This window comes from Benincasa hispida, chromosome 1 (genome assembly GCF_027475165.1).
Source record: "Benincasa hispida cultivar pf3 chromosome 1, pf3_genome.v1.1, whole genome shotgun sequence".
Lineage (NCBI taxonomy): Eukaryota > Viridiplantae > Streptophyta > Magnoliopsida > Cucurbitales > Cucurbitaceae > Benincasa > Benincasa hispida.
In genome coordinates, this window is record NC_143478.1 from 43,534,851 (window position 1) to 43,679,029 (window position 144,179).

The window sequence follows — 144,179 nt, forward strand, 5'->3', positions numbered from 1 at the left end:
AAAGTTCGGAGCATTACGATGCTCTAAGATAGTGTCACAGTACTATGACCTACAATGCTCTCTACCTTTGAGTATAAAGCTGGGCATAAAAGGTGGTGTTGCAACACTCTCACTAGGGGTATTTTGGTCATTTCACATTCTTGAAGCTCCGGATGCCCGATTTCACTCTAACTCCAAATCAACCTAGAAGAACCTACAAAGCTCCAAAATGCATGAAATGCTTGAATTCCTATAAAATAGATATTTAATCATTTAAACATAACTAGCAAAGGAAATTAAGGACATAAAAATAGCTCCTTTCGAGAGATTTTATTTTATTAAGAATAAAAAAATGTTTATTTATTTACGAGCCATGAATTTAGAGCATACCAACAATGTGCACAGTAAATGTAAATGGATTTTGGAGTATGTGGCTGATGTTTCAGAAAAGTTGTCATGGGTCAAGGGCCCCCTTGCTGTGAATGTTAGGGCTAGGTTTGATGTTGCAGGCCAAAGTTGGTGTCCTCTCAGGGATGGTTTCTAGAGCTAAATGCGGATGCCTCCTGGAAGCTTTCCTTTCTGTCCTTGGGTTGGAGTGTTGTCATTCGTGACAAACTTGGCAGATTAAGAGCAGTAACTTCTAACCATTTGAATTTGTTGTAGGCACTTCCGTTGGTTGAGCTACTTGCATTAATGGAGGCCTCTGTATCGTGTTTGCATGCAAATTCCTCCATTTTTTGTGGAGTCTGATTGCTTGGAAACTTTAAATTTAATCCACATAAATTCCTCTACAATGGGGGAAAATTTGTGTTGCTTTATGAAATTTTGGATCACTCGCTGTTTTGAGGAAATTTCTCTCTCATACATCTCAAGAATTTGTAATTCTCTAGCTGATGGGATAGCCAAAGAGCCAAAATTAATTCTCTCTTTGAAGTTTGGGTTGAATGTTTTCCCACGTGAATTGATCTCTTGTCTATGAAAACTCAACTACTTTGGCCCTTGTGGCATGAATAAAATTTATGTTCTAAAAAAGTTTCTAAATGGCAGTATCTCAAGATGAAAATATCGATATGGAAGTAAATATTAGTAACTCATATTTACGGATATATCAACGAATATTTTGAAAAAAAATTATGGGTATCGCATCATTTTATAAAATATTGTAAATTTTTTGGTGAAATTTATTACAAACTTATTTAAGTATTAAACTATGTCTTTTAGCATATAAATCAATAGTTTAAAGCCAAACATAATTAATAATTAAATAATAGATAATAGTGTGAAGATTGAAAAATGGATATGAAGTGAATATGTCCTTGATAAAGTCTATGTCATATAAATAGAAGGTCAAATAGAATGTTTAATAATTAGATGATGATCTAGGAGGTACTAATCCAACATTAGCTTAATTGATCCGATAGTGACAGTATTGCTCCCTGGTCATAGTATTTGTTCAAAATTTCAACATAATTGGATTTATGTCATGACTGAGTATCAATTCATCAACTCCAATGATACTAATATGAGGATACCTTGGATCAAACTATGTTCCATTTAAATGAGGATGCTTTAAAGAATGTAGATAATATAGAGGTTATGAGTTTGAGTCTTTAGTGTTCATGAGGAAGTTGTGGTCCTCATGTATAGATTGATATGTTATGTCTCACTATGACCATAGGAACAATAGTCACTTAAACGATTGTAATACTATTGAAATAACCATAATTCCTACTGTTATGGGAATGTTGTCACTATCCACATTAAGTGTCCAAACTCATTCTCTCTATATGTGAAACAATTGACTCTACATCAACTAGAATATCATCAATTCTGGATCTTCTATGAATGAAAGAGTTTAGGGTTTAGGGTTTACTATCATCATCACCACCTTCATTTTGTTAACCTTGATCTAATTATTTCTATTCCAAAAGTAGTTTGTGGTAGTGTGTGACACGTATGTATAGTTTGAAATAAGCAAAATTCATATCAATTCAAAAGGTTTAAATAGTTTGCAACTTAAAATATAGGTTTTTGGCCTTTTTTTTTTTTTTTTCAAATTCAATCTTGAAAATGAAATTTTTGGATTGAGGATAATGTTGAAAATTGAAAAAGTTGGAAATTGAAAAAAAAACTAGAAAACCCGAAATCTAAAGACAAATGTCAATAATATATCCACAATATTTCGATAGTATCTTCATGTTTTTATAAAGATATCAGCAATATATCTACACTCAGAAGTTTTGGAGAATACTCTTTTATTTTATTAAAAATAGAGATAATATATAGGCAAACAAGAAATACTAATCTAGGAAATGTACAATAATAAGACAACTATACATAATAATATAAATTCACGTTATAACACTCTCCTTGAAGTTGGAGAAAATATGTCAATTGTGTCCCCCTTGTTACATAAATAGCTTATTCTTACTTCGTTTACTACTTTGGTAAGGTGATAGAGCTATAAAAGTATTGTTTCCCTATACTTAATTTATGCTCAATGGATTTTACATGTTAATTATGCTATTTTGTAGGTATCGAGCACTAAAGAGGTAGAATCAACAATTTGGAGTCAATTAGGATTAATTTGAAGCAAATTGGAGTTAAAATGAGCACTTGGGCTTCAAATGAGGAAAAATGACCAAAATGACCCTGTGTGCAGCGTAGCAACCCTCTGGAAAACATAGAACTACGTTGAAAAGTAAAAAGAAGTTGATCACTCGCAGTGTTGCTACCCTAGCCTTACACTGTAACGCTATGCTACAAGGCAAAATGTGAGAAAGCAGGGCAGTGTAACGATACTACGCTCAGCATAGCTACACTCCAAATGTTGACGTGATTTCATCGCGAGTGCGCGTGCCTACCCAAAATATAACTGAATAGCATTACTGCATCTACGCTTGCCTTACACTCGAGGTCTAAATGCAGTTGGAGTATTGTAGTGCTCCTATTAGCATTGTTACATTGCGACTGTAGTATACATTTTCTTCTTTCCAATTTAGGCAAAGACAAAGGAAAGTTAGGCTGTCTTAGAGAGCATTTTGTTAGGTGTTAGCCATTCTAGGCCAAAACTCATGAGATTTTCTTCAATTTTGATTTGTAATTGTAAATCTTGGCATCATGAGTCCAATTTGTTGAACAATTGAAGGCCACAACTTCAATTTTTTAGGTTTGTCGGGTTTTTCTTTGGATTTTATGAGATTTATTATGAAATCTTCTTGAATCTTGCTTATTCTTATTGATTTTCTTTATTTGATTTAAATTCTAGAACAAGGATATAGATAGATTGAATTGACAACTCAATTTCTTATATGTTTGTCTTTGCTATGCATGATTTTGGTGTCTATAATTGCATTGAAAGCATGCTTAATTCAGTAGCAATAGATTTTAATCTTCTAGGTGAAGGGATCGAATCCCGCAGCGGAAGCATTTTATTAGAACGCCTTGTATCCCCCAAATTGATTTTACATTAAAAAAAATCATTATAAAAAGCATAATATATAAACATGTAAATTAGCATTCATTAGGGAAAGGATTAGAACGATTCTTACCTTTGTAGATTCCTAAATGCCACGAACAATCCTCTCCTAGTTCAACCGAATGGATCTCCAAATATCTTGATCATGAACAATTTCTTGAATAATCTTAAACACTACCATGAGAGTAACCTCGTTATTCTCTGAGATTCCAATGGAGGTATCCAACTATTGGGAGAGGGAGAGGAGAAAAGAGTTTTGGAGAGTAAAGAGGATTCTCTTTATGGCTTAGAAAAATTTTGCACAATAACACTATGGTGTTGTATATAGTGTTCTGTGTGTTTCAGTGTCTTCCCAAAGAGCATAAGGAGGTCTTTATATAGAGAAGGACAAAGCCCTTTTCCTAATATTTTCCTTTTCTATAATTAATTAAATAACTCTTATTTAATTAATTATCCCAATTAAATACACTTATTTAATTTTAATTTACACAATAATTAAATAGCTATTTATACATTAAACCCAATCTAATGTATATATTTAATTATCATATACATCCCATGTATATGTGCAAAACCTATTTATTAATTAATTCTTTGTTAATCTAATTCACTTGAATTAATTAATTTGAATTTTATTCAAATATTACTTTCCAATTTAATTATAGATTATATCCATAATTAATTATTTATTAATTACATGAATATATAGTTTCTTCAAATTAATTTGAACAATTCAAATTATCCCTCTTGAGTATCCTCAGGTGACGAGGGGACCTAGTGGACTTGTAGATCAGATGCTCCAACAATATGAGATTAATTGGCTAAACTCATTAACCAAATTAATCAATATTCGTTAACTGTGGATACACTCCATTAAAGACCCACAATTGCACTCTTCTCACTACAGATATATTTCTGTGTCTACGAATATAAACTAATATCAGCAAGTTAGTCCTTCACGAGTGTTTGCAACTCCAACTGGGTTAAATTACCATTTTACCCTTGGGTTACCTCTGACTCCTTAAGTACCAGTGCTCTTCTAATGAACAACCTGTTTATGGTCCAACCAATAAATAGAAACCCCCTTTAAGCCAATGAGAGGGTAGGATCTTTTGTTCAAATCCCAGAGACACCACTTAGGGGAACACTCATCTATTTACCCTTAAGGTGGGAAAGAGTGAATTCCATCTTGTATTATTATTTTCCCAGCTCCCCACTCGGTCTTGTCCCTAAAATGGTAGGCATATTGGGTCGTAGATTATACAATGTTGATGTCTCATAAACCTAGATTGTCTAGATGATCCTTAAACACTTTAGCGGTGAGAGCCTTCGTAAATGGATCAACAATGGCTACTGCCCACTATTGTCACAGTATAAGGTGATGGGCAAGTCTATATTTGGAACCACTTCCAAATCAGTAATGAACTTCCTTAGCCAAACTACTTCCTTTATTGCTTCATAAGTAGCTACATACTCAGCTTCCATAGTGAAATCTACAATTTATCATTTCTTGATGCTACACCATACTACAACTCTATTTAGGCTAAACACTGATCTTGACGTGGATTTCCTAGAATCCTTGTCAGCTTAGAAATCAGAGTCGGTGTATCCTATAAGGATCAAATCCTTTGCTCCATACACCAACTTGTAGTCCCTCGTTCTTCTAAGATACTTAAGGATGTTCTTAATCGTTGTCTAGTGGTCTAACCCGAAATTGGATTGGTATCGATTGATAATTCTCACTGCATAACAAATGTCTGGCCTAGTGCCAAACATAACATACATTAAGCTGCCCACAAATGAAGCATAGGGAATACGTCTCATATCCTCAAATTCTTGAGGTGTTTAAGGACACTGTTCCTTAGACAAGTGAACCTCGTGCCTAAAAGGTAACAGACTCTTCTTAAAGTCCTGCATTGAATATCGAGTCAATATTTTATTGATATAAGTTGCTTGAGACAGAGCTAGCATTTTGTTCGTGTGATCCCTAATGATTTGAATCCCAAGTATATACTATGCCTCTCCTAAATCTTTCATTTGGAATTGGGCTATCAACCATTCTTTAATGTCAGTAACCTACCCTACATCATTCTCAGTGAGTAGGATATCGTCCACATAAAGTTAGAAAAGCTACTTTATCGTTGATGATTTTTTTGTAAATATAAGGTTCATCAACGTTTTTATCAAAATCAAAAGATTTGATCGTTGTATCAAATCTAATGTTCCAAGATCTGGATGCCTGTTTCAACCCATAAATGGATCGATTCAGATTGCAAACTTTTGCTCCTGACCTTGGGCTATGAACCTCTCGGACTGATACATAAAAATATTCTCCTCAAAATTATCATTAAAAAAAACAGTCTTGACATCCATTTGACATACCTCATAGTCATAATATGTAGCTATGGACAAGAGAATTCTTATAGACTTAAGCATAGCAATAGGGGAAAAAGTTTCCTCATAGTCAACCCCCTCCCCTTTGAGTATCTACAAGTCGAGTTTTGAAGGTTTGTACCTTTCCAGCTACATTTCTCTTTCTTTTGTAGATCCATTTACATCTTATGGGTTTGACCTCTTCAGGTAAATCTACAAGCTCCCATATTGAATTGGAGCACATGAACTCCATTTCAAGGTCCATGGCTTTACCCATTGGTCGTTATCTACGTCATTCATTGCCTGTTTATAGGACAATGGATTCTCAACACTATCATCTGATATGAATACCTGAGCTTCAGTTAAACCCAAGTAACAGTCAGGTTGTATCATAACCCTCCAACTGCATCGAGGCACTTATCAATGATTGAGAAGGACGAGACTGACCTGAAAAGTTGGCTCCTTCAATAACTCTTGATGAAGGACCAACTTCATCAACAACCCTTGTTGATTCTTTAGTAGCTTCACTTAATACTACTTTGCTATGTGGTTTATGATCTCTCATGTGGTTTTCCTCTAAAAAAGTAGCGTTTAATGATACAAACACTTTATTTTCTTAAAGATCATAGAACAGACCACCTTTAATCTCCTTAGGGTAACCAACAAATTGGCATAATCTTGAACTAGATTCTAACTTCTTAAGATTTATCACTAACACATGTGTTGGACAATCCCAAATTCTGAAGTAACATAAACACGGTTTATGCCCCCTCCATAACTTAAAAGGTGTTTTAGAAACACTTTTCGAGGGAACATTATTCAATATGTGAATTGTAGTCTCTACTACATACCCCAAAAACGAGTTAGCTAATTGAACATAGCCCATCATAGAACAAACCGTATCTAATAAGTATCTATTTCTCCTTTTTGATACACCATTCTGCTAAGGTGTACCAGGTGCTGAGAGTTGAGATTATATTCCAAGTTCTACCAAATAGTCCTAAAATTCTATACCCATGTACTCTCCACCCGGATCAAATCGAAGTTTTTTTTTTTTTTTACTTGTTTTACCTAATAGGTTTTCAACTTCAGCTTTATACTCTTTGAACTTTTCAAAGGCTTCGAAATTATGTTCCATTAGGTATAAGTAACCATACCTTGAATAATCATCTATAAAAGAGATGAAGTATTCATATCCTCCTTTAGCCTTTACATTCATCGGACCATAAAGATCCGAATGTATGAGCTCTAAGGGCTTTTTGACTCTGTAACCTTTTTTGCTAAAAGGTCTTTTAATCATTTTTCCTTCGAGAAAGGATTCACATGGAGGTAATGAATCATCTTCTAACTTGCTTAGAAGTCCATTCTTTACCAATCTCCCGATCCTATCAAGATTTATGTGGCCTAATCTTAAATGCCAAAGGTACATATCATTGTTACTTTGAGAAATTCGGTACGTATCATTGTTACTTTGAGAAATTCTTCGCCTTTTAGTTTGAGTATTAACAGTTTTAAACATCTCATGATTTAAAAGTGCTTTTGATTCAGTTGGTCTTAACATAAATAAGTTGTCTTCTAGTTTAGCTGAACAAATAGTCACAATTTTTTTTCATAATGAACGCTCCATTTGAATTCAAAGAAACAGAGTATGATTGTTCAATTAAACAAGAAATAGAAACAAGGTTTCTCCTCATCTTGGGAACAATGTATAAGTTTTCTAAAAACAAAAATCTATTTCCAAAATATAACTTAGCAGCTCCCATTACACGAGCTAAAATGGCGTCTCCCATTCTAACCTTGAGTGTCATTTCACCCTCTTCTAGCTGCTAGAAAGAACTAATTCCCTGTAGAGAAGAACAAACATGATTAGTGCCTCCTGAATCACGCATCATGGTCATTTTCCACTAAATAGGTTTCCAGGACCAGTAAATCATATTTACCTTACTTCTCCTTCTTCTTCTCAGTAAAGCACTTGGGGAAATTTCGTTTCTAGTGACCATCCACATTATAATAGAAGCATTTTCCCTTATCAGCCTTGGCTTTGCTCTTGCCTTTGCCAACAACGAGAGCCTTCCCCTTCCCTTCTTTCTTTTCCTGGATCCTTTTAGTACCAGAAGTTGAAGGAACAGACTTAGTTTCAAAGGATGAACCCTTATGGAATTTTTTCGAGAACATATTCTCTCACTTATTTTCTCTCTTTCATGCGCACATTGTAAATGTACTTGAAGGCCTCATATCGGATCTAAGCAGACGGTTGTCCAAACATCTCCTGGAGGGACTCCATGATCTGACGTGCAGTCATCATGGTCTCATGCTTCTTGGTAAGAACGTCAGACAGACTTGCCAAGATGTAGACTCAGACCTTGTCATTGGCCTTCGTCCAACGGCCATAAGCATCCTTTAACACTTGGGATGTATTTTGAGCGGGGACTGAAGGACATTCCTCTGTCAAGACAAACCACAAATCATCAACAACCATAATCGTGTTTAGTTTAGATTTCCATGTCGCATTATTTTCACCAGTTAATTTCTCCTTTTTAAGCAAAGATATAATTGTAGAAGACATGTTGAAACATAACAATCAAATTGACCTTATTAGTTATCTTTGTCATAACTCATTACTTAATTATCCAATCAATTTATAAAAATACATGTAATCATAGAATCCTAATTAAACTATTGATTTCAGTTTTTGCAATGATACTTTAGAGGTTTAGAGCAACAACCATCGAAGGGTGATCAGCTACTTCTCCCCTAAATTGAGACAATCTCAGCCAATCACTAATACTAGAATAACTCTTATTTCTATAGTTCTTAGCTACCATTGTTTCGGTCAGTCAATGATTCATTAACTAACTTCATTCATCCCGTAAGTGTGACCCTCCCATTTTCGGATCCCAGAGGTACGCTTCAACAGGCTACCGAAGTAAAAGACAACTATTGAAGATTAACCTAAGAAACCCTATCCATTGTTAGAGTTTGCGTTGTTTCGACCTTGATGATCAGGCCCTCTAAAGGGATGGTTGCTCTAGGATGACACCCAGGCGGACGATAGGAATCTCATAGTGCAACCTAATGGAGGAGACCGTAGGATAGTTGACACATGTCCCTTTCCCACTTACTGTGACGTTTTCCTCCATTCACCTTGTTATTGACCCATGCAAGCAATTCCGAAGGGAGGCCGTGCCCAAGGCGACACGAAGCCAAACATGGATCTCACAATGTGAACTTTTGGGGACATGAGAGCTGAAATTTGATATATCATATATACCAATATCTTCCCACTAAAGTATTCAAATATTTTTATTAGGATTTTATTATACTTAGTTAAAACCCGACTAATGAATTTATCTAAGTCATTTAAATTTGCTCAATATAACATTTATATTGAATAATTTAACAATACTTGATTTCATTTTTTAAACTCTTTAAATAAAATCAATCATTTATTGCATGCGTATAAAATATTTGCCCAATTCACCTTCAAGTCTGTTCCCAGGTGGAGGTGTTCTGTTAGCTTAAATACCCGCTCCTAGATAGAACTTTCTTTAGACAAAGGTCCTTTATGGGTAATTATTTTATAAATATAATCTTTTATTGAAATTCATTTTAATCCTATTAAAAAAATTAAAAATATTAACCTATTTCTAATTCCATTAAAAATAATATAAATCAATTTTAAACAATTAAAAAAAAATGGACCTATATTTGCATGCAAACTTGATTATAGATCTTAATCTATTTCATTAATACTATAACTCTTTATAAATTAATGGATTATTAAATCTATAAAAACTTCAAGCATTCATATACATCATTCCACTATTATTAGAACAATTTTAATATATAGTATGATGCATGGACATGTTTAGGTTAATCATACATCACTAACATAACACTTATATTATGATGCATGAGCATGCTAATTCAATCATGCATCTATAAAATATAACCATTTATATTTAATTATGATGCATGTACATGCTTATCCTAAGGTGGGTATTTTTTAATCTATATGACATACAATATGTAATATGAATTCAATGAATAGTTTAAAACATACATCTAATGCATAATTAAATTAAACAACAAAAATTGGACTGATTTAGGCATCCTAAGGCAAAATGAATTGATTAAATTAATATAACTATTATATTAATTTAATTAATTAATATATAAATTAAAAAAATACAACAACAAACTAGGTTAAATTGAAGTTGCCGTTGAAGGTCTCACGTGCGGCGCCTAGTTCCGTCGAATACTTGGAGTGTTGCAACGCTGCAACCGCAACTCAATGCTTCTACCTTTCAGCGTTGCAACACTGTGATAGCAGCGTCGCGACGCTGATTGGCAGAATACTCCTATTTTGCACGATTTCTGCTCTGAACTCGCCCCGAACACTTCCGTTTCTTCTCGATTTTTTCAGCAACCATCATTTTATCGATCGACACGGACTTATAGACTCGAAGTAAGAATTAAATAGCCCAAAAAAATACAACGGGCCCTTACAATTTAATCAAATTAAAAAGTAATCTAGTGCTATAATCGAAAACATCCAATTTTGCACATTAACATTCAAATATTCATAATGCAGAATATAAAAACCCACCTCTAAATGATTTTTTTTCGAGAAATATGAAGAACGAAGATGCAAGGAATTGTCTCTGATGCCAATTGAAGGGATCAATTTGGTAGGATCGAGTTTACTATCGCACGTAAACCCTTGCTACACAAATAATATTTATAAATCACCGAACAAACTACTTATACTAACTGATAGTACAAGTGGCAAGTCTGAGATCGAACCTTAGGGAAGTGCAAAAGATTAATTCATCGAAGTGCGTTTTTAGTTAAAGAGATAAATGGAGGGGGAGGGGGTGTGGATTGATAATTTAAAGTGCATGAAAATAAAATACGAGAAAATAAAAGATAGAAATGCAATTAAAGGAAACGACCTAGCTTAGGCAAATTGGAATTAGCTAAGACAATTTTTGTTCATCGAGTTACTTAAATGCAATTTTAGTTTCTTGACTATGCCTAGCACAATTGATTGGAATCCCAATCAATGGTCCTAATTACCTAATTAATCAACATGCATAGAAAACAAATTCGCTCCATACAAATTAACGAATCACATTAAGTTCTAGGGATAACGCTAGGATGAGTGTTCGACTTCCAACGTCTAATCAAACATTCAATGTGGTTTCTCTCTAGGCTGATAAGAGCAATACTATTCTTTTTAGGCAACATATCTCAAGCCTAATGAATCGCAAGCCTAACTACCTATTGCTTCTAATGGGATTAACCTATAATTTCATGTCACATATTACAAGTCAATCTCTAAGCATTAGAATCATACAACAAAATCATTGGTTGTCAATCAACAATTAAATCATGCAATTTATAAACACAAAATTCAGATTGAAACCTATAGACAAGAATGAAAAGATTACATTCAAACAAAACTACATTGTTCCAAAATCCCCTAAACTAGAAAATAGCTAAAATTTACCTTCCCATGGAGATGAAGAAGACAAATCCTGGCATCGTTCCATTAGTTACATGAGATGGGGAGAAAAAGGGAGAAAAATACAAGTGGAGAGATGAGAAAGGGAGAAAATCGACTTAGAAGCCGATTGAAGGTCAGTCCTTCTGCCCTAAATCGAAGACAGAAATATATAGCAGTCGTCACGGCGTCGCGACGTTGCAATGTTGCAAGCCTCGCGTACACGCATCCGTCATCATAATTCGGAGCATCGTTACGCTACCTGCAGCATTGCGGCGCTACTCTGCGCTCCAACAACGACTAGCTACTGCCTGACTCGCAACGCTTGTTTGGGTGTTGCAACGCTCCATCTAGGGGCATTTTTATCCATTCACTTTCTTTTAAAGCTCAGTTGCTCAAATTAGCTCATAATTGCTTCAAATTAACCCCAAATAGCTCGTAATGATGGACTATACCTCTAAGATGCTCAATACATGTAAAATCACTAAATAAACACATTAAACATAGTAACGACCTAGAATTAAGAAGAGGAAAATAGAATATTTTCGGTGCTATCACAAATCCTGCAACGGAAGTATTTTGTTAGAATGCCTTGCATCTCAAAAATTGATTTTACATTAAACAAAATCATTATAAAAAATAGAATATATAAACATATAAATTAGCATGCATTAGGGAAAGGATTAGAACGATGCTTATCTTTGTAGATTCTCAAGTGCCACGAATAATCCTCTTCTAGTTTCAACGAACGAATCTCCAAAGATCTTGATCATGGACAATTTCTTGAACAATCTCGAAATCTACTATGAAAGTAACCTCGTTATTCTTTGGGATTCCAATAGAGAGATAGGTGATATCCAACTATTGAGAGAGTGAAGGGAGAAAAGGATTTTCTCTAGGTATATTCGTGGACAAAGCAATTATATTTTTATGGATTGAACACTAAGATGCTCGTAATGATGGACTATACCTCTAGTTATGGGTGATATCTTAAACACTACCATGAGAAGAGTGCAATTATGGATTACCTCTAAGATGCTCGTAATGATGGACTATACCTCTAGTTATGGGTCTTTATGGCTTCGAGAAAATTATGCACAATAACATTATGGTGTTATATATTGTGTTATGTATGTTTCAGTGTCTTCCTAAAGGGCTATAAGGAGGTCTTTATATAGAGAAGGACAAAGCCCTTTTCCTAATATTTTTCTTTTCTATAATTAATTAAATAACAGTTATTTAATTAACTACTCCAATTAAATAGCACTTATTTAATATTAATTTGCACAATAATTAAATAACTATTTATACATTAAACCCAATTTAACGTATATATTTAATTATCATATACATCCCATGTATATGTGCAAAACCTCGCTATTAATTAGTTATTTGCAAATCTAATTCACTTGAATTAATTAATTTGAATCTTATTCAAATATTACTTTCCAATTTAATTATAGATCATATCTATAATTAATTACATATTAACCACATTAATATATAGTTTCCTCAAATTAATTTAAAAAATTAAAATTATCTCTCTTAAGTATCCTCTGGTGAGGTAATGAGGGGACATGATGGACCTGTAGATCAGAAGCTTCAACGATATGAGATTAATTGGGTAAACTCATTAACCAAATTAATTAATATTCGTTAACTGTGAGTACACTCCACTAAAGACCCATAACTGCACTCTTCTCACTGCAAATATATTTTTATGTCCACAAATATAGACTAATATCAACAAGTTAGTCCTTCTCGAATGTTCGTAACTCCAACTAGGTTAAATTTTTGTTTTACCCTTGGGTTACCTCTGACTTCTTAAGTACCAGTGCTCCTCTAACGAACAACCTATTTATGCTTCAACCAATAAATAAAAACTCCTCTCAGGCCAATGAGAGGGCAGGGCCCTTTGTTCAAGTTCTAGAGACACCACTTAAGGGAACACTCGTTTACTTACCCTTTAGGCGGGAAGGAGTGAGTTCATTCTTGTATTATTATGTTCCCAACTCCCCGCTCGGTCTTGTCCCCAAAATGGTAAGCATATTGAGTCGGTGAACTGGTCACCCTCACCTATGCAAATCAAAGGACAATCTCTAGTGAACAAGAGTTCATAATATACTCAGGATTAAGACTAAGTCGCCTAGGTCATCCTATTGAAATAGAAACATGACTAGTCAACGGTGTTACATCTAGTGGTTACTGATAACAGGTTTTTGGTGTCGCTCCTAAACCCTTGTTATACAAATAATATTTATAAATCACCGAACAAACTACTCATACTAACTGGTAGTACAAGCGGCAAGTCCGGGTCAAACTTCAGGGAAGCACGGAAGATTTGTTCATCAAGTTTGTTTTTAGTTAAAGTGATAAATGAGGGGGAATTGGTATGGTTGGATAATTGAAATTGCATGAAAATAAAAATGCAAAAGTAAAGATAGAAGCATACTTAACCGAGATGTCTTAGTTTAGAGGAATGGATTTGCCCAATGTAATTTAGATCATCAACCCAATTTATGACTTAAATTCCTTGTTTATGCTTAGCCCAATTGATCGGTTTCCCAAGCTAATGGTTCTAATTATCTAATTAGTCAAAATGCACAGAAAGTGAATCCACTCCATACAAATTAACGAATTGTATTAAGATCTAGGGATTATGCTAAGATGAATGTTAATTTCCAACATCTAATTAAGCAATCAATGCAGTTTTTCTCTAGGTTGCTAGGAACAATCCTTTTTGCCTAACTAACCTATTGTTTCCAATGAGATTATCCTATAAATACGTGTAAGATATTACAAGGTAATCTCAAAAGCGTTAAAACTACATGATAAGATTATTGGGCGTCAATCAACAATCAAAATCATGCAATTCATACATATAGATTTAGATCAAAACCCATAAACAAGTTCGAATAAATCATTAAATTGAAATCTCAAAAATTACATCGAGTTGTTTTGAATCTCTAAACTAAGAAACCAAAATCTTACCTTCCTATGGGGGATGAGAAGTTACAATCCGACATTACTTGATTAGCTACTAAAGAAACGCCCCAAAATTCAAGTGGATGAGGGAAAAGAAAGGGAAAATCGGCTGAGAGTCGATGGTGGGTGTCCTCCCTTGATCTAAAACGAAGACTGCTATATATAGGGGTTAGTTGCAGCGTCGCAACACTGCCTAGCGCACGCGTCCGTCATCATATTCACAACGTTGCAACGTTGGATGCAGCGTTGCAACGCTGGCCTGTTTCATCCAATATGGGTAGTTACTGCCTTATAGCATCGTCCAAAGCTCTCTGAGCATTGTAACACTCCGTCTAGGGGTGTTTCCATCCATTCACATCCCTTTGAAGTTCGGTTGCTAAAATTAGCTCCTAATTGCTCCAAATTCACCCCAAATAGCTCGTAACGACCGATTCCACCTTCAAAATGCTCAATACCTACAAAATAATCAAATAAACACATTAAACGTAGTAACGATCGAGAATTAAGCAGAGGAAAATAGCACATTTTTGGTGCTATCAGTTCATATTTCTCGGTTCAATCTTATGCGAACTCATTACATAGGATACCCTCATTCACGTGTCATCTACACGAACGTGTTAGATCATTACGTTTGTATCAAATACCAAGTGGGTCATATCTATAGTGTTACCAGGATAAGGTATCCAGCCTAAAAGGTCTAGGTCTATATCTTGAACATTGATCCATGTATGTCTCCACATACAACTCAAGACTTATAAGACAACCTTGGACGTTATTTTATTAGATTTAGGGTTATTAAGATAAAATAGACAACAATACAAACAATAACATTTATGGATTTAACATCCATAACTTTTTATTGATGACGGTCAACTAATAACATTTACTATCTACGAGTTTTAGGGTATAAAACCCAATATTAGGATCACCTAATTAATAAGAAAACTTAAAGATTGTAAATGCATTAGGTTGGAATTGGTCATTCTTGCTTAATGTTCTAATCGATCCAAGAACGTAATTTGATAAACTAAATGAAACGGCTGATGTGACAACATTTAGTTAATTTAGGAATTGACGACATGTTGATTTTCCAATGGAGTTTGTATGGGCTTTCCCTATATTCGATTATGCTTGAGAAATAGTTAATTCGAGAATATTTTTATATTAATCAATTATTAGATTCATAGAAAATCCGACTATGTCTAAAATGACGAAGGTACTCTTGTGCTCAATCTCTCTTTTTCAATCTATCTTACTTTTCTACATTTTAGTTTATGCATTTAGTTTTCCTATCAACCAAACAACAAAACCCCTTGCTTTTATTGCTTTTCATAGTTAAATTTAGCTTATGAGAGATTCAATTCTTAGGCTCCCTGCGGTTCGACCCCATACTTGCCACTTGTGCTACCTAATAGTATAAGTAGTGGTTCGGTGAACTATAAATATTATTTGCTTAGTAAGGATTTATAGGCGACAATAAATCCCAAGCTAACATAAGGATATCTCCCAATTATTCTCCAGTCTTTACATATTCTGGAGACGCCAAACCTTCTTGTATTTTCTTATGAATAGAATGACAATCTACTTCAGTATATTTAGTTTGTGCATGAAACACTTGGTTCAATGCAATAAAAAGTGTACCTTGATTATCACACTATAATTTAGCTGGCACGGTAACACCGAAGTCCATCTCAGATAAACGTTGATGTATCCACACTATTTCACAAATAGATTATGTCATGGCTTTACATTCTGACTTAGCATTTGAACATGAAACTACATTCCATTTTTTGCATTTCTTGCTCTTCCATGACATAAAGTTTCCTCTTACAAACATACATTATCCAGAGGTTGATCTCCTATCTTCCTAAGATCTAACCCAATCAATATCTAAATGACATTCAACCGTTGTATGAATATGATCTTTATATAGGATCCCACACGTCTAAGTGGAGCTTTTAGATAACATAGAATTTGTTCTACTATAACCCAATGATCCACTGTAGAAGAAGACATAAATTGACTCATAGTACTCACAAAATAAGCGATGCTTGGTTGTGCGACTATTAAATAGTTCAACATCCCAACTAATATTCTATATCTCTCAAGGTCTTTACATAATTCTCCTTCTATAACTAGTTGCAAATTTGGTATCAGCAGAGTGCCACATGGGTTGATTTCTAGTTTTTCCGACTCAGATAACAAATTAAGTATATATTTCTGTTATGAAAAATAAATACCATTCTTGCTTCTCATTAATTCAATACCCAAAAAATACTTCAATTGTCCAAACAAAAGAAAAGTCTTGAGAAAAGATATACCTAGTACATCATTTACAGTGATAAAGATATCATTAATATACACAACATGCAAAGTAATACTTTTGCCAGATCGTCGATAGAAAACAAGATGATCAGAAAAACTTTTCTTCATGTTGAAACGTTTAAGTGCTTGACTAAACTTACCAACCCATGCACATGGACTTAATTTCAGTCCATACAAAGACTTTCTAAGGCAACATACCTTATCACTCTTTTTTTTAGTAATAAACCCAGATGGTTGCTCCATATAAACTCCCTCCTAAAGGTCACCATGTAGAAAAGCATTCTTTATGTCAAGTTGATGCAAAAGCCAATTGTGAGTAGTAGCTATGGAAAGAAATAGTTGGATGGAAGTTAATTTGGAAATAGGAGAAAACATATCAGAATAATCAGTCCTATAAATCTGGACATAACCTTTGGCAACAAGACAAGCTTTCAACCGAGCCATTGTTTTGTTAGGATTAACTTTTATAGAAAACACCCATTTACACAAAATTGCTTTCTATCCTGTAGGACGCGAGACTAAATCCCAAGTACCATAATCATATAAAGCAGTTATCTCCTCAATCGTTGCATTATGGCAATCAGGATGAGATAAAGCTTCATGAACAAAGTTAGGAATGGAGATGGACTCAAGGAATGTAATAAAAGAGTAGGGCGAAGACAACTGGTTATGTGAAACAACTGAATAAATAGGATAAGTACAAATGTATTTACCTTTCCAAAGGGCAATGGGACGATCATCACCCAATCATAGGTCAGATGTTGAATAAGCCATTGGTGTAGAATATGTGTCTGAAAGTTGTTGTGGAAGGTTCCTAGAGTAGACTTGAGTAATGGGTAGACAAAAAGGAAGAGACGCAGAAGAAGACAGAGTAGGACATGATATGGGAAAGGCAATCTCATAGATAAAAAGATTTCCATCCCCCCTGATAGTGACTCGACCGTGATGGACTAAAGAGTACATCGTTGAAAAACATAACATAAAGAGACAAGATACTTGTTAAGAGTAGGACAACAACAACAACAACTCTTTTAAACACACAAAAAGCCTGAGAATGTGCATTTCAATGATTTTGGATCTAACTTCGATGAGGAAAAACATCCAGAGAAAAACAAACACAACCAAATATATTTGGGACAATAGAAAACAAAGAGTTCATAGAAAAGAGAACACAATAAGGAATCTCACCAATAAGAATAGAGAAAGAAAGACATTCTATTAGTCAAGAAGCAAAACATTCTAGTCAAGAAGCACAGAGTGAAATAATAGTACCTAAAAAAGCTTTTGAGCATGCATTTGAAAGGATAATGCTCTTGCAGTTTTAAGTAAGTGTATGATCTTTTTTTCAACAACTCCATTTTGGGATGACGTGTCTGCATAAGAAGATTGGTGAATGATGCCATGTTCACACAAGTAATATCCAAGTATATGAGAGACATATTCACTAGCACTATTAGTGCGTAAGGGTATGATAGAGGCACTAAACTGAGCTAGAATTTTAGCATGAAAAACCCAAAAAAATGAGACATTAACTCATAGCGATATTTCATTAAATATAACCAAGTTAGACAAGAATAATCATCAACAAAAGTAACAAAATAGCAAAAACTTGTTTGAGGACGACTGAATAAGGACCCAAATATTAGAATAAACTAATTCAAATGGACTAGCTCGTTATTGAATCTAAAAGTAGAACTAAGACGATGAAATTTAGCAAACTACAAAGCATTTGAAAGGTGCTTTCTTAAGCTACATATTATGGTATAAATGAGTTCTTTGATTCTTTATTTGTAGTTTTTTTTAGTAGGGTTGTACGCGGTTCGATTTTTTAAGAAATTAGACTGAAATGATCAATTGGTTAGGGAAACAAAGAGAACCATGATTGAACCAAACTCGATAAGAAGTTGAGCCGCCTGAACCGCCCAAACATACAGTTGCTCGACTCGGTTCTCAATTTACAAAATGACGTGTGTACATGGGGAAGAGGAATCAACACATTAGTTTTTCGAAAATAAATTAAAATTATGTGTTCTCCTAGTATGAACTCATAAACTTAAAGATTCTGAGGACCTTACTCCCCAACTTGGCCAACACATACTTTTAGTAAAGTAATCAACACATAATATATATTGTATTAGACAGTTTGGTTGTTCAATCTGTTTTTTCCGCCTATCCCGAACTCGAATGAAAAAATTCGATTTTACATTTTTCCAACTTGAACCGCCAAACTAATCAGTTTTCAACCCTAATTGACGAGCAGTTTCAGTCGGCTTAAATGATGTTTCTTTTTGTTTGTTGATTTGTCCTTTCACCCATATTATGTAGGAAATTAGCACTTGGATCGAAATGAGTCAAATATGATGTAAAAAGACACAAATACCCCTGAGGAAAGTCATACTTTGACCTAGGGAAAAGAAAATGATGAAAGAGGTCAAAAAGTGTAAAGTAAGGTTACAGTGCATTGTTGGCGCCTAAACTCAAAAGGTCCAAAAATAGAGTACCACCGCAGCATTCCGACTTTTCCAGGCGTGTTTTTTTATGCTACGCTACAGTGGCCACCTATAGCACCACAACGCTATGTCGATTTCTGCAAATTTTAAGTTTGTTTTGCCATCATTTGAAGGGGAGTTCAACTTAAGATTGGAAAGGGCTTTTCAGAAAGGCCAAAAGGTTGCGCCTTAGAGAGATTTTCAGAGCCTAATCATGGGGTTACTTGAAGTTGAGTCGAGAAGTAGATATTGATACAATGATGACGATGGATCGAGATCAACGAATAACTCTTTTTTCACTCTTATCTATTCCCTTATGTTTATGAGTAACATGTTTAGGGATTTAATTTTGAACATAAATGGCTAAATTATCCGTTGTTCTAGGGTTTGATCGATTTCAACATTTGTGGATGATTCTATATTAATTTAATTGATTGAATTGTAATTACTTTTTATCATGTTTGTGGTTTTCCAATTGAATACTTGATCACCATTCAATTGATCTATGGTTTTTTATTCTGTTTGAGAGAGAGATCTATAAACATATACTATTAAGTAGCACAAGTGGCAAGTTCAAGGTCGAACCATAGGGAGCCTAAGATAGAATCTCTCTAAGCTAAATAGGTCTTTGGAAAGTAGGAAATACGGAGGGTCTTGGTTTGGTTTGGTTTTACAAGAAAACTAAATGCATGAAATTAAAGTGCAAAAAGTAAGATAGATTGAGAAAGAAAGAGAGCGAACACGAGATACCTTCGTCGATTAAGAGATTGTAAAACTATCTATGGACCAATTCATTGATTAATCATGTAAGTATTCGTGGATTATCTACTTCTCAAGCCCAATCTAGTATATGGAAATCTGGACAAACTCCATAAGGAAAACCAACGTGATGTAGATTCCTAAAATTAACTAAGAAGTGTTGTGCAAGCCTATTTACTTGGTTAATCGTATTAAGCTCTTAGATTGATTAGGACATTAAGTTGGAATGGTCAAATCTAACCTAACGTATTTTCATTCCTTAGGTTTTGTTAACTTTTGCTACTGGTTGATCCTAGGATCCTAGCAATTGAACCATAACATAACTAAAATCTATTGCTACTCAAATTAAGCATGCTTTGGATGCAATTACGGACACCTAAAACATACATAGCGTAGATGAATGAACATACAAGTATTAACGATTAAGTTATCAATTTAATCTACCCACATGCTCATTCTAAATATTTGATAACTGGTAGAAATACAAGTTATTAAAACTCAAATTATTAAAATAATGGGAGAAAGCGATGGTAAAATAGGCAATATTATGATTGAATGCGCCAAACTAAAACAAATTGCGATCACTAATGCTCATTACATAAAAGCAGTTAATTTGCCTATTTCTGTGCAGGAACAATGCGATGACGCATATGAAATTGCGATCCAAGGATACAATGCGATGGCACACTTGAGTTTGCAATCGCAAGAAGTACCTCAGATCATGAGTGGACATAAAGCTGATAACGGCCAATTCCGAAATATAGTTGACAACCGTTAAAGACCATATCGTTGTAAATACATTGAACTACCGGTGACTTTCAGACGGCACAACAGAGTATGGAAATTAATGTTGCCCATCTTTGCAATCATTAGTGAGAAGAGTTGCTTCACCTTGAAATCTATAAATACCCAATGCTACCAAACCAAAATATATAGAGAGCAAGAAGGCGAGGCGAAACTGAGGGAAGGGAATCCTTGAAAAGAAATTAATTTTCGGAGAGGTCGAAAGATTACTGGAAAACAGTACGAAAGAGAGACACCCAACATTTATGAAAGCAAGATTCTATAAATCAGAATAGAGTTCAAGTGATAAGAACCGTGTAAAAAGCCACGGGAAGCAAGACATTGCTTACCTGGCTTGATATTTCTCACTCCATTTATTGTTTTGTACTCAAGACCTTATTTGCAAAAATGGAAACTTCATTTCGATTCATGTTGAGTCTCTCCACACCATGCATGAGTAACTAAATTTGTGTATGGGTTGAGAAGTACTTAGCTAGCATGACTTAAACTATGCACTTTATGTGTTCATTTTGTCTTACGTATACGTCATTCACCATTTGGAGTACTTGAGAGAGTAGTCTAAAGATAGAATCTAGGCTTGAGAGAGTCGGATTAGATCGCATAAGCAAGGGCAGAGACATAGAAATAAGTTCTATCTGCTACATCCCATACACATCGCATGCATCCTAGAAATAGGAAATGTGGCATTATGCATTGAGAAATGAAGTGCTTAATATTTGTGTATAGCATGATCGCATGACTTGTACAAAATCTTAAGAAATGTTGGCTAAATCTCTTCTCAACCCGTTCATCGCATACTTGTTACAACACCACCCTCTTATCGCTCCGCGTTTAATTCCATCGCATTAGAAAATCTAAATTAAATCACCATCTACTTCTTTATCACCACCGCAATAAAATCAGAGAGTTCGTCGCATATCTATTTAGTAATCTTTGTGTTTGACCCTGGACTTACCAGGACCTTAAGAAGGCTTATACTTGGGCTTTGTTAGGAAAACTTGTATGATCATTGCATCCACATATCATCGCATGATAAACTAACGCATCAAGTTTTTGGCACCATTGCCAGGGACTTGGCAGCTAATAGTTTGTTAAGTTTTGTGTTTTCGTAGGCACCCTTTTAGTCTTGGGCATATTGTAGCTTGTGCGACCAAGTTGCAAACAATATTTGGGTGAAGGCGATGTGCCGAAAGTCAATATTGACCCCGCGATAGAAAGGCTATCTGTCGCACGAGCGGGAAGCAGTCTTAGGACCATGTCAACCAACATGCGACCAACAAATGCTGGAAGCTCCAATGGTCGGGACAATGAGTCTCATGACTTAAGCAGTTGAGATCAATCTCCTGCGTGGAAGACTCCTTGTGGTAGCTTCACTCCAATTTCTCCATGGACGTCTTCTACTCTATCTTTACTTTGCTTTCCTAGTTAACTTTAGTTTATTTATTTGATTATTGTCATCTTGGATTTGCAGCTACTTTCTTGGATGTGTGCATTCGCTCCTTGTGGGTGTGATAATAATTCCTCTTGGTACGTGGTTTCAATGGAAGAGTCCTCTCCATCATTCGACGCATGGCTATGTCCTCCACATGGATTCTAAAGTATCGACGGAATTGTTATTCTGCTCGTAGGTTCTTTTCTTGTTATCTTTTATGCATTATCATTCTGAAATTCTCTTTTGTCCACTTCTCTCCCTTTGCGTTGAAAGATTAGCACCCATGATAATACTTATAATTCACTCCAGCCACTAACTAAACGTCGCAAGGCTCACCCCACTTTAACAACTTCTTCAAGGTTTAACAGTCTATGTTTTATTATGTGTAAACCTCTGCTTAAACATCTTTTACCGCATTCTTGACGAGTTTGTTTTAAGCTTTTTGGCAAGGACCCTGCCACTTTCTAAATTTGGGGGTGGTAGTGGTCGGGGCAAATGCATCCATCACATTGCGATGACTTCAAAAAAAAAAAAAAAAAAAACTCCACTATCAGCACAAAAAGGGAAACCCAAGTTGATAAGAGTTAAAGTTGTGAAAGGTACTTACCCGTAGTTGGATACTTCGCATGACACCTGTGCAGGTAAGCCAAAACGAAAGTAAGTGGCCAAGATCAACGCATAAGAATAACTTCTCTATCTGGCGCAAGCCTAAATTAAGACAAGAGTTGAGTTGAATATGGCAAGCAACCGAAGTTGGATGCCCACATGACACCTGTGGGGGCAAGCTAAAATGAAGAGCGTAACCAAGTTCAACGCCCCAATTCAATAATATATCGCAGAGCTTTGAATCTTATTATACGAACACATTGTAAAAAGCTAAAAGCAAAGTTACTTGAAATGAGTAAAAAGATTTTAAGCAGAGGCTTGCCAGAATTAAACTTGGAAAAGATCTCTTAGAAGAAGTAGTTAATTCTGAGGGGAGTGCTGCTGCCAAGGTTAGAGGTGCAAGTGATTTATATTTTGAAAAGCTGGTCAACGTAAAGGGAAAGCTAGAAGATAAATTTTGAATTTCCTAAGTATAAGACATGCTTGAGGACAAGCATGATTCTAAGTTTGGGGGTGTGATAGCTGGTAGAAATACAAGTTATTATAGTATTTTACTTAGAATTATGAGGGCTAACAAGCAAAATATGCGTTGATAATACTAAGAATTTATGTGGAAAGTGAGCTTGCGTCGATCAATACTGAAAATTTCTGCTAACCCTATATTATGCATTATTCTGCGTCAAAATGTCCATTTTTGTAGCTATCGCAGGAATTGATCGCATGCGTTGATCCCAGACCATCGCAAAGTTGATCGTGTGCTTGGATCTTCATGAAGACCAGTTCGACGCATGGAATGCTGCAGCTACAGAGTGATAACCATGATAGAAAGACGATCGTAAAGTGAGTGGAATGGGTTGATACTTCAGGAGAAACAAGCATGAACACATACCTTGGGAGTATAAAAAAGATAAGATGATGTTAACATTTCACCTACCGCGTTAGAGGTGGCAGGGATTCAGAGTGGGACTACCAATGTTGTTAGCGTTTGAGCTCCATAAATAAAGCCTTAGAGCCCAAATTCAAGGTATCCGAGCTTCTACCTTGAGGTGGATCCTTGTGATCACAGATGAGAGCGTGAGTAGACACTCTTTGAGGATTCTCCACCTCCAAAGACCCTTCCGAGTGACGACCAGAGCTATGTCGGAGATAGAGCTCGAGAGAGACTTCTCCACCATCCATCCATGGCGCCACCAGCAGCCTTGACGCATTTCCGATGAAAAGCAAGAGATTGCTTGCATCTAGTCTTCCACCTCTCTTCTTATCTCTGTATTGTATTACACTTTGGCTTAAGACATTAATACATTTTGTAATCAATGCATTATTAGTTCCTTCAGCTTCATCTTTTTCACCTTCTTCTCCTTTATCATCGTTTAGTTATCAAAGGTAAATACTCAATCGTGCAGCCTAGAGATAGGACACATGTAGCAACCCATCGAGAGGTGTGCGTTGCGGGAGTATAGTGAGTTAATCTTCTTCGCTTAGTGTGAGGCGGTAGCAACGCTTGTCTATAAGTCGTCACAATGCTTGTCTATGAGTTGATTAGCCACAACTAACTGCCTGAGAGAGTGCGTAATGGAACACACTAAAGCAAAGTACACATTGTTACTAAAGATAGACACGATCTTATGCTCAACACAACCATGCATTATAGAGATATAGGCAGCCACCGAGAGGTGTGCGATGCATTAATGTGGCGAGCTAGGATTACTCAGGCGACCTAATATAATGAATATTTTTATGCGTTAACAACTGTTGCATCTCTACCAATTCTCATAGTTAAACTTCCATTGCTCAATCTATTTAGTTAGGAGTAGGAGTAGCACATAATCCTTTAACTTTTGTGTTTTTATTTTTATTCATCGCCTCAAACGCATTATTTCACAAACATTATTAAGTTACAAATCTATGTGTTCAACCTTGAATCACCCCGAGAAAATTAGAAACTTACGTTCTCATTATACTTGGCGAGAAAGCAAGAAAACTTGTGACAGGAACGCATGGTCATCGCATACATGCTTAAACACATATTGTATATTTTCTAGTCCAACGCATGACCATCGACGCATGGAGATCAATGCATAACATTGATGCATATCTATTTTCCTCCCCTTTTCCAAGCATCACTTATCCCTCAAATGATGAGCTTATTGAGTCAGCAAATTCGAACCACTCTCACCCATACAGATTGAAGAAAAATCTCAAATAAATAGGAATTCATAATTAGCTCAAATTAAGATTGGTTTATCTAGATAATCGTATTGAAATAGTCAGTCCTAACAGTAAACGACGTTAAAAAGTAAAAGTGACTATTTCGCAGTCTAATCTTATGCAAACTGATTGCATAAGACGCCTCCACTCGCATATCTTCACATGAACGATTTAGGATCACATCGTTTGTATCAAATACAAAGTAGGCCGCATCCATAATATCTCCTAGATAAGGTACCCAACCTTATCCCTATACTATAGACCGTTTTGGCTATTACTCAAACTTGATCCACTTTATACCTCTACATATAGTTCAAGTGTATTCATGTTATAGTCAAAGGTTCTTAGCTTATTGAATTTAAGATTCTTAAATGCAATTCACATATTCAATATCATCTTTCCTGAATAAATATCAATAACAACTTTACTATAAAATAAAATTCATTTATTGTTTACAAACCCCAAATTCTAAAACATAAAACTCAACAAGAGACAAACGACACTAACACATGAACCTCACGTGCGATATTTTTCGACGGATGAAAAATACATAATGGAGCGGGCAACGACACTCTTCTAGGGTTGCGCAATGTTAACAAATGGTCACTCAAACTCAATGACCCAAACACAAATCCTAACTTTGTGAAAACATAGCCATCAGAAAACCTAAAACCCTGGAGAGCTCTCTTATCTTATTTAGAATAGAGATATATATTATATATAGACAAGCAAAAAACTCTAATCTAAGAAATATACGATTAGAATATAGGACAATTACACATAACAATTTAAACACATCATAGTAAATTGGGGGGGGGGGGGGGGGGGTGGTGTTGGTGGTGTCGGCAATATAGTCAGAATATCGCACAATTTTGGCAATATTTCAGCAATATAGTCAGAATATCGCATTTTTTTCATCTTTGATTCTAAATTAAAAACAAATGAAAATCTAGAAAACAAACAATATTAATACACGTTTGAAACTCGAGACAAAATCTATGAAACAAATGAGCCCTTCATCGTATTCTTGATACTAATTTAGATCATGGACTTGGTGAATTTGTATACTGAAATTCCTATGCAAAAAACGTCTGATTTGTTTAAAAGTAGAACACATGTACATCCACGACATCATGGATCTGTTGAATTTCTGGACTGTCAACTATATTGTCACATGCATCCTATTTGGTTGTTTCAATGTTGTGAAGTGAGATGAATTTTATACCAATCTCTCAAAATCCAGTGTTATTGGAAATGTCCTAGCTAGCTTTGTAGTATCGTAACTCGTCCCTAGGTGGCTACATGACATTCACAAATCCTATTAGTTAGGGGTCTTGCAATTAGGCCATCAGTCAACCAACCAGCCAATTCCCCATCATATTTCACATGGTTGAATTCCCTCTCCACATACTCCAAAGACATTTGCAGCCTTCCTCCTGGTTTGCAGTCATTAGAAGCGCTTCTTGCTGTTATTCCAGCGTTTCTCTCTAACCAGTGCAAATAATTGACATGAAACACTGCCTTCAGCATGTCTACTGGTGAAGCACTTTCTTTAAGCATTACCTGCACCATAACATTCCCAACAAAAAATTTGAGTTTAAATGGTGACACTCTTAGCAAATACTAGGTCACTTTAAATAAAATGATTTACAAAACGAACAGTTGTTTCATTCAAATGAAATGAAGAGAACCCTTCTACAGTTTGGGGATTTGGATCTTTAATTGAGAGATTTGATAATTAACAGAAAAGGAGGGGCATAGACTGTTTAATAACTCTGGCAGGCACTAGACAGTTTTCTGGTGATAACAGATTGAGTTAAAATTAAAAATCACTTGACGTCTAAAAACTTTCATGGAAGCAACAATTTTTTAGTACTTGAAATTTGATTTGTAACGATTTAGTCTCATACTTCTAATTTTGTAACAATTTCGTCCCTACGATTTAGTCTCATACTTCCAATTTTGTAACAATTTCGTCCCTAATCCTTATTGTGAAATAAGATTTAATGGAATTTCTAGCCTATGTGGATCAATAAACTGATTAGGGACTCAATAAACTGATTAGGAATCAATTAGTTCATAAACTACAAAACCTACATCATTAAATAATAAAAATCGATATTTAACTTTGATGGAATTTTTTACAATAAAGATTAAATTGTTATAAACTTAAAAGTACCGGACACTAAAATGTTCCATACTAAAGTACAAAAACTAAATTTATTATAAAATGAGAAATTTTTATAAATAGAAAAAATCCAAAAATATTTACACTTTGTACTTTTGGAACTTTTTGCTATAAACTGTAAATATTTTTAAATATTTTTTTATTTAAAAAGACCCCTTAAAAGTACTATATAAACTAAATCATTATAAATCAAAATTCAACTACTAAATTGTTATCTCCATGAAAGTTCAAGGACCAGATTCTTATAATATGTATTTATATTACAATCATGTATAGTTTTCCTTTATTGTAATTTTATATCCCCTAGATTAAGGTTTCTTAGTTGCCTATGTATATATATCTTTAGCCTAATAAAATAATAAGATCATTATTCTCTCCAAAAGTATTGAGAACATGGTATCAGAGTCGTCTAGGGTTTAGAATATTCGTTCGACAACTATGTTAAGGTTTACGCTTCTCACAAGGTTAGGGTTTGAGTTGAGTCATCAAGTTTAAGTGGTCGTTTGTCTACACCACCCATCACAGGAGAAGCGTTGCCACCGTCTACTTCAATCTATCATCGTCAGTCACCTAGAATAGCCACACGTGAGGTTCACGTGCCGCCAAAAGGATTTTCCCCCGTCGTCATGCGTCAGCACGTGGGAGCGCGTGGGACCTCTGTTCTGCGTTCCGTTAGTTGGGTTCTTGGTTCATCTTTTTTTATTATTCTGTGCATTTGGTTCTATTGAAATCTACTCGATTGTGAGTTATTTGAAAAAAGAAAAATACCATTTTGTGCTTGGGATTTATTGTTGTTTTGTTTCAATTTGGAGCTGTTTTGCTCTTTGGTTCACCTTTGATTTCAATTTTGATATGCTCTGTCCGCTTGTGAGATCTACAAACTATTTGTTAGCTCATAATGGATGAAGTGAAGCATATAGTTGTATCTAATGTAATTCCCCTAGCATCGAAGATAACTAAACACAAGTTAAATGGATCTAATTACTATGGTTGGCGTCAGACAATTCAATTATATTTACTTAGTACAGACATGGATGATCATGTGACTGAGGAGCCACCAAAAGATGATAAGAAAAAGGCTTGGCTTCATGATGACGCTCGACTTTATCTTCAAATTAAGAATTCTATTGAAAGTGAGGTTGTTGGTTTGGTAGATCATTGTGATTCTGTGAAGGAACTCTTAGAATTCTAAAAATTTCTTTACTCTAGAAAAGAACACGTTCATCGAATGTTTGATGTCTGTATGCAATTCTTTCGAACTGAACAGAAAGCAGAATTTGTTACAAGTTACTTTATGAAACTTAGAAGACAACTGTCGAACTTGCTTTACTATTACCATTTAGCCCCGATGTCAAAGTTTAACAAGCTTAACAAGAAAATTCTTTCTGATTTTGAAATTCCGTCATTAGAGGGTTTCAGTCGTGTTCTTCGTATTGAGAGTTCCCAATCTGATTCGTCTGTTGATAACTCCCGAGGTACTTCAGGGGTGACTAACAATTTTCAGAAGCCTAGTTATGATAATCGAAAATCAGATTCTCAGGAGATCGTCTGTCACTATTTTCGTAAGCCAAGACATCTGACACGTGATTATCGAAAGTTGTATAAGACTCAACGACCTCAACATGCTCAAGTAGCTTCCACCAATTATATGGCTGAGAAGTCTGTTACCATCTCTGCTGACGATTTTTTTAACTTTCAAGTGTTAAAGGAATCCTTGCAGGCATCTTCTTCATCGAATCCTATTGCCACCATTGTCGAAACTAGTAATACAAAATGTCTTCTTACATCATTTACTAAATGGGTCATAGACTCTAGTGCCACCGCTTATATGACAGGTAATTCTAACTTATTTTCTACGCCTTTGTCCCCTGCCTCATCCCCATCTGTCACTTTGGCAGATGGATCAACATCCTCTGTTCTTGGATTCGATACCATTTCTCTCACCCAATCAGTTTCTTCGACCTCTATATTACATTTTCCTCAATTGTCTTTTAATTTAATTTCTATTAGCTAGCTTACTCGTGACCTTAACTATTTTGTATCGTTCTTTCCTAGTGTTATTGCTTGTTTCAGGATCGTATGACGAAGAAGATTATTGGTAGAGGACATGAGTCGAGGGGACTATACATTTTCTACCACCAGATACCGAAAGTTGTGGCTTGCTCTGGTGTTATATCCCCGTTTGAAGTTCATTGTCGTTTGGGTCATCCATCTTTGTTCGTGTTGAAAAAACTGTGTCTAGAATTTCATTTCTTGTCGTCTTTGAATTGTGATTCGTGTCAATTTTCTAAATTTCATCGTCTTAGTTCTAGTCCTAGAGTTCATAAATGAGACAGTGCTCTTTTTGAGTTAGTTCATTCTGATATTTAGAGTCCTTGTCTAATCGTGTCACAAATAGGTTTTCCTTTGTTACTTTTGTCGACGATTATTCTCGTGTGACCTTGTTATATTTAATAAAAAATTGTTTTGAGTTATTGTCTCATTTTTTGTATTTTTCAAGCTGAGATTCGAAATCAATTTAATGTCTCTATCAAAACTTTGTGAACTGATACTACTGGTGAATATTTCTCTCATGTACTTGGATATTACTTATGTGGTCATAGCATCATTCATCAATCCTCTTGTGCAGACACTTCATCTCAAAATAGAGTTGCTGAAAGAAAAAACAGACACCTGAAACAACTCGCACCTTATCCTTTCAAATACATGTTCCAAAGCAATTTTGGACTAATGGAATGTCCACTGCTTGTTTCTTGATTAGTAGAATGTCTTCCTCTGTCCTCAATGGAGAAATTCCTCATCGTACTCTTTTTCCTATGAAATCTTTGTTTCATATTGTCCCTAAAATCTTTGGCTGTGTTTGTTTTGATCAGGATATTCGTCCGCATCAGACCAAATTAGATCTGAAATCTTTGAAATGCATTTTCTTAGGCTATTCGCATGTTCAAAAGGGTTATCGTTGTTATTGTCCTACTTTAAATAGGTATCTCGTATCTTCTGATATTACATTTTTCAAAGATATGCCCTTTAGTCCATCACCGTCGAGTCTGTGTCAAAGGGAGGATGACGATCTTTTTATCTATGAGATTACCTCTCCTACATCATCCTCTCCTCCACCTTGCTCTTTGTTTCTTCCTTTTGGCCCTCTTGTTCCTCGAGTCTACTCCAGGTGTCCTCCACAGCCACCTTCAAACCCATGTCCTCCACCGCTGGCTTCTTCAAAATCTGATCTGAGACCAAGTGATGATCTTCCCATTGCCCTTCGAAAAGGTAAACGCACTTGTGCTTACCCTATTTCTTCATTTGTTTTGTATACCCAATTGTCTTTTCCTACTTATTCATTTATAACACCTCTTGATTCCACCTCTATCCCTAACTCTATTAATGAAGTTTTATCTCATCCTGAGTGTAGTCCAATGATTGAGGAGATGATTACTTTGGATGATAATGGTACTTGGGATCTGGTTTCGTGTCCGGCCGAAAAGAAGGTATTGGGTATAAATGGGTGTTTGCTATAAAGATCAATCCCGATGGAACAGTGGTTCAGTTGAAAGCTCGTCTTGTTGCCAAAGGTTATGCCCAAATCTATAGGACTGATTATTCTAATACATTTCTCCTGTTGCTAAATTAACTTCCATTCGACTATTTCTTTCCATGGCTGCTACTCACAATTGGCCTTTGCATCAACTCGACATTAAGAATGTGTTTCTTCATGGTGATCTTCAAGAGGAAGTCTATATGGAGCAACCACCTAGGTTTGTTGCTCAAGGGGAGAGCGATAAGGTGTGTTGCCTTTGAAAATATTTGTATGGACTGAAACAAAGTCCTAGCACATGGTTTGGTAAATTTAGTCAAGCACTCGAATGTTTTGGTATGAAGAAAAGTATGTCCGATCATTCTGTATTCTATCAACAATCTGACAATGGTATTACTTTGCTTGTTGTATATGTTGATGATGTCGTTATCACTGGAAATGATGCATCAGGTATATCTTCTCTCAAGACTTTCCTCCAGGGTCAATTTCATACCAAAGATTTGGGGCAATTGAAGTAATTCTTGGGTACTGAAGTAATGAGAAGCAAGAAAGGTATTTACCTATCCCAACGAAAATATGTACTTGATTTGTTGTTTGGGACATGTAAACTAGGAGTCAAACCATGTAGTACTCTGATGATACCAAATTTGCAACTTGGTAAGGAAGGAGAATTGTTTACAGATCCTGAGAGATATAGAAGATTAGTTGGAAAGTTGAACTATTTAACAGTGACACGACCTAACATTGTTTATTCTGAGTATTGTGAGTCAGTTTATGTCTTTCCCGATTGTGGATCATTGGATTGCAGTAGAACAAATCCTATGTTATCAAAAAGCTACAACTGGACATGGGATCTTATATAAAGATCATGGTCGTACAAGGGTTGAAAGTTTTTCAGATGTTGATTGGGTTGGATCTCAAGAAGGAGATTGATCTCTGAATATTGTGTTTTTGTAGGAGGAAACTTGGTCTTATGGAAAAGTAAGAAACAAAATGTAGTTTCACGTTTGAATGTTGAGTCAGAATATAAAGTTATGGTACAATCTGTGTGTAAAATAATGGGGATACATCAACTTTTAACTGAGATGGGCTTCAGTGTTACTGTGCCAGCTAAACTATGGTGTGATAATCAAGTTGCTCTCCACATTGCATCCAACCCAGTATTTCATGAAAGAACTAAACATATTGAAGTGGATTGTTATTTTATTTGCGAGAAAATACAAGGGCTGATATTTACAGGATATGTGAAGACTGGAGAACAATTGGGAGACATCCTTACCGAAGCAATAAACGAAGCAAGAATAAACTATCTGTACAATAAGTTAGGCATGATTGGCATATTTGCTCCAACTTCGAGGGGAGTGTTATAATATGTATTAATATTATAATTATATATAGTTGTCCTTTATTGTAATTTTATATCCCCTAGATTAGGATTTTCTAACTGTCTATATATATATATATATCTTTTGCTTGATTAAATAAATAAGATCATTATTCTCTCCAACTATCGAGAACACAAGTGTCACTTGACTTTTAACTAAAAAAGAACATAAGGGCAGACAATCAGAGTGCCGAAAAGAGGCATTTCCAAATGTCAACGGAGCAAATCCTTAATCTGTGTGTGAAATGTTAACCACGTGAAATGCTCTAGGAAGATCATGGTAAAGATCTAAACTTTCTTGTTGATGCAGTCTAGAATTGAAAATACTCAGGATCCACACCACATATAATTGGAAGATTATTATTACTATTGTTTTTTCAATATATATATATATATCAGTGTTATTGAGTGACTCCGGGCGTGCGCCTGAGGCGAGAGACAAGGCGACCGGAGCCCTCTGCGCCTCTTTTGTCACTGAGGCGTGCAGGTTGAAGAAGGCGCTCGCCTTGCAGCGCCTTGGCCAAGGCGTGCGCCTGGGTGAATGTCCTTTTGTTTCCTTTTTTTTTTTAATTAGAAATGTAAGCCCACGTAAAAAGAGGCCCTCCATACTACTTAATATTAAATTACACAGCCACCTATACATAAAAAACCAAAAATCAATATAGAAAAACGTGAGTGACTCTTCCTATTCTCCACTTTTGGGCTGGTTTTTTCATCTTTCAAGTTTGAAGTTCTCCTTCTCCTAATATTCTAAGATTCTTCCAAAAAAGGGAAACATTTTCTACAACTTTTCCCATCCAAATTCTTCAGCCGCCGCAAATTTGAAGGGTAGAAAAAACAATAAAAAAAAAAGTTAGTTTGTAGACTTTGTTTTTTCCGATTTTTTTCATTTTCGACCCTGATATTTTTTCATATTCAACTTTCTTTTTTTTTTTTCTTGTTTTTATACGATTTTTTCATTTTCATTTTTTTCTGTATATTTTTTTTTTCCAGACTTGTTTTTTCAGTTTTGGACTTTTCGTATGCTTTTTCTTTTGTTTTCTCTTTTTTTTCTTTTATGTTTTTCATATACAACTTTCTGTCAGCTGTTTTTTCTGATTTTTTTTTATTTTCGTTTTTTTTCAGTATACTATTTTTTCCAGACTTTCAGTATGCTGTTTTTTTCAAAATATTATTTTTTTCCAACTTGTTTTTTTTCTGATTTTTTCATTTTTGTTTTTTCAGTATACTATTTTTTTCCAGACTTTCAGTATGCTATTGTATTCAATATACTATTTTTTTCCAACTTGTTTTTTTTCTGATTTTTTCATTTTTGTTTTTTCAGTATACTATTCTTTTTCCAGACTTTCAGTATGCTGTTTTTTTCAATATACTTTTTTTTCCAACTTGTTTTTTTCCGATTTTTTCATTTTATGTTTTTTATAATAGGATGGGAGAAGGAGAGCAAAAACGAAAACATCCCGGTTGGCAATATGTCATTCTTAGAAAACGAAAAAAATACGAACACATGTAAATGTATGTTTTGTGGAAAAATCACAAAGGGTAGCATTTGTCGGACAACACAACACCTATTGGGTGGAAACCGAAATGTAAAAGCATGCTTGAAGTGCCCTACAAATGTAAGAGAGGAATTGAAAGAGTATCAAATGAAGTCAAAAGCAAAGAGGGAGGAATGCAATGCCCTCCCCAACTATGGTGGTGCTTATGATTTGAATATAATTGATGGAGATGAGATGGAAGTTGGTGGATGTGGATCAAGTACCGGAACATCTAAAAAACGAGCAATTCAATCACAATCACAACCGCAAGCACATCCACCACGAATTAAAGGAGCAATGGATAAATTTGTATATCCAAATCCAGCCAAGGTAGTTGATGAGCGGAATAGATTAAAGAAGCTGAAGCAATCAACCATCACCGAAAAATACAACAAAGAAGGGAGAGATGCTACCGTTCAATTTATCATACGTTGGATTTATCAAGTAGGTATTCCCTTGAATACAATTCGGTTGAAAAGTTTTCAGATAATGATTGAAGCCATAGGACAATTTGGACCTGGGTTGATACCTCCTTATCATGAGGCTAGAGTGACATGCTTAAAAAAGGAAGTAGAACATACAAAAAATTTAATGAGCAACCATGAGGTTGAATGGAAAAAAAATGGTTGTTCTTTGATGTTTGATGAGTAGACTGATAGAAGAGATAGAACCTTGATAAATTTTTTAGTGCTTTTGCTGCGGGGACATTGTTTTTGGAATCGATTGATGCATCTTCATGTATCAAAACTGGAGAAAAAGTATTTGAACTCTTGGATAGCATGGTGGAAAAGATAGGAGAAGAGAATATTGTCCAAGTTGTGACTGATAATGCCTCGAACTGTCCTAGCTGGCAAATATTTGGAAGCTAAGCGGCCACATTTATATTGGACACCATGTGCTGCCCACTGTTTAGATTTGATATTAGAGGACATTGGAAAGATCAATCAGATCAAAAGGTGCCTTAAAAGGGCTGTAGCACTAAGTGGTTTTATTTATAATCATTTATACGTACTTAACATGATGAGGGAGTTCACCGATCAACATGAATTGGTGAGACCGGCGGTTACACGTTTTGCAACATCATTTTTGACCCTCGCAAGTATCCATAAGAATAAAGAAAACTTGAGAAAGATGTTTATTTCTGAGAAATGGACGACTTCCAAATGGGCAAAATATCCAAAGGGAAAAAGAGTAGTCGACACCGTTTTGATGCCATCCTTTTGGAACTTAGTGGTCTACACTTTAAAGGCATCCGGACCATTAGTTCGAGTACTTAGGCTTGTTGATGGTGATAAACCTGCAATGGGATATATCTATGAGGCGATGGATAGGGCAAAAGAGGCCATTAAGAGTGGGTTTAATGATAATAAGATGAAGTACAAGCCAATTTGGGAGATCATTGATAGAAGGTGGGATTGTCAACTTCATCGACCATTACATGCTGTAGGCTATTATTTGAATCCATCACTTTTCTATGACCACAAAGACAAAATTACTCAAGATGTTGAAGTCATGAGTGGTCTTCATAAAGTTGTACATAGATTGATACCATCTACTAGTGATCAAAATCGATGCACGGTGGAATTAGAGTTATATTTGAAGCTAAAGGCATGTTTGGCATTGACTTAGCAATCAACACAAGAAAAGTTAAGACGCCAGGTAAGGACTTACATTCCCTACTACATTAATAGTGTATGTGTATATAAGTATGTTATTTCTTCTAAATCACGTCAAACGTGTGAACAGCATCATGATGGGCTCTTTATGGTGGTAGTACTCCAGTTTTGCAAAAGTTAGCCATGAGAGTCCTTAATCTGACGTGCAATGCTTCTGCGTGTGAGCGCAATTGGAGTGTTTTTGAACATGTAAGTGATCATATTGTTTTTTACATTATTAATTTAAATTTTAAAACAAGCATCTAATTCCATATTGGTTAATAATTTGTAGATTCATACGAAAAAGAGGAACAGGTTGGAACAGAAGCACTTAAATGATCTCGTTTATATAAAGTATAATCAAGCACTTAAAGAGCGCTTTGATTTAAAGGATCAACCTGATCCAATCTCCTTAGATCACATAGACGAGAGTAATGAATGGTTGGTCGGAACATTATATGAAGATAATAATGAAGCTGAAGTTGACGATGAGCTAGTTTTTTATGAGGACGACCTCACATGGGGAGATGTAGCTCGTGCTAGTGGCGTTACAGAACCCATCATGTACACTAGATCAAAAGGAAAGTCAGTTGCCTCTACGTCTACCTCCACTTTTAGAGTTCAAAAGCAAACACCAACTATACAAGTGTTTAGTGATGAAGATGAAGACGACGATGAAGAGGAATTAGACATTGAGGAAGACAATGGCCAAGGGGGAGCAATGGATGAAACCTTAGATTTAGATGGAGATGATGTTGAATTTGACGTTTGATGATCATGTCTTGAACTTTTACTTTTAGAATTTTGTTCATTTTTATTTATTAGATTACTATTATTAATCTTTGAGCCTTTGACATTTGTATATAAACTTATGTTCTTCTTCTACGTATATTATATATTATATATTTATTTATTAATTAATTGTGCCTCGCTTCGCTCGGGCGTCGCCTTTTTGTCGCCTTGAGGTGCGCCTTGCACTTTGAAAACACTGATATATATATATATTATTTAATTCAATTGAATCTCGAACTCAAATAAATGATGAAACTAATTCCCTATTGATTAGTTGAATAACTATTTAACTTCTTGTAGATAAAAAAAAAATAATAAATAAATTGATTGCATATAATGGAAGAAACAAAGGACTTCTAAGCTAACCAACCAGTCAACAAATGATCAATTAAAAACCGCAACGATAGGAAAAGGTAGTAAACAATGAAATACAAAATGGGTATATAGAATAAACCTTTGCCTAGGAAAGTTCTACTGCACACTAAAAAGAACAATCTTTTTATTTATATTCTTCTTCCTTTTCTATATAGGGTTCCTGCTATTTAAGAAGGTCAGGCATTTCTTATCTTCAAATAATTGGAATGCATAGGATTTTACTCCTTAAAACCAAGATGGCATCGGGACCCTAGCCTATCATCACTAGAAACCCTAGCGAACATCAGAAACCTTGTTGCTTTCATAGATCGGAGCATCCTACCTTCCGAAGCAATCACGCATTGTTTTCCTCATGGTTTAATATACTATTAATTTTAAATGAGGAATATAATGGAGCAAAGATTTGAACTCACAGTTTCAAAACCTAACTTGAATTATTCAATCTATTTTCTACACACTTATGTATCTCAATTCTCAAACATAATCGATGAGACAGGTTCCAGGTGTTGGTTGATAAAATTAAAGTACACTAATAATCCAAGGAAACAAGGGTGTAAAGCTTCCTATCAAGTTCTTATTGGACTGGGAGAAGAAAGCTCCATAATCCAAAACAATGCCCACATTAGAAGTACAGTTTAGTAAATGGCTACTGGAAGAAAGAGAAACAAAACTTACTCTAAATGCATATTTAAATGAGAACAGGAAAAAAGAAATCCATCACCTTCGCCCTTCCCAAAAAAGTATTATGCAGTTCTAAAATTGAAATGGGGTTAGACTTTACTTACACAATATTTTCCCCTGTGCTCTGACAGAATGTAATTTTCTTTATTAAACAGACTTAGGAGTTCAAGAACATCCTCCTCACAGGTGGCCACATCACTGAGCTTAGATCCCAACTGCAGTCGCTTTTCAATATTAGCTGCTGATTCCTTTGCTTCAGCAGATAGTATACCTAACTTCGGCTCCTTATTAAAACAAAATATTACAAAAGTCAGTTAATCGGTTTGGCATATGAACAACTAGAGAATCTATCCAGCATTGAGTCCAGTTGATTTTTTTTCATAATAAAATACAAACTATTCCAACATGTAGAAAAATGTGAACGGCTAATTATAAGAATGAGATTAGTTTATCCGTTGGAAGGAGCTTCCCACCTTGATCACGAGATATTCAAGCTACCATAAAAAAACAAAAAGCTCCTGATAGAAACCATGGATGTGTGGATAATGTCTTCATTTATACTGGTTTCTCAAAGTTCTTTTATCAAAGGTAGACAAATCTTAGATCCAATATTAATACCCAATGAAGCAGTAGAGGAGTATAGAGTGAAGAAGTGAAAGGGTTGAATTTCAAAGCCTGACATTGAAAAAGCTTTTGATTTGGTTGTTGGGGACTTTCTTGAGAAGTAAAAATTAAAGTGCTTTGACACGAAATGGAATCGATGAATTTAAGGGCTGCACTCCTGATACAAAATTCCCTATTTTCATCACAATATTGTCCTTGAGGAGAGTAGACAAGGAGATCCCATTTTTCCTTATAAATTTTGAGGTCAGCAATATTCTTAGTGCTCTTGTTGAAAGTATTGCTTCCAGAGGCTTATTTGAAGGCTTTGAAGTGGGGTGGATGACATTCAAGTTTCCATTTCTCCAATTTGTGGATGAAACTTTGTTATTTTGTAATATGAGAATTTCGTGTTAAATATTTTAATCAGAACAACGGAATTTTTCGTGCAGCTTTCTAGGCTCAAGATCAATTAACAATAGTCTTCGACTCCTGGTAATGATGTTGAGGAACAGCAGCAAATTTCTTCTCATTTTAACCGTGAGATTGAATCTCCACCATCCTTGTACCGTGGTCTACTTCTTGAAGGTCATACAAGAAATGCTTCGTCTTGGCAGCCAATTGTAGACAAAATCAATAAGAGAAGCTAAATCGATGGAAAAGATTATCTTTTCAGAGGTGGATGATTAACCTCATGAAAATTGGTACTATCTAATCTTCTTTTTTTGGAAACAAGCCCCTTGATTGAATTAATGAAATGGAACTAAGGCTCAAATTACAAACAGAGAAATAGTACAAAGAACTAAAGGTAGCACGACCAGATACAAGAAAAAGCTAACAAAATGGAGGACAGAAGAATACAAAAGAAGATACTAAGATCCAACAATACGATTCAAATATATCTTTAAAACAAAAGCTCTCCAGCTTAGGCACAAGTCTTGGAAGGAGAAATCAGCAAAGGCTCGGAGAGAGTACCACGAGGAAACATTAATCCGAGCAACTTCAACATGATCTGTCCAGGAGAAAGACATGCCATGAAAGAACCTTTGGATCATATTCTGTACGAAACTGCCAAAAATAGCCAGAAGACTTGTGAACATTCACAATTATTCTGTCTAAATTAGCAAACTCAACATACACCCCAACTGTTGGACCATCATTAACTGCGAGCGTAAAAGATGCACATAAAGAGTTGTTGACTCAAGTGAAACAGCTTTAATTTTGAAGCCTGAAGCTTTAACCACCCTATGAACAGTAATCATAGCATCTTAGTGCCTACAAGCTCAACGATTTGATCTTCAAATGTACAAGAAAATGCATGTACACAAACTGGGAGGAATCCATAGTACTTCTATCGCTGATCCCAGCATCTAAATCAACAACTTAAGAGCCTTTTACCAGGACCACGGCTGAAGATGATAGTGGAGGATTGAGCCCAATGACATGGTCATACTAACTCTTGGCAGCATCCAAGAAAAAACTCCTATAAGTCGACATATTCGCCTTGAAATCTGGATTGAAAAACAGCAAATTGTACAATGGATGAACTCTTAGAGTAGAAACAAGCTCAAGAGATCCATTTTCCAGCAGACTTAAATTCGAACTAGTCCAAAGATAAGCAAACACTCCCGAAGACAAGAAACACTCTAACCATCAACAATTAAAAGAGGATAATGCTGTCATATATTTTATAAAGAAGAGATGCACCATAAGAGCTGGGATATGAATCAAACTCCAACCACCAGAAAATCAGAATCAAACTCTTTGAACCAAATTAGTCAAAACCAGCAGCTTCAGAAAAACCACAAAACTCTTCTGAATATATTAGCAATCTCATAGCAATACTGAGATTCTAATTTCCATCAAAATTTAATCTTCCCTCATATTTATATTTTCTTTTTCCTTATTCCCCCTACTATTTGTTCGAATTGGAAAGAAAAACCCACTTTTTGGGAAGAAAGCATTGGTGGAAAGAAAAATCATTTTGTTACAGATGGAGATTTGGTTCTGATTTGTTTGATTGGCATCCTATCTTTCTTTTTCTTTTCTTCTCTTTTTTTCTTTAAAAAACAATAAACGATTTTTTTAATGAAGAAAAATTTTGAGGATACAAGTTCCTCGTGGAAATGGAAAAGACGAAACAACCAAAAAGAAAGAACCAAAAAAATACTACAAGATAAAAGATTAGAAGAACAACAAACTAAACATCCAAAAACTCATCCAACAATCCGTTAGGAACCAAGGTAGTATGGGATGCCTTTGTTCCACATGGGTTAGAATGGGATGACCAACGTGGTACTTAAGTGGCATGGTTCTCCCACCCCAATAGCTGGTTTTTGAGATGTGGTTCTCCAAGGTGCTTAAGTACCTAACAATAATATCTGAGTCGGTTGTCGACATTTCGGAATGGAACTGTCGGAAGGTTCTGATCGGGTGCGGCCAAGTAAAGTACCATCGGGACATCGGCTTTTCGGGGATGGGTATTGTTAGGGACCAAGGTAGTATAGGATGCCTTGGTCCCACAGTGGTTCTTAAGTGGCTTAGCTCTCCCACCCCAATAGTTGGCATTTGAGGTGTGGTTCTCCAAGGTGCTTAAGTACCTAACAAGATATTGGGGTGTGGTTCTCCAAGGTGCTCAAGTACCTAACAATGGTATCAGAGCCGGTTGTCGAACTAACCGAGTGTGGCCGAGTGAAGTACTGCCGAAGTAGCTGTCGAGACGTCGGCTTTCCGAGAATGGGATATTGTTAGGAACCAAGATAGTAGGGGATGCCTTTGTCCCACATTTGTTAGAATGGGATGACCAATATGGTACTTAAGTGGCTTGGCTCTCCCACCTCAATAGCTGACTTTTGGGGTATGATTCTCCAAGGTGCTTAAGTACCTAACACAATCTAAAAAAAACAAAAGAAACAAAACAAACTCTTGCCCACTGGAGAAGTCCGCAATGAGGGCTACTATCACCTCCAACAAGAAACTCTGAAGCTTCTTCTTCAGGAAAGTAAAAACCACCTTATTAAAATAATTTACTATCCTTTTTTACTTTTCTTTATTTGAGATAATTGTCTTTAACAAGATTATTAGCCAAGTTTTTATATACATGAATAGTTAGATAATTTAATTAGCTAATTTTTTTTATTTTGTTAAATTTGCATATTATTGAATAAATCAAAGCAATTCAAAGTACATAATGACCTTTAACATTGGAGAATAAATAGACTATAGTAGACCCAACAAAGGAAAGAAATAGAAAAGGAAAATATTAATATGGAAAATACAAATTAGGAATAAACCCTAATTTCCTTTTAACACTTTCCCTCAAACTCAAGGTGGTAAATTGATGAACAACTTGAGTTTGTAAAGATAACTTCTGAAATAAATCAGTAGATCTAAGATGGAAACGGGGAACCCACGAAGAACCAAAACACGAAGAACTTCTAGGCTGAAACAGAAACCCACGAAGACCAAAACCAAGAACCTTCCTGGGCTAGAAACATAGAACCTCATATAGAGATCTCTAACAAAACCTACGAAGAATGAACAAGAACTTCTAGGCTAGAACAAAGATCTTCACATAGATCTCCAACAAAACCCACGAATGGCCGAATTGAAAATGGAACAATCACCTTTGTGCAAAAGGAGATTTGTCATAATTGCAAATAAACCAAATTGGACCCAATTAAACCAAAAGAAATGGATTGAACCAAACTAATTAAACCAAACCAAACTGAAACCGATTTGACTAAAGTAAACTGAACCGGATTGACAGAACCAAGCTAAACCAAGCTGGACTTAACTATCAAAACCAAACCAAAGTAATTGAACCAACCGAACTAAACGGAATTAATCGAAACAAAACATATAGATTGAACCAAACCAGGTTTCCATGCAAAACAAAATGAAGAAAATAGCCACGATCTAAGCCCATGACTACAAGGAGATCTAAGCAAAACTGAGACACCACAAACAAGTAGCAGGGGATCTCTGGTTCGCAAAGGTTGGTGGACATTTGAACAAAGAAACTCCAAGGTCGCTGAATCTTGGCGCGCGATTTCTGAATGGAGATTTGAACTGAGAAACCCATGAACCTAGACCCACAAACAATGGAACAGAGAGATTCAAGTTGGAACTCAAGTTGACAGACGAACGGGCTTGAACGGATCTGGGACGGACAAACAGGCTTTAGGTGTGTGCTTGGTCAACGATGCACGGATCTAGACGAACCGAGCCCAACACCACCAGATTTGGTGGCTAAATCGTGCACGCGAAAAGGGAAAACAATGGGTCAGCGTCGACGTTCAACTAACGGCTCACAGCGAGGGACTAAAGGCAGCACGAACGATGGCATTGCGTGAGCGGCGGCGAACGGCGAGGATTAGGCAAAGAGGACGGTGGCGGACGAAATCTAAGAGAGATGGAGCTAAGGTCAGGTCACAAATGGTCGGATATGGCAAGGGTGGTACGAATCTAGGTTGGGCGCCAAACTGAGGTTGATGAACAAATCTGAACGGCTGGGCAAATTGGTGGTCAACAACCTAGGCGACGGATCTGGGGGTGCAGAGGAAAACATTGCGGATTTGGGCAGGTGGAAGATGGAATCGATCTGGGCTTCATTGATTGGCGGAGCTGTGGTCAACGAGGAGTTGTGGTGACACTAATAGAAAAACTATACTAAAACCCTGATGGGCGATGGGTCAGCCTCCATCGATGTCGATCGATGGAGGCAGAGAAAGAATAGGGACTTTGACGGCTAGTGTTTAATGAGACCAAAACCTAATGCTCTGATACCATATTAAATTTGTATATTATGAAATAAATCAAAGTAATTCAGAGTATATAATGACCTTTTACATGGGAGAATAAATAGACTCTAGTAGACCCAACAAAAGAAAGAAATAGAAAAGGAAAATATTAATATGGGAAATACAAATTAGGAATAAACCCTAATTTCCATTTAACAGATTTCTATTAGGAAGATAATTTGATAAATTGCACTCTTTCCAAGCAATTTTCAAACTTTTTGGTGCAAGACATCTATCTAAATTGGAGAGCTTTCATCTTCTTAAGATTAAGATCTTTTTTCCCTTTATTTGGTTTATGAGTTCATTTGGTACTTTATTATGTATCTTCTTAGATTGAGAATTGTCTCTTTTCATCATTGGGATATGATAAGGGTGTCGTGGGTATGTCAACCTAGTTGAGATATCTAAGTGCGTCTGTTGTCCCTTAGTCTTCTAGATCGTATGGATTATTTTGTCTCATTGTAATTCGAGCATTACATTTTTTTAATTATATTAATAAAAAGTATATTGTATAATCCTCTTGTACTTTGGGCTTTTGCTCGATATTCTCTTAAATTAATGAATTGTTTCCATTTCAAAAAAAATTAATAAAAAGTTTGTTTCTATTTAAAAAAAAAAAATTATTTGGTTTCTATTAGGAGGCTCAAGAGATTTATAAATGGAAATTTTCAATAGAAAAGTAACTATTTAATTGTAAAAAAAATTAATAGAAATTTTTTATTAAAAAAATTAACAAGAAATAATTCCCTATGAAGAACATGATCCTCGCAAAATTTAGCAAAAATTTTCACAAGGATGAGGAATGAAATAGGAGTAGAATGAGGACATGGAAACCATCCTTGTCCCCAGTTTGCCAAGTGAACATCTGAACATTAGGTATCTCTACTTCAAACCAGAGCACTTTCCATATTGTTGCTATGGGAAGTGTTTTATCAAAAGGATCACTATTAGTGAGAAGTTGGAGGCACGGGTGCACACGAGTGCTCCTAAAAGCTTAGTTTACAAAAATAAATTCTCCAATAAAAGATAATTTAAAAAGAGAACTCCATGTTTTTCCCGTTTTATTTGATAACTCCACTACAAATTAAAGCACTTCTCATATTCCTGCTATCCCTAGAAATAACCTTGAAGATTCTATGATTTCTCTCCAACCAAACCCCAACATTGCAATAGTTACATTTGCACAATAATAAAATGAACACAGTTCACATTTCAAAAGAAGAATTAAGGAATAGTGTCATAAATAGCAAATAGAAAAGAAATTCACTCACATCACAAGCAAGCCTTGTATTGAGAAATGGTACAGCTGGAAAAAGAGGTTCTTCATTGTTCACATCTTTAATAGAAGGCACCTCACCACTCAACAGATATTCACTGAACACCAAACCTGTTTAACATTTAAGGTAAGATTTACCACTAAAAGACAAAGTTCGAATTTATAATTTTCAAAACTAATGTTTGGTAGTGGTTTTGAGAGGACAAGTAAAATGAGGGAATTTTCATCAAAATTAATTATCCATTATCTTCTACTTTTTTTTTTTGAACAAGAAACAATCAACTTCATTAAGATAATGAAAGATGTTACAAGTGAAAGGAAGGAAACAAACATAAAGTGCAAAACAATCAAGCACACTAAAAAGCACAAAACGGATCAGCAAATGCACCAGGACATCTCAACTAGGTTGACACCTCCCTAGCATTCTCATCATCTCCTAGAAGGACTAGAATCCAAAGCTAAGTACAAAATGAAGAGGACCTTGCAAATGACAAGGCTTACAACCGAATGATAATTTGAAAGTTAAACTGAAAATAATAACCAGTACTATGCTGTTACAAAATCAAGAGAGCGGGAAAATAAAGGCTTTCCAATTGAGGTTGATGTCTTGTAAAGAGAAGTCTTGAAAATCTTTGGAAAGCGAGCACCAGGAGGAGGCGTTTATATGGGCGATATCAAATTTAGCGGAACTAGAAGAAGCTTTGTCTTGAAATACTCTTTGATTTCTTTCAAACCAAATTTCTGATAATAAAGCTTTAACTGCGTTGGTCCAAAGTAGTCTTGGCTTCTTCTTCAAACGTGGCCCGATCAAAAGTTGAAGCACATTAGCCTTAAAATCATTATCAAGAACCCAGCTGGCATTAAAGAACTTGAAGAGAGAGGTCCAACAATTTTCTGCAAAAACACACTGGAAGAACAAATGCAAGAGAGATTCTGAGTTTACCCAACAAAGAGTGCAAACCTGTGGAGAAATATAGTAAGTAGGTAACTTCCTTTGGAGGATATCTGCACTATTAAGAGAGCCATTCAGCATGATCCAAATCAGAATATTCACCCTTGGCTCTTAGACTTCCATAAGGCTGATTCTAGTAGCTGACCAATTGGGGAGGTGAAGGAAAGATGCTTTACAAGAGACTTGACTAAGAAAAACCCACTTGGTTCTAAAGACCACCGTCTTTTATCAGGAATCGAATTAAGTTTACAGTGATTGAGTTTTCCAGTCAGTAGCTGGAAGTTTTCTGCCTCTTCATCCTTTAACGGTCTTCTAAAATGAAAATTCCAAGATGTTGAAATCTCATCCCAATAATCTTGTAATGAACCTTCGGGTTGGTGGAGATAGAGAAAAGATTAGGGAATGAGATTTTTAGAGGAACCAAATCCAACCAAGGATCACTCCAAAAGCTTATCCTTTCACCGTAACCAACCTTGAAGGCTGCCAAGGAATCCACTTTTAACCAAAATCTTGAAATGTTAATCCATGGGCTTCTAAGGCTACTGGAAAATTTACCATTGGTATGCCAACCAAACTTACTTCTTCCATGAATGCTTATAATTACTTTCCTCCAAAGTGAGTTGTCCTCAATGAAGAACCTCCACCCCCATTTTGCTAGAAGGCCCTGATTTCTGAGTTTCAAACACCCAATGTCGAGACCACCATCTTCTTGGGACCGTGAAGCTATGCTCCATTTAACCAGATGATTTATTTTGCTTCCGAAATGCCCTTCCCAAAAAAAATCCCTCAATGTTCTTTCTAGAGTTTGAATCACCTTTTTTGGCATCTGAAAAAGTGACATATAGTAAGTTGGTATATGAGAAAGAACTGACTTACATAGGGTGGCGCGACCTCCTCTTGAGAGGTTGTATCTCTTCCCTTTGTCCAGTTTGCTTTGGACTTTGTCAATCACTGGTTGCCAAAAAGCTAATTGTTTAGGGTACCCCCTAGAGGAAGGCCAAGGTACATAAATGGGAGGTAGACAGCCTTGCAATTTAGGAGGGCAGCTTCTAATTGTAACTTAAAATGGTCTATATTGATGCCACATAAAGCTGTTTTTTCCCAATTGACCTTCAGCCCCGAACACCACTCAAATAATTCAAGTATTTTCTTTAGGTTGCTAAGCTTTTCTTTGTCATCTTGGCAGAAAATTAGAGTATCATCCGCAAATTGTAAAATAGAAATATGGATTCTATCTTTGCCAACAATAAAACCTTCAAACTTGCCTTTTTCTTGAAACTGGGATAGTAATGCATTTAATACTTCGCTAACTAGTAGAAATAAGAAAGGAGAAAGAGGGTCACCTTGCCTTATTCCTCTTGAAGCTTGAATTCTGCCACAAGGTCTTCCATTTATGAAGATTGAGAATTTTGTGTTAGAAATACAGCCATCATCCACATAATCTATCTTGAGTCAAAATTCTTCTCAACCAGAGTTTTTTCAAGAAACTCCCAATCAACCCGGTCAAAGGCCTTTTCTAAATCAAGTTTTAGAATCCACCCTTTTTTCCCCTTGGAACGTTAGTCTTCAACCACTTTATTTGCAATAAGAATTGGGTCTAAAATTTGTCTTCCTTCGATAAAAGCACTTTGAGAAGCCTCTATTATACTTGGCATTACTTTTTTCAGCCTTTCCGCTAACACTTTAGCTACTAATTTGTAAGACAAAGTAGTTAGGCTTATTGGCCTGAAATCACATACCCGAGTAGCATCCTTTTTCTTCTGAATAAGGCTGATGAAGTTTTCTTTTATACATGAATTTAACTTTCATGTATTGTAGAAGTCTTCAAAAAGTTCTAGGTATTTATCCTTGAAGAAATCCCAAAATTTGAGAAGGAATTCAACTGTAAAACCATCCAGTCCAGGGGCCTTATTTTTACCTAATAGATTTAGGGCAGATTTGATCTCTACTAAAGAGAACCTTGCTGTCAGCGTTGCATTATCAGCAGTAGAAACTTTGGACCATTTCAAGTTGAGAGGCACTGTTCTTTGACCTGGAAAGTTGGTATCTAAAATGGAGTAGAAATCTAAGATGAGGTCTTCAATCTCTTTGGAAGAATTGGTTGCTACTCCTTGATCATTTATGAGCTCAGAAATCAAATTCCTTCTTTTTTTTTGCATCAAGAAATCTGTGGAAGAATTTTGTATTTTCATCCCCTAAACTTAGCCAATTCAGCTTGCTTTTTTGTCTTAGATTTCTTTCGTCTGTTCTATAATGGGGAAAAAGTTCAGCCATCAACGCATTTCTCAAACTTCTGTTTGAATCTGTTAAACCATGAGTTTCTACCTGTTGATCAATTTCCTCTAATTTTCTTAATAACACTTCCTCATTTGATTTTCTTGCTGTCTCAACATCTGCATGCCAAGCTTTAAGGGCTATTTTAACTTTTCTTAAAAGGAAACTCATCCTCAAGTTAAGTTGAGAGTTTGAAGTTGTCCAGAACTAGATACAATGATAAATCTGCTACATTGAATGTCAAACTTATATTCATATATGGAGGAAGATCTACTTTATATGCATTTTCTCCAATGCATTCAAGGATGGTGAAAGGTCCAAATTTCTTTTGTGAAAGTTTGTTTGCAGCTCCTCCAGGAAGTCTTTCTTGTCTGAGGTAGATCATGACCAAGTCTCTTGGTTTGAAGGTTACTGATCGGCAGTGAGAGGCAGCATCCGTTTTGTAAGTGTTGTTGGCAGCCTCCAAACTTTCAATGACTTCTTTATGAATTTTCTACACTCGATCGATCAACACAGAAGCTTCATCACTGCTATGAATAAAAGAAGTGTTGTAAGATCAAATGTTAGTTGAGGAGGATTAGTATAAACAACATCAAATGGACACTTCCTTGTTGATTGATTTTGCATGTTGTTGTATGCAAATTCAGCTTGAGCAACTGAAGTATCCCATTGTCTAGGTTTATCTCCACTTAGACAACGTAGCATGTTTCCTAATGTCCGGTTACCTCTGTCTGGCCATCTATTTGAGGATGGCTAGTGGAACTATATTTTAAATTTGTTCCAAATCTCTTCCAAAGACTTTTCCAAAAGAAGGACATGAATTTAACATCTCTATCTGACACGACTGATTTAGGGATGCCATGAAGCTGGACAATTTCTTTAAAAAAAGGGTTAGCAATGTTTAGAGCATCAACTATTTGCATGGTATGAAATGAGTCATCTTGCTAAATCTGTCCGCTACCACGAAGATAGAAATTGGAAGGGGAGTGTAAAGTCTCGAATTTTGAGTGTTACCTTTTAGATATTTGACATATGTAGCAATGTTTAACAAAATTGTAAACATCTTTTCTTAGTTTGGGCCAATAGAAACGTTCAGCTAGGGATATGAAGGTTTTATCTCTTCCCACATGACCCGAGAGGCCACTAGAATGAGCTTCCTTTATGATTCTCTCTTAGGGAGCCTTGTGGTATACCTAATTGATTGCCACGAAAGAGGAATTCATCTAATATGTGGAAGTCTCGTGGGGGGTTGTTAGAGGAACAAGCTATCGAAATAGTGCCAAAGTCTGTCTAATTCATAGCATTCAAGTAAGTGATCAAAAGAAATTATGCAACCTCTTAATATTGTTAAAAGATTGGATTTTCTGCTTAGGGCATTGGCTACTTAATTAGTTTTGCCCAAGGTATGTTTAATGACAAATTCAAATTTTTGTATGAAGGATATCCACTAGCATGCATATGGCTAATGTGTTCTTGGAAGTGAATAAATTTTAAAGAATAATGATCAATGAGGAGAACAAATTCCTTTCCTATTAGATAGTGTTCCCATTGGTGTAAAGCACTTGCCCATAGGTGCTCCATTTTGGTCTAGGTAAGCTTAGCTTTTCACTAAAGAATTCTATGGGAAGGGATTCTTGTGGAAGGAGCACTTGCCCATAGGTGCTCCATTTTGGTCTAGGTAAGCTTAGCTTTTCACTAAAGAATTCTATGGGAAGGGATTCTTGTGGAAGGACTGCACCTATTCCTAATCCACTAGCATCAACTGAGACCTCAAAAAATTTATTAAAATCTGGTAATGCTAATGTGGGTGAATAGGCTAGTTATTGTTGGAGTACCTTAAAGCTATCTAGAGCATTTTATCTAATAAAGGAAGAAAATTTTGAAAATTTTTCTACGCATGAATGTGCTTGGTGCATTTGATAGCCCAAAAGGCATCACCAACCATTCAAATAGTCCTTCATTAGTTTTGAATGTCGTTTTCCATTCATCACCTGGGTTTATTAGAATTTGGTGATAGCCACTAAGTAAGTCTATCTTAGAAAAGACTTTTGAACCGGCCAATTGATCTAGCAAATCCAAGATACTTGGTATTGAAAATCGGTATTTGATTGTAATTCTGTTGATAGCATGACTATCAATGCAAAGTCTCCATGAACCATCCTTTTTAGGAGCTAATAGGGCAGGTACAGCGCATAGGCTAAGGCTCGGTTGGATACTTTTTTCTAAGGAGTTCCTCAATTATGTCATGTAGTGCTTGGTATTCATTTGGGCTCATTTTATAGTGAGGTAGGTGAGGTAGAACCGAGCCAGGTATTAGGTCAATATGATGTTGGATTGCTCGAAGTGGTGGTAAGCCGTTAGGAGTTTGGATGAGGGAAGGAAAAGACTCTAGAAGCTTACTAACTCTGCTGTCCACAGTGTAATCAAGTAATGCTTCGGAGCTATTTTTAGGAAGAAGGGCCATAGTGAATTTGGCAGCCTTAAACACTGCTTTTTTATGAGAAATTATTGTGAACAATGGTCCTTTGAGCTTGTTGTTTCCTTCTTTTGTAGGTTGTGGAATTGGAGCATTAAGAGCTAGCAAGACAACCTTTTTCCCCATCCACATGAACTCAAAAGTGTTTTACCATCCTTTGTAGATGGTTTGATGATCATACATCCATGGCCTACCAAGCAAGACATGGAAAGCGTCCATGTCCAGCACATCACAAACAATTTGATCCTTGTAGTGAGTGCCTATGGATAAGGGCACTATGCATATTTCGTTGACAAGGACTTCATCTCTTTTTTTTTTTATCTATCCCACCTTGTAAGGACTAGGGTGACTGTCCGTTTTTAGTTTGGGGGTTTCCACAAGTTTTTTGGACACGATATTCTCCAAGCTTCCATTATCTACGATGTTGTTGCAAATCTTTCCTTTTATTGTGCATCGAGTTCAAAATAACTCATGTCTTTGGGGGTTTGTTACCGTAGTTGGTGTTAACAAAATTTTTGGGATGACACAAGATAGTGCATCACCATCATCAGCCCCTACATAAGCAATTTCATCTCCACCTTCCTCATCATGTCAGCTTCTTCTTGGTCTTCCTGATCTTCTTGAACTGTAAAAGTTCGTCTTTGAGGGCAATCATTAGAGAGGTGTCTGGTTTGGCCACACCTAAAACACTTTCCTATGTTAGGCCGATTATAAGGATTATTTTTAAAGGTAGAAGGGATCTTCCTTTTCTTTCAGCTTCTGCCTTAGACATTGCTGATTCTTTGCCTTTAGTCGAGACACCTTGGTTGGCAGCCTTGATGGAGTCTTGTGGAACCTTCCTCAGTTGGGGTGATGAAGCCTTATCCCAAGTAGATTTCTTTCCAGGCCAACACTTCTGTTTTAGAGTTTCATCTTCTTCAACTGTTGTGGCGAAGGAAATGACCTCAGCCACGCTTGTCAAAGGTTGGAGATGTAGTGTTTCCTTAATGTCATACCGCAGTCCATCTATATAGCAAGCAATTTGCTGATTTTTGCTTTCCACGAGGTTATTCCGAGCACTTAGTCTATGAAACTCTTCAGTGTACTCTTCAACATTTCGTGTACCCTATTTGTAGTGCTGAAATTGATTGTACAGCAACCTTCCATGGTTGGAAGAAATCTTTTCTTCATTAGCTTCAGCATTTTTGGCCAACTAACAATCGGTCATTTTCCAAACATTTTTCGGTTATGTTGCACCTGGTCCCACCAAGCGGAGGCTCCACTTTTCAGCTTAAAAGAAAGAAGTTTCACCTTCTTTTCTTCTGGAGTGCCCATGTAATCGAAGAAGCTTTCCACATTCTTGACCCAATCAAGAAACACTTCGATATTCATGCGTCCACTATAACATGGAAGATCAATTTTCATCTTGTATTCCGATTCTTGTCTCCACGGTTCCCCATATATCCCCCGATGTTGGTGCCAATTTTGATGACGTTCGTGGTCAAATCTTCTGAAGTATGGTTGATCTTGGAAATTTTATTGGGGCTGGTTGTGCTCTTCTTGGCATGGGGGATATCAGTGATGTTGCAAATCTTCCTCATCCGAAGAGTCCGAATCCAAGCCAACTACATTGTGTGGAAGGGATCTTGGATGCAAGAACTGGTTACCTTGAGCAATGTTTTGGAGATTCCCCCCAAATTGATTTCTTTGGCCATAACCAGCTTGTTGTCCAGGTGATATTCTGCCTTTTCTCACTTGGAGGCCTAGTATTGTTTCTTTCTTGATTCAACTGAGGTGGAATCACATGTTCTTGCTCACGGTAAAGGGGATTATATTGTTCTCGAATGCACATAGAGTTGTGGTTCCATTCTTGGATGCGCAAGGGATTGGGATCTGGTGCTTGGACAGAGGCAGCAGTGGTCTTACCCTTTTCTTGAGTGAGGAGTTCCACTGCTTGTTGAATTTCAGCCATCAAAGCCATAAGACCAACCATCTTGGATTGTACATCCAACAGCCAAGAGCTTTGTTCTTTGAATGCTGCTTCCACATTAGTCAAGCGCCGGTTGAGAAACTGTGGGGAGGATGAAGATGCTTCCGCATCTGTAGTGGGGGATTTGGGATTCTTGGTGTTCTTGGTGTTCTTGGTCACCATCAGGCCCTATGTCGGTGCTCTGATACCAAATGATGTGATTGTTGCAAGAGAAATAAGAGTTTCTTGGAGTAATCTTGGAGAAGGCATTTTATTGATATTGAATAATGAATGAAATGCTAATAAGTTTCCTTTAAATAGATCCAAAGGGAAAGGGTGGTTTTGCACCTAACAACCTAACTAGTTTAACTAATTTTAACATCCTTTAAATAGACCCAAAGGAGAAGGGTTTTGTCACAGCTAAACTAAAATATTAATTTGAAAAATGATTAAAACAAATAAAATACAGCCACTCTAAATTCCCAAAGTAGCCCTACATCAGAAAGAGCTGCCAAAAAATAATTACAAGAATGGGACAATACCTACTGATTATTTGATGTAAAAAATCAGAGAAGAAAATGACTTGAACACAGTCCAAAGAGAGGAATTAAAATAATTAAACTTCCAGACATCCAACTGTCCCGTATAGAACCGGCTTATTATACCTTCTAGAGAACATCGAAATGGATGGAAAGCTTTCATCGGTCACACCACTTTTTATAGTTCTGAGGCCAACACCTCATCAATGAAGACCAATCACCCTCTTACAAGGAAACCATCCTAAAAAGCAGACCCGTGACTGTCAATTTTTCTAAAGGAAAGGAAGCTTTGAATTCCAAGGACCCACCAACCATTCCAACTGAAATACCATTAACTGTTAATCCCTTCCCATCTCTGGTCTCTTTCAAAACTAGTAATTTCATTGTCATCAGGAGAAGGAATTTTCATGATGATCAGTACAAAAATCCTCAAAGCTCTCCAAACAAACGTCTAAGCTTACTATTCATTGTCCTCTTTCACACCAAACAAGGCTATCATGTGCTGCGAAGACATAGACCAAGCTAGAACTTTGTGTAACTACCGTGGATGGCAAAAAGTTGGTCCATACCGACTTCTTTACTCCCCTTGGAGTCATGAGGAATTTCACAGTTAACGAGTGATCCCCTCATACGAGGGTTGGATCAAAGTTTGTGGTCTACCTATTGATAAATGGAATGTGGATTCCTTTAGATTTATTGGAGATGCTTGTGGAGGCTTGTTGAAGTGGCTAGAAAAAGGCTTGCAAGGATGGATCTTATGTAGATTAGCCTTAAAGTTCGAAGCAATGAAACTGGTTTTCTACAAACCATGATGAATCTTCCCTCCTAACGATTCATGACGATTGGTACAAAAATCCTTGGTGAACTAATGTACTTACAAAAAATGTTTGAAGAATGTGAAAGGCGTAAGTGGGTCTTGATCGTGGGCCTCTAAATTTAGGACTTTGAGAGTTTCAGTTTATTAATAATACTTAGGGGGTGTTTGATAAATGGGTATGAGTTGAGTTGAGTTGGGTGGGTATTTATTACCCATGTTTGTTAAGCCCATAAAGAAAACCTATGGGTTATTAAAACCCCATTTTTTACCCACTCAAAACTCTTCTTTTTTATCCCCTCAAAACTAGGACCTTTTATATTAATATGATTGTTTTCAAAACTTATTATATTAGAGAAATATTAGACCTTTTATATTAGAGAAATATTGTTGTTTTGCTAGAAGTCGAGGGTTGAGGATTGGATTAATGTAGAGGTCGAACGTTGAGAACTCGATAAACAAAAAAAAACTTGGAAACAATATGTATATTAGGGTTGTCGTAGGTTGAAGTTTCGACATACATAACTCGACAAACAAAGAAAAACTTGGAAACAATATGTATAAAAGGTTGTACATAAGTCGAAACTTCAACCCTGGACAAGTGAAATCTCGCTAATTTTGTGATGAGGATCTCGCTCTAGAAGGAAATCTCGCTAGAAATGTGGGCTGAATCTCGCTAATTTTGTGACGATGATCTCACTCCAGAAGGAAATCTCGCTAGAAATGTCGACTGTTGAAATGCAAAGCACACACATGGGTAGACTTGCATTGTGGCAAAATGAGAAGTATGAGCTAAGAGCGAGATCGTTGAGATCGAGACCAGCGAGAACATTGAGAGCAAGATTTTGAGCGAGAAAGTGGGAGAGAGCGAGATTGGAGAGAGCAAGACCAGCGAGAAAGTGGGAGAGAGCGAGAGCAGCCTGTGCATCAGCCATGCCTTGTCCGGTGCTGCATTTGAACGTCACGGCCACGCGATTGAAGGGCACGTCACGCCCACGGATTTCATTTTCAAATCACAAAATCATAAATTTCATAAAGGAGAGGGAGAACAGTGACGGTTGAGAAGAACGTATCAATTTTGGATGAGGAGATCTCCCAATCTACTAGTGCGTTTGGAGTGATTCCAAAGCCATCTGAGAGCTCTGGAAGTCTAATTTTCAGAGTAGGGCTGTCGGAGGAAAAAAACTCAAAGGAACCGGGCTGGAGATTGAAAAGAAGGCAGAAGGGTCAGACTGTCGGATCAGTCTGGGCCAGTCTAGAAGATTTTGTGATTCCGGCCAAACCACAAGGAGTTCTGAGCTGAAATTTTAGGGTAAGCTTCCTAAGACATTTTAGAATAAGTTTGTAGAAGGAAGTATTTCAAAATAAGGTTCAGAACTATGAGTAATCTAAGTTGTAAGTTGAATCTAGATTCTAGGGGTGAAAAGGAGCCCGAGGAGCTACTAGAGTGAAAAGCTCCTAAGAAATCGAGATGAGTGGCTAAAATGTTTTCGAACTAAAATGTTTTTAAGCTGTTTTGAATTACAACATTTACAGAAAGCATATTTGTGAAAATAATTCTCATGCCTACTAGTTTTATGAAGTGGTTTCCAAGCAAGTTTGAATTGTAAATTGAACGCATGCCTACTGTTGCAAAACTATCTACATATGTGTATGTATTTTATCCAGCATGCGTTACCAACTTTAAAGCCATGTTGTATATGTGTTATACTGTACCTGCTTTAAAGAGAAAAGTTGTTAAATAGTTTTGGTAAAATATGATGCCAAAGTACAAGGAGAAGGCATCCACCCAACTAGATACTGAAGGAGAAGGTATCTATTGGTACTGAAGTACGTTGGAGAAGGTATCCTAATAGCTCGATACTGAAGTACAAGGAGAAGGTATCTGAGCAGTAGTACCTAATGTGGCCACAGGTGAACTAAGTCGGAGATTGAACAAAAGGGTTCTCTCTGGACTAGTAGTTGGTGTTGGGATTATTTTACCCATTATACAGTACTTTGATTTGAGAAATGATTTTACTGTTTTATGTTTAAAACAGTTTTATATACATTACGCTTGGAAATTGTTTATGCTGCATTAAATTATATTTCAGATAAAACTATCTTCTGAAATTATGCATGGGAATTTACTATGTTTTCTCGGTCACTCACTGGGCGTAAGCTCACCCCGTTTTCAAATGTTTTGTTTTTCCCCCCTACAGGTAGCGGTCAAATCCTCTGAAGATAGCTCTGCACCTGCTCTGCCACTAAAGAACCAAAAGACTTGTAACCGTTTGCTAGGTGGTTACTGTTAATATTGTACACATGTTACTATTGTTCATATAGGGACTAGGGTTTATGGGTTTTGGGACTTGTAAATCTAGTGTTGTAATGACTCTAAACATATTATGTTTCTAAGTTAATAAATTGTGGGCCTAAAGACGTCCCGTTGCATATGAATTATAATTGGTATTAGAGTTATTCCGCAAGAGTTGTTAGGCAGTAAGTGCCAGCCCAAGGGTTGGTAACTGCTGCAGTCATGCCTTTCGCTAGGCTAAAAAGGTGGTTTGGGGCGGGCTGTGACAATAAGTATCGAAAAGAACATATATTTTGTGAATTTTTTTTTAGATATATATACTTACAAACATTCAGTATGAAATATATATACAAACATTCAATATATATACATACAATATACAATATACCAATTAATTGAGCAACAATATGAAACATATTTTGTTGATATGTTTTACCGATTGAAGAGAATTAGAATTATTACAGTTTTTTAAAAGAATATATGAAAAATAATCTATTATGTTCTACAAATTGAGAAAAAAAATTGAGATTGTCCAGTTTATGTCATAAATAATTTGAGAAAATACGTGTATATTTGAAAATTAATCAACAATAGCAAAGCATAAAACTAAAAAAATAAAAGAATGAAATAAAAACAAACAGAAAAAAATAGAACTAATCTCATTCATAAAAAACTGCATCAGATCCTCCAACTCAACTCAACTCTGCACAACAAACACAGACAATAATTACCAACTCAACTCAACTCTGCACAACACAGACAATAATTACCAACTTAACTCAACTCTGCACAACAAACACAGACAATTTAACTCCCCAGATAATATAACTCTTCAGATAATAATTACCAACTCAACTCAACTCAACTCTCTACTTTTATCACATACCAAACACACCCTTAGTTTTAATTTTACCGAGCTTTGATGTAGGGGTATTTCAGATATTTCTTGTAATTAACCAATTGTATTCTCTTTCCTTTTATTTTAATATTTTTAGTTTATTAATAATACTTAGTTTTATTTTAGTTTAGGTGTGAAACCACCTTCCCCTTTGAGTCTATTTAAAGGGGTTTAGGATTAGTTAGTTAGTTAGGTGTGTACAAGTCTTTCCCTTTGGGCCTATTTAAAGAGAGCCTTGTTGTCATTAATAAAACTTCTTCTCCAAGAATCCTTCAAGAATTCTCCAAGAATCTAGTCTACACTAATTGGTATCAGAGCACCCTCGTGAAGGGACATCATGGAGGGAAATGGCTCCGGCAAGCTTCCCATTCTTCCACCTACTAATGCAGAAGCATCTTTTTCCTCTTCTCCTCAAACAGTAAATCAAAGTTTAGCCAACTTAGAAGCTTCTTTCAGTGGCATCTTGGACAACATGATTGCAATGAAAACATCCACGGCAGGGCTACAACAATCCATTGAGCAACTGACACTAGATGTCGGTCAATGGACAATGAAGAAACAATCAAGAAGCTGTTTGAATTAACCCAGAAATTTGGAACAATCAGAGACATCCACAAACTCTTCATCAAGAATAGGAAAATTTACTGCAAAGAACTACCAAGAACCCAAGAAACTAATCAGCGTTTTGAACATAGAGACCAAGAACTTCCAAGAAGACATCAAAGGGCCTTTGACAAGGATGTGCTAAAGCCTGGATGAAGGAGTTTGAAAGAGATCGGCAACCTCTTTCCCACAACTAATATTTTCCTATCCTGAGGCCAAATTTGGAACCAAAATTTCCGGTTCTTCACCACCGCTAACACTTGCCAAAGAATCTTCATCAAAATCTTCCTCAATCACAACTTTCTGGAATTGCAATGGATGGAATTTCCTTCATTAAATTGAATTTTCCATTTGGAACTAGAATAATCATTCTAGTTACAGCATGGTTGGAGCAAGAAATCTCGGGCTGTTTTCTAATTAGTGCTGGAACTTGGGCAAGAGTGCGGAAAACTTCAATTACATCGGGATTAAAATCTCCTTTGATATTAATGAAGCCCCACGTTTATGAGAGTAAAATTTTTTATAAGTAGGCATGAAGGTAGGCCTATGTAATTTATGTTGAGGAGTTTTGGAAGCTTGAGAATTAGACCTTTCCTTCTCTGTTACGAAGATTTTAGGGCTGTTTCCACTGAATTAAATGCTGATGATAAATCTACTCCATTAATACCAGGGGAGAATGATGGTTGCATTAAATGATTGTTATCATCAAGCTAGAGAAAATTACTTCCCAATAAAACCCTTGAGTTGCCTTGGTGTGAAACCAAAAATTTAATATTTTGAATCAATGAATCTCTTCTCAAAATGAGGGAAGAGGCTTTATTTATAGAGAAAGATTACAAGTTTGTTCAAAACTAACCAACTAACTATAGTTAAAGTCAAAACTAACAAACTAACTACAGCTAATTAAAGAAGTAAGCCTTCTAGTTACATCAAATCCACCCCTCAAGATTGGACTCGTCTGCGAGGCAATTAGGATGCTAAATGGAAGCTGTCCGGAGCAAAATAAGGCTTCAAGTCAACCACGTTGAATACTGGATTAATGTGCAAAGGATGGAGTACTTGATCCATGAGTCTCATGAAAGTGCTTGGAGCATGACTAGCCATTTGAACAATCCTTCATTGGTCTTGAAAGCCATCTTCCATTCATCACTCGGTCGTATTCTTATTTGGTGGTATCCACTCTTCAAATCCACCTTAGAAAAGATCAATGCTCCTCCAAGTTGTCCAAGTTGGTCAAGTAGATCACATATACGAGGGATTGGAAAACGGTATTTCACGGTGATTCGATTAATGGCTCTACTGTCTACATACATTCTCCAGCTTCCATCTTTCTTTGGAGTTAGTAGGGTCGGGACTGCACACGAGCTTAAACTTGGTTGAATGTGCCCTTTGTTGAGTAACTCCTCGATGTGTTGGTGAAGGATTTCATATTCCTTAGGACTCATTCTATAGTGAGGCAAGTTTGGTAGTGTAGCTCCCAGGATTAGGTCAACGTGGTGTTGAATATTTCTCAATGGGAGCAGCACCTCGGGTTCTCTTTTAAGGAGAGGGAATTCATCGAACAATTCTTGTATCACCGGAAGGTTCCCATTCTCTTGTATTTCCTCGGACTTATCAACAACAAGTCCTAATATATCTTCTTCTCTTTCTTTCATCAAAGTTTTTCCACTAATTGTTATAAACAAGTGGCTGTTGTCTTCCTTTTTCACCTTTACGCCTTTATCATTCTTCTTGTTTAGTGGAAGTAAGACCACTTTCTTGCCCATCCAATTAAACTCGTATGTATTCTCTCTCCCCTTGTGTAAGGTTCGAGTATCATATTGCCATGGTCTCCCTAACAATATGTGACATACATCCATTTCCAATACATCGCATACTATTTGGTCCTTGTAGCTATTACCAATTGAAAGGGGAATGGTGCAAATTTCACTTACTTGTGCCTCGCCACCTTTCTTTACCCATGCTATCTTGTATGGGTTTGGATGAGTCTCCACTTTGAGATTTAGAGCCGCCGCTAGCTTTTTGGAGCTCGCTACTTCCACTGTCTATGATGACATTGCATACCTTGTTGTTGATTGTACACCTTGTTTTGAAAAGACAATGCCTTTGGGGGTTCAAATCCTCTTTAGGAGTGATTAACATTCTTTGGAGAACACAAGAGAGTCTATCACCATCACCCGGTTCAATGAACTCGGCTTCCTCATCTTCTTCTTCATTGTTTTCAGCCATCATTTCTTCTTCCTCTTCTATGTAAGCTACTGTTTTTCGTTGGGGGCATGCATTAGATAGATGACCAACTTGGCCACATCGAAAGCATTTGTCCAAAGAAGGCCTATTGTAGGGATTTTGAGCTCTCTTCTTGAATGTGGTCTCGGTCTTCTTCTCTTCACTTTCTTCTTGATTTTCTTTATCTTTGTCTTTGGTCAAGGCTGGTGGATTTGGAGGATTTGGTGCTTTACTTGCAGCACTAACCTTTTTGCTTGTGGAGGCTTCCCAAGCGGGCCTTCTTGATGAATTCTTGACTCGGATTTCGTTCATCTCCTCCACAGTTTCAGCAAAAGAGATAGCTTCAGTAAAAGAGTGGAAAGGTAGTAGTTTTACCTTTTCTTTGATATCCATATGTAGACCTCCAATAAACCTTGCAATCAAATGTTGCTCACCCTCCATAAGGTTTGTTCTTGCTCCTAGTCGATGGAATTTTTCAATGTAATCAGCCACCGATCGTCCTCCTTGTCTACAATTTTGATATTGACTATACAAGGTTTGTTCGTAATTAGGAGGTGGGAAGCGTTCCTTCATTAACCTTTTCATCTTCTCCCACGAATGAATTGGTCTTCTGCCAATTCTTCTCCGATTGATCTCAAGTTGATCCCACTAAGCTGAGGTGCCAGCTTTTAACTTTAGTGCCACGAGATGCACTTTCTTGTGCTCGGGAGTGTTCATGTATGTGAAGAAATTTTCTGTGTTCTTGATCCAATCAAGAAATGCTTCAATGTCTCGCTTCCCATTGTAACTTGACAAGTCAATTTTCATCTTGAAATCATTGTCCTCACGTCTCTCGCCCCTTCCTCTTCTTGGCACAAAGAATTCTTCTTCTTGATCATATTCCCTAGATGAATTCCAATCTTGGTTTTCTTGATATCTTTCATGGCTAATTGGTTGTCTTCTTAGATTTTCATGGTGCTGTCTTTGAATTCTTGGATGTCTTTCTTGAAATATTTCTTGCTAGTTTTGGCAATTTCTTGCCCGTCCGCCGCCTCTTCTTCCTCTTCCTCCCCATTCTTATCAACTGGTTGAATATTCTCTCGATTTTGAGGTGCGGTTGCAAGCATTTCAACTCTTCTAGCAAGGGTTTCCATGCTTTCTAGAAGGTTTGTTAAGGTGTCATGAATTCCCTCCACTGAGTTCTCAATGGACAGCAAGCGTCGGGTTGAGGTTCTTGGAGAAAGGGTGGGAGTCTCTTCCACCTCTTGTTCTTTCCCGTGTACATCTCCTTCGATTGGTTGATGGGCTCTCCTTCCCGCCATCGGTTCCCAAATCTTGGAGTGCTCTGATACCAATTTTGGTGTGAAATCAAAAAGCTAATATTTTGAATCAATGAATCTCTCCTCAAAATGAGGGAAGAGGCTTTATTTATAGAGAAAGATTATAAGTTTGTTCAAAACTAACAAACTAACTATAGCTAATTAAAGAAGTAAGCCTTCTAGTTACATTATGCCTTCAATCTCTGGAAAATGCGCAACTTTTGGAGACTTTGGAGAGAATTAAAGAGTTTGTTTATTTTTTAGTTTTATTATTATTTTGAAACAAGGAACAACTTCTTATTCAGGGATACAAACTCCATTTGATAGAGAGAAAAGAAAAATGCAAAACAACAAATATACTCAAGCCAGAAATGTAAGCACTGAACAAAGCTTTTTCAAAGTATTCAACTGAAAAACTTGGAAGACTTAGTTTAACTTCTATGGAAAAAAAAGGTGAAAAGGCTAGTTGGTCATTGAGACATTTTCAAACAAACTAATGACTAAATCTAATTTTAAAAAATCCCTCGTATTTATAAGATTCCATTAATAACTAAGGTCAAGTTCCTGGTAAATATACACACACAAATAGTTTTTATTCATAATACACGTCACATTAAATTTTAATTTCACATTTTGATTCAAAAATTAACAACCTTGCCCTCATCAACTCTAGAAAATGTCTTCTGTTTGCAATGTAAAATATTCCAAAAAGTCCCCTCAAGAAGTGCAAGGGGGTGGGTGAAATAGGGTATTATCTTTGATACAGCATACTACCAAGCAAGCTAATCATCATGATATATTGTGATAGTGATAATATAATAAAAACAGTACATATACATCTCATCAACCCTAAATTGCAAACGAAGGAAAGAGAACTTACTTGCACGATAAGGATTTAATGTCCTTAGTTGAATGGACTTATATGATTTTAGATTGCAGAACATGTGGACTAAGGTCACTATGCTAAAGCACCCAAGAGCAAGAGATGTTGAGGACCTTATACGATTAGCCAATGTAATGCCAAGCATCATACCAATAGACTTGCTCACCATTCCTTGTGCTTCACCTTTGGCAATCACCTAGAATTAATTTCTGTTTCTTTCAGCACATATGCATTGAAAGGACAGGGTCAATTTCATTCAAGGTATCTATTAAAAGAAAAAGATCTTATCTTCCTATGCATCAGTAGTAAGAAAAGATAGAAAATGGCCATTTGTCACAAGCCCAGCTTAAACTAGGAGATAAGTGCTTTGGGTAGTCTGTGTGACGAAATAATATGTAAACTACTGTTATGAAGATCGATTGAAGTGACAAAAATGTAGAAGTAATTAAAAGCTATCCACTTAAACATGAAGGTTAAACAGAATAAATTTAAGCAAGAAATCAGCAAAGGTAAACAAATATATGTCCCCCATTTAATTAAAATATATGTCCCTCATTTGTCCGCACGTACAAAACATAAGGATGCATAACAAAAAGCTATAAAATATTGGAATAAAGTAGAACCTCTATAATTTAATATTCAATAAATTAATAACCTCTCTAAAATAATAATTTTTCTTGGTCCCAAATTGGGCCCAAGGTCTAAATTAATAAGATAATAATTTTCCGAAAGATGCATATATAAATTTGAGATCCCTTCAAATATTATAAATTAATAATTCTATGAAACTACAAATATAATCAAGACAACATAGTAAAATATGATTCTATTGTTGTTTGTTTCTTCTTAAAATTTAATCTAGCTGTATTCCATCTCTAACTTTTCTTATTGTATCCAAAAGCTCCAGTGTCGCATCCTCATACTACAACAAAAAATTGCAAAGAGTTAGTACCGCTATGAGTGCTTCCTTCCACGTAATTGGTTGCATAGGCATTGTATCATCTTCAGTTTCATCCTCAGTAGGAATTTCAACAACACTAGCTATAATTTCTTCTAAACTTTGGACCTCTGAACATGTATCATTTTCACCCGAGTAAATCCAACTGGTGAGTGACATCAATTTTGTTGTGGTACCCGAGATCATTAATCATTGTATCAAGATCATGAATGCCTTCTTCAGTAGTTTCTTCATTCAAATTTATTGAGGCTACTTCATCTTACAAACGAATTTTACAGTGTTGAAAACAATTTGCTATTGTCTCTTGCTGAACATTTATTGTCCAACATCCAAGCTGAGACTGCAAGTTTGATGGCACCTAAAACTTTGGTCCTTTCTAAATCAAATTCTCCCAACTCATAGCCCTCTAATACCCTACGGTAGAATCTCCTACGCTAGTGCATCTTGAAACTTCTTATTACCCCTGCATCACATGATTGGATTTTTTATGTCATGTTAGGTGGCAAAAAATACAACACAATATTAAGTAGTCCTTCAATATTTTTTGGATGGGCTGGACAATCATTTATCATCAAAGAAAATTCTTCTACCATGCATTTTCTGATCCAAGTAATGAACATATTCATCAAAAAGCACACTCGTCATCCATTGTATGTTGGAACGATATTGACTACTCAAGCTGTTCATGTCAATATTCTTGAAGCAATGTGGCTTTGCGTACTTTCCAGTAACCCATAAAGGAATTTTTTCAGAGTCATCCTCATTGCGGCAAATAAAAATTGTAAGCCTTTCTTTGCTTTGTTTTCTTCCTTCAAGTTGTTTCATTGCAAGAGAATGATTAGCTTTTAGCCTATAAAACAAACCAGTTTCATCCATATTAAAAACATTCTTCATAGGATACTGGTTTATTATTTCCCTTATAGCCACCAATTTGTTCTCCATATCCTCTATGTCTACAGAATCACACTCTCCGAAACGACAATATTACTTTATACCATGTCTTAGCTTGAACTTCTCAAGCCAACCTTGAGAAAATTGTGCGACTCAGGAGGTTTTTGAGGGTATAGAAGTTTCATTGTGTCTCTTTCCTTCTCCAAAATTAGCTCTCTGGGCATGCTTACATGTTCTAGGTATTGGGGAAACCACTCATAAAGAGCCTTCTCCATCTCTGGATGATGAATACTTTGCAGGTTTGTATCGTTGGGTATCCTCTCCTTTTCAAAGTTAGCCAAAAGGTACTCAGAATCACTTGAGTGTGTTTGATATTATACCTTGAGAAGCTGCAAATCTTTGAGTGAAAATTTTCATTAATCCACTGTTCCAAATCTTTTTGAGTGCATATGTGGGGTAATCTCTCTTATACTCACATTGTGCTTTAGGTATTTGATCTGTCATGGTTGGTTTTTTAACACCTTTTAGATGTGAGGCCATGGTTGGTTGATTTTGATTTGGATTAACTAATTAGGAATGTTTAATGTTGTTTACACGATACATATAGTGGTTGATTTCCTTACCATACACAAACTTGCATTAAGTTTTAATTAGTACTGCGTGCTACAATGAACTTTTTTATTATGAATAAGGATTCCTCTCTTTGGTGTAAAGTTGTCAAGAGTATACATGGTAGGAGTATGTTTAGTTGGCACACTTCGGGCAAGGTAAGCTATAGTGTTCGAAGCCCATGGATCAATATCTCAAGTTGTGGCTGAAAGTGGAGGCTTTGGCGGTGTTCAAACTCGGTAATGGCAGCCAAATAGCTTTTTGGTTGGATTCTTGGGCTGACAACATCCCCCTGAAACCCAGATTCCCATGCTTATTTCAAATAGCACACAACCTCAATGGTTCGGTCTTGGACCATTGGGATAATACAACTTCCTCTTGGTCCATCTCCTTTAGAAGACTCTTGAAAGATGAGGAGATTTTAGAATTTCAAGGCTTGTTAACCATCATAGCCACAAAAAAAAGTGAAGGACTACATTGATAAACGATCATGGTCCTTGGAAGCAAATGGCACTTTCACCGTCAAATCACTAGTCACCCATCTTTCCACAGCTTCTCCAATCGATCAACCTTTAAGAAAGGCGTTAAGAAAATCTAAAAGCCCCCGACGAGTCAACATTGTCATATGGGTAATGTTATTTGGATCTCTTCAAATGTTTTGCAAAAGAAGCTGTCCTCCCATTATTTATCTCCAAATAGATGTGCAATGTGTAAAGGAGATTGGGAAGACCTTCGGCACCTTCTTTTTGACTGCTGCTATGCTCAAAATTGCTGGTTTACATGACTCAAATTGTTCAATATCAGCTGGGTTTTTGGGAAAAATTTCAGAGACAACGTCTTGCAGATTTTGGTGGGACCAAAACTCAAGAAAAAACAGCAAATCCTGTGGAATAATGCAGTAAAGGCAGTGCTGGCAGATTTATGGTTTGAAAGAAACCAAAAAGTTTTCCATGACAAGGAAACTCCTTGGATTTCCAGATTTGAGGCAGCCCATTTGAATGCATCCATGTGGAGCTCACTCTCCAAGGCACTTTTGCGGACTATTCCAGCCAAGAAATTAGCTTGAACTTCCGCGCCTTCCTCTCCTCGGAGTTCTAATGTTGCTGTCTCAGTTGGTTGCTCTAGGAATCAAAACCTGTTGCTCCTTTCTAAGAGGAAAGTAGCTTCTTCTTTTAGTATTGTATTTTGGAATACCCTGTGTAATTGTCTTAAGTTTCTTGTATTAGTTTTGTGACTTGTTTAAGATCTTATTTGTCTGGGCCTGTATTGTACTGAATTAAACTGATCAAGTCCACATTCTTCTGTTCTTGGAGATGATAAGGATGTTAAGAGGGTGTCAACCTAGTTAAGGTGCCTGAGTGCACCTGTTGATCCTAAGTTTTAGTCCTATTTTACCGTATCTCTTGTACATTGAGCATTAGTCTCTTTTCATTATCTTAATGAATAGAGAGGCTCGTTTCTTTTTTTCTAAAAAAAAAAAAGAAAAATTAGTAACATTATACATGAACATCATTCAATTAGTCAATACAATGTATATGTTTTATTCATGAAGATAATATACGTTCGTTGAATTGGAAAATATCTCTTTAAATTAATAATTTAGTAATTTATTGACTAATTAATACCTCTTTAAATTAATAAAATTCTGCGGTCCTGACATTATTAATTTATAGAGGTTTTATTGTAATTGGATATCATTTATTTCCCTACATTTCGATTTGTATTGTTGCAATTATTTCTCTTTATAAAAAATAGGGAGTATAACTAAAAAGTTAATTCTTTCTTGATTCATCTTTTGGAGTTGAATACTTAATTCAAATATTGTTTTTTATCTAATTCGTAGGAGTTAATAGAAAAGACAAACCCCTAGTGATACACCAGAATTCAGCTCGATTATCGATAGAGTGTATAGTTGTGCAATTTCATGAAATCTCTCTTCTAAGTTCTGAATTCGTTCTTCAACAGCCCCTAGCTTCCAGATTTGGTGGTCATGTATGGTTTTTATCAATCATCATCACCACCCTTGGTTTTTCTTTTCCAAATTTGCTACCTATACTTGATTTACTACCACTATCCTACAGGCAACAAGAAGTTCTTTTATACCTCTATTTGTGTTCAAGTTCAGCAAATTTGCCCAATTCATCTCCAAACTGGTAAATTTCATTTCTGCTTGTACTATTGTTCTTTCAACATGTCACTGTCTCGGTTGACTTCTACCAAATAACAGTATTCTACAATTGTTGAACAAAACAAATTCTACAAGTGTAAGTGCGTTAAAGAGTATGCAACAAGGTAATCTAAAGTTCCTAATTCTTCGCACTCGGACTCTTTCATCCAGATGGATGGAGATTGAAGTTTATCATATGACAAGTGGTAGATCTTTATTCCCATTATTTCTTCCATATAAAGCAAATTGGTAATAGTACACCTACCAGAGTAACAGTCATTAGAAATAACCAAATATCAAGTACGCTAACCCTTGACTCTGTGTAATAATGATCAGAAACGTCAAAATATCAAGTATACTAACCCTCGACTCTATATTGTCTGTGCCAAATTGGAGTATAACTTACAATAGGTGAGTAAGCTTGACAAGCACTTATTTGTTTTTAAAAAAAAAAAACTTCTCAGAGGACTTAAATTCTGAAACTAAATTCCTTGTGAACTCTTGTATATTTAGGACTTAGGTTCAAGGAAGAAGATCATCTATGTTATATACTTATATTATGTGCAGAATTGTCATATCTCAGCGTTGATAATCATCTAACAACGAAGGTATGTAATAACCTTGTAGGTCAGTCCAACAATTTGCTCATACTCTTGAGTCTTTAGATCCTTCGAATAAAGATTGACTTTTTATGATGTGCCACTATCATCTTGGACATCCAGAACCTTGCCTACCTTGAGTGTCTGTTTCCTTCTTAATTCGTTCATAAAAGCACTAACTTTAAGTGTGAAATTTGTCAACTCTTCAAATGCACACCCATTTTTCACATTGTTCTCATATACCATCCCAAGTTCTCACCTCTCTCTTATCCATGGAGACATTAGGGACCCTCAAAAAAAAAAAAGAACATGTCGGTGGGACACGTTCTATTAGTTGACGATCCACACCATTTGAGTGGGACATTACTTGTGAACAATAAATATGAAACTCGCCCTCGATTGAAATTTGATATAGTCTTTATGTTTAGTTCAATGTTTTAATAAAGCAATTCATTGGCATGATCGTTTCGAAGCTGCAAAGCTTAACGCCTCCTCGTGGTGTTCCCTCTCCAAATACTTCAAAGATTACTCAGTACAAGACATACTCCTAAATTGGAGCTCTTTTCTCAAGGAAGATTATTAATTCTGTTTATTTTCTTACTACTCATATGTTGTAAGGGTGCTCTTTTTCTAGGCCAGATAGTGTCATTTTCTTGGCTGTATTGCTGTGTTTTCATTCGACCATATTGAGATAGTTTGTATGGAAATGATGAGGATGCAAAGAGGGTGTCAACCTAGTTGAGATGTCTAGGTGCGTCTCCTGATCCTTAGGCGTTTTTTGCTCATTGTATAATCCTCTTGTACTTTGAGCATTAGTCTCATTTTATTACATCAATGAAGAAGCTCGTTTCCCCTTTTTTTAATTATTATAAAAAATAAATAAATAAATAAGGCATTCAAGGTGCAAGCCTTGAGGCGAGGCAGCAATATTGTGCCTCGCCTCATCTGTTTGAGGCGTAAGCTTTTGTGAGCGTACACCTCTAAGGCTATAGGGCGAAAGCCTTAGCTTTATTGCATAGAAAATGGCAATAAATGTGCCAGCATGCATTTAATACAAGCGGTGCATGTCTTTTACTTTCGTGTGTCCATGTGGATATCAAAGAAAACTGAAAAGTTCACCCAACATGAAAAAGAAAATTGAAGAAGATGAAGATAGTTGTGGCACATGCACAAATGGAAGGACTATATGTTGATCTTAGAACTTGGAAAGAAATAAATGAAAGGGATAGATGAAGTCACTAAATAGTTAATTCCTAGAGTTCAAGACTAGGTTAGGTTTAAAGAAGGACAAAGGCCTAAGAGGGACTTAATTCTGGGAGCTGAGAGAATTAAAGAGTCCTCTAATTGAGGAAGATGAAAGAACAATAGGTCTCCAATATTGTTTAAAATGAATAATTTAAGTTTAGTGTTTCTTCTTTTTATTTCCTTGTATTTTGAGCATTAGTCCCTTTTCATTTTATCAATGAAAAGTTATGTTTCCTTACCCAAAAAAATGTCTATAATATCAATACATTGACGACTACATTTCTTTTTTAGAAAAAACCCTTTGTGGAATACAAGGGATCTTGGGGAGCAATAAAAAAGATTTCTTTTTTAGAAAAAACCCTTGGTGGAATACAAGGGATCTTGGGGAGCAATAAATGTCTATAATATCAATACATTGACGACTACATTTCTTTTTTAGAAAAAACCCTTTGTGGAATACAAGGGATCTTGGGCAGCAATAAAAAAGATTGATCCTTAAAAGATTTTTGAAAAAGATCGATCCGGATATAGTATTGATTCAAGAGACAAAAAGAAACGGTTTTGATGGAGCATTTATAAAAAGCATATGGAGTTCGAAAGATGTAGGCTGGTCTTTCGTGGAAGCTAAAGGAAGATCAGGAGGAATACTCACAATGTGGGATGAAGGAAAGATTTCAGTAGTAGACACCCTTAAAGCTGAATTTTCCTTGACAATTAAGTGTTTTAACAATTTGCAAAAAACAGTGTTGAATAACAAACGTATATGACTCCACATATTACAGAGAAAGAAGAAGACTTTGAACTGAATTGTCTTCCCTAGCTGACGTGTGCACTATACCTTGGTGCATTGGTGGTGATTTCAATAGTATACGTAGAAGTTGTGAGCGGTTTCCTTTTGGAAGAGCAATAAGAGACATGAGAAATTTTAATAAATTCATTAGCGAGAATAATCTAATGGAAATTCCTCTCTCAAGCAGACGCTTCACATGGTCTAGAGAAGGCCAAGTGGTTTCTAAATCACTCATTGATAGATTTTTAGTATCAAATAATTGGGAAGAGACTTTTGAAAACTCATGAGTGACTAGGCAAGCAAGAACCATGCCCGATCACTTTCCCCTTCTTTTGGAAGCCGGTGCTTTTGAATGGGGATCATCTCCTTTTCACTTTTTTAATAGTTGGCTGAAAATCAAAGAATGTTGCAGACTAATTGAAAGATCCTTAGATATGGAAGAGCAGCAAGACTGGGCTGGATATTTAATCTCCTCAAAACTGAGAAGAACCAAAACAGCATTAAAAAAATGGCTAGCTGATTATGAGAAAAATATGAAAAATAAGGAGGAATGTCTTTTAAAAGATATTGAAAGAAGAGACCAATTGGCTGATGATGAAGAAACTCAATTTTGGGAAGAAGACATAAGAATAGCTTTGAAAGCCGAGTTATTGGTAGTTTACCAAATGGAAGAAAGAAATCTTATTCAAAAAAGTAAGCTGAACTGGTTAGACTTAAGGGATGAAAACATTTCTTTCTTCCATCGTTTTCTAGCTGCGAAAAGAGGAAGAATTTGATGGCAGAATTGATCGATGACCATGGAATCCCAACTAGATCCTACCGAGAAATTGAAGATCTTATTTTGGGGTTTTATTCCTCTCTTTATTCCAAATGTGAAGCGATTCAATCAATACCATACAACCTTGAATGGCCAAGAGTAACAAGAAACCAAAATGAGCAGCTTGTGGCAAGATTCACCCCTACAGAAATCAGAAAGGCAGTGAAAGAGTTGGCAAGGAACAAGGCCCTTGGTTCGGATGGCTTTACACCAGAATTTGTTCTTAAATTTTGGAATCAACTAAAGGATAACTTCTCTAGGTTGTTCGATGAATTTTATGGTAATGGAAAGTTAAACTCTTGCGTTAAAGAGAATTTCATATGTCAAATTCAAAAGAAGGAAGATGTGGTTTTGGTAAAAAACTTTAGGCCTATAGCTCCACTCTTGTGTATAAATTATTGCAAAAGTGCTAGCTGAAAGACTCAAAGGGATCATGCCAAGCATTATAGCTCCAACTCAAAGTGCATTCATTGAGGGGAGGCAAATTCTTGACCCCATTCTCATAGCCAATGAACCCGTAGAAGACTAAAGATCTAAAAAGAAAAAAGGATGGATTCTAAAGTTGGACTTAGAAAAAGCATTTGATAAAGTGGATTGGGACTTCCTCGAGAAGGTGCTTCGTGGAAAAAACTTTTATATTAAATGGATCTCCTGGATAATGGGATGCATCTCCAATCCAAAGTTCTCCATTTTCATAAATGGAAGACCAAGAGGAAGAATTAAAGCTATTAGAGGAACTAGGCAAGGGGATCCTCTTTCTCCCTTCTTATTCCTTTTAGTAAGTGATGCTTAGTGCTTTAATCACACGACTGCATGAAGAGGGGAAATATGAAGGCTTTATGGTTGGAAAAGATAAAACCCATGTCTCCATCCTACAATTTGCAAATGATACTTTAAGTTTTTGTAAATATGAAGATGAAATGCTAGATAATCTTCGGAATACTCTTGATCTCTTTGAATGGTGCTTGGGCCAAAAAATTAATTGGGATAAATCAGCTCTTTGCAGCATAAATGTAGAAAATGACAAGCTGATTTCAGTTGCTGCAAGACTCAATTGCAAAGTTGAACATCTCCCTTTTAAGTACCTTGGTTTACCTTTGGGAGGATACCCAAAGAAGGTGGAGTTTTGGCAGCAAGTTATTGATAAAATACATGGCAAATTGGACAAATGGAGAAGATACAATCTGAAAAGAACTTCCTACTTACCATATGTCTCCCTTTTTATGCCAGGAAAGGTGCTATCTAAGATGGAAAGAATTATGAAGAACTTCTTCTGAGAAGGTCACAAAGGAGAAAAGATAAATCATTTAGCCAAATGGGAGCTGTTTTCTAAGGCCCAAAAGGATTGAGGGCTTGGTCTAGGAGGTTTAAAAGAAAGGAATTTGGCCTTCTTAGCTAAATGGGGATGGAGATTTATGAATGAGGACTCCTCCCTTTGGTGTAAAGTTGTCAAGAGTATACATGGTAGAAGTTTGTATTGTTGGCACACCTTGGGCAAGGTAAGTTGTAGTCTTTGAAGCCCATGGATCAATATCTCTAGTGGATGAAAGTGGAGACTTTGGCAGTGTTCAAATTTGGTAATGGTAGCCGAATAGCCTTTTGGTTGGACTCTTGGGCTGACAACATTCCTCTAAAAAAACAAATTCCCAAGCTTATTCCAAATAGCACTCCACCCTAATGGTTCGATGTTGGACCATTGGGACAATATTACTTCCTCTTGGTCCATCTCTTTTAGAAGACTCTTGAAAGATGAGGAGATCTTAGAATTTCAAGACTTGTTAAGTATTGTTGCAACTAGAAAAGTGAAGGATTGCAATGATAAACGGTCATGGTCATTGGAAACAAGTAGTTTTTTCACCGTCAAATCACTAGTCACTCATTTAGGCAAGGCTTCCCCAATTGACAGAACTTTAGGAAAGGCGTTATGGAAATCCAAAAGGCCCCGGCGAGTAAATATTGTCTTATGGATAATGTTATTTGGAACTCTTAACTACTCTAATGCTTTGCAAAAGAAGCTGTCCTCTCATTATTTATCTCCAAATAGATGTGCATAGTGTAAAGGAAATTGGAAAGACCTACAACATCTCCTTTTATGCTCAAAACTGTTGGTTTTCATTACTGGGCTTTTGGAGGAGTTTTCAGGGACAATGTATTGCAGATGTTAGTAGGACCAAAACTCTGAAAAAATCAACAAATTCTGTGGAGTAATGCAATTAAGGCAGTGCTTGCAGATTTGTGGTTTGAAAGAAACCAAAGAGTCTTCCATGACAAAGAAGCTCCTTGGTTTACCAGATTTAAGGCTGCTCGGCTAAATGCTTCCATGTGGAGCTCTCTCTCTAAGGTTTTTGCGGATTATTCCAGCCAAGAAATTAGCTTGAACTGGTGTTCCTTCCTCTCCCCAAAGCCATAATATTACTGTTGCAAGCTGTGTAGTTTATAATTATAATTACAGTTGTGACCTATGAACTTGTCTCAAGTCTTAAGTTTGGGCAGGTTTGCCTTTAGATTAAGTTCACATTTGTCTGGGCTGTTTTATATTGTACTGTACTGAAACATTCTAATTATGCCCTCATTTTGTCCTGGGAGATGACGATGGTGTTAAGGGGGTGTCAACCTAGTTGAGATGTCCTGGTGCACCTGTTGATCCTAAGTTTTATCTTGTCGTATCTATGTATTTTGAGCATTAGTCTCATTTCATTAACTTAATGAATAAAGAGACTCGTTTCCTTTTCAAAAAAAACCCTTCATGTTTATAAGATTTCATCGCAACTCAATATTCAAGAATCAAAATTAATTCTTGATCATATATATACAAATAATTTATATTCAAATATTAACTAAAAATCAAAACTTACCATACATGATACACTAATTTTAATTTCGATACGCATTCCGATTCACAAGTTAATAACCTTAGTGATAATATTTCTTTCCTTACATGAATCTTGCAGCTACAAAAAAGTATGGTGTTTGTAACTTTGCTAACACACACTAACCAGAGAAGAGATTACTTTATTTCACCTCAGCAAAATTCCTTTGAGCAGCAAAGCCAGCATAAAAACAACTCCTAGTAGAAGCCTGAGGAAAAAGAAAATTGTATTCAACTTTCAAAAACTGTGCAACTCTGTTAAAAAATAATAATCTTTCTAAAAAAATGTAACTTGTTTTACGAGGTATTTAAGGTCAAGTCACTGAGCCCATGAAAGTTTCTTGTTGGAGCTTGCCTTTTTTCATCGCCCAGATTATATAGCATAAAGCAGATAAGTTTTGGAACTTATACGAAAGGCAAAAGCTTAAATAGGTAAAATGCCAATATATGATATTCAACTTGAAACCAAAAAGCTAAATGTAGATGTCGAGGGAGATACCAATGACTTGAAGAGCTGAAGTTACAAAAAACAAAGATGCACATGCTGTTGGATATATCAAAACAAGAAAGATGAATATGAGGAAACTTGTATATTTGTATTCTATTAATATAAATTTTTTGATAAAGGATCGAGCAGGCCAAGTGCACATAGTATTACTAGAAAAAGATTCAGAGACAGAAGGGAAAATCTTCATAAATATACACATGAAAAGAAAACTTTAAAGAAGAATACAGGAAGGACAAAATAAAATAATAACAAAAAGGGGGAGAAATCATTTTATACCTATAAACTTTGAGGGTTGTATCAATGAAAACCCAAAACTCATAATTGCATCAATTTAAATCCTAAACTTTCATAAACGAATCAATTTAGACCCTCCATTAGTTATTTATATCTATATTCATTTGATTGCACTTAAAGTCAACTCAAAATCACCTAAATAAAAGTATTCTTCTTTTGAAATCCTATCAAAGTGGCAAGAAAATTTATCGTTCAAATTTTCCTAAATAAAAGCATTTCTCCAATGTTAAGTTACTCCTTGCACTTAAAGAAGCCTTATACATGAGTGAAAATTATTCAAGAAAGATTGATTAGAAGATACTTGTGCCAAGAATAATGAAAGGCTCTTTTCTTATAAGAAAAAAAAAATATAGGAATAACAACTTTCATTGAGAAAAAATGAAAGAAAACAAGGAAATACAAAAAGCAAGCCCACAGAAGCAACCCCCTAATGAAAGGGTTTTCAACTTAGAATAATGATACCTAGAAAATAATTTCAAAAAAGCTTCTAAACTAAAGCCCAACGCAACAAATGAAACTTCACTAAGGACCAAACTTCACTAGGGTCCTTTTCTAAACCTCTAAACACCCTATTGTTTCTCTCCCACCAAACGTCCCACAACATAGCATACACCCCAACAAACCACAACAAACAACCTTTCTCCCTGAAAGGCAGATGAAGGGGGAACTCCCCAATCGTCGCACAAAAATCCCTCTAACCTGCTATCTGGACATCAAAGTCCTGCAGAAAGCAAATCCCACAAATCTCGCAAACTAACCGGCCTAGAGAAGGTGATCCAGGTTTTCCTCCACCTTCTAACAAAGAATCCAGTAGAAAGGACCCGTAATGGGGCCATCTTCCCAAATGACCCCCTTACTCTATTGAACATGCTTCTTATTCGCCATTAAGAAGGCGATTATGTGGAACTTCATCATCAAAGGCTTTTGTTGGCTCATTTGGAATGAACGGAATCATCGTATTTTCGAAGATCGTGAAACAAAATTCACACAATTCATAGATCATCTTTTGTACACTTCTCTGTCTTGGTGTAAATTCACCCACTTTTTTTGTGATTACAATCTTACTTCTTTACACAATGGAATAGCATCATGTAAAGAAAGCTTCCCTCTCACTGCCACAGTCATGCAAAGGAAGCTCTCACTGCCTTTCACCTCACGTTTGCCCACTGTGTTTGGATAACCAGGAAAACTTATAGCACTTACTTTTTGAATGTGTTTGTGCTAAAAAGTGTTGGTCTCGTTTGCTCCTACTTTGTAATCTTTGTAGGGTTTTTGGATGCAATGTTAGGAGCAATGTCTTGCAGCTTTTGGTTGGGCCAGCCCTTAAGAAGAGACCTAAATTGCTTTGGAGCAATGTGGTTAAAGCCTTGTTAGCTGAATTATGGTTAAAAGAAACCAACAAGTTTTCCATGATAAAGCTTCCCCTTGGTTAGATCGTTTTGAGTTTGCTCGGCTAAACGCTTCTTCTTGGTGCACACTTTCAAGAGCCTTTGAAGATTACTCAATCCAGGAGCTAAATCTGAATTGGCGGGCATTTATTTCTTCTCCATATTAGAAGTAGTTCCCATTTGCTGGCCTATGTTTTCTTGTTGTGTCCTTTGTATTTTTGGCTTTGTTTATTACTTCTAGTTTCAGTCTTCCTTTTGTAATAGTTGTTGAACTTCAAATTTGGACTATTTTGGATAGTTTGTTTTGTTTGTATTTCCAACTATGGACATGATGAGAGTACTAAAGGGGTGTTAACCTAGTTGAGATGCCTAGGTGCACCTATTCATCTGCTAGATATGTATATTTGTAACTTGAGACTTTGTCTCTTTTCATTAATTCAATGAAAAGTGTTTCCTTTCCAAAAAAAAAAAAAACAACAACAACAACCTCATGTAATCTCTAGTGGCTCATTTGCCCTTTTGTAATTTCATACTTTCAATGAAATTGTGATTGAAAGTTTCTCATAAAATAAAATGGGGCCATCTTCTCAGCCAGCCTATCCAAACTGTTCATACGGTCAAGCAAAACCTGTCGGGTAAATAACTTAATTTTCTTTGGTATCTATCTAGGATTTAATATTGTATGAGTTTTTTCGACATCAAAATTTTGTAGGGCCAAGTAGATTCTCTTGTGAGATTAGTCGAAGTGCACCTCAGCTGACCCGAACACTCACAGTTATCCAAAAAAAAAATTGTCGTCTTCCTTCTTTTGTTGGTTGTAGATGTTTGGAGTAGGATGGTTTCTAAAATCATTGAAGGTTAAATCATTGAGGATGTTGAAATGGGTAAGAAGGTTGCCCTTTCTCATCTCCAATTTTCCAATGACGCTATCTTCTTTGGTTCGAGCAAGGAAGATTCCTTTTTAATTCTGAACCCAGTGTTGTTGAGGCGAGCCAAGCACTCGCCTATGGCAAGAGGTGAGACAAGGTGAGACCTCTAACGCCTTGAAGGTATACATGGTGAGTGCCTTCAACAGGGCGCTTGCCTTATTGCACCAACTTTCACCTTTTTGTGCCATCGCCTCAAATGAAGGCGAGCACCTATTCATCTAGGCGATTATTCTTAACAAAGTGTTTGTATATCTTTTGTTTAAAAAAGAAAAGAACCCTTCTAAGTTCTAACATTAGAAATAGAAGAGTTGGGAGGAAATAATAATACAAGAGTGAAGAATAAGAAGGGTCTAAAAGGTTTAAGAAGAAGAAGTTTAGAAGAAGAGTCTAACGAGAAGTAGAAGAAAAATAATTTGACAAGAATAAAAAGTTAAAGAGACTGAGACAGAAGAATAAAACGCAAAGTTATATGCATTAAAGTTGCATGCTGCATGCAGTCATGAGTCCTGACAGATGGCAAGTATTTTTCTTCTTGTAAATTCAATTGCTAGCAGTATCTTATCCCGTGGCTAACAGCTGGCATGTTTGAAGCTTTTGTTGTAGGCTGCAATATCGTCTCTTTACCATTACGAAATAAATGCAACTTCCTTTTCTGGTACGTAATTACTTTTCCTTTCATTTTATTTAAATATAAGACAGTTTATTTAAATGTTTATGTTTTTAAAATTAAGTTTTTTTAATTATTTTTTACCTATAAAATAGTTATATATAATATTTATTTAGTATTTTATTAAGTGTGCCTTGCTTCACTCGGGTAACGTTTTTTTATCGCCTCTCGCCTCAAGGCGATTAGAAGATTTGTCGCCTTGTGCTTTGAAAACACTGTCTGAACCACATCCTCGCTTTCTTTGAAGCCATGTCAGTCCTTAAAATTAATAGAAGTGTCAAATTCTGAGTTTGAATAGCGACGCTCTTAAGGTGAGTAAATGGGCCGAGTTGGTGGGTTGTGAGATTGGAAATTTTCTGTCATCTTACTTAAGGCTTCCTTTCAAAAATAATCCAAGTCAGAGTTCCTTTTGGAGTCTTGTGGAGTGGAGGATAAGGAGAGAAACAAATTGGCCTATTGGAAGAAATATTTTCTTTCTCAAAAGAAGGCGGGCTGACTTTAATTTGATCGGTGCTAAGTGGTATTCCCATTTTTCTTTTGTTCCTTTTAGAGGCTCGGGGATCGGTGTGTAAAAGCTTGGGAAAACTTATGAAGGTTTCCTGTAGGAAGGTGTGGAGGAAGGTAAAGGAGCGCATCTGGTTAGTTGGGAGTTTTTTTTTGGGGGGAGATAAGAAACAATTTCATTGATAAATAAAATATCCAATGAGATACAAAGGAGAAACCCCATAAAATGATACAACATAAACCAAGGGGAAGGGGAACAACAAAATGGTGAGTAAAAAACAAGATGAAAGTCGGATTTATGATGCAAGAAACCCATCCATCACCAAACGATTGGACGAACTAAACAAAATTACAACCCAGATCATGAGACAGAAGCACCCCATAAAAAAGAAGCAAAAAACTAATTCCAAAGCTCCACGTGATGATTAAAAAAAAGAAGGAAAGAAAGAAAGAAAAAGAACAATGACCAAAATGGTGTATCCCAAGGAGGAGAAAATAGTCTTCAAGATGGAGGGAAAGTGACGAATTGGTAGATAGCAAACATCAACAAACAATGCATGGTGAGGCCAAAAAAAATAAAATAACCACAACCAAGCCAACAATGACCCCTGTCTAAGCATAAATTCAACCTTTCTCTCATAAGAGGTAGAGCATTCTAGGTTCCGAACTTCTCTAATGCATTTCCTTTGTTTTGCCGTATGCTTGTTGTTGCAACTCTGCTTGGATGGTATGGAATCTTTTCTCTGACATGTTTGGCTTTCAGCTTGCCAGACACATGGCTTTAGGAGATGGTTAAGGAGCTCCTTCACCATCTGCCTTTTCAAGAGGAGAGGTTTTTGTGGCACGTGAAAGTTTTTGGCTTTTTGCTTTGTTAGGGAGTTGGTGGGGTGTTATGGAGTTAGTGGGGTGAAAGGAATAATAGAACTATTAGAGAGCTGGAGAAGGGTCCTTAGTGATGTTTGGTCCCTTGTTGGCTTCAAAGTTTCTCTCTAGACATTAATAACAAAATTTTCTTTTGTAATTGTTCATTAGGTCTCACTTTACTTGATTGGAGCCCCATCCTTTAGTTGGGCTCGTTTTGGTGGGCTTAATTTTTTTCTTTTTTCTTTTTCTTCTATGCTCTAATATCCTTTCATTTTTTTTTCAATGAAAGTTCAAATCTTTATATATATTCAAGTTTCACATAAATGCAAAAATTCCTCATGATATGGGAAAGTCATAGATAACCCAAAATTTTGGGCTGAAATGATATTTAACCTACTTTCTAAATTTTAAGACTTTTGTCCTTTTGCTTACATCAAATCTAGGTGAAATTATCAAACCGAAACGTTGCACACATAGGTTGGGCCTCTCGTTCTCGCTCTCGCGTCTCGATTTCTTCTCTCTCACTCTCCTTTGCCAATCTCCTCTCACCCTTTGCATATAAACCCTTTCTTTTTTAAAAAAAAAAAAAAAGAGAGAGAGAATAACAACAACTACTACTACTGTCATTGAGAAAAAATGAAAGAATACAAGGACAACAAAAACAACCTCCTACATGAAGGGAGTCCAACTTTGCAAAATAACACCTATAGGATATTTACAAAAGGTCTTCGAAATCAAAACTCACAAAGAAACATAAAAGAAAACCAGAGACCAAAGACACTAGAGTCTTTATCCACTCCCCTAAAAGTCCTATTATTTCGCTCCCCCCACAAAACCCACACAATCGAACACACCCCCACTAGCCATAAAAAGCAACTCTTCTCCCCCCTAGGTGGATTGAGGAGAAACTCTTCGATCATAGCAACAACTCCCCTCTGATGAACAAACGAAAAGCCAACTCCCGGAAGAAACTCTCCCAAACAAAGATAGAAAACTCACAACGCCAAAGAATATGATCTAGATCTTCCTCCACCTGGAAACAAATGATACAAAAGAACGGCCCAACAAGCAAGGAGAGCTTCCTGGAGAGACGATTCATCGTGTTCGCACGACTACTTTCCAAGTGAAGAATCTCATTGTTCTAGGAACCTTAATCTTCCAAATGACCAAAAAGACCAAGACACCTAAAGGAGAATGGTCCACAAGACTTTAAAAAAAGGACTAAACGAAAACCCCTCCAAATGATTCGGTCTCCTAACCCTTACATCCCTTCCTCCATGCCTGAAGAAGTGATTCTCAAGTAGAGAAAGAAAAGAAGCAGCATCCGACGACTCCCTATCAGACAAATTACGACTAAACCCAAAAGAGAAGGAAAGTGAATTCCCTGACCACACAAGAAAGTCAGCAAGAAAGTGGTTTTTAAAAACCAACAAATGGTAGAGTCTAAGATATAGGACACAAAGAGGCCTCTCGCTCACCCATTGATCTTCCCAGAAATAAGTATTATTCCCCTCCCGCACCACACACTAAATTAACTTCGCAAAAGGTAGGAGCTCTTTTGAGATATCCTTCCATAAGTTCCGATGAGAACCTTTAGAGCCCTTGGACAGCCACTCAAAAGGATGGGGATCGTATTTGTTTTCAATAATCTTACGCCATAAAGAATTGGGCTCGGAATAGAAGCGCCACAACCACTTAACTAGTAAGGCCTTGTTACATAACCTAAGATTTCCAATGTCAAATTCGGTATTTTTGGTTGATGATGACATAAGCAAAATGTCAAATTCTTAAGTTCCAAGAAGTAGGGCAAAATCCATTTTGGGCCTGTTTTTTTGGTTATCTCTCATGATATCTCCCAAGACACTCCCCTATAGTTCTTCTCAAAACACCTTTATTTCTCTATAAATTGGACCGTAAACATTTGAAACCCAAACTTCTTCTCCACTACCCACCTCCACTTTGATTGTTGAAGAGAAGGCTCCCTTTAATATATATGTGATTTTGATCTTCTTCTCGTTGCATGTAACCAAAATTCTCCACAACCTATCAAAAGCTTAGACAGTTTCCCATCCATTGGTTTCACTAACTACTTCTGCGTTTCACTATTTAAATCAAATTAAGCTACCCATTTGAAAAAAATAATCAGTAGATTAAATATATAATTATAGGGTAACAAATACAGGGAATAGGGCACAAGTACAACTTCTAATATCGTGTGTAAATTAAGTATTAACTTCAAGAACCTGAATCAAGGCGGCTGCAGATCGTCCAGCCCCAGCAGCAGCACCGATCACAACAAAATGGAGGGGAAATGCGGGAGTTAACATTTCCATCCCATAGGCAGCGTTTTCCAGAAGATCAGCAAACAACCTCCATCCCTTCGGATGAACGTCAAAGTGCCGTCCATATTTTGAGAGTAAAATTTTACTCAGATATCCAAATCCATCTTTCAGTACCCAATTCACTGCAGCAGCAGTCGGAATAGCTCCTTTTCCCAATCCAACAGCATAAAGCAGTGCCTGGATCCCAGCAGGGGTTCGAGCAAAATGCAATCAATTATTCTTTTGTTGGATGAGAAATAGGAAAGAGGAACCATAGACGAACGTAAATGGGCACCTGAGTTGCAAGGACCCCACTAACTTGGCTGGCAATCCCCTGGACTCCTCGCCAAAGAGAATATTCCAGATAGTCGCTGGTAACGCTGTCTGGAAAACCCTCCGGAAGCATCAAACGTTTGAATATATCGCTGCAACGAATCCAAACGTTGACAAAGGAAAAGGATAACGAAGACGACGGCATGCCAGTTGCAACATGGAACTCATCCCTAAACGTATCGAGAATGAGGCGGATTCGCTTACCCCCTTTTACTTCCCAAACAGACTCATAATTCATTTCATTACGTGCTAGCGCTGCTGCGAATTGAAGAAGGCAGAAACACCCCAGAACGGAGGTAAAGAAGAAAGCAAGGAAGGCATTGTCCGACCATGGGGGAGAATCACCGTCATTTTGCCACCATCCAAAACCCCCAAAAGGATTCGAATTATTCCAACCACCATTGTTGTTTCCACCACATCCATGGCCGTCACCAGCCAGCAAAGGAGAATGAACGAGAGCAGGTTTGATTCTGGTTCCAATACAAGGAGAGAAATAACCTTGGACTTGTTCTGTGGGCTTAAGAAAGTGGGGAAATACGCTAAGAGGAAGTGTTAGTGCAGCGCATGCCCTTCGTTTAGAAGAATCCGAGCAATGGTGAAAATGGCCGCCTGGTACATAGTTTAGAACATCAGCATAGACTCGACGTAATGGAATCGGCTCCGGCGGCTGATAAGAGAACGGCAGCAACCCATACATTGCAATGAAGAAAGACTCCGGTGGCTCTGTGATTGAGAGTCCGTGACGTGCAGATCGATGGAGTTACATATGAAGGGAAACAAGCAAGTCCCCAACTCCCTTGGACCATTATGACTCGGTAGAATTGGAAGTTGGAAGTGAAATGGTCAGAAATATCATGAGAATTCACTGTTCAAAATTAACACACTATTTTAAATATAGCCAAATTTCCTAACTTGACAAAATTAACACATTATTTTAAATATAGCCAAATTTCATAACTTGGCTTCTATCAGTCAAGTCTATCAATGTCTATTATTGATAATTATAAATTTTTGCTATATTTTGAAAATACAGTTTTACTATTTGAAATAATTTTCCTAAATTAAATTATCTTTATCAAATAATATATCAAATACTTATGCAACTTTTCAAATATTTAGTCCAATTTTTATCTCCACATTTATATGAATTTTCAAACATTAAAATGAATTTTACCAATTAATCAAATTTTTCCAAAATTTCTTCTGATTTTTTACACTATGGAGATAAAAAGAAACAACACACAAATAATTTAAATAATAGTTCAAAATCGTGATTGAGATTATCCATTTAGATAAACAAAGAGAACAACAAACAAATAATAGATATAAAAAAATGTGATAAAGAGAATTAGAAGATAATTAATACATTTTAATTAATATTTAGTTTAAATGTTAATTTAGATTCATTAATGTTGCCAAAGTGTGCTTTAACTTAGGGGTAATTGGCATGATGTTCCAATAAGTCGGAGGTCTTCACCCTCGCAATTGCAACAAAATGATATTAAACCACAATTATTATTTTTTAGATCTTATCCACAATTTAATTTGATGGGTACATCCTTACTTAAAACATAGATGTTTGTTCATGGAACTTTCAAAATAGAAATAGAATATTACTAACCACTCTTTAAAAAAATTTAAAGAAAATATCCAAGAAACTAATTACATCTAATTTTTCCAAACTGATAAAGTTAAACTTTAAGATGAAAGATGAAAACTATCTAGAGAAAAATATTCATAGATATAAAAATGAGGCTGATCTTAAGGTCTTAAGGTAAATCAAGTTTGTAGGCTTTATCCCATAAAGCTTGAGGATTCCAAAAGGACCCATGTTCCTTGGTTTAAGCCGATTGTCCCTTCCCACAATAAAATGAGCCTTATTCAAATGGGCCCTAACTAAATCTCCAACTTCAAATGCTTTGAAATGTCTGTGAACATCAACACTATTCTTTAAGCAACATTCATTTTCTCTAATTAAGCAACCACATCCTTATGCATCTCTGCCATCCTTTTAACCATTAAGTCAACTACTTGTTAGAATCAATAGAAGGAATATTAGTTAGTCCACAATTACTCTATGCAATTTAGTGTAAATGATTTCAAACGTGACTTCCCATAATTTGATTGTTCAGTAGTTGTAAGTGAATTTGGCTTGAAGAAGAACATGTCTCGTTACTTCCACTTATAACCATTCAAACATCGAACTAGGTTGCTAAGAACTTGATTAGTTACTTTGATTGGCCATTTATTTGAAGATGGCGAGTTGTACTAAATTTCAAGTTAACTTGAAATTTCTTCTATAGGATTTCCCAAAAATAACTTAGGAATTTAATATCCCTATCAGAAACAATGAATTTTGAAACACCAAGTAAACCTACAACAAAAACCAAATCAAATCCCCTTAAGTCTTAGCTAAGCTGAGTATGAAGTCCATAGAAAATTTCCCAAAATTTTTCAGGTGAAGGTAAAGGACAATAAATTCTTGCATTATGTTTTTTTGTCCATCAGTCCTTTAATAAATACAATATCTTTGAACAATATGTTGTACATCTTTACATATTTGAGACCAAAAATTTCAAACAAACACTAAACTTAAGATTTTATGTCAAAATGTCTGCCTACCCTCCTCCGTGAAGGTCTTGAATCAAACTTCCTATGAGGTATACATAATAGATTATGTTTTAAAAAGATAGTCAATGGCAATATGAAATTCCACACAATTAACATGGAAATTACACTTATCTCATATTAAATCGAAATAATGATCATTATCATAAAAGGAAGGAAGATTATCAAATGCTATTAGCCACATTTTGAGTAATGTTAAAATAACGACTTTTCTATTAAGAGAATCAGCCACAATATTGGTACTTCCTATCTTGTGTTTAATAAGAAAATTGAACCTTTATATAAAAGATAACCATCTTGCATGCATACAATTAATAGATTTTTGTATTTGAAGAAATTTCAACAATCAGAAAATAAAATAAACTCCTTGCCTAACAAATAATGCTCTCAAACTTTTAACACTCCTAGGAATATAGCCCTTATTCATACCTACTCCGTTTTTGGCAAGCTAGAATTAATTTCTCACTAAAGTATTCAATGGTATGAACACCTTGTAAGAGAATAACTCCAATACCAAGTCCTGATGCATACACAATGACCTCATATGGTCGTGAAAGTTCTAGTAAAGCCAATACCGGAGTTGTGCTAACCTAAGTTTTTAGTAATTGAAACTCTTGGTTTGATATTGGCCCATTGTACTTGACCTTTCTTTATACATTTTGTTGAATATGTTGCAATAGAAGTAAAATCTTTAGTGCACTTCCGAGAAGTCAAACCCCAAAAACTTCGTAGATCTTTGACAAGAGAAGGGTTATGAATTGTTTGAACCTTATTTACATTCATTGTCACTCCAAATTTGCTTAATACAAATTCAAGAAAAGAAATCGATTTAGTTAGAAATGAGCATTTATTATAATTGATAACCAGATTGTTCTCATTAAAGATTTTGAATAGTAAATAAACGAGATCGATGTTCCTCACGATCTGTCTTATAAATTACTATATCATCAAAATAGACAACTAAAAACTTATTCAGAATTGGAGAACGTGAGTCATAAGACGCATGAAAGTACATTAGATAGTCCAAATGACATTACTAAGCACTCAAACCACTCAAACAAAGCTTCATTTGTGTTAAAAGTTGTTTTCCATTCATACTATGGTTTGATTCTTATTTGTTGATAACCACTTTTTAGATCAACCTTTGAAAAAACTTTAGAACCACTCAATTGATCTTGATCTAAAAGATCAGAAATTCTAGGAATTATTTAATAGCAATCTTATTGATAGATCTACTATCAATATACATTAATCTTTTTTTTTTTTTCCGAGTTAATAAAGCGATGAATATGCTTTCGGATCATTTGCCCACTTGATAACCATTTGGTTTTTTTCTTTTGGATTTTAGTTTTTAAAAAACAAAAAGTAACATTTTTTGTTTTCTATTTTTTTCTTAAAACAAAAAATAAGAAACATATTTGGCAATGGTAATTATCTTTTATTTTTTGTTTTTTAAAAATTGAAACAAAAAATATGTTTGATAATCATTATTTAAAATAATAATAATAATAATAATAATTTTGATGACGTTTTTGCTTTTTGTGTCATCTCACCTCCTTAATAGTGATTTTCCAGCCATCAAGGTCCTAAGTTCTTTCTCTATACAAAACTCGGTGTAAACAAGTTGGAGAGTTCTTTCAAAATTTGAATTATACCTCATTTCACTCACTTGAAAAAAATTTACGTCATGGTAACAAGAGGAAATTACAAATAGTATTAAATAAAAGAACTAAAAGAACTAGAATATTATAGCAAACTTTAAAGAAATTTAAAGAATATCCCAAGAAATTAATTAGATCACTAATTTAATTTTTTTATAAAATAAAAAATATTAAAAAGATACTTTTCGTCTCTAAGCTTTCATAAAATAGAATAATTATGTCAATTCTCTTTAATTATTAAGTACGTTTAAATAAACGAGTAGAGAAAAAAATGTTAGCTTAATTTATAATTATTAAATGATGAACAACTTGAGATAAAAACTTACTCTACATATCAAGTCCAATACACAACAAAATTATAAATTGGTCCATTCCAACCAAGGTCAAATATGAACAAAACAAGATTAATAAGCTATCTTCACTACAACTAAAGCAAGTAGTTAGGAGATGGTTTCATAACCAATTGGTTTTTTATTTTTTAGTTTTTGGTTTTTAGTTCTAGTTTTTGAAAATTGATCTATTTGGTAATCAATTGAATTTTCTGTTTTTTCAATTTTAAAAACGTTTTAAAATTTGTTAGGAAATTTTGAAAACGGAAAAACTGTTTTATTATTCTATTAGTTTTTAGTTTTTGAAAAACGGCGCCTTTTATGATTTTTAGCGTACATTTCTTTAATCGAGTTTTGTTCTTTAGTATTACAAACTTAGAGAGATTTAGTTGAGTTTGTTCTATTTAAATTGTGAAAGTTTTTCTAGCACAAAATTTTCATCACAATTCAGGTTGAAAATGAATACATATATGTTTAACTTCCATGGGAGAAGCTCGATGTTCAATACAGTGGCAACAAATATATGGTCTGCTTTAAATTCTGATCTTTTGTTAGAATTGAAATGTTACATAAGTCAAGTTAGATGAATTCAGTTTTGTTGTAAAGGAGGAAGGAAGTTATTTGAAAAAGAACAAGCTCTAAGATTTTGTTAAAAAAGAATAAGGTATCATCTTTTTTTTTTTCTCTCTTTCTTTTCCTTTTTTTAGTATTATTTCTCATCTATTATGTCGTGTTTGAAATATAATAAATCATTTTTACAAATTAGGTTTATTGTCATATTTTGATATACAAGTTTTGTGTGTGTGTGTTTTTTTTTTTTTTTTTTTTTTTTTGTCTTTTCTTTAATATATTTTTAAAGATTTGATTGAACAACCTAAAAATCAAAATGTTTTACTTTTACTATTCAAATTAAATTTGGAGAGATTTAGTTGAATTAACCTTGAATTTTTTCTAATAGAAACGAGATTATGTATTTAAACAATTGATATTAAGTGTTCTTATTTTTAGTATTGAATCCAAATAGATGTATCTAAACAAATTTTGTTTGTTTTTTTAAGAAGATAAAACAATTTGTTATTTTATTTTGTGTCTAAGCTTTGCATAACCCTATCCAATAAAATAAAATCCAATGTTATTTATGAAAGGATTGAATCCCACACTGGAAGCAAGTGATTGCTTTGCTTCGATTTTGTTTCAAAATTATAACATAGAAAGAAGGAACATATATCAATATGTAGTAAGTTAAGCATGAAATTGGAGGAAAGAGGAAACGTAACTTCAAAGAACCGTTTTTCAAACCTCTTCAGATCTTCACAATTTCTCAATCGACTGATCTTTCATGAACAGTATGAAGATGCCACCATCGGATCTTCCCCATTATTCTCTTGGTAAGGATGGACTTGTGGAAACCGATTTTTTGAAAGAAAAAAAAAAGAACAATATTTTGTGAATGAGGATTTCCACAAACTTTATTGAAAGAATTGAGAATGAAAATGTTGTTGTAGTGATTATTACTTCTGTACAATAACCAACACCCATGAAATAATTTTTCCCAACTCTTGGAGTGCAAATCAATTTTTTTTAAAAAAAAAAAAAACTTTCACTTCCTTTAATTTTAATTTTAAATAAAATTAAATTTAATGAAAATAAATAATTAATCAAATTCATATTATTTTAATATTTGAATCATATTCAAATATATTAAATCTCATTTTATTATAAAGTTTAATTTTTAATCTTATTCATAATTATCTTTGTATTTTTATGTATTTATATACATTATATTAATTATATCATATACAGTTAATGTTATCCATTTATTTAATTTGAACAATTCAAATTCTTTCAAAACTATTGGTTTTTGTTTAGCAGGGGACCTAATGAACCTACATATTAGAAGCTCTAATAATTTGACATTAATTAATTAAACTCTTTAATTATGTTAATGACCATTTCATTAACTGTGGGTCACTCTATTAAAGACCCACAGTTGCAGTTTTCATGCTATAGAATATTTTTGCGTCCATGGATTTAACCATTACAGTAAGTCGATTCTTCACGAGCAGTTTGTAATTAAATTGTATCAAATTACTGTTTTACCCTATAATTACCTATTAATCCTTAAGTATCACTAATCCCTCTAATGAACATTCTGTTTATGGTTCTACCATAAACCAAGTTCCTCCCGGGTCAGTGCGAGGGCAAATACCCTTTGTTTAAGACTCGGAATCAACACTTAGTAGAACCACCCCTCTACTTACCCTAAAGAAAGGAATGAGTGAATTTCATCTTATGTAGTTATGTTCCCAGCTCCCTACTTAGATAAGTTCCTAGAATAGTAGGCTTATTGAATCGACGACTTGGGTCACTCTCACCTATACAAATCAAAGAACTGCCCTCATAGACAGAAGTTCATAACTTAATCAAGATTAAGATCGAGTTACATAATTATCCTATGAAATTTCGATCTCTTCAGTCAATGGTGCTATAAGAAGCGACTAAATATATCACGTTCCAGTCTTACACAAATTCGTTGTATAGGATACCCCTACTCGCATGAATTTACATGAACGATTTGGATCAAATCACAACATTTGTAACAATTACAAAGTGGGTTGTATCCATAGTGTTGCTAGGATAAGACATCCAACCTTAATCCATATACTATAAACCCTTTAACTTATTAATTGAAACATGATCCAGTTGTATGTCTAATACATACGATTTCAAAAGTCTCATGAAATAACCTTGGATTTTTTCCGTAATGGATAACTAATTATTACATATATAAAATAATCAATTATTGTATCAAATAATAATTAAATATGAGGCTTTAGGGCATCCTAACAATTTACACGAGGCTTGAACAGTATGTAGTTGACATGCAATGGATTATGTTCAAGTAATAACCTAAAGAGTCTATAGTAGATGGATAAGGGTGGGTGTCTTATCCTGACGTCACTATGGAAATGGTCTACTTTGTAATTGTTATAAACGATGTAATCCGGAGACTTGTGAGTAAGGGTATCTCATACAAAGAGTTTGTATAAGAACAAACCACAAAATAATTAATCTCTCTTCGTAACTTCGTTAATTGAAGAGATTAATATTTCATAGGATGATTATATGTAACTCGATCTTAATCCTGAGTGAGTTATAAACTTCTGTCTATTAGGGCTCATCCTTTGATTTACATGGTGAGAGTGACTCGAGGCGCCGACTCAATAAGCCTATAATTTTGGGGACATGATCGAATAAGATGCTAAGAACATAATTTCACAAGATGAAATTCACTCATTCCTGTATAAGGTAAGTAGATGAGTAGTTCTCTTAAGTACTGATTCCAAGACTTGAACAATAAGGCCCAACCATCTTATTGGCTCAAAAGGGACTTGATTTATGGTTGAACTATAAATAAATTGTTTCTTAGAGGATCAGTGATACTTAGGAATATAAAGGTAATTACAGGGGTAAAATGGACATTTGACCCAACTATAATTATGAACAACTAGTGGAGGATTGACTTACAAGTAATGATTATATCCATAAGTGTAACATGTCTTATAATGCATAAGAGTGCAACTATAGGTCTATAATGGTTTGTCCCATAGTTAATGAATGTTGATAAATTATTTAAAGAGTTTGATTAATTAATCTCGTATCATTAGAGCTCACAACCAATTAACAAGAACCAAAGTTTTGAAAGAATAATTTAAAACGTTCAAATTAGTTTAGGGAAACATATATAGTTGTATACGATATGATTGATCAAAATATAATGTATATAAATACATTATTATATAGTTAATTACGAATGTGATTCAAATTTAAACTATATAATATGGGAGAATTAATACATTTGAATGTGACCAAAATATTGTATTAATATGAACAAGATTCATATTAAAACTATAGATTATATAAGTTAAAATGAATGAGATTCATATTAAACTATAGGTTATGAGAGATATATGTATTTGAATATGATTTGAATATATTTAATTAAAATATTTAAATAAATTATAGATTAATTAATTAATGATTTAACTCCCCTATGCAGAGTAGCGGGGGATGGGGAGTTAATGAACTCAGTCGTGTTAAAATACAGGAGGCCTATATTTTGTAATGGTTGCAAAAGTATTCTCTTCCACTCTCTCAAGAATTTTTATAGAAAGGTTCTGTGCTAAAAACTCCTTCCTATCAATTCCTTTTTCTCTTTCAAAAGCAACTCTAACAAGTGGGTTCTTGCCAAGAGACATAGTGAGGAAGATCCTTTAGAGGCATTTTCGTTGAGAAGGAGATTCGAAGAGGAAAACACTACCGTAATTTACTTGGAAGAAGAGTCTTCATGTAATGACCCAACTGATAGCTTGTAGAAATACAAGCTTTTATAGCCTTTTACTTAGAATTATGAGGGTTGATGAGCAAAATATGCGTTAATATTGCTAAGGATTCATGTGGAAAAATGAACTTGCATCGATCAACACTGAAAATCCCTGTCAACCCTATATTATGCGTTATTTTGCATAAAAATGTCTATTTTTATAGTTGTCGCAGGAATCGATCGCATGTTGATCTTCATGAAGAAAAGTGGTCATATGCACTGTCGCAAATACAGTGATAACCATGATAGAAGTATGATTGCGAAAAGTGGGTGGAATGCATTGATCTTTCATGAGAAACGAATCTGAATGCATGCCTCGGGATTACTGAAATCGTACAATAGATATTCTGACGTGCTTTCTGATCGTTGACCATGATGCAACACTAACATTCTCACCTACCGCATTAGTGATAGTGGCTAATCAGAGTGGAACTACCAATGTTGTCGGCGTTTGAGCTCTATAAATAGAACTTTGGAGCCCAAATCAAGGCATATGGTATTTCTACCTTAGGCAGATTCTTGTGATCACATATGAGAGCATGAGCAGACAGTCTTTGAGAGTTCTTCATTCTCACAACCCTTTCCGAGTGACGACCGGAGCTTCGTCGGAGATAGAGCTTGAGAGAGGCTACTCCACCACCCATCCATGGCATCATTGGCAACCTTGACATACATATGTTGGAAGCAAGATATTGCCTACATCTAGCCCTCCACCTCTCTTCTTATCTCTGTATTGTATTACATTTTGGCCTAAGACATTAATACATTTTGTAATCAATGTATTTCTTTAGTTTCTTCAACACCATCTTCATCATTTCTTCTACTTTATCATCTTTTACTTTCATTGCAATTAGTTAAGTGTTGATGCAAGAGTTATCGCATACTCAATCATGTGGTATAGAGATATGACGCATATAGCAACGCACTGAGAAGTAGGCATTGCGCGAGTATAGTGAACCAATCCTCTTTGCTTAGTGCGAGGCTATCACAATGCTTGTCTATGAGCTGAGTGATTATAACCAATTGTCTGAGAGGGTAAGTAGTGGAGCTCACTAAGCAAAGTAAGCAGTGTTCCTAGAGATAGGAATAATCTTATGCTCAACATAACCATGCGTTATAGAGATATAAGCATATGGCTGACCACCGAGAGGTATGAGATGCGTTAGTGTGGCGAGTTGGGATTACCCATTGGCTAAGCTTAATGACGCGGTGAATGTATCCCCTTCACAATTCTACTTCTCCATGCATCTTATTACGCATTAACATTTGCCGCATCTCTCTACCAATTCTCATAGTCAAACTTCCATTGCTCAGTCTGTTTAGTTAGGAGTAGGTTTAGCACATAGTTAATTAACTTCTTTCTTTTTATTTTTACTCCCCACCTCGAACGCATTACTTTACAAACATCATTTAGTGTAAGTTCCCATGTTTGACCTTGGATCATCCCGAGATACTTGTTTCTCGTTATACTTGATGAGAGAGCAAGAAAACTTGTGACAGAAACGCATGGTCATCGCATACATGATTAACGCATATTGCATATTCTTCAATTTTAACACATGACCATCAACGCATATCAAAAGAGTACATTTTTCTCTAACCACCAACCTTTTAAGTGATCTGACAATGGTCGTTACCCATAATTACACATTTACATTCAAACTATTTTGAACATTAAAGCATGAATTTATTGAAACAGGGAAGACAATTTCACATCAATTAATTAAATCAATAAATAAACAAATAAATAAAATATTTATCCGGGGTGTCACACCCCTCCCAGGTTACCCTTTAAACCTACAAGGAGGTGTGACTGCAACAGTTACCAACCCTCTTGCTGGTAGTTACTGCCTACTGACCTGCTTAACCTGACTTAGAACCTTGAAATGCACATCTATATATGTATGCTCAAACATCAACTTGAGAACAAATGACAATCGTTAAACGAGTTATACATTACTATTCAATAATACAACTTATACACTTTACATGAGCAGAAAACCCACCCAACTCAACTAGTACCTATAAGACATAATACATGTGTACTACTTATTACAAAACCCTTACATAAACTTCTAACGTTTTGGTCTTGAGTGGCAGAGCAACAACAAAGTCGTCTTCTGGGGAGTGACCGCTACCTGTGGAGAAAATAATAAGGTGAGCTAGAAGCCCAGTGAGTGACTAACCAATGAACATAAAAGACATATACATCAGTCATGTCTAACAAGGAAATCATGAAATGAAAAGCATTGTTAACAATGAGAAATTAGCCAAGCAAGTAATTAAATAACACTCTTCCTGCTAGAGTTTAACCATAACAAGGTGTCATAAGCCTCAACTCTGGGAGACCCATAGGCCTCATCTTCCACATTAATATCCTTACAAGAGAGCGACTCCTATGGTTTGCTCTTGTACATAACCTTACTGAACCTCAACCTAGTTGGGGGAGGGACCCTCCGACCCAACTACCACTATTACCTTAGTCGAGGTGTGTCACTCATGACCATTACTTAAACCATTAACTGTAGCTCATTAAATAGCTTCATAACACTCGAAGCATAAGATGATAACGTTCTATGGATACTTCATGAACCTTAGTTAAGAACAAGCATCCATCGCTCAAGCCCCAACGTCTGTATCGCTCCAAGAGATCCATACTTCAGCCTATGTTACTAAAACGTGGCCTAAAAGACCCACACATCAGCCTCTCACTTATGGCCTAAGAGACCTATACTTCGGCCTCTTCTTTCGAACCTCCTATGTGCACGTGGAGTCATTAAGTACCGTCAACACCTTAGGTACTTCCTGGACACCTTCCATGCCTTTAGTGTCCGACTAACTATAGACATATCATGCTTAACATCACATCCTTTATAAACCATCCAAAACATAGACCTACACTTAGCACTTGTAGAAACTTAACTACAGTCCTTAGAATGCAGCTTCATATAGGATATCTTTATGCAATAAGGCTATCATGTTACCTTGGCATGCGATCAACCAAGCACATACTTGAGGAAGATGCTAAGCAACCTCATGTAGCTTATTTGCTTGGGACCTTTGAACTTATCAATAATTATCTATGAATGACATAGTTCATCCCTCCTCATAGTCCTTGCTACATGGAGCCAGCTCAACGAATAACATTCTTCATTAATAAGTTTTACTGAAACTTGGCTTCATCTCTTGGGATGTGGATCCTCTATCCATCACCTTCCTAATCATACTAACCCTACGTATACGTAGTTAGGATTCTATCATCAACTATCTCTAAGCTCGGTTACCACTTCGAGGTATTGAGCTAAACATACTTTACTAGGAGTCCTTCACCTAGACCTCTCACTTAGCTTGTCTTATAGACCCAGATTTCCCTTAGTAGCCTAAGTTAACCATTCAGATTCTGTCTAGGACAACATACCTCATAAGCACTAGACACTAATTACTTAGAAGATCTTGCCCGAACCATAACTGTCCTTATTTTATAAGTTATTAATCTACCAAGCATTCGTAAACATCAACAAGGTAAATAGCTAGGTAAATGTTTGAGGCCGGCTACCAATAAGTGACTTTTCATAAAGCATGACTTGTTAAATCATTCATAACATTTGTAAGCATTAGAGTCACTCACAGCCTTTGGGAAATCCCTTTAAGATTGATTAGCTTCTCCCACTAATGTCAACCCTGTGAACACACTAAAATACTTTAGTTACTAGTCATGGTTTCCCTTTTTAGACTCGCTTTTAGAAATAAGCTCACGTTTACACAATTCACTTTCAAATCTTCTTAACTTACATTAGGGCATCGAGTACCTAGTCGAATTTAAAAGGGCTTAAAATTCAGCGGGTTGCCTCCATTCTGACACCCACACCCAACACTTTGTAGGGTCTTTGGGGTGCCAAGCCCATGTTAAGCAAGTAGTTGCTTATTCGCCTAACCATTTCCAGATTCAGATTCGAATGTCAATAGCTCAAAATCCATAACTCATTTTAAGAAAAGTCCTTCTTCAAACATGCTCGAAATCATGTTGACAATGTTACCTCAAAGTTTCAGCATAAAAATCTCTATGGTTTGATCTAAAGCTTTAAATCTTCCCTAGTGGCGCTAGACCGCAAAGCTGCCTGCTTGTTCAACACTTTCTAAGTTTAGCTTCTAAAATATGTAACTCAAATTCCAGGCCTTAACTTGCAAAAGTTCCTTCTACGAACTTACTCATAAGGGTGATAACAATGTTACCTTAAATTTTTAGCTTGAAATTCAATGTGGTTCGGTCTAGATCTATGTTTCTTCGTTGAGTGCCTGGAACGCCTGAAAAATGCATCTTCGACACTTCCTTCCTTCTCTTACCCTCTTTCCGGTGAGATCTCCCTTCCAAAGGCTCAATTTCAGAAACTAGACTCGTAGAGATTTCCAATGGTACCAAGTTCATTCAATTTGCTTGAGCAAATCATCCTAAAACGAGCCCTAGAATTTCTCTTCCTTTTTATATACAGTCCAGCCCTTCACTTGAAATCTTCTTAAGCCACCTTACCCATTAATAGAGATCAATGGTCAAGATTAAGCCATCTATCCAGATAACTAAAAAAATAGTCTAAAATTGAGCGTTTAAATCTAAGTGTTTCGAACAACTCGTTTCTCGCTGAGGAAACTCGATAGGGAGAGGTTCTTACTCAACAGATATTTCCAGGACTCTCTGTTAAATACTCGATAGGAGGACTCGCTACTTGATGGGGAACTCGACGCTGGGAGCTCGCTTGACACACGCTTCTTACTCGACGCTCGAACTCGACAAGCCTTCCTCGGTCATCCTCGACAGTCATCTTCTTCCTCGTTCACTTATACTCGATGCTCGCTTGTCGCTTACTCGATGTTCAAACATCCTTTAGTTTCTTCAACACTTAGCCAAAAATTCCCTTTGTAAAGCCCGTATGATATGTAATGAGAGCTAGAATCCCTTACTTAACCATTTTCTCCTGTTTTCCAAAATTCATCTTTTACTTCGGGATGTACAAATGTTGGGTTTTATGTCCTAAAACTCGTGGTATGTAAACAATGGAGCTTATTCTAAAAATTCAATAAAGGTGTTATTGAATAAATTTATTGCTTGAATAGAAATCCAATAAACCTAAAATTCCCTTGACTATTAGATGAGCACTTGAACTTTATTCTGGTAACACTATTGGATACGGCTTGCTCTGTAGTTGTTACAAAGAGTTGTAAAGTGCTACAAACGAAGTAATCCTAATTCGTTCATGTTGGACATGAGGAGTGGGGGTGTCCTTGTGCAAAAGAGTTTGTACAAGATCAAACCACGAAATGAGTCACTCTTACTTTATAATGTTGTTTACTGTTTAAAACTAACTATTTCAAAGCGATAACCTAGGTAACTTGACCTTAATCCTGAGCTAACTATGAACTCCTGTTTATCTGGGATTGCCCTTAGATTTGCATAGGTGAGGGTTGGCTCAATAGCGCCGGCTCAATATGACTGCCATTTCAGGGGTGAGACTGGATAGATAGCTGAGGACATAGGGTGCAAGAGAGAATTCACTCCTACCCGTTTTAGGGATAATAGAGAGGTTGTTCCCTTAAGTACTGATTTTGGGGCTTGAACAAAGGATCCCGCCCTATCATGCCATGAGAGGGACTCGATTTTGTGATTGGATCACAAAACAATTGTTCATTAGGGGATCAGTGGGGACTTAAGGAACAAGAGATAATTTCGGGGGTAAAATAGAGATTTGATCCGGCCATTATTACAAACAACCTGTGAAGGGTTAACTTACTAATCATGGTTATATCGAGTGGACATAACATATATATAGTGAGGGTAGTTCAACTATGGGCTGTAGTGGAGTGACCCATTAGTTAACGAATGGGGGTTAGATCAGTCTAATGAGTTTAGCCGATTAATCTCGGATCGTTGAAGCCCATGATCTATAGGTCCATGTGGTCCATTTACTAGCTCGAAAATGGATTAAGTCTAGAGTAGCGTGATAAGTTAATTTGAAACGTTCAAATTAGAATCAAAAGAAATTGAAGAAAATATATTTAAATATGATTTAAATATATGAAGATGAATTTGTGTACAAATTAATTTAATATTGGATATTAAATTAATTAAAATTATTTAAATTGTTTAAATAATTATTTATTAATTTTATTAGAAAATTAATTTGTAAAATTAATAAATTTTGAATTTAGAAATAAAATATGATTTAAAAATCAATTTTGGATTTTTGAAAATTGAAAAATTACATAAAATTGAAAATGGGTTTTTCAAGTCATCTTCAAAATAGCTTACAAGGAACCTACCTTCTCCTTTGGTTTACTCCAAGCATGAGCTGCATCCTATGCAGCACATCTCTTTACATGATAGTCTATAATATATTGAAGAGATTGGAGTGAAGAATAGAGGAAAAACCGACTGAATTTTTGCTGAAAAAATCGGATGAAGAAGGTGTTCTTCAATGGGTTCTGTTCAGTGAGCTTTCTCCATATTCCCTTTGATTTCAGCTTATTATGAGTCCCACAACTCAATCTAGAGCACCAAGAGGATAGTAGGGAAGATCTTGTGGTGGTCTACACAAGGATTCAGAGGATTTTGCAGCTGGAAATGGAGATTTCGTTGGTTCGGCCAAGGTATGTTCTTGAAACCCATTAAACTTTGTTTTGGCATGTTTCTTTTCAACCAAAATTAATGAATTAGAGTGCTTATGGATCCTGTTCCCTTCCGCTGTGTGATGCTGTCCATCCTACAACAAATTCAATCGAAATTAGATGTTTAATGCAACATTTTGCTTAACTTAACGATAAACATAGTATAAAAGGGAAAAGTGACGGGGTCCCCTAAAAAAACATTTACAACGAAAAACATTCAAAACAGTGAAATATCCTATCTAATATCAAATCCTAATTTCAAAACATTCAAATAACCTAAGACATAAACTGAGCGAAAGTGATTTTTTTTGTCCTCATATGGCTCTGCCACGGATCTCATTTGTCACTTGTAGGCCTATTTTTATCATTACCTGAAAAACATTAAGAAAGGAAAAATGAGCATAAAAAACTCAGTAAGTGACCCACTACTAGGCCATCTAGATAACATAGTAATCTTCCTATCTACGCGACAGTGTACATCCTATAGCATAACAGTCGTGGTGCACTTAAAGTGTCACAAATTAGTCGTAAACATGATCCTGAAGAATCACGCATCAGTCCTAACCATGTAACCCGAAGGTACACAAATCAATCGTAGGCGTGTATCCTAAAGGTACACATATAAGTCGTAAGTGTGATCTCGAGGGAGCACACATTGATCATATGTATATACTAGGAGGTACACATATTAGTTGGTGTGTCTTGAGAGAGCATATGCCAGTTATACTTGTATACACGAAGGTACACAAACAGTCATAAATGCAAACCCGAGGATGCACATAACAGTTATAGGTGTGAACCCGAAGGAACACACAATCGGTTGTAAAGTGTACACTGACCAAATAAGAAGTTTAACATTTACCCTATATACTTAGCATGTATCTATCCACACATATATATCTTGTTAGGGTTGATGCCCTAAATCTTGTGGGTTCTGTAGTTTGTATTTGTAATGTATAAACATTTTATTTATTTAATAAAATATGAGATATTTTTTTCGATATTTAGTAGCATGAACTCACAAATCAATGAATTAACATTCAGGGTTATCTTCTGTAGCTTAAACATGTATGTAGAGACATACAGGTGGAACATGTTGAAGTAATAATCTAAATGATCTGTAGTAGATGGATAAGGTTGGATACCTTATCTTGGTGACACTACGAATATGACCCGCTTTGTAGATGTTACAATTTTTGTAAAGTGCTACAAATGATCTGATCCTGGTCATTCATGTGGAGACATGTGAGTGGAGTATTCTATACAAAAGAGTTTGTATAAGACCGAAATAACTAGTCCCATTTTATAACACCGTTAATAATAGAGACTTACATTTCACTAGGATGACCATAGGTGACATGACCTGAATCTTGAGTGAGTTATGAACTCTTGCCTATGAAGGTGGTCCTTTGATTTGTATGAGTGAAAATGGCTAGATCACCAACTCAACAAACCTACAATTTTAGGGATTCGTCTGATTAGGGAGTTGGGAACACAGTTACACAAGACAAAATTCATTCCTTCCCTAACATTTGAGTAAGTAGATAAATTGTTCCCTTAAAGATTGATTCTGGGGCTTGAACAATGTGGTACCACACCTTCTCTTAGCCTGAGAGAGGTTTGGTCATAGTTGGACTATGACTTATTGTTCATTAAAGGGATCAGTGGTACTAAAAGAGTTAAATGTAACTATAGGGGGAAAACGATAATTTTGGCACAACTGTACTTACGAGCAATTTATGACGGGTCATCGCACTGTTGACTGATTATATCCAATGGACACAAAAATATATCTGTAGTGCGAAGAGTGCAGTTGTCGGTCTTTAGTGGAGTGACCGACAGTTAATGGATGTTGAATAATTTAATTAAAAAAGTTTAATTAATTATTCAAGTACCATTGGAGATTCAATCTACAGGTTCATAAGGTCATTTCTATAGCTCAACGAGAATTATTGAGAATTAATTTTGGATTAATTTGAATTATTCAAATTAATTAAGAGAATTAATTATATGTGATATAATTAATATAATGTATTTGATATATTATAGTATAAAGTTTATTTAGAGAGGAATTAAATTTGAATATGATTCAAATATTAATTATATGGATGAGATTCATATAACTGAATTTAGTATAAATGTGATTTATATTAAATATCATGCATCGATGAGAGAACTAAAAACTATAGGTTATATTGTATTTGATACAATATAAAAACTATAAGTTATGTGTTATAAATTATATAACATATAGTTTTATATATATATATATAACAAATTAGTTATTATATATATAATATATATTTATTTAAATTAAAGTTATTTTTTAATTTAATTTTAATTTTAAAATTAAAGAGAGGGAAATAACTTCTCTCCCCTTATTTCTCTCATCAGATCATGGTGAGTGGGGAAGTTTTCAACGATTAATCTTCTCTTCACAGAGAAGGTCAGTGTGGTTGTTTTTTTTTTTTTACATATCTCCCTAAAAGAATTTCTCCTCTCCAGATCTTCTTTCCGTCTTCCAAAAATCTCAGAGCCCACATACTCCTGAGTATTCTCTTGCCCTATAGAGAATACAGAGGTAATTCTTGTGGTGCCGGTCATTTTGTTTTGCTGCAATCTTTGGAAATCATGTTTCCAAGAAGGTTAGTGACTGGTTCGAGGGATTCCTAACCCTTTTCTCTCATATTTTATTTTGCATGTTGTATAACTTTTGTGTTTTGCATAAATTTTTGTTCTGTGTAAAATTAAAAATTAGGAACGATCCCTGCTTCCGCAATGGAACTTCACCATTCATTCACATCTTTCATCATATTCACAGTTGCTTAACTCATGAAAAATTACCAAAATTCCCACGATGTTCATATCATAAAATTCTAGTCAAAACAGTCCATAGCATTAAATTAAACAATCTTATCATCATCATAAGGTTGGGCAATTGGTTCGAAGGCGAACTAATAGTAAGACACTTACCTCAAATTACAAGTCCAAATATTAGAATTCAACTAAGTAAAGTAATTCTCCTTCTAATTTCCCTAAGCTTCAAGTTAGGTCCTACAACATAAGATAAAAATTCTACCTTTAACCACAAATCCCAATTTCATCCATAAAATCATTTTAGAAACCAATTCCATTCACCAAAATTCAAGGGTTAAAATCCAAGTTTTAGCATTAATAAATAATCCACACATCCTTGAAACTTTTTTGTCTTAAATACTTACCAAGATCGCCGAAATTGTTTCTTAACGCTGCTGGCTGACAACATCTTTAAACACTTCGAAATTACTTCTCCAACTTCTAAAATCGAAAATAAATCATACGTTTAACCCAAAACCCCAATGGGTAATAACAATAAACCAAAAACTCATAAGACAACACCAAACTCATAAAAAATTTCCACCTAGAACCAAAAATTTATATTTAATACTCTGATACCAGTTTGTTACGAAATCAACAGTAGTCAGATAAAGGGAAGGAGTTGATTATAATGAGATCTTCTCACCAGCAGTCAGACATACTTCTATCAGGGTGTTACTAGCTATAGTAGCACATCAAAATTTGGAACTTGAACAACTAGATGTGAAGACAGCTTTCTTACATGGAGAGTTGGAGGAAGAGATTTATATGACCAAACTAGATGGGTTCTAGTGTCCAGGTAAAGAAGATTATGTTTGCAAGTTGAAGAAATCTTTGTATGGGTTAAAGTAGTTTCCAAGGTAGTAGAATAAACGATTTAACAACTATATGATTGGACTTGGTTATAACAGGAGTCCGTATGATTGTTGTGTATATCACAACAAAGCTGATGATGGTTCGATGATTTATCTACTTTTATATGTAGATGATATGCTCATAGCTGCAAAGTCCAAGTCTGATATTCTAAAATTGAAAAATATTCTCAGTGTTGAGTTTGATATGAAGGATTTGGGTGCTGCTTAGAAATTTTTGGGTGTGGATATTTATAGGGACAGAGATAAGAATAAGCTCTTCATGTTGCAGAAAGGATATATTCAGAAAATATTGTCCAGGTTTGGTATATCATCAGCTAAGCCTATAGATACTTCTAGTGCTGTAAATGCTCATTTGTCATCTGTGTTTTCACCACAGTCTAAAGCTGAGAAGGAGTACATGTCTCGAGTTCCTCATGCTAGTGCAGTGGGAAGTTTGATGTATGCTATGGTCTGTATTAGGCCTGATCTTGCCCATGCTGTTAGTGTTGTCAGTAGGTTCATGTGTCAACCTGGGAAGGAGCATTGGCAAGCCGTTAAAAGGATTTTTTGTTACCTTAGAGGTACATCTGATGTTGGTCTTGTTTATGGGAATTGCACAGAGTGTTTGGTGACCGATTATTCTGATTTTGACTATGCCGGAGATGTTGACAGTAGGAGGTCTATGACTGGCTATGTGTTCACTCTGGGTGGTTTTATTGTTAGTTGGAATGCAACCTTACAACCAACAGTTACTTTGTCTACTACTGAAGCAGAGTACATGGCCTTGACAGAAGCTGCTAAAGAGGGAATATGGCTGAGGGGGTTAGTTTGTGATCTTGGTTTGCATCATGATAAAGCTATTGTATATTATGATAGTTTGAGTGCAATATGCCTAGCCAAGGATCAAGTTCATCATGAGAGAACCAAGCATATAGATGTAAGATATCACTTCTTAAAAGGTGAGTAGAGAGTTAAAGTGATGAAAATTGGTATTGCTGATAACCCTGCTGATATGTTCATCAAACCGATTCCACAAAACAAGTTCCAACATTGTTTGGACTTGGTGAATGTTTTGAATTGTTAGTGGTCCCCTTTGTGGGACACTTTTAGGCATGAGGAAGAAGCCTGGGTACGTCTGGCAACATTGATTTATGTTGCATTTGGTACATCTGTTATCTGGGAAAGAATTCAAGTCAAGATGGAGATTTGTTAAAATACCTTGAATCTGTTTGTTGGCGCTTCGAACAACCAAGTACAAGGGGACCGGGTCCAGGGGCGGCGTGCCCTGGCCGAACCCATATTTATCTATTTGTAGTTATTTACAATTTTGACCCTAAGGTTTAGAGTAGTGCGCTATATAAATTCCCTAACTCTAGAGGTGCTGTTTTGATGTAATTTCTGAAAACATTATCTCAAATAATTTTTCCTCCCTCTGCTCGTGGACGTAAGCTAACACATTGTTAGTGACCAAGTATATCTGTGTTTCGATCTTCTCTATCTCTACGTTCTTTTTTGTATTCTTTAATTGTCGATTTCGTAACAAATCTAGTGGCGCACAGCTATGAAACACGAACGACGGCGCACAACTACAGAGCTTTGGCGGAATGAACAGTAGACAAGCGGACCTTCCGCATGGATGATGAGCGACGAAGAAGCTCAACGATGGCGGCGCAGGTCAACTTCAAGCAAACGCGAATGCTAATAGGAGGGGAAGGGATTTTCGTGCATGTGAATCGAGGAAGAAAAAATAATTTTATTTTAATCTCTCTTTTTACTTTTAACTCAAATAAAACTCTAACCCTCCTCTATATATATAATTATTCTCCTTCATTTTTCTCCTTTAATTCCAAATCCCTTCCCTTTTTTAATTCCAAATGTCTTTTCATCTTAAATTCCAATTTTCCTTTATTAAATAATCCTAATTAAAATAAAACCCAATATCCCAAATCTGTTTTCCAAAAATTCCCTCCAAAATATTTTAAATCTTTCACCACTTAATAAAAATTGAATTATCTATAATAATCTAATTTTAACCACGAGCCAAATGTAATTCCAATTAATTCAAAATAATTAAATTGAAACTAATTTAGAAAATTATTTAAATCTTGAATTCCAATCCATCTATCCAGATAATTCGAAATAAATTAATGAAAATTACATGTAAATTCAGGGTGTTACATTTCAAAGGTAATAACTTTTTTCCTTTTAAATTCATGCTTGGCTTAAATTGTTTACAACATATGATGTCCGTTTTAAATTTCTTATCTTTCGGTATTTTTCCATCTTCCCAAAATTAAAACGAAAACTTTAAGACATATCCGATGATTCCTTCATCTTATGGGGTTGTTATAATGAGGAAGTGAGGCGTGATCAATATGTGAGTCTTCTGGTGTGTCTACAACAAACCAATTTAAATCAAGGAGAAAGATTTTAGGAGAAGAGAGCTAGCTAGGACCGGCTTAAGCTATAGGCAAGTGAGGCGATTGGTTAAAGCCCGCATTTTAGAAAAGCCTCATATTTCGCATATGTGTATGTGTGCTCTAAATATGAGGCATTTCAAAATTTAAAATATAAAATAATATACTTATTACTTTTCATAAATTTTTTCTTATAATATTGAAAATACAAACTGCTAAAAAAATACATAATCGATGGCCTAATAAACTCTCTCAATTTTGATTGGCCGACATTTCGAATTTAACGGCCTATTATTTTTTTTTTCCATAATTCCTTTCAAAATTCTTTACAATCTCAACCGTTAATATAAGGGTTGTTTTTAAATATAAGAAAATGAATCAAAATATTTATACATAGACACAGATAGTAGTCTATCGCTTTCTATCGCAGATAGACTGATATTTTGCTATTTGTTAAAATATTTTCAATAGTTTTGTCATTAAAATAATTTTCCTTAATATAACTCTCTCAAAACTCTCATAAATTTACGTTAGGAGAGTTGAAGACCTTTCATATTTCGTTCCAAATCTCATTGTGACAGAACATACACATTTACAATAAACCAGTAATAGATCAAAAAAAAAAAAAAAAACTCTAAATTACATAATGCTTCAAAAGGGAAAGTACTAAGGTTCAAGAGAACTTACCCTTGAAGAACTATTCTTCTTATTCCCTCCACCTTACTGCTCGATTGTTCACCAACATGAACGAATCAACACTCGGACAGTAATCTCCTCGACCAAGAAAAAATCTACACTCGTCCCTCGAACAATAAGAAGACACCATCAGAAGGCTACCTTGGTATTCTTAGTGTGAGAATCCAGGAGTTATGGACTCTGTAGGTTTAGTAGATGGTAGGAGGAATTTAATAGATCGTGTAGACGATCAAGTAAGGGGGAGATAGTTTTTAGTCTATCATATAGACAGTGTACTCGATCGTTTAGAAAACAAGTGACTATCATATAGAAAAACTTGCTACACGATCGTGTATGCTCTCAAGCTATCGTATAACTAATGCTTTTGATCACACGATTCTCTTGCTTAATGTTCGCTTTATGTAAAAATGAAAACGATTTTCATTTTAACCATCAGTTACCATAATTAATCACAACTTCCCACTGAGTTGATTATGGGAGAAAATACATTAACCAATTATCCTATAATTGATATGATTACAAAAATAATCAATATATTCATAACCTATAGTTTTAATATCACATCTCATCAGTTACCATAATTGATCACAACTTCCCACTGAGTTGGTTATGGGAGAAAATACCTTAACCAATTATCCTATAATTGATATAATTACAAAAACAATCAATATATTCATAACCTATAGTTTTAATATCACATCACTGAAGCAAATCAGACATGAGGATTTCCATAAGCAGTGGAATGATCGTTCCAAATTCCATTCGAAATTAAATAATAACAAATACAGTCACAAAACGAAAACTTACAGGTCATGCACATTACAAAATTACAACATGCTTAACAAGATAATCAAGGGAAAGATTATACATACCTTTGAAGACTCGTGCTTTAAACTCCTTCAATCACGAACGCTCGAACAGTCTCCAAGACGACAACACATCAACGCTCGAACACAATGACCACAACACAGCACGATCAATCAGCAAACACGAACTCAACGATCTCCAAAATCACGAACCCAACGAACGACCTCCAAAACCTTGAACTCCGTCGAGTTGAGTGAGGACACCACCACAATGGCTACCTTTTTATTCTTGGTGTGAGAATCTAGAAGTGGGGGCTCTGTGTGGACTTGGGTAAAGGAAGAGACCGGAGAAATAACAATCGTGTAGATTAAGTAAATAAGAGATGACAGTAGTCTATCATATAGACGAATACTCAATCGTTTAGAATATGGCAGGATATCGTAAAGCAAAATTCCCGCGATCGTTTAGCTACGACCAGTTGAGTGAACTATCGTGTAGTGTCACTCTACGATTGTTTAGTCTCTCTTTCAGCTATCGTTTAGTGAAAACAATTCTCACTTGACAACGATCCGTGAGTACTTGCCGAGATTAGCAACTCTAGCAAAATCTACTAAATTTAGGAAAACATTTTTCTTTTTATCTCATGGTTATCATGAAACCACCAATAACCTCCAACTCAATTGGTTATTAGAGATAAAAATATAATTTTTCAATAATTAATATTATTATAAATAAATATGATAACCAAGTTACCATATTATATTTATAACCTATAGTTTTAATATTTCATCTCATCAAACATATAAACCATAGCACTTTTTCTATTTCATGGTACTTAATGTAAATCTCATTTACATTAATCCTCCACTTAATGTATCTCATACATCACACTGATCATATCATATATAATTGAATTTTCTCTTGTCAATTTGAACATTTCAAATCAACACCAAGAATTGATTCTCAACATGAATCTATTGAATTAGCAAGGGGACCTTATGGACCTATAGCTTGAAGCTCCAATGGTACGTGAATAACTGACTAAACCCTTTAATCACGGGATCCATCATTCGTTAACTATTAGGCACTCCACTAAAGACCGACAGCTGCACTTTCCTTACTACATATATATTTTGTGCCATATCAACCAATAAACAGTGCGATAACCCTTCATAGGTCGCTTGTAACTATAGTTGGTCCAATAACCGTTATGCCTCTATAGTTACATCTAACTCCTTAAGTACCATTGATCGCTCTAATGAACATAAGTCATAGTCCTACAAAATAGGTTTTTTATTTTAAATGATGTATATATTGTTCTCGAACTAAAGAGGAACCTTATTTCTGTAAAGTGTCTATTGCAATATAAATATACTATATCGTTTAATGTGAATAAAATGTTTATTCATAGAGATGGTGTTTTTATTTGCACGGCAAATATGGAATCGAATTTATATGTGCTAAGGCCATTAGCCATTAATTCCCTCCATAATACTGAATTGTTTAGAACTGTCGTAACTCATTCAAAATGTCGACAAATTTCTCCAAAAGAAAATGCCCAACTTTGACATCTACGTTTATGGCACATCAATCTCAATAGGATCGAGAGATTGGTGAAGAATGGACTTCTAAGTGAGTTAGAAGAAAATTCTTTACCAGTGTGCGAATCTTGCCTTGAGGGTAAGATGACTAAACGACCTTTTACTGGAAAAGGTTATAGAGCCAAGGAGCCTCTTGAGTTAGTACATTCTGACCTTTGTGATCCTATGAATGTGCAAGGCCGAGGTAGCTATGAGTATTTTATCAATTTTACTGATGATTACTTAAGGTACGGGTATGTTTATCTTATGCAACGGAAGTCTGGATCCTTTGAAAAGTTCAAAGAGTTCAAGGCTGAAGTTGAAAACGCATTGGATAGATGGATTAAAACACTTCGATCGAATCGAGGTGAAGTGTTTTTGGACTCGGTATTCCAGGACTATTTGATAAAATATGGAATCGTTTCCCAACTCTCAGCGCCGGATACACCTCTGCAAAAGGGTGTAGCGGAGAAGAGAAATAGAACCTTGTTAGACATGGTTCACTCGATGATGAGTTATGGTTCCTTACCGGACTCGATTTGAGGTTTCACAGTGGAGACTGTGGTATACATACTCAACTGTATTCCCTCCAAGAGTGTAGAAAGAACACCTCTAGAGTTGTGGAACGGGCGTAAAGCTAGTTTACGTCACTTCCACATTTGAGGTTGGCCTGCACATGTGTTTGAGGTTAATCCCAAGAAGTTGGAACCACGATCGAGGTTATTGATAACGGGCAAAAATGCACGTTATGACAGTGCTAAGTTATTAAACAATGCAGGTTTGCGTTGATAAAAATATACAAGATTGCGTCCAAAAGCATTAAGTTCACAATATTGCGGCCGCATGCGTCCATCGTATCAAAACAGTTAACTTATGTATTTTTGTGCAGAATATGCGCTGATGCAAAGCGAAAAATGCGATCAAAAGAAATAACCGATCCAACGAATCAAAAGATTGCATTAACGCAAGGCTATACGGTCATTTGCGCTCGCAAATATCTGCTCAAGAAGGTTGCCGCATAGAGCCGGCGCATCCGGGTGAAAAGCGTAATAAATTACGATGGGATAGAAAGCTGATGACGGTCGATTCCGAATTAAGTTGACAAGCCGTTAACGAACTACTGTAGCAAGTACACTCAACTTTTTGGTGACAAATATTCGGCGTATCATATAGAGAATTAATGTCATCCCATCAGTGCAATCATAAGAGAGAATAAGCCTTTCACCCCGAAGCTCTATAAATACAAGAGGCCACCTTCAGCAAAGAAGTTCGTCCAGTTCGACAGTTAGATAATTTTCTCCATGTTAAAAGTAGCCTTGTCCTTAGTTTTTATTTTATTTAGAAGGTGAAAGCGAGAGAAGCGAAATTGTACCGAGAGATCGTTCCGGTGAACTTGGAAGAGTGCCGGAAGCATCAAGATCAGAGAGAGGGCCAACTCCTGCTGAAGCAAGAACATCTTTTGAGCAGAATAATAGTGTAAAAGCCTTGGGAAGCAAGGAATTGCTACCATGCTCTCTATCTTTATCTTCCATTGTCATTTTGTATCTGTTCACATCTTTATATCTGTTCACTCTTTGTACATTACGCATGAGTAGTTAAATCTGTCGAATGGGTTGAGAAGCACTTAGCTAGCATAATTGGGGATCTTCACTCTGTGCGATTATCTTGTATTATGTATGCGTCATTCGTCCATTAAAGATACTCGAGAGGGTAGTCTAAGGATAGAATCTAGGCTTGAAAAAGCCAGGTTAGAATCTAGGCTCGGGATAGTCAGATTAGAACGCATAATTAAGAGATAGGAGCTTAGGAATAAGCACTGTTTGCTATTAACGCATCGCATGCATCCTAGAGATAGGTTATGATTGTATGCGGTCACCTATTTTTTGTGTGCATCTTACATCATCGCATAGGCAAAAAGTAAAGACTTACGAATAAACTTTATGGACATTATCGCATTCATCACATGCACCCTAGAATTAGGAGTTACTGCATTTGCATTGGAAAATAATTTGTTGTCGCATAAGTGTAGCATGATCGCATAGTTTGAACGCATTCTCGAGAAACGCTAGCTAAAGACCTTTTCAACCTGTTCCTCCACATACACGGTGTACTGTCTCATAATCAATCTTTTCTTAAATCCGCTGCATACTTTTTATACTTCAAACAAAAAACCCAACAACTCTTGATTTATTGGTTTCCACAGAGTTATCTTAGGAAATATCACCGCATGTCATTTTCCTCAATCCCTGAGTTCGACCGTGGACTTACCAGGAAATTCAGTAGGATTTATACTTGGATTTTGCCGAGAAAACTTATTATACAATGCATTTTCATCGCCATAACTCCTTTCATAAATTCACCAAATAAAACAACGCATCAAGTTTTTGGCGCCGTTCTTAGAGGCTTCGGTAATTCAGTGTGCTAACGGTAATTTTTCTGATTTCTTTGCAGCTCTCAATCTCTGGCGAGTTACGACCCAGAGATTGAGAGGACGTTCCGATGAAGACTGAGAGATAGCCGCCAACAACAACCATAAGAGAAAGATAATATGGCAGAGCAACCTGGAAACGGAGCACCAAATGAAAACAATGTCATGGCGAATCCAATCCTTCTGGCAAGCGATCGTAATAGGCCTATTCGGGAATATGCATCGCCCAACCTCTACGATTTCTCCCCAGGAATCATGAGGCCTGCAATTGATCAATCTCGATTCGAAATGAAACAGTGATGCTGTAGATGATCCAGATTGTTGGACAGTTTAGAGGAAGCCATAGCGAGGACCCGCACGCCCACCTTCGGAGCTTCATAGAAATCTACAACACTTTTGTGTTCGCGATTATCTCCACCGAAGAAGTTCGACTAACTTTGTTTCCTTTTTCTTTGTGTGATCAGGAACGAAAATGGGCGTACTCTCTCGAACTGGGGGAGATTACTTCTTGGGAACAAGTGGTAAAGAAGTTTATGAAGAAATATTTCCCATCAAGTGAGAATGCCAGAAGAAAGAAATTAATAACCAATTTTGAATAAGACATGGACGAATCGTTCAGCGATGCTTAGGCAAGGTTTAAGAGGCTGGTAAGAGACTGCCCACATAATGGCTTACCAGACTGCTTATAGATGGAGATTTTTTACTAAGGATTGAACCCTACTTCGCAGACCACTGCCAATACGGCAGCTGCTAGAGATCTGCTAGATAAAACTTATGATAAGGCTAAGAACATTCCTGATCGCATTTCCAAAAATCATGAGGACTGGTGAGAAAGTGATCAAAGATTAAGAGTTAAAGACAATGACGCGAACAACGGGGCCATCGCATCCCTTCAGAACCAAATGACTGCGATGATGAGTTTGATACAAGGCATCGCAATTAATAGCACGGGAGCGAAAAAAGGAGGTCAACGCAATTGCTCAAACGACCGCAAGTTGTGTCATCTGTGGAGACGCTCATCCGATGGAAGGATGCCTAGAAAATCCACAGTCAGTATGCTTCATAAAGAATAATCCCTATTCTGATACGTACAACCCTGGGTGGAGGAACCACCCTAACTTTGCGTGGAAAAATCAACAGCAAAATTTCCAATCAGTGGCGCAAAAAAAATTGCCACCTGGATTTTTTCCGCAAACAAACGGTCCAATGCATAACCAAGTCGGCAGTTTGTAGACACTGCAATCTTCGTCCTTAGAGAGCTTGCTGAAGCAGTACATTGATAAGAACGAATCAGTGCTTCAGAATCAAGCATCGTCCATCCGAAATATCGAAATTTAGCTAGGACAGATTGCGGGCGAACTCAAAAATAGACCGCAAGGTGCATTGCTGAGCTCAACTGAGCTTCTTCGCAACGCTGGGGGTACAGGAAAGGAACAATGCTTAGCAGTCTTCTTGCTAAGTGACAAAATGACTGTGGAAGTAGGGGAGGAATCCATCCCGACCAACTTAAATGCAGTGACAACCAAGGACCCGTTGATTTGTAATTTGGAAAAGCCCGAGAAGATGAACCTAGAAGTTGCATCTACCCTCAAGCCTCTAGATCATGAGACAGAAGAAGTCCAACCACTACCATTCTTGAAAAGATTGAAAAAGAAACAAAATGATGAAGAAAAGATTGCGACAGTGGCAGTAATGCAAAATGCCATGATCCCACAAAAAATGTGTGACCCAGGAATCTTCACGATACCATGTTCAATTGGACAGGTCTACAGCGGCCAAGAACTATGCGATCTTGGGGTGAGTATAAACGTAATGCCACTATCAATCTTCAAACGATTGAATATGGGCAAACTCGCGCCCACAAGGGAGACTTTTCTACTTACGGACAGATCCCAAATACATCCTGAAGGAGAGTTCAAAGATGCCACAATCTCAATTGATAAATTTATCTTGCCGACAGACTTCATCATTTTGGATTATAAAGCGGATGAAGATGCGCCTATCATATTGGGACGACCATTCCTTTCGACCGGTCGCGCTCAAATTGATGTGCACAAGAGGGAGATTGTGATGAACATTAACGGGAAAAAGCTTCGGATTAAGGCAGTCAAGATTCGAGAGGACCGAGAAAAGAAGAAAAAGTCGTCGTGGACGTAAAAAGTCTAGCTTGAATCGCAAAATAAGCAATCCTTGAGTTACTATGCGACTCAACCTCATCAGAGACGCAATACTTTTGAATATCCTTTCTGTTTCGTATCAATGCTTCATGAACTCTCATTACCTTACTGTTATCTGTTATCGCATATTTGTTTATTGCTTCTTCAATTTTAGAAATATTTTAAGAAGAGATCTGAATAAGAATTAAGAAAATTTTGGTGTATAGGATTTGAACAAGGCATCCTTGAGAAATCTAGGAAAAGAGATTGCGCTCAACTTTCTAAATGAAATCTTTAGCTTATGCTTGAAGACAAGCATTGTTTAAATTTGGGGGTGTGATAACGGGCAGAAATGCACGTTATTACAGTACTAAGTAATTAAACAATGCAAGTTTGCGTTGATAAAAATATGATTGCGTTAACGCAAGGCGGTCATTTGCGCTCGCAAATATCTGCTCAAGAAGGTTGCCGCATAGAGCCGACACAACTTGGTGGGCGCATCCAGGTGAAAAGCGTAATAAATCATGATGGGACCAAAAATTGATGACGGTCGATTCCGAGTTAAGTTGACAAGCTTTAATGAACTACTGTAGAAAGTACACTCAACTTTTTTATGACAAATATTCGACGTATTAAACAGAGAATTAATGCCATCCCATCAGGGCAATCATGATAGAGAAGAAACCTTTCACTCTGAAGCTCTATAAATACCAGAGGCCATCGTCAGCAAAGGCGTTCGTCCAGTTGGAAAGTTAGATAATTTTCTACATAGTTAAAAGTAGTCTGGTCCTTAGTTTTTCTTTTATTTAGAAGGCGGAAGCAAGAGAAGCGAGATTGTGCCGAGAGATCGTTCCGTGAATTTGAAAGAGTGTCGGAAGCGTCGAGATCAGAGAGAGGACCAACTCTTGTGGAGGTAGGAACATCTTTTGAGCAGAATAACAATGTAAAAGCCTTGAGAAGCAAGGAATTGCTACCAGGCTCTCTATCTTTATCTTCCATTGTCATTTTGTACTTTGAACTTCTCTATAGAAATGAAATTCACATCTTTATATCTATTCACTCTCTGTACATTACGCATGAATAGCTAACATTGTCAAATGGGTTGAGAAGCACTTAGCTAGCATAATTGGGGATCTTCACTCTGTGCGATTATCTTGTATTATGTATGCGTCATTCGTTCATTAAAGATACTCGGGAGGGTAGTCTAAGGATAGAATCTAGGCTTGGAAAAGTCAGATTAGAATCTAGCCTCAAGAGAGTCAGATTAGAATGCTTAATCAAGAGATAGGAGCTTAGGAATAAGCATTGTTTGCTATTAACGCATCACATGCATCGTGGAAATAGGTTATGATTGTATGCGGTCACCTTGTCTTTGTTTGCATCTTGCATAATCGCATAGGCAAAAAGTAAGGACTTACGAATAAGCTCTATGGACATTATCGCATTCATCGCATGAGTCATAGAATTAGGAGTTGCCGTATTTGCATTGGAAAATGATTTGCAAATGCGATGATCGCATAGTTAAAGACCTTGCGCCGCATACTTTTCAACATGTTCCTCCACATACTTAGTGTATTTGTCGCATAATCAATCTTTTCTTAAATCCGCCGCATACTTTTTATACTTACAAAAAACCCAAAAACTCTTGATTTATTGGTTACTGCAAAGTTATCTTAAGAATTATCACCGCATACCATTTTCTTTGTCCCTAAGTTCGACCTTGGACTTACCAGGAAACTCAGTAGGATTTCTACTTGGATTCTGCTGAGAAAACTTGTTTCGCAACGCATTTTCATCACCGCAACTCCTTTCATAAATTCACCACATAAAACAATGCATCAGTTATGTCTCTTTATAGGCTACCCCAAAGGTACATGAGGGGGTTATTTTTATGATCCGATAGAAAATAGAGTGTTTGTTTCAACAAATGCTACTTTCCTTGAGGAGGATAATATAAGGGAGCACAGTCCACGAAGCAAAGTCGTGTTGTGTGAACTTTCCAATGAAACTACTGAAACTTCAACAAGAGTTGTTGAAGAACCTGCTACATCAGTAAGAGTTGTTGATGGGAGTTCATCCAGTAGGTCAGTTCCACCTTAAGAGTTGCGGGAACCTCGACGTAGTGGGAGGTTACGAACCTACTCGTCGCTATCTAGGTTTCACTGAAATTTTTGCTATGGTAGCAGATGGCGACATTGAGGATCCGTTGTCTTATAAGAAGGAAATGGAGGATGTTGATCGGGATGGCGACGTTGATGAACCTTGTGTTTTCAAGAAGATCATTAACGCTTCAATAGTATTCTTAGTGTTGTACGTAGACGATATCCTACTCATTGGAAATGATGTAGGTCTACTGAGTGCAGTTAAGAACTGGCTAGCAACCCAATTCCAAATGAAAGATTTGGGAGAGGCTTAGTTTGTTCTAGGTATACAGACCTTTCAAGATCATGAGAACAAAATGCTAGCACTGTCTCAGGTATCATACATTGACAAGATGTTGCTCAAGTACTCGATGTAGGACTTCAGAAGGGGCCTACTGCCGTTTAGGCATGAAGACACTTTGTCTAAGGAAATGTGTCCTAAGACGCCTCAAAAGGTTGAGAAGATGAGACAGATCAGTCTAACCCATGCCATTTTAATGTTATTGCCCGTTTATATTGGCTCTCCCGACTATAGTGTTTGAGGGTCACCTACGGAGCATGGGTCTCCAAGATTGCTTGCGGTTGGACTAGGGCAAGTGGGAGATTTTCTTGTACTGGGCTTTTATGCCCTAGTTTATTGTTTTGTACTAGTTTATTGTACACCCCACTTCGCGTTACGACAAATGGGAGATTGTTGGGGTCGATGCTCTAAAGTATCCTGCCCTGTAGTTTGTAAACAGTTTGCACGAACGCTTGTGTTGTTAATATATGATAGTTACTTCACATCTTTTATTTTACTCAGTTACTTGTTTTATTTGCTTTACCACAAACCAATAAACATAAAATTCCTGGTTATCTATATGTGACTCAAGCATGTATATGGTGACATACAAGTGGATCATGTCTTGAGTGATAACCAAAATGGTCTTTAGTATATGGATATAGAAGGGAAACCTTATCCTGGTAATTCTACGGATGTGGCCCGCTTTGTGGAAAGGTCACAAGTGTTGTGACTTGTCACAGATGGTCTGATCCTGATCATTCGTGTTAGGGACATGCGAGCGGATCCGTTCTATACAAAGAGTTTGTATAAGACCTGACAATGGAGTGTTAACATCTCGTTATATAACACCATTCATGATAGAGACTTCACTTCACTAGGATGACCATAGGTAACATGACCTCAATCTTGAGTGAGTTGGGAACTCCTGCCATTGAGGGCGGTTCTTTGATTTGTATGGGTGCAAATGGCCAGGTGGTCGATTCAAACCTACCATTTTGGGGATTCGTCGGATTTGAGAGCTGGGAACTCAGCTACACAAGATGGAATTCACTCCTTCCCTGAGGTAGGGGTAAGTAGATAGAAAGCTCCCTTAAGGGCTAATTCCAGGGCTTGAACGATGTGGCGCCACACACCTTCTCTTGGCCCGAGAGGTGTTCACACATAGTTGGACTATGTTGTATTGTTCATTAGAGGAATCACTGGTACTTAAGGAGTGAGATGTAACTACAGGGGCATAATGGTAATTTGGCCCAGCTGTACTTACGAGCATATGTGAAGGGCCATCGTACTCATGTTTGGTTATATCCGATGAACACAGAAATATATATGTGATAAAAAGAGTTCAACTGTTGGTTTTTAGTGGAATGCCTGATAGTTAACGGATGGTGGATCTCGTGGCTAAAGAGTTTAGTCAGCTATTCACGGACGGTTGGAGCTTCGAGCCACAGGTCCATTAGGTCCCTTGGGTAGCTTGGATAAAGTCGAGAATTAGTATTTGGGTTAATTTGAAATGTTCAAATTGACAAAAGGAAGTTCGATTATATATGATATAATTGGACTGGTTAATTATATATGATATAATTGGAAAATGTATGAGATACATTATTTTGGAGGAAATTAGATATAAATATGATTTATATCAAGTACAGGAAAAAATACTATAGTAGATATGTGATATCAAACTATAGGTTAAAAATATAATATGATTATATTTATTAATTAATTAATTGGTTAATTATATGATAATTAAGCAATTTTTACGTTTGGACGTGGGTTAGTGGGAATGAGTCGGTTATTGTAACCGATGAAATAAAAAATGAAATCGTTTTATTTTTTAGGTGAACGTTCAATCGTCGTCTCAAAAGAAAAAAGAGAGAGCGCGCGTTGGTGAATATCTAAATGATCGCTTACGTAAAACGAGAGGCTATACGATAGTCCTCTCGGTCTAAACGATCATCTTCCTCGCGCCTAAATGATTGCACACTATTTCCTACACGATCGGATAGCTTCTTTAAACGATCGTATAGTGTGCCAATTTTACTATACGATCGTGTAGCTTCTCCTAAACGATAAGCAGTCCGTCATGCGATAGCGCTTTTTCCCTCCCACTTGCTTATCGCCTACGCGATTCGTGTTTCCTCCTTCCTCTACCAAATTCACCAAAGACCACCATTTGGGTTTTCACTCCGAGAATACCCGGGGCTCTTTAGTGGTGTTGTCGTCCCCACGGCGTTCATGTTCACGGTCGTTTGTGCTACTGTTGTTGACGCTGTTGCTGGGCGTTGGTAGATCGCGTGTTGCGATGAGTTATGGAGTTTCAAAGACGGTCTTCAACTGGTATTTAACTCTCTTCTTGTTATATCTTTGTCTTAGCATGCTGTCAATTAAGATTTGTTTGCATAACTGTATGTATTGAATGTATAATATGTATTTCGGTCACGGTGAGATCGGAGCGATCTGAAGGCACTCATGGAACTTTTAGATATGAGATCCTTCATAATCATCTCGTGGTCCGGTCTTATACAAACTCTTTGTATAGGACACCCCCGCTCGCATGTCTCTACATGAATGGTCAGGATCAACCATTTGTAGTAGTTCACAACACTTGTAACCTCTACAAAGTGGGCCATATCCGTAGTGTCGCAAAGATCAGGTATCCCTCCTTAATCCTTATACTACAGACCTATTTAGGTTAACACTTAAGACATGATCCACTTGTATATCTCATATACATGCTTAAGTTTACATACAATAACCATGGAGCTTTGTTTATTGGATATGAGTAAATATCAAATAAAATAACTCTTATTTTATTCCTAACAATATATACAGTTTACAAACTACGAGACTCCGAGAGAATTAGGACACCAATCCCAACAATCTCCCACTTGTCTTAAGACCTCAAGAGATTAATGTACAATACATGATAAATACAATTACAATATACAATAAACTAGGGCATAGTCAATACCCCATATCATCTCCCAATTGCCCTAAACGAGATGTCGCATGTATCCTAGACCCAGACTCTCCAGATAACCCTCGAACACTTTAGCCGTGAGAACCTTTGCAAACAGATCGACAACATTATGCTCCGCCGCGATCTTCATGACTATCACATCGCCACGATGCACAATCTCCCTGATCAAATGATATTTCCATTTGATATGCTTGCCTCGACGATGCCTCTAAGGTTCCTTTGAATTTTCCACGGCCCCGCTGTTATCAAAATAAAAAGTTATCAACAAATCCATATTTGAAACAACTTCCAAATCTGTAAGGAATTTCCTCAGTCAAACAGCCTCTTTAGCTACTTCACAGGCAGCTACATATTCGGCTTCCATAGTGGAGTCCATGATGCATCCTTGCTTGATGCTTCGCCATACTACAACCCCTTCATTCAGAGTGAACACTGACCCCATGTCGATTTACGAGAATCTCTATCAGTCTGAAAGTCAGAGTGTATGTATCCTATAAGGATCAAATCCTTATCAATATACACGAGCATGTAGTCCCTCATTCTCCAAAGATACTTGAGGATTGTCTTGACCGCTATCCAGTGATCTAATCCTGGATTGGTGATAACGACTGACAATCCCTACTGCGTAGTAAATGTCGGGTCTGATACACAAGATTGCATACATTAAGCTTCCAACAGTTGAAGCATAGGGAATCCGTTTCATCTCCTCAACCTCTTAAGGTGTCTTAGAACATTGATCCTTAGACAAAATGATTCCATTCTTGAAGGGTAACAAACCCCTATCCTGTACCTGATCAACATTTGATTGATGTACGATGCTTGAGACAAGGCTAACCTATTGTTCTTACGATCCCGAATATTCTGGATCCCTAGAACATACTGGGCCTCACCCAAATCTTTCATTTGGAACTGGGAACCTAGCCACTTATTAATGTCGGTCAGAAACACTACATCATTCCTAATGAGTAGGATATCATCCACATACAGTACTAGGAAAGCTATTGAGTTGTTGATGATCTTCTTGCAAACACAAGGTTCATCAACGTTCTAATCAAAGCCAAACGACTTGACCGCACTGTCAAATCTAATATTCCATGATTTATGAAGCACATATACTTCATGTGAGGCAAAGAATTCATATCAGACACAGATCAGATATTGATACTTCTAGATACTTCCCAGATACGTATCTGACACGTGATTTGATGTATCTATTTCTACGCGTACCTTTTTTTTTTAAAAAAAGACAAGCAACTCATCTAATTTTTCCCAATCTAAAACTAGGCAACATATTTAAAAAAGCTCACTACTTGAGTCCAAAACTAAAAGGAAAAAAGTAAATAAATGACCAAACCCTAGAATCATCTAATCTTCATCTTCACATTTGATTCCCCACAAAGTCTATCAAAATATAAACCATTTGGATATCTTCAACAATTCAATGAAGAAGTTCTTCGTTTATCTTCATACTTCTCCCTCTAATCTTCCTATTCTTCTTTGTAATATGAATCACTTTTCTATTGCATTTATTAACTATTATACTTCAACATCTTAGATGTTGCTTTTTTTTGTATTGTATTTCAATGTTTGTATTCCAGTTTGTGCTTTCGTTATTAACTTGTATGCCAAATTTATCTATATCCTACATCTTTTTAAGAAAAAGAAAATGTATCTTCAATTTATCAGTATTCTCGTTTTTTAGAAATATATATATTAAAAAAATATAAAAAATGACGTATCTTTAGACGTACCCGTATCGTGTAACCGTATCTGTGTCTGTGTTTCATAGTCCTGTTGGAATTGATGCCCTAAAATCTCATGTCCTGTAGTTTGTAAACAGTTTGTACGAATGCTTGTGATGTATAATATATGATATTTTACTTCACTTCTTGATTTTGTTCGGTTGTTTTTTTTTATTTGCTATACCACAAAGCAATAAACCTAAAATCCCTGGTTATCTGTATGTAACTTAAGCATGTATGTGGTGACATACAAGTGGATCATGTCTTAAGTGATAACCAAAATGGTTTGTAGTATATGGATATAAGAGGGAAAACCTTATTCTGGTAACGCTACGGATGCGGCCTACATTGTGGAATGGTCACAAGTGTTGTGATTTGTCATAGATTGTTTGATATTGATCATTCATGTAGGGGACATGCGAGCGGGGGTGTCCTATACAAAGAGTTTGTATAAGACCTAACCACGAAGTGCTAGTGTCTCGTTATATAACACCATTCATGACAGAGACTTCACTTCACTAGGATGACCATAGGTAACATGATCTCAATTCTGAGTGAGTTGGGAATTCCTACCATTGAGGGCGGTCCTTTGATTTGCATGGGTGCGAGTGGCCAGGTCGCCGACTCAAACCTACCATTTTGAACATTTATCTGATTTGGGAGCTGGGAACTCAGCTACACAAGATGGAATTCACTCTTTCCCCGAAGCAGGGGCAAGCAGATAGGTAGCTCCCTTAAGGGATGATTCCAAGGCTTGAATGATGTGGGGTTAGACACCTTCTCTTGGCCAGAGAGGTGTTCACATATAGTTGGACTATGTTGTATTATTCATTAGAGGAATCAGTGGTACTTAAGGAGTGAGATGTAACTACAGGGAAAAAATGGTAAATTGGTCTAGTTGTACTTACGAGCATCTGTGAGAGGTTATCGTACTCATGATTGATTATATCCGATGGACACAGAAATATATCTGTGGTAAGAAGAGTTTCAGCTGTTGGTCTTTAGTGGAATGTCTGGCAGTTAACGGATGGTGGATCTCGTGACTAAAGAGTTTAGTCAACTATTCACGTACCGTTGGAGCTTCGAGCCACAGGTCCATAAGGTCTCCTTGGTAGCTTGGATAAAGTCGAGACACAGTTTTTGGGTCAGTTTGAAATGTTCAAATTGACAAGAGGGAGTTCGATTATATATGATATAATTGATTAAATGTATGAGATACATTAATTTGGACGAAATAAGATATAAATATGATTTATATCAAGTAGAGGAGAAATTACTATAGTAGATATATGATATCAAACTATAGGTTAATAATATAATATGATTATATTATTTAATTAATTAATTAGTTGGTTATGTGATAATTGACCGGGAATTTCTTCTAAATCGTGCGTAAGTGGGAAGATCAATTTCGGTTATTGTAACTGAAGAATAAAATGAAAATTGGTTTCATTTTGTAAAGAGTTCGAAAACTTCGCTCACGGTGTGGAAGCTTCACGATCGCTTAGTTGAGAGCCTATATCATAGTGCCCATCGCCTAAACGATCGCACACATTCTTTAGATGATCGCTTACCTTCTCTAAACGATCGCTTAGCACGCCGAAATTTTCTAAACGATCGCTTACTAATTACTAGACGGTCGTTTAGTAAAACCTACACGATCGTGTACCTTTTTGGATATGACAACCACCCGACTATACGATAGTCACATTCTATCTCCCACTTGCTTGTCATTCTACATGATCATCCTTTCTTCCTCCCTCTACCATTTCTAGCAAAGTCCACTCTTTGGATTCTCACTCTAAAAATACCAAGGGCTTCGAGTGGTGGTTTCGTCCCCGGTTGCTGTTTGTTCGTGTGTTGTCATTCGTGTAGACGATCATGGTGCTGCTAGGCTACTATTTGCTGGGCGATGAGGACTGTAGAAGAGTCGCTTCCGCTGGATTGAGTTTGAGTGAAGATTATCTTCAACTGGTACGTTTGCTAAATTTGTTGTTTTTTAATTGTGAAAGCATGCTTATAATTAGTGTTACAATGCATATCTGTTTGTTAGAATGTGTGTATGATAATTCGGTCACAATGAAATTAGAAAGATCCGAACCCGTTCATGGATACTCTTGTTTAAGAGTTCCTTCAAGTCCATGATCTATACGCTTGTTTCAGCCCATAAATGGACCTATTAAGCTTTCAAACTCCTTGTTCTTGATCTGAAACTACGAACCCTTCTAGTTGAGCCATGTAGGTTGTCTTCTCAAGATTATCATTAAGAAAGGCAGTATTTACATCCATTTGCCATATCTCATAATCATAAAATGTGGCTATGGATAGGAGTATCCTAATAGACTTTAGCATGACAATAGGTGAGAAAGTTTCCTCCTAGTCCACTCCCTCGACTTGGGTATAACCCTTTGCCACGAGTCTAGCCTTAAAGATTTGCACATTTATCTACACCTCGTTTTCGCTTATAGATCCACTTACACCCTATAGATTTTACCCTATCAGGCTGATCCACAAGCTCCCAGACTTGACTGAAGTACATAGACTCCATTTCCTGGCTCATGACCTTAATCCACTCATCCTTGTCAACATCCTCCATTGCTTACTTAAAAGACAATGGATCCTCGACCCCATCACTAGAAATGACATTCTGGGCTTCAGTCAAACCCATGTAGCGATCCGGTGGATTCATAACCCTCCCACTACGTCGAAGCAGTCTCAATTCTTGAGCTGGTTGATTAGATGTACCGACCTCAACAACTCTTGTTGATCTATCAGTCTATTCAACAACTCTTGTTGAACCCTCAGTAGTCTTAGTCTTACTAGAAATCTCAAGTAAAAAAAGCTTACTTCGTGGTTTATGATCCCGGATGTGGTCTTCTTCCAAGAAGATAGCATTTGTAGAAACAAACACTTTGTTCTCACTCGGATCATAGAAGTATCCACCCCTCGTTTCCCTGGGGTAGCCTACAAAGAGGCAAACTTTTGAATGCGATTCCAACTTCTTCGGGTTAGTCACAAGCACGTGAGCCAAACACCCTCAAATCCTGAAGTGTCGTAAACCACCTTTACGGCCTCTCCACAACTCAAAAGGTGTTTCAAAAACACTTTTCAAGTGAATATTGTTCAAAATGTAAATGTAGTCTCCACTACAAAATCCCAAAACGAGTAAGAAAGATGAGCATAAATCATCATAGACCGAACCATGTCTAACAAAGTTCTATTTCTCCTTTCTGATACACCATTTTGTTGAGGCGTACCTGGGGCTGAGAGTTGGGACGTAATTCTATGTTTTATCATAAAGTTCTGGAATTGGAGGTTCATATACTCTCCATCACGCTCAGATCGTAGTGTTTTTATCTTCTTACCTAACAAGTTTTCAACTTCAGTCTTATACTTCTTTAACTTGTCAAGGGCTTCAAACTTACGTTGCATTAGGTAGAGATACCCGTACCTTCAATAATCATCTATGAAAGAGATGAAATATTCATTCCCACTAGGGTCAGAATGTACAAGCTCCAAGGCTTCCTTGGCTCTGTAACCCTTTCAAGTAAAAGGTCATTTGGTCATCTTGCCTTTGAGGCATGATTCACACACCGACGAGGAGTTTTCTTCTAAACTCTTTAGAAGTCCACATTTCACTAACTGCTCAATCCTATTGAGGTTGATGTCACCTAACTTCAGATGCCAAAGATGGACGTTTTCCTTAGGAGAAACCTTTGATCTTTTAGCTGTTGTCGTTGTACTGAACATTTCAGTATTAAACAAGGCTTTTATGACTAACAGCCTTAGTACATATATGTTACTTTCCATTGAACCAAAACCAATCTCCATCCCATTCTTGAAAATAGACACTTTACTCTCAGAAAAGAAGACGGTATAACCTTATTCAATGAGACAAGAAATCGAGATTAAGTTCCTCTTGATATGAGGAACTACAAAAACATTATCCAGTAACAGATAATGTTTCTTGTCCAAAAATAACTTCAGCCTGCCTACAGCAATAATTGAAACAACCTCACCAGTATCGAGTCGAAGAGTCAACTCTCCCTGTGGCAACGTTTTTCAGGAACTAAATCCTTGGTAAGAAGAACTGACATGGCTAGTAGCACCTGAATCAAGGATCCAGACATAATCATCATTCTCTACCAAACTCGTTTCCAATACCAATAAATCACATTTACTGTCTTTAGAGATCCTCCTCTTTTGGAGAGTAGTGGGATCAGTATCAGAACCTAAATAAGCTCAAAGTTCCATGTTAGAGAACACTTCTCGTCGATGAACTTTAATAGAGTCAGCAACACTTGCTTTCTCCTCCTAGAGTTTAACTTGGGAACTGACACTACTGGTTTTGTCATCCATTCCTTTGTGCTTGAAAAGTGAGAACTGATGTTCAAACAAATTTTGCAACGAGTCCATGATCTCACGTTCAATGACCAAGTTTTCAACCCTTTTGGCCAAAGCATCAAGTATGCTAGCCAAAATGTGAAGGGGCCAATAATTAGCCTTTATCCACAACTCATATGCATCATGAATACTTTATGGTGGATCAAGGGTTGGGACTTGAGGACACTCCTCAACCATGACAAACTCGAGGTTGTTTACCACGAAATACGTTTTACAAGACTCTTTCCAATGTATGAAATCGGTCAAACTAGAGGCATTTAACGGAAAATCAAACATGTTGAAAACAAAAATACATTGACTTACATTAGGTTTTAAGCAAATACTCGTTGAAAAACATACAACATCCAATACGGTTTAGCAAAACTAACATGAACCCTGTGTGACATTTATTTTCACAATGATGCTCCAAAGGTTTAGGACAAAAGCCGCCGAAGGGTGGGCAATTTATCCCTCCTCTGAATTGAGAGTTCTCAACCAGCTGTTAACACCAGAACAACTCTTGCTCCTATAACGACTAGCCATCATTGATTTAGTCAAGAAATCATTAACTTACTTTCAAATTTCCCGTAAGATTGACCCGCCATTTTAGGCCCAAGAGTTCCGCCCCAAGTAGCCAATCTAAAGGGGAAAATTCGATTGCGGCAAAAACTAAAGTGACCCTATCCATTTCTGGAGTTCACCTTGATATTGACCAACTGCACAAAATCCATCCGAAGGGGGACACTCCCAGGGTGCCACGAGGGAGTGCAAGAATAATGTAACGGTGTGAACCAATGAAAGAGGTTGTAGGATGTGTTGACACACACCCTTCGCCCACTTACTATAAACACTCTCTTCATCCACCTTGATATTGACTCATGCAAACACCATCCGAAGGAGGATACTCCCAGGGCATGACAAGGCTAAGCATGAATCTCACGACGTGAACATTTAGGGAGAAATGTGAATGGAATCATTGACATATCAAATACATCGCTTCCTCCCACTGAGTATTTTATAACCTAGGGTTTAATTTACTTAGAAAAACACGGGTAAGAATTTTAACTAAGTGACTTTGTAGGTTTTCCCAAGAGTAACTTTTACCTTGGATAGTTGAACAACTTTTGATCACCATCCATTAAACTTTTTAACGAAGTCTTTGACCAGCTATCGCATGCTTCCAGGAAATCTATCTAATTCACATTTTCAGGTAAGTTCTCAAGTAAGGGTGTTCCATTTCCGTTAGCTTAAGTACTCCAGCCTAGACAGAACCCGCCTTAGACAAAAGATCCTTTATAGATAGATTTAGTACAATTTTAATCTCTTATGCCAATCAATTTAATCCTTTAAACCGATTTTAAAACATTAAACTAGGTTGCTAATCCCATTAGAACCTTAAACTTAGGTCTATCTCAATCCAATTTTAAAACCCTTTTAAAACATGAGTTCGCCTAACCATGCAACTCTTTCTTATCGATTTTAGTTCTAATTTCTATTATAATGCTTATAACATAAACAACCAAAACCATTCACAACGCAAAGAAACACATACAAGGCATTCATAACGCTTATAAACAGCCTAAGTGTCATGCTCCATGCCTTGCTCATTCATTTCTACCTTTTATATATCTCTTATACAAATAAGCAACGAACCAAGCAAACATGCTTCCATTCACCCTTATACTATAACGCTTATAATATAAAGATGATGCATGAATATGCTTACTGCATGCACAAATATAACTATTATATTTTCATGACGCATACGCATGCTCTCTTGTAATTTTATCATGCCATATTATAACACTTATAATACATGATGCATAAATAATTGCACAACCTAAGGTGGGTTTCAAATCTATATGTCATACACTATGCCATATAAACCACATACATCTCGTGTATATTAAGCAAAAGTTGATGCACCAGGATAATTTGCCTCAAAACTAAAGCTAACTATTACAAAAGCAAAGAGTCTTCGATTCAAATAGGAGAACCGGGTCTTGAACCGTAACCCATTTCATGAATAAAATGTGACCAAGTCTGCGTCTCCACTGATCGTGTACCAAAACCTCCTTGCAATCTTCTACACGAAAAAGTAAACACTTTACTCAATCGTTTACTTATGCTTCCAGAGCTAAACGATCGTTTAACAACGATCGTATACCTTTTACTATGCGATGAAGCATAAGGTATGCGATCGTGTAGCGCGCAACGCAATGCAAGCCTTAAATGATCGTCTAAATGATAATGATGCGGTGAAGCAGAATCGTCTAAACAATCGTTGAACGAGCGCCTAAGTATCATATATAACGTGATCGTGTAGTCAGTAACTATGCGATGAGGCATGTTAACTGCACGATCGTTTAATGCACGCGTTTTTTTATTAAACGATGAGCATCAAATGCTCCAACTCGATCATTTATCTCCAGCATCTACACGATTGGGCAACCAACATTACGCGATAGGGCAAACACTTTACCCCCATCGTTTAGCATTAGCTAAACGATCATTTAGTAAATACTACACGATCGCATAGAAAAATCTACATGATCGTTTAGCCAAATCCCAACGATCGTTTACCTGAGGCTACATCATACTACCAACTCTTAGTCTTCTTCTTCGCTGAGAATCACATCTCCATGATTCAAAACTTCATCACGAGTGACTCAACAAACTTAAACACTTTGAATTACAGATTCGATTGCTTGTTAATTATGCCTAAAAACATAGGGGCCCTTACAAATTAACACTTTGTAATTTAAAGAAAGATTTAAATAGAGGCAATTAACCCGTAAACATTCATCAACGCCATCCATAAATGCATTTAACATTTAAACGCAAATGTAGAAAACCCACTAGAACTGTAAAAGAAATTCAAAACAGAAGTGAAATTTGGAATATCAGAACAACCTGGCTCTGATACCAACTAAAGGAAATTAGACATGAGGATTTCCATGAGCAGTGGAATGATCATTCCAAATTCCATTCTAAATTGAACAATAACAAATACAGTCACAAAACGGAAACTTACAGGTCATGCACAATAAGAAATTACAGCATGCTTAATAAGATAATCAAAGGAAAGATTATACATACCTTTGAAGACTCATGCTTCAAACTCTCTCGAACACGAACGCTCGAACAATCCCCAAGATGACAACACACGAACGCTCGAACAAAAACACCGCAACACAATATGATCAATCAACAAACACGAACTCAATGACCTCCAAGATCACGAACCCAACGAACGACCTCCAGAACCTCGAACTCCGTCGAGTTGAGTGAGGACACCACCACAATGGCTACCTTGGTATTCTCAGTGTGAGAATCCAGAAGTGTGTGCTTTGTGTGTACTTGGTTAGAGGAAGAGACCGAAGGAATAACAATCGTGTAGACGATTGAGCAAGTGGGAGATGATAGTAGTCTATCATATAGAAGAATGTTTAATCGTTTAGAAGATGGCAAGCTATCGTATAACAAAAGCCCCGCGATCGTTTAGCTACGACCAGTTGAGTGAACTATCATGTAGTGTCATTCCACGATCGTTTAGTCTCTCTTTCAGCTATCGTTTAGTGAAAACAATTCTCACTTGACAGTGATTCGTGAGTACCTGCCGAGATTAACAACTCTAGCAAAATCTACTAAATTTAGGAAAATATTTTTCTTTTTATCTCACGGTTACCATGAAACCACCAATAAACTCCCATTCAATTGGTTATTAGAGAAAAATATATAATTATCCAATAATTAATATTATTATAAATAAATATGATAACCAACTTACAATATTATATTTATAACCTATAATTTTAACATCTCATGAAACATATAAACCATAGCTCTTTTTCTATTTCATGGTACTTAATGTAAATCTCATTTACATTGATCCTCCACTTAATGTATCTCATACATCACACCGATCATATCATATATAATCGAATTTCCTCTAATCAATTTGAATATTTCAAATCAACACTAAGAATTAATTCTCAACTTGAATCCATTGAGCTACCAAGGAGACGTTATGGACCTGTAGCTTGAAGCTCCAACCGTACGTGAATAACTGACTAAATTCTTTAGTCATGGGATCCACCGTTTGTTAACTACCAAACACTCCACTAAAGGCCGACAACTGCACTCTCCTTATTACAGATATATTTTGTGTCCATATCAACCAATCAGCGGTGCAATAACCCTTCACAGATTGCTCGTAAGTATAACTGGGCCAATAACTGTTCTGCCTCTGTAGTTACATCTAACTCCTTAAGTACCATTGATCCCTTTAATGAACATAAGTCATAGTCCTACTATGATTGAGTCCTCTCTTCCAAAGAGAAGCTATGGCCACTATGTTCAAGACCTGGAATCAGCCCTTAAGAAAGCAATTTATCTACTTACATCTGCTTCGGGAAAAGAGTGAATTTCATCTTATGTAACTGAGTTCCCAGCTCCCAAATCAGACAAATCCCCAAAAAGGTAGGCATGTTGAGTTGGAAATCTGGCCACTTTCACCCATACTAATCAAAGGACCACCCTTAAAGGCAGGAGTTCCCAAAACAATCAGGATTAAGGTCATGTCACCTATGGTCGTTTAAGTGAGATGTAAGTCTTAAGTATTGACAACATTATATAAAGAGACGAATCATCTCGTGGTCCGATCTTATACAAACTCTTTGTATAGGACACCCCCACTCGCATGTCTCCACATGAATGGTTAAGATCAATCATCTGTAGTCGTTCACAACACTTTTAAGCCTCTACAAAGCGGGTCGTATCTATAGTGTCACAAGGATCAGGTATCCCTTCTTAATCATTATACTACAGACCTTTTTAGGTTATCACTTAAGGCATGATCCACTTGTATATCTCATATACATGCTTAAGTTTACATACAATAACCATGGAGTTTTGTTTATTGGCAATGAGTAAATGCCAAATAAAATAACTCTTATTTTATTCATAACAATTTGTACGGTTTACAAACTACGAGACTCTGGGAGAATTAGGACACCAATCCTAACAATCTCATGCAATATATAAACAATAATTCTTTTTTCCCCTTATAGCATTTAATAATAATTCAACCAGTTAATGTATCTAATACATTAAGTCAAATATAACTCATATAATTGATGCAAATTAATTATATTATATATAATCAAATTTCCTCTTGTTAAGTTGAACACTTCAAACTAACCCAAAACTAATTCTCGATATGAATTCATTGAGCTACCAAGGGGACCTTATGGATCTGTAACTTGAAACTCCAACGATAAGTGAATAACTGACTAAACTCTTTAATCATGATATCCACTGTTCGTTAACTGTTGGGCATTCCACTAAAGACCGACCGCTGTACTCTTCGTGCTACAGATATATTTCTGTGTCCATTGGATATAACTAATAAACAGTACGATGACCCTTCACAAATCACTCGTAAGTATAACCGGGCCAATTTACCATTTTTTCCTGCAATTACATCTAACTTCTTATGTACCACTTATTCTTTTAATAAATAATACATCATAGTCCTACTATGAGTAAATCCTTCTCGGGCTAAGAGAAGGTGTGACGTCACATTGTTCAAGTTCCAGAATCAGCTCTTAAGGAAGAAATTTATCTACTTACCCCTAAATTGGGGAAGGAATGAATTCTGTCTTGTGTAGCTGAGTTCCCAGCTCCCCAATCAGACGAATCCCCAAAGTGGTAGGTTTGAGTTGGCGATCTGGCCACTCGCACCCATAAAAATCAAAGGACCACCCTCATAAGCAGGAGTTCCCAATTCACTCAAGGTTAAGGTTATGTTATCTATCGTCATCCTAGTGAAATGAAAGTCTCTTCCATGAACGGCGTTATATAACGAGACTAAACATTTTGTGGTCCGATCTTATACAAACTCTTTCGTATAGAACGTCCCCGCTCGCATGTCTAATACATGAATGGTCAGGATCAAACCATTTGTAGTACTTTACAATACTTGTAACATCTACAAAGTGAGCCACACTCGTAGTGTCAACAGGATAAGGTTTTCCTTCTTTATCCATCTACTACAGACCATTTAGGTTATCACTTAAAGCACGATCTACTTGTATGTCATCACATACATGCTTAAGTTACAACGATAACCAGGGATCTTAGTTTATTGGTTTATGGTTAATGCAACAAAATATCTCATATATCAAAGACTGTAGTGAAGAAAATATCTCATATTATTACATCACATAATGTTTGTTCATACAGGTGTTTACAAACTACTGAACCCAACGAGATTTTGGGCATCAACCCCAACAATAACATGTCCCCGTACAGATATAGGAAGCTTAGCTCTCAAAAGTAATGATCTAGCAATTAACTGGAAACGTTTTATGAATGATTATACTAAACCATTTTGTGTATGAACATGAGCTATAGGATGTTCAACACTTATCCCAATCGACATACAATAATTATCAAAAGCTTCAGATATAAATTCACCAGCACTATCAAGACAAATGATCTTAATTATATAATCAGGAAATTGTGCTCTTAACTTAATTATTTGAGCAAGTAATCTTGAAAATGTAACATTTTGATGATAATAAGCATATGTGTGACCATCAACTGAATGCATCTATTAATACCATAAAATATCTAAATGGTCGACTTATTTGGTTAATAGGTCCACAAATGCAGATGCAAGGTCCCACTTTAGTTTGTGATGGTCTAATTATTAATTTGCCTTGAAAGCAAACATCACATGATGATTCATTAGATTGAAGAATCTTATGGCTCTTCAATGGATGTCCATTTTAATTCTCAATAATTCTACTCATCATTATAGACTCTAGATGACCCAATCTTTCATGCCAAATAGCAAATATATCTAGATTCATGAACTTTAGGTTCATTACTGCATATGTTTCAATTACTCGTATATGAATATGATACAATCCATAAGATAAATCAGGCAACTTTTCCAATATATATTTTTCAGTTGAGACAGTAGAGATAATATATAGATATTCGATATTATTCTTACTATCAATCTCAATATGATGCCCATTGCAACGTATATCTTTTAAATTTATCAGCTTTCTCTTTAATTGACTAAAGAACAATGCATTACTAATTGTAAATTTTGTCCCTTTAGGCAAAATAATATTTACTCTACCAAAACCTTCAATCAAATTTGCAGAACCTAATATTGTATTTACTTTTTCTTCCAGCACTATCAAATTGGATAAATATTTTTTATTTGTAAGTATTGTATGCATAGTTGCACTATCTGCCAGACATATGTCTTCGTTGCTCATTTTTTAATCACCCAACATTTGAAAATGATCCATTTTTCTTCATTAAAATAAAATAATTACAATAAGAAAAACAATACTTGGAATATATAAAAGTTAACATTTAATAAAAAAAATATGAAGATAGATAAAAGAAAACAACAACATTAAGTTTAGATATTCTTAAAGTCAAAGGAACACTTGATGTTCCATCAACTGTATCAATCTTCTCTTCAAAAGATTTAGAAAAGTCCGTCACATCCAAATTTGTCATATGGGATGGGTCAAATTTATTATTATCCTAGTATGCAAAATTTGCTTCAACTTTTTTCACTTTTTTCCTTTTTTCCTTTAGGGAAAGGCTTGATAGAGATCAACTAAGTGTTTTGACGTACGATAGATATGTGACCAATGCCCAATCATTCTGCATCGAAAGCATTTATTTTCAATACCTTTTGCACTCTTATCTTGTGGAGCTTTTCCTTTGTGGGTAGAATTTTGTATGGCTCTTTTGAAATTTGAATGATTAGAACGACCACCACGAAAATAATAATTATTTTTTCCTCTGCCAGGGTCACGACCTTGACCATGACTACGACCTCGACCACGATATTAAAATTCACAACATTCACTTCAAGGAATAATGCTGTTCCACTTGGTCGAGATTCGTGGTTCTTCCTCAATAACTCGTTATTTTGATCGACCATGAAAAAACATGAAATTAGTTCAGAATATTATTTAAAACTTTTCTCTCAATATTACTATTACAAGAGCATATTCGAGACATGAAATGTAGAAAATATCTTCTTTAACATATCAAAATCAATATTTTTTAACAACAATTTTGAACTAATTTTAAATAATGCAGAATTGTAATCATTTACTGATTTAAAATCTTGTTGCCTTAAATGAATCCACTCATAAGAAACTTTACGAATAATAACTATTTTTTATGATCATACATTTCTTTCAAAAATTTCCACAAGATACGAAGATTTTTTTTTAAGATACTCAATTTTAAATCCCTTGTGGAGATGATGACGAAGAAAAATCATAGCTTTTGCTTTATCTTAACTAGATGTCGTATTTCCTTCTTTAATTGTTCCCCAAGGTTCATAGCATCCAAGTGGATTTTGGCATCGAGCACCTATCACAAATAATTATTGTAATTAATGTCAAGGACTACGAATCCCAATTTCGTAAGGTTTTTCATGGCAATACTATCACAAAACATTGTATTTATATTAGAAATTTAATATATACTAAATATGCAAAATAATATTTAATTTATTAATTATAATAAAGAGAGAAAAAACTTACCTACCTTTCGGACCTACTTTCAGCGAGGGAAGTGACAGGAGCTCATGTTGATAACGAGAAGTACAAATGAAACACGAATATGGAGAAAATATAATCTAGTAATAATAGATATAATATAATATGAGAAATATGGGAAATTATGCAAACAGAAACTATGAAAATGAAAATTTGAAGTGGAATTTCTCACAAATGTTTGTGTTCTTTAAAACCATAAATGTCACTATTTATAGGCAATTTGACAAGTAGGATGCGGTCTAACATGGACACCAAACATCAATAATTACAAGACACATGGACAATATGAAGATTGACACATGACTTTTAGGATACTAAGCATTGAGCATCTATTTTTATAGTATTTATAATAACTAAAAATAAATTCTATAGCATTTTACACATTGTGGTTGTCATAATCTCAATCTAGTACTTTATGACATGGTTAGCTCATGTCATAGAGCTATAACATTTTTTTGGAGTTGTGCAACATATTTTTTCTTTATTTTATTCGTCTACAAAACAGTGGAATCTTTTGCTAGATCACACAACTAACTTGACTATCAAATCATTGTCACAAATACGATGGGAAAGTCGAATTGAAAATATTAAAGCAATAAGATTTAAAGCACCTCAAACAAAGGACACTTTATTAAAATTAGGAGAAACTAGTGGAGATCCTAAAGTGAAAAGTGAAGTTAATTGTTTAGCTACTTATGAATTTAAAATTTTTGAATTCTTGTTAGGCATGACTATATCGTATGATATCTTATTTTCTGTAAATTTTGTGAGTAAAGTCTTACAACATAAGGATATGCATATTGATGTTACTTTAGATTACTTGAAAGGTTTATTTTCATTTCTAAAAAAAATATAGAGAAAATGGATTCACAAATATTTGATTTTAGCTAAAGAAATTGCAAATGATATGAAAATACAACAAATATTTCGTGAAAAAAAGAATGATTAAAAAAAACAATTTGAGGAGAATGTTGACATTGAAGAAACACGATCACCTGAAGATTCTTTTAGAATGGATTACTTTTACTATATTATAGATCAAACAATTTTTTCACTTAAAAATAAATTTGAATAATTTCAAGTACACGAAAATATCTTTAATTTTTCTTATTTGATATGAAATTTTTAAACCCATTAAATGATGACAATTTGAAAAGATATTGTATTAATCTTGAAAATACAATAGAACATGTTATATTTTTTAACATTAATAGTTTAGATTTATTTTTTGAATTAAAAATATTCAGAGAAGTCTTCCAAAATGAAATTGATCGTCTTATTAAAATATTAAATTATCTAAAAATGGTAAATATTTTTCCAAATGCATATATTTCTTATAAAATATTATTAACAATATCAGTAACGATTACTTCTGCTAAAAGAAGCCTTTCAAAATTAAAATTAATTAAATCTTATTTAAGATCAACTATGTCACAAGAAAGATTAAATAGATTGACCATATTATCCATTGAAAATGATATATTAATGCACTTAAATTATCAAAATTTAATACATAATTTTGCATCTTAAAAAGCAAGAAAAATAAATTTTAGATAATATTTTCTATATAAAGGTCTTTCTATCAAAAATTTGTCCAATGCCTCATATGATCTTGAGCAGCGCCCTTTAACTTTGAGACTGCCCAATACACAACTAAACAATTAATCAAAACTATAAATGTCTCACATATAAATAGTATAGAGAAAGTTTTCCCCTCAACCTATCTGGGTAATGCCGAATTAAAAATCATCTTCTGTATAGATTTTTTGTTTGATAAATTCTTCAATATATATTCATTAATTTTGAAATGGAAAAAGTTTTCTTTAGTAAGTCCTCACTATAATTTCATGGCTAAGTTATTGAAATTAGAATTAAATAATGATACTGGATAAAAATTAAATTATATTGATTATTATTTTATTTTAAGATTTTTTTATACTAACAAATGATAATATTTTGAATATATAATTACTACAATAAATTAAATGTGAAAGTATAGAGATCAAAATGAACACTTTCAAAGTATCGAAATTAAAATGAACTAAAACCCAACATATAAGAACCAAAGTAATATTTAAACCAATTAAATTAAATTTTCTCGAAGCAATCAACGACAATTGGTTTATAACACACAAATAAAATAAAAATGCAAAAAAAAATTATCCTCACACCTTTAAAATTGGAAGTAATAGACATAAAAATTAAACGAACATTTTCTTTAGTATAATAAATGTGAGAGTTTGGAGGTTTGGACTTTTAACCTCAGAGAAAAAAAAGATATATCAATTATTGTTGAGTTAGACTCATATTTGTAAAAATTGAACCAATTCAATTGAAAAACTTTATCCAAATTTTCAATTATTTGATTTTATGCGCACTGCCTCATGCATAAGTAAAAGGCAAAGATGTTTGAGATAAAAAAAGAAAAGTGAAAAAAAAAAAAAAAAAAAAAAAAAAAAGTATGAACAGAAAGAGAGAGAAATAAAATGGAAGTTTGAGACCAAGGTTTGATGTTCAAAAAGTGAATGGAGGATGAAATATTTCTCCTCTGTTAAATAATTATTTGTTATCCTGCCACCATCCTCTAAATTCCACCTCTTATTTTTTTTTATCTATTTTTTATCAATATTTTTTTAAAAATTAACCCAAATTCTGTGAACTTAAAAAAATAGTTATTTATTTATTTTTAAAATTTTATTAAGAATTCAACTCTGGTATTAATTATTAATTGTAAGAAATCAATAGAGAACAGACTTAATTTTCAAAAAAAAAATCAAAAACAAAATTATTATCAACCAGGTCCCAAGTTAAACCAAACACATTCGTAATTTTTTTATAAAAAAAAGTGCTTCTAAAATAAATGGCAAAGTTGAATCAAAATTACGTTTGGACTTTACAAATTTCATTGTCACATATTTGTCAGGATGAATCTACATTTATATCGTTCAATTATCAATATGCTCCATGAACCTTCTTTCTCCTGTGAGTAAGATTGGTACGACACAGGGACTAAGGTTTTTGAAAAACTGTCCTTGAGTTCTTGTATCCGGTCATGTAAGATTGTGCATTCACTTGGACTCATTTGATAATGTTTTAGGTGATATTTGGTGGATGTTTTTAGTAGAGGAAAAACTTACCTATGAAAATAGTAATTAGTTGGCTGAGAATTTATGGTTTAGATTGAACTAAGTAACTACACCGTTCAGTTTTGTCGAGATCTGGACATTTAATCGTGAGGTATTAATGAAAACTCTTTATAGATATATCTTGCCCGATAATCAGAATTATGCTACTTTTGGTCTTTTCACATGTTTAAAATGACTCTAAATGCTTTAAAAATATCTTTAAGCACTCAGAAAATCAATCAAAACAAACTAACCTTTAATGACATTTATTTAACCTAGACTCAAACTTGAGGATGAGATAGAAACGAAGGAACAAATGAAGCATATGATCTACAATAATATTAATGACAAAAATAAAACACTTTGCAATTAACTATACTGTATGATACAGAAACTTGAACAAGATTTTTTATTTAAAAGAAAAAGAAAACGAAACTTTTAATATAAAAAGAAAACATGGTTATATCTCCTCCCTTCCTTGACTACGTTATATAATTCTCTTTACTTTGCCATTTGGCCTCCTGGTCCTGGGGCATCAGCTCGCTTGCTTAGCTTTGTGAGAATATATGCCATAACAACTTTGGCACCAAGACTAGAGTGACCTCTTGACAGGCAGATCACACCACCAATTAGAAGCAAACCATTGGCCACAAGTTTTTTCGATGCCCTCGAGAGCTTTCTCTCTTCTGAAGAAACTTGTCCACAAGACGACTCGGTTTCTACAACGTTTGCTTTAGAGATAATGCCATCCATGTCCTCAAATCCATCTGGAACCTTTATGTACAAAAATGTGTCAGTCATATCCAACAAAAGTAAGCTATAAAAGGAACGTGTATGTTTTTTTTTTTTGGAGAAGGATACAACTTTTTATTTTAAAAAAATGGGAAGAGACTAATACTAAGAAATACAAGGATGCATGAAAACAAAAAGATACTAACAACGCAAAACAAGGATAGCATGAAAACAGCGACCAACAACACATACAAGAGGATAACCGAAAACATACAAAGCCTTAAAAAGCTTAAAAGGGAATAATGAAAGCATTCCATCTACTATAGATATCCTCAATTGAAAACCCATAAAAAATCTTGGAAAGAGAACACCAAGTAGAAGTTTTAAGACGTGCCGCGTCAAAGTGAGCAAAAGAAGTTTGAGCAGAATTCTGAAGATTCGTTGATTTCTTTCGAACCAAATTTCAGAGAGGACACCTTGGAAAGAGAACACCAATAAGAGAAACATGTTTGTATTAACTCTCCACCATAATTTTTTCTGTTCAAAGTGACCTAACTCTATAACATGTTTGTTATGGAATTCCCTCTACGACAATTTCTACAAATCCAAGCTCAGCCTATAAACAGAAAACTAAACACTACCCAAAACAAACTGAAGTGTGTTCTCTGCCACAGCAGTAAGAGGCGTGAGAATAAGAACACTCCATAAAACAATGAAGTACATACTACATACACTTGGATAATGAAAAAATGACAAACATTAATCTGGACCAAATTGTATAACTAGCATCAATAAAGTAAAGAGTGAACATTTTTAACCTTCTTAATCAGAGTAACTGCAGTGACAAGTGAACTTGAGGGAGGGTTGTTGATTAGAGCGTATTTGCGTAATGCTTTATCCATTTTACAGACAAAGCTCCATATGCCCTTCGCAAATGCAAGTTTTGCCATCTCCACATTCAAACCGGCATCTTCTTGGTGCAACATACTGATCTCACATGCATTTCTGCCGGATACTGCAATTAAAATAATATGAAACCATCACGATAAGTGGTTCAGATTTGAAGTCTATAAAAGATGTATGCCTAATCCTGTACACTTATAGCTAGCTTATTTACTTACTTTGATGGTTTAAGGGGAGAAAAAGTTACATTTTGCAAAATCCCTAATATTCATGAATTCTCAAGAAAGTTTCCATCTGATCCCATAATTTTAAAAGTGACATTTTAATTCTTGAATCTAAAATTCTCATTAAAATAATAATAATAATAATAATTAATAAATAAATAAAATCCTTGAATTCTAAAAAGATAGTAAAATAGTTCATATGGTAATCCAGGATAGTGAAAAACTGACTTCTTTTCAGTTTTATTAATTATACAGAACGAAGTAACCATAGGCTTAGACTTGGCAATATCCATAACAATTAACAAGAACTTCGACTTCAAGCAAGCTCCAGCTTTCCTTTTCAACGGAAAGAAAAAATTTTTAAAAAAATAAACCAAGGCACAACCATATATTTTTTTCCTCTTTTATCTTTTGGTATTTATTATTTTTTTTAAGAAACAGAACTCAACCGTAACAGCCTAAAGGATCAAGGGACAAAGCACAACCATTTCTAGGTCCCCAATCCATAAAATCCCCCACTAATTTCTTATCATTACAAACACCTTTCCGACTTTCTTGGATTGCAAAGGAGAGGAATTTTTACAAAATTGGGTTCATTTTTTTAATTATGAGTTATTGTTAATATTTTTCTTAGTCTTTGGTAATTTGACAAATTGACTTGCTTTATAAATTTTCCACGTGAGAAACAAGAAAAATATAAAACTAAGTAACTGTTGCAAATATCTATGTCAACACAATTATCCTCACAAAGTTAATTTTAAAAATTATTCAATCACCTTCCGTTGACTGCAGCAAGAAACGTGAGGAGCAAATAGAAACTTTCTTTAGAAGTAAGCAAAAGAGGACAAAAAGACAATTTGCCCTAATATTATAAAAAATGCCCTATAAAGAAAAAGAAAACGTCAGTTAACCATTTATAACCTCCAAGCCAGCATAACAAAAAAGGAAGAGAATTTTTTACAAACATTAATAATACCACGTTTTTTATGAACTGAGCAGTTAACAATATGCAATTGGATTTGGAGTTTCTTTGCTAAAATATGCAATGTTCCTAGGCGAACTAAAAAAACCAATGACCATATAAAATAAACAAATAAAACAACAACAACAACAACAACAGAGGATAGCCACTTGCCTCTCCTGATTCGCCAACCAGATCTGAAAAATGTCACTCGCACATACTTCTTCTGTTGTGGTGCCAAAGGATGATCACACTCCTGCCAAAAGTCATTTTCAAGGAAATAAACTTAGTAGCGCAAAAAGAAGTAGCTTGAAAGAATTAGACATTTTGGTTCCTAAATCTGCCTCCAATATATTACACAATCCAGAACTATCAATTGACGATTCACCATCTCCTAGTTAAGGAAAACTTCCAAAGTTAACATAATAGTGAATATACCGATAGTAACAGAGTTGGACCCAGGCAAGCTTCGTCCTGGTATGGTCTGAGAAGGCTAGACGTGTACTGTGATGGGTTATTGGTATTTTTCAAGTTAAGATTTTGAAATATACCAGTAATTCTTGGCAAAAGAGCAGTAAAAAAAGAGGTGGTTTATAAATTCAACTGCTGCAAAACATAATAGGCAAAGAGAAGGTAACAAAGCTGAAAAGGGCATCTTCTTTTAAAGAGATTCGGAGATGTATTTAAGATGCTGTTCAGCATAGTCCTCTTATGGGATTTCTAAATTTCCACAAGCCATAACTAATACCTTAGGCAAAGAGGAAGAACTAGCAAACTTCTTATTGAGAGACTTGGGGGATGGCATATTTAGTTGTTCTGTGGTGATTTCATGGTTTGTATTGTTAGCTTCAAGTTTTGGATTGGTGTTGTTTTCTGGCTGGGTATTTGGTAATCTTGTATTTCCAGATTCTGTATTGAATTTTTTTTCTTTCATAAGCTATGGTGTTCTCAGTGTAAATAAATTGTCATTCAATCAATGAGAACTTTGTTCCCTTTTTTAAAAAAGTAAAGATAATAAATCACTTTTAATTTGGTCAAATTTCAGAGTGGTCTGACAACAGCAGAATACTTTTATGCTCAAGGTTGTAAAGCTCAAAGATATCATAAAATGCTATCTATATGTCAATAAAGTTCTTCTTGCCAAGGTTAATTCTCACTGAAGTATTCCATTGGTCTTCCTTTAACAATTGGTATCGTGTTTCTCTTTGGGCTTCGGTTTTGAAGACCTTTTGTAACTACTCTATAAGTTTTTATTTTATAGAGTTGGAGTCCCATCTTTGAGAGGGATTCCTCTCTCTTTGGTGGGTTTGGTTTTTGTATGCCCTTATTCTTTCATTTTTATCTCAATGAAGATCGTCGTTTGACTCATTTTTATATATAAATACTAATAATAATAATAAAAACAATTGGTTAAGCATGTTGCAGTGGAGTTCAGTTCCTATCTAAATTGCCTATATAACAGTAATATGACTATGAGAACTTTGCACATCCTTCATGTTTTTTTAAGTTGATCAGTTCTTGATGGCATCTACTTTGGTTGGGTCCATTTGATTCCAATTTGATTTAGAGTTGTTTTCAAATATAGAAAAATGAATCAAAATATTTACCAGATATAGCAAAATTTTAGAACTATCAATGATAGACACTGATAGACTTCTATCAGTGTCTATCAGTGACATTGATGGACACTGATAGAAGTCTATCAGTGATATTGATGGACACTGATAGAAGTCTATCAGTATCTATCAGCGTCTATCATTGATAGTTCTAAAATTTTGCTATATATTGTAAATATTTTCAACAATTTTACCATTTGAAATAATTTTACACTGATAGAAGTCTTTTTTTTTTCTTTTTTTTTGGCTTTCCTCTCATGTACGGTGAGCATTAGATTCTTTCATTATATCAATGAATAGTCTCATTTCCGTTTCAGAAAAAAATTGTATCATTCGTCAATCGTCATGGAAGCATTTCCTTGTAGGCACTATGGAGGTATCTCATGGAGGAACAGGGTAGGTGTGAGGTTGATTCAAGGTAAATACGAATCCTCCTTTCTGCTTGGAGAAACTATTTCCATGTAGGATAAAGGAGGCACTTAAAGTGGGGGATTTAGTGCAAAGCTTGAAACGTGGGAAGGGAGTTTGGGATGGTTAATGCTCCCTACAGGCGAAGCAAAGGGGTAATTGGAGATGAGATTATAAAGCCCATGTTGTTCTTTTCTTTCTTCACCCACCGGGAAGATAATATTGTTTATCCCTCCATAGTTTGGTAGAAGGGTAATTTCACTTATGGTTCCCTTTCTATTTAAGGCTTTTTCTACCTAGATAGTTTGGCCTTCTATAAGAGCTTCCTCGAAGAATATCGAAGATTCTTCTAGCCAACATAGAGACGACTAGTGGATGCTAATAAAGGAGGCTCAACCCCTTGTCCTCATTGAGATCTTTAACTCCGGTTCCTTAAAAGTTTGCTATGCTATCGGTCTCTATAGTGTAATTCTTTTCTCTATGGTGGCAAAGTGTCTCAATGATGCCTTTTCCAATATCGGGCGGCTGCAGGTAGGTGAATTCATGTTCGTGGTAGAGTGGGGTGGGAGGGAAAGAAAGGGTGTCGTGGCAGAGGGGATATTCAGTTGGGCACTGTATAGGCTAATGTTTTCTTTACTTCTATCGTCAAAGATTGAAAGGCTTGTTTGTTGTCCATTTGGGAAGGCATTGACCAAGTTTTAGCGTATCAATAGTTATAGGTTGTCGAGAAAGAAGAACCAACCAAAGAAGAGGAGGACAATGACGGATGGGGAGAGGAACAGTGAGGACTGAGGAGTAAAGAGAAATCCATCTCCTTGTCACAATGGTGGTCTTGTAATTGATTGGCTTGATAGATTCTCAATCTTAGATTTAAAGAAACGTTCCGTTTCTTATATACATATAAATCTTCCTACTAGAAGCCATACAAAAGAGAAATTTGTAATACAATGCAATCCTCATGGCAGAGAACCATGAATACAGTGAGCTTTTCCTTGTTTGGGAATTATCAAAATAATATCAACAGAATAAATACACACTCACTTATTGTGTTCATGTGTGTGAGTGCGTGCTAGGGTGGGCAAAACATTAAAATCAATACCTTGGTAAAACAGTAAAAAGTTTCATCTTTCCCTTCCCATAATCTCCATGATAGTATATACTCCCTAGGCGTTAATAATGGAAATTTTTTCAAGGTGCGACCGACTTCGATTCCGCTAGTTCCATCCATTTGTAGCTGCTCATGCATAAGCATGGTACTGTCCCACTGTTTTCTATAGTCGTTGTCCATGTAGAAATCTCTCAACAATATTGGACAGCAATTTTCAAATATTGTCACACTTGAATATTTCAAGGGACCATCCTGCAATAAGATCAGTATATGACCAACTTGAACTCAGAATCATTCACTTCACAAACCAAATAAGCGAAGAGCTCCCATCTTTTACAAATAGAATAGTAATTCATAACTAGACCAAAATATCATTCCACATGTGAAAAAAGAGAGGATGAGAACCTTAGGCTTGCAGCATTTAGCACTATATGAAAGATGATCATTACTTTTTTCTACAACACGTTCCCATTTCTCATTTTCATTTATTATCCTTCCATCCAAATTGTCCAACAAAGACTTCAAATCTGTATCTGAAATAGCCTCCATTACTCTGCACAAATAAGACGATCTTCAATCTCACTTGACTACCAGCACAACCAAGGTGATAATTTGATAGTATCTCTAATCCATAATATGTGGATCTAGTCAAAATATTTCACACATGACATGTTTTCGTTCACCAATTCAAATGGTGGAATAATAGCAGTGATGTTTAAAAACAAAAAATCATCTTGAAGTTTTTAATGAAAACAACTTCTTTCATTGGTTTATCACACAACTTTTTCTGTCACTTAATCAGATAGCTACTTGAAGGGTGTTTAAACAGGGTATGCCCATATATTCTTTCATTTTTTCTCTCAATGAAAATTGTTGATTTTATTCCCCCCCCCCAAAAAAATAAAATAAAATAAACAATAATAACAAGCTTTGGTTATTAATAATAAATTCAATACATATGTCATCAAATGAAAGTAGTATACTGAATTTCTTTTAGATAAAGTTGAAATACGTTATTTTATCATATCTTGGCAAATTTGATTTCCAAATCTTGAAAGTTCGAAATAGTTGTTTCTTCAACCATTCTTGAAAAATGACCTCTCGCTCATTCCTCCTTAGTAAAGAAAGTCCTTGACTATGCGAGGGGAACTCTTAATGACTGCACTGTCAGCCTCCGTCCATGGGAAAAGAAGTTGGTGACCTAAGGTAATTGGTTGAAATTTGAGAAAGGGTCGATGAAGATTTTAGATGTCCCTCCTCATATTTATTCTTTAGGGGATGTTCAAAATTTAGTAGTGCTTTGTGGGAGGGAGGATTGATAAATCCTTAAATTAATCCCTTTTACCCCCATTTGAGTGTTAATCCCTTATAAATAGGGAGTTTTTCTTATGTATTTGACACTTTTATTTGATAAGAAGATTCTATAGCTTCATTCTTGGAGAATTCTGTTATGATATGTCATATCATGTTCTCTATTTTATTTTTATTTTCATTGCATTTTGTTTTTTCTCTTCTCCCTCATGAAATTAGTATATTTGAGCATTAGTCTCTTCCATGATCGCTTCATGTTAAAAGAGAAAAAAGATAAAAATTAAAACGGATTGATCTCAAGGGTGAGGGCTTCAAAGAATTCCAGTCAATTTCCGAGCAAATCCTTTTCTCTTCCAAGCCTTTTTGTAAGATCCTCAAGAGTGTTAAGGAACTCAAAAAAGATCGAATTCATCATAAAGTCTCTGTTTTCTTGGAGAATAAACGACATATTCAAACCCGGTATCTTTTCACACAAAAAACTTCCAGTGAACCCTAATCCGTGAAAAGTACTACAACTAAAAGAACTACAAATTAGAGACTCTAGACGCCTAGCTGTACAGTAAGTAAAAGTATATCGAGCAGAATACAATCATCTAGATATATGATAATGGATAAAAGCCAGAAAAGGAAACTAAGAAAAATTCACCTCAATTGTGGAGGAGGACATTCAGATGAAGGAGATACGTCGGAGATGTGGCGATCAGCGACAATAGACGAGGTTTTTAAGCGGGAGAGAAGGGAACAGACATTTTTCTTGGAATAAACTAAATGACAAATTGCAATGAAAACGAGAACCAAAACAGTGCCCCAACTACCATAGATACTCCCTCGCCAAAGATCCTCCGACGTAGCCTGGAATTGGAATACACCAACCATGTTTCATACGATTGACAGACTTAGCCTGTGAATAGTTCCAGGTGCCGGCGGGCGGTGGTGGTGGCAGAGGGAGAGAAGGTAGAAAAGGGCGTGGGCCAGTGAGGGTTAGGGGTATGTACGGCAGAGAAATCAGATAGAGAAGAATGGATGAGGGAGGGGAATGATCGTTACAGAAGCATGCGTAACTGAAACCTAACTAGCAGTCTGCAGCAGCGAAAAGACAAGCCTACCACAATTATAGGTGACCCATGAACAAACTTAAAGCTCCTCGTTTCTTTTTTCCTTCTTTTTCTCAATAATTATTATTATTATCCAGAGGATTAAAGACCATTCATTTCCTACGGTACTACACATCATAAGCCTACACGAGCGTCTTGATCGCACTTATCATTAACTACTACCATTAGTTTTATTGTTTATAAATATATTATCAAATATAATTTGGAGATGATTTAAATCAACGTCAAATTTCTTAAACTATATTTATATCTTCATTATGAGCTAAATATTTTTTTGAATTCAAAGTTTTGAGGTATTTTAAGAATGGAATACAAACTATACGAACTCTGTATGTATATGTGTCCTCTTTTACTTTTACTCAACATGTTTACATTTGCTTTTATTGATTTTGTACATATTGTTAACTATAATGATCACCTAGGATGGTATATAGTGTTGAGTAGAATATCAAAATAATGATAATAATAATAAATAGTTTTTGTAAAATCAATGTAGAATAAAAACCTAGACATGGGATTTCGGTAGACCCTGAAAATAGAGTAATGTGTATAACATCAATTACAAATTTAATCTATGAACTTTAAGATTTGTGTCTATTTATTTATGAACCTTCAGATTATAAGTTTAATCCATATTTTCTAAAGAGCGAATTCATAAAGAATAAATACCAACGAATAGAGTGGGGACATCCTCATTTAAAACAAGTGGACAACCAACCCATAAACTCATACATCCAAAAACCTCCCCATCTTCCCTCCAAGAAGACCCACTAAAATCCAACACACCATCCAAACCAGCAATCCCCCGAGCAAGGGTATACACCACATAATTAAAAAACAACTGAAATTAACACACTTGTCAAAACCAAAAGAAAAATACTTTGTGCATCTTCGGTAGCACTTATCTTTGTAGACCTCATCAAATTGTCCAATCATAATTTGACATGTGAAAATTTCTTTTAATTTATTTTTTATAATAATTTAATTGTTTTTTTGTGTGAGTGATAAAAGTGAGATGCATGAAAATGGATACACTATTACTCAAACCAAAACCATCTAAAAACTAAAATATATTTTAAACCAACGAATCTTTTAGACACAAAATTGAAAGTTTAGGGTTCAATGGAGCATAAAATTTAGACGTATTAACTTACAAATTAATCGAGGTTCATTTGGTAACTAATTGGTTTTTAGATTTTAAAAACGAGTTTGTTTATTATATGTATTTGGTATTTTATGTTATGAGTAGTTTAAATACAAATTTTTTTTACAAACAAAAGTTTGAGGGTCAACATAGGTATAGCTTAACTGACATATAACTTTTATATCGACTTCGGAATCAAGGGTTTAGTTCTACTACCCCACATATGATAAACAAAACAAAACAAAACAAAAAAAAAAAACTACTTTGGTCTCTAAACTTTTGGTTTTGATTTATTTTGGTCTTTATATTCTCAAAATATTCATTTTGGTCTCTGTACTTTTAAAATGTTCATTTTGATCCTTGTCTTCCATTTTGGTCCTTTCATTTTCATTTTTACTTTTTTTTTAAGGGACCAAAATGATCAATTTTTTTAAACTATAAGGACCAAAATGAACATTTTGAAAGTATATGGACCAAAATAAACTAAAGTTGAAAGTATAAGTACCAAAATGAATATTTTAAAAGTAAAAGAATCAAAATGAACCAAAGTCAAAAATACGAAAACCAAAATAGTATTTAAACCTAAAAAACTAAAGTGTGAGGACTAAATGTTTAATTTCGACATTTGTCATATTTGATGGAGCGGTTAAATTGCAATGTTCAAAACGAGCAGGTTTTGACCTATACATATATGAAACAATATTATAAAAATAGTTTGCTATTCATTTTATATAAAAATAAAAATAAAATACAATTTTCAAATAATTTAAAAAAAAACCGTTACGAAACATGTTATATATATAATTTGTTGTTTTATAAAAATAAAATACAAATTTAGGGTCTATTTGATAACCCATTCATTTCTTATTTTTGGTTTTTGATTTCTTTAAAAAATGGGTGTGTTTAGTAACTAATTCACTTTTTGGTTTTTAAAACAAAAAACTTATTTTTTAAGTCCCCGTTTGGTAATCATTTCAGTTTTTGGTTCTTGGTTTTTTTGTTTTTAAATTTATGTTTTTAGATCTCAATTTTCTAAAAACAAAAATTGTAACGACTCAACTTTTTATTATGCTTTCAAGACTCTACTACATGCATGCATAAGCTTGACAGTATATTACTTGAGGAAAGGTTTGAAAAAAGAAATAAAACCTTTACTTCATTTAATAAAGCTCTAAAACGATAAATTATTAAAAATGTATTTGGGGTACCCCTGACTCTAATTTGGAACAAATTAAGCAAATAAATAAACTAACAAATGAATAATTGAAATAACCAAGAGCTTTAAATACTATACTCTTAACCAAATCATGTTTTAACTAAAAGTAAACCTAAGTGTGGAAGCAATGTCAAGTCCTAACGGCTGGGTCACGGGTTCTTCCTATCATTCACTGGTCTTTTCCCTTACCCAAAACACATGAAGAGGAAAGAATGAGTATACCCAGTAAGCAACCCACTATTGAGCCCACTAGGTATCTGTTAGTCTTCCAATCGGTACTTAAATGCACAGTACGCGTCGTAGGCATAAGTATAGACATAAGCATAAGGGACAAACCTGAAGGCACGTTCTCATGAGTAGCGACCCTGGAGGGGCACAATCATAGGCATAAGCATTGATCCTAGAGGAGCACCGAAACATGGATATAAGGTGTGAACTCGAAGACTCACAACATGCGATGTGCATAACCGATAAAAATACTAACAGTCACTATCAGTCTAATATAGTCATAAGCATACAATCATAATCTTAAATCATGCTTAAGAGTTTGCAGAATAGTCACAAAGTCCATCCACTATTCAAACACCGCGACATTCACATGAAATCATAAATTCCCATGGCATAAACGTAGGCCTCTATAACTCCCCTCAACAGCCCAACACAATAAGTCATAGCATTTCAATCCAGTATACATAATGCAATCACATACTTAACACCATTTATGTTCGAGGGCGAACCGGCAGTAACTAGCTTACCTCGATTTTGACGGAACTCTAAACAAAGAGTACCTTTGAGCGGAAGCAAGATCGTTCCAAACTTATTGTGACAGAATTACCGCTTTCACAATCAAACAAACAAATTATGCATTAACTACAAATTACAGACATGCTTTGAACTTTAATAACAACAAGAGAACTAGAAACATACCAGTTGAAGAATCCTTCTTCACAAAAAAAAAAAAAAAAAAAAAAAAAAAAAAAAAAACTCGTTCTCGT

The 144,179-nt window shown here is 35.6% G+C and overlaps 3 protein-coding genes and 2 pseudogenes across 5 annotated transcripts; 1 reads left to right on the plus strand and 4 right to left on the minus strand.

Moving 5' to 3' along the window:
- Positions 1-25,795: 25,795 nt before the first annotated feature.
- Positions 25,796-80,555, minus strand: RUS1 (root UVB sensitive-like protein (Protein of unknown function, DUF647)). Its single transcript, XM_039025467.2, has 7 exons — positions 79,693-80,555; positions 79,320-79,595; positions 72,075-72,131; positions 60,975-61,173; positions 43,766-43,881; positions 37,197-37,376; positions 25,796-26,507 (listed from the first exon to the last, which is right to left on the minus strand). The coding sequence occupies exons 1-7, from the start codon at positions 80,425-80,427 to the stop codon at positions 26,235-26,237; spliced, it is 1,836 nt and encodes a 611-aa protein (XP_038881395.1). The 5' UTR covers positions 80,428-80,555; the 3' UTR covers positions 25,796-26,234.
- On the plus strand, positions 34,025-36,016 carry LOC150038466 (uncharacterized; annotated as a pseudogene).
- Positions 57,013-60,058, minus strand: LOC150038467 (uncharacterized). The gene has a single exon (XM_090317270.1). It carries the CDS (start codon positions 59,379-59,381, stop codon positions 58,497-58,499), a length of 885 nt encoding a protein of 294 aa, XP_090173396.1. The 5' UTR covers positions 59,382-60,058; the 3' UTR covers positions 57,013-58,496.
- Positions 61,739-66,500, minus strand: LOC150038468 (CENP-B homolog protein 2-like; annotated as a pseudogene). The gene has a single exon (XR_016531745.1). The product of XR_016531745.1 is annotated as a CENP-B homolog protein 2-like (transcript).
- A 52,208-nt stretch (positions 80,556-132,763) lies between the features above and the next one.
- On the minus strand, positions 132,764-140,935 carry LOC120090201 (uncharacterized). Of its 2 annotated transcripts, none has more exons than XM_039047746.2 (6): positions 140,356-140,935; positions 138,804-138,951; positions 138,390-138,650; positions 135,441-135,522; positions 133,997-134,193; positions 132,764-133,220 (listed from the first exon to the last, which is right to left on the minus strand). In XM_039047746.2, exons 1-6 carry the CDS (start codon positions 140,583-140,585, stop codon positions 132,948-132,950), a joined length of 1,191 nt encoding a protein of 396 aa, XP_038903674.1. In that variant the 5' UTR covers positions 140,586-140,935; the 3' UTR covers positions 132,764-132,947. The 2 variants fall into 2 exon arrangements, with proteins under 2 accessions (XP_038903674.1, XP_038903681.1); XM_039047753.2 differs by having other exon boundaries at positions 132,764-133,213; positions 140,356-140,911.
- Positions 140,936-144,179: the final 3,244 nt, after the last annotated feature.

What these genes read in the sequence shown, in the direction of transcription:
- LOC150038467 (XM_090317270.1), bottom strand. Translation starts at nt 59,381, where the DNA reads ATGAAAAGGTTAATGAAGGAACGCTTCCCACCTCCTAATTACGAACAA.
- RUS1 (XM_039025467.2), bottom strand. Translation starts at nt 80,427, where the DNA reads ATGTATGGGTTGCTGCCGTTCTCTTATCAGCCGCCGGAGCCGATTCCA. An exon ending in GTGGGGTCCTTGCAACTCAG is followed by an intron (nt 79,596 to 79,692) that starts GTGCCCATTTAC and finishes GCTGGGATCCAG; the next exon opens with GCACTGCTTTATGCTGTTGG. An exon ending in ATACAAGGCTTGCTTGTGAT is followed by an intron (nt 37,377 to 43,765) that starts GTGAGTGAATTT and finishes TGTTTTAATAAG; the next exon opens with GAGCCGAAGTTAGGTATACT.
- LOC120090201 (XM_039047746.2), bottom strand. Translation starts at nt 140,585, where the DNA reads ATGGTTGGTGTATTCCAATTCCAGGCTACGTCGGAGGATCTTTGGCGA. An exon ending in TGTCCTCCTCCACAATTGAG is followed by an intron (nt 138,952 to 140,355) that starts GTGAATTTTTCT and finishes TTATTTGTGCAG; the next exon opens with AGTAATGGAGGCTATTTCAG. An exon ending in CTTTTTACTGTTTTACCAAG is followed by an intron (nt 135,523 to 138,389) that starts GTATTGATTTTA and finishes GACTTTTGGCAG; the next exon opens with GAGTGTGATCATCCTTTGGC.